This window comes from Ammodytes marinus, assembly GCF_949987685.1.
Source record: "Ammodytes marinus genome assembly, chromosome: 5".
Lineage (NCBI taxonomy): Eukaryota > Metazoa > Chordata > Actinopteri > Uranoscopiformes > Ammodytidae > Ammodytes > Ammodytes marinus.
In genome coordinates, this window is record NC_137234.1 from 6,391,655 (window position 1) to 6,502,878 (window position 111,224).

Here is a 111,224-nt window from a genome sequence, read left to right on the forward strand (position 1 = left end):
CAATTTGAAATTACTGTATTACTGTTTTCCTTGAGATTAAAGGGCCAAAACTGCACAGTATGTGACAGTTCAGATAATTCCATTTGTATTGTTTTTCTAGTTGATTAGAATTGGAAAACCAGCTACTTTTTAACCACACTGACATATTGTTTCCATACTTTTTTTAAGGACAACTGGATTTTCAGTCAGCACATTTAATAACAACAGATTAGAGCCAAAGTGCACAGTCAAGAAGCCAAAGATATTCACAATAACAGAACAGACAATATTATATAAAAAAATTAAAAATTAAGAACTGAATAATAACTTTAGCTACTGTTTATTTCAGCCGTTATAGGATTGCAGCTACAGGATAGGGATGCTGAGAAAAGCGCCAGTGACGTTTGACAACCCCTGCCGTGGAACAAACTGTCCCCTTGCTCTAAAAAAAACATGGATCCGTTTCAGTCGGAGTTTTCAAGTCATTTGGAAGATGTCCAATGCGCTGTCAGTCTGACTAAGCTGCGCAGTTCTAGATTGGAGCGGGTGGATGTGCTCACCAGCTGTGAGATTAAGGGGAACTGATCGATGGCCTTCCTGATTGGCTCTAGCCCCGTTGTCCCGGCAGCATCCAATCCCCCCTCGGTTCGGATGATTGTCCTCGGGCCGAGCCAAAACCAATTCTTCCCTCAACACAGGGGCCAAATAAGATCGCTGACCTGAAGCTACAAGGCCACGCTCGGAGGTCCTGTCTCCATCCATCTGTAGTCTGTGTATGTGTGTGTGTGTGTGTGTGTGTGTGTGTGTGTGTGTGTGTGTGTGTGTGTGTGTGTGTGTGAGTGTGTGTGTGTGTGAGGAGGATAAAATTTGAGTTTAAAGCCACAGTGCGTAACTTTTTCGTATGTATGATAATGTCGGTTCCATTCAAGCTGTCGCCAAACGAGTTGACACAAAGTTGATTAAGCCCGTCAGCTCCACAAATTTCTGTGTTTCTCAGTACGGCAGCGTTTACAAACTGGTGTTGCCCCCCCTGACCCCGGCGAATGGAGCTCAGACATATTCCCAGAAGCGCCCAAGAAATGTGTCAGTTGTTGATTCTACTACTAAGAAAAAACCTGGACGTACAGCAGAAGGTAAAAAATCTATGCGCGATCACAGAAAGCTTCCCTCGTGAATATGCAGCGACATTGTTGTTTGTTATCACTCAGAATTCCTCATAGGGGCGACAGAAGTTACACACTATAGCTTTAACGTGTATTTTTTTCTGACACATTTGTTATTAAGTGCTATAATGCCAGCTGTGTTTCTGCACTGCTCTCTCCCCCAAATTACCTGTCAGTCAAACTAAGTGGGTGGCACTCACTCTGATGTCTTTTTCCTTTTTTTTTTTTTTTTCTTCTTTTTTGCTCAGCCTCCGTAGGTGGAGCAGCTCTTTTCATTTTTCTGTTTCAGGCCACCGTGGTTACGGCTGCTCCTGCCAAGTGCATACATACATAGTTCCTTCTTTATCTATTCAAAGCAAACTGCTCCCGCTGATGGAAATGTAAAATGCATGACTTCATGTGTGGGACAAAGGAGCGGCAAAATGTGAAGTCTTTCATGAACTTTGTAGAGGAGGTTGAAAATGGTAGGGATCCTTTGTTTAAAAAGCTTCTCGAATAAAATGCATTTACGATAGATAAGTAAGCGCACATAAAAGGATGCCTCCGTGTGTTGAAGTGTGTGACTGTGAGAGCATAAATTGGAGCTGTATAAAGAGTTTGTTTCATTCACTGATTCCAAACAACTGCCAGACAGTCTCCTCCTGCCGAGCTTTCATTTGCCACCTGTGCTGCGATGTTGATGAACACGAGGAGACTACAGCGCATCCTGTTTGCTCCTCTCTAGATTCTCTCTGTTTGGATGTGTGTGAAGAGGCAACGAGCAATCAAAAGAAACAAGTTCATCAAAAACGTGAATGAATAAGGTTTCATGTTGCCTACGTTTCTATCATTGAATCATCTGCACTTGACTGTTTTTTGTCTGAAGTGAATTGAGTTAATGATGCTGCTGATGTGACGGACTATTTCAAATATGTCAAAAGTAGAGCCTGAAGGTTTATTTTTTCGTTATAGCGTTTATCCCTGGGCATCATTGCACATGATGAATATCTCCTTAAACACTTTTTGCTGTTAGAAGAAAGCTATGAATGGAAACTGCCTGCGCATAGGCCCGCCAACAAAGAGATAAATTGACCTTTTCCTTTTCCGATAATCGCCGTCGTAGAGTCTGGAGGGGGCGGGGATACAAATCTGTTTGGTGTGTGCCGTGAAATCGGTCGTCGTAGATGTCGTCGGGCTTCTTTTGGCGGGCAGTCTTTCAGTTGGAGCAATTTGATTTGTGGAGGGCTAGCGAATCAGTGAAGCCCGGAAGTGAAGCGGGTAGCACAAACAGTTAACAACAGTTAGCCATTGTTTTAATGTGTTTGTTTGTTTCGTTCAGTGAGTACTCACATGCATCAACCCTTGTTGACTGCTCGACACCATGCTCGACACTCTCTGCTAAAAATGGTGCTCTTTATGGTCCATAAATATAAATATGTATTTCTATCTATGTTTATGGTCTAGAGAGCCGTCCCAGCTTCCGTATTTTTTCGGGCCATGATACAGATTAGCGCCGCCTGCTGTTATGGAGACATTACGTCCCGCGCAAGCGCAGAGCGTAAGGAAAGTCAGCAGTCGGCTTGGTGTGTTCTTTGCACTTTTTTGGCCGCGACGGGAAGACTGGAGCTGCCTGAATCGGCAAACTCCATTTTCGGGTAGTCGGACTGGTGTGTCCTGGCCTTAAGGCAATGCAATGAAAAATAAGTTTAAATAAAAGTAAAATTAGGAAGTAAAATCCTTACAGTTCGTAATGATGTGTCATGTGTGCCTATACAAATTAAACCCATCACATCCTGTGTGTCATAAAAAGACTTGATCAAGTATTAGTAACTCAACATATTTTGTTGAGAAATTTTTTTTTCTAAAGGTTGACTTTTCAAGATCCTTTCCAAAACCTTCATACTTCATCAGCAGGTTTTTAATACAATTGTTGAGTGAGAAAACCCCATTTAACCGAAGGTATGCGATGTGGATTAAGCGGTTACCGTGGGTGACTAATTAAAACACAAACCTGTATAAATGAGTGATAAGCTGAAGGGAAACGCTTCAACACAGGTCACCAGGGGCAAATGGAAAAAAGTTAATTTCTCATATTATTAAGACTCACTTTCAAGCCTTTCACATCAGTCAATTAAAATTAAAACCCAGTGAATTTCACTGTCATTTATCTGTATAATTTGAATTCTAAATTGATTGAGTGTGTAATAGGTCAAGTCCCATGAGGAGGAAGCCATTCAACTTGGAGAGGTGAAACAAGAACACTTCATTGTGATGTTTTGATAACTGCGCTGCCATCTAGTGGAGGAACATTTCTTTGTTTTTAGAGGCCTTTTGAGGTCAAAATTCCGCTTAATAACGTCCCATTTCTTACTTCTTCTCTTGCCTCCAAACCAGCTAAATTTAGCAGCTACACACAGGAAATCAGTCTCATCACGAAGGCTTGGGAGAAATGCCTCATTTAATTAAAAGTTGAGCTGAAAAGGAAACAACAGTCCATGTGAGGAACCAAACTAAATCTTACTAAGCAATGTTGAACTTTAATTTCCTCCCTGGAACAGCAGATGTTTTTACAGTATTTACAAAAAGAACATTTGTCTACAAAACATCAGCATGAGGGAACTCAACTTTCACAATGTGTGGTACAAGGTTACATGGGGACGTAACTGGATTTAAAGTTGCACTGGGCAGTTACTTTACAAAACACATTTACTTAACATGTAATTCTTAAAATTGAATAATTATATCATCATACATCAAAACTAAATTATTACATTTACCAATAATTATATACAGTATACACAGTGTATATCAGAAGAAACAGTTACACACATTATGGTACTAGTGAATTATTTTGTCATGGCTATCAAGGAGAGTGTGACATTTTAACCCTTTAACTATAAACAAACAAACAATATGGCTTCAAAGAGTAGCATTGCTATAAGAAAAAAGTATTCAACATATGTGTATCTACAGTATATATACATGTACATATAGGTACCCAGAGTATGTGAGAATATTGATGTGGGGGTATCGTGGGAATCTGTGTCGGCGTAGTGAAGTCGAACATTTCGTCGTCACCAGCTCATCAGCAGCTTAGCCGACTGACATTCCTCCGTGTGGTGATTTCATTAAATGATAAACAGTTACAGTATGAGCTGAACGACAGACGGAGGAGACTCTGATCACAGCCAATCACAAGCTCCTCGGCTCCGTACAGGTTTCATGTGAGAGAAATAAATAAAAACCAGCCCGACACGAGGCTTGGAACGTTAGTTTGGAGTGTCTGCTGTAATGAACTGGGTCAGGTAGGTTTATAAGCAAACTATAATGAAAGTTTAAGATTATTAGTTTTTTTTTAATATATTGTTGGTGTCCGCTGTAAATGCAGCCGTTGGAAGATGAAGAAGAAGAAGTACTATAGAATAACTAAATCCATCTTCATCTCATCACTTGATATTGTGGAAAGACTTGAGGCCGTGGTGGATGAAGCCTTCTTAAGAAACTAGCTTCTTGTCCTTAAAGGCCACCGTAGCTTCTGAAAATTCTCTAAAAGGAAATGGGTCATTGCAATCTAGAATCTCACCACTAGATGCCGCTAAATACTCCGATATTACACACTGCACCTTTAAAAGCAAAGCAATACGGTGCTTAACCAAAGCAACAAAAACATGATAACATAAAGATTGTAGTTGCAGACCCACAGACACCATCCAACCTTCCCAATAACCGTCCATCTCGCTCACACTGTGAACGTGGGGTAAATGTTCAGACCGCTTTGTATAAACAGTTTTCAGACCCAGCATGTAACCTCTTGGTCAGTTCCCTTTAACATTCCACACACGCACACACACACACACACACACACACACACACACACACACCCTTGTAATACTGTCTTTGTGGGGAGTGGGGACACTCATTGACATAATGCATTCCCTGGCCTCTTACCCTAACCCAGTGGTGTCAAACATACGGCCCGCGGGCCGGATGCGGCCCGCGAGATGATTTAATCCGGCCCGCGACTTGTAGAGCACACATTTATGAGCATTTCAAAAAAAAAAGTAAGTCTCTAGCCCATTCCTGTGAGGAGATATGAATTTTTAAAGAAATAACCAAAATGCTCACTCCAGCCGCTAGGGGGCAGCCTAAATAAAAAAAAAGCACATTTTAGCAACGTGGGAAATGGTAAATGGCAATCCTGCTTCACCGCTATTAATGTTTCCTCCAGTGCTTTATGGCAAAGTAAAAACCAAAAAAATAAAAAATAAATAAAACAATTTTTATTTTTAGTGCTGAACAATTATGTACTAGCAAGCGCGATGTGTCCGCGGCTCTGCACGTGCGAAACGAGCAGGAGCATGCTAGTGTAGGCCTACAAGATTTATTTCCTAATTTTCCATGCTGCTTTATTTTTATGTTTTAAATTGGGAAAAACGAATTCCAAAACAACCAATAACCTCTGTATTTAAAAATAAATCAAAACAGTAGAAGTTGCACTTTTATTAAATTTTATTTTGTACTGTCTGCATGTTTGCACAAAATGTGTCCCTGTACATATAGTAAACAAAATTGGACAACTGTAAGGTCAGTGTCTGTTGTATTTGTGTATTCAAATAAACAGTTGTTTATTTCATTAGTGCGTATTGGCATCTTTGAGCAAAATACCCCCCAAATTTTTGCTGCGGCGCTGCGCGCCGCACCTCCTACTCCCATGGCCAGCAGCAACCTTTACTAAGACATGTTCTGGGGGGTACAGAGATCCCTTGTGATCCATGATAATGTAGGTTACAAATGTAGACTGAGTGATAAAGCATATTACTGAAAAACAAAGCTAGAGATTTGGAGTTGATGTACGTTATTTTGCCATTATTTTACTGGTCCGGCCCACTTGAGATCAGAGAGGCTGTATGTGGCCCTCCAACCAAAATGAGTTTGACACCCCTGCCCTAACCTAACCCTATCAGAACTAATTGCCTAATCCCAAACCTCACACTAGCTGTAACCTAAACCTAATTCTATCATGAACACCTACCTCAGTCTTAACCCTCAAACAGGCCTTTGAACATGTGAGGACCGGGCACAATGTCCTCACTTTCCAAAAATGTTAAAAGCTTAAACTTGTCCTCAGAGAGATGCCTGTACAAGTACACACACTCACACACACACACTCACACACACACACACACACACACACACACACACACACACACACACACACACACACACCCCTCCCTCACTGGGACGGTCACACTGACTTCCTCCTCTTGCCAAACACATTGTTGATGAGTTTGGCCATGGACTTGGAGCCACTGTAGCGTCGCCGGTCGGCCCTGTACTTCAGATGGTCCATGACCTGACGTATGAGCTGTGTGAACAGGTTGCTGATGTCCTGGTAGCTCTCGGCCGCGGACACTTCCTGGAAGTGACAGCGGTTCTCCTGCGCTAGGCAACGGGCCTCGTCCTCACGCACCTGCCGCGCGTGACACAGGTCCTGCTTGTTCCCCACCAGACACATGGGGAAATCCGTCTCCCTGAAAGAATAGAATAATAATGGATATAAGAACTTTATTTATTTGCCTACAGTAGCACCTTATCAGTATACAGTATACCTACATATACATCAATGTACTACCGGAAAAGGGAAGGGTTTTTGGACTGTACAACATGAAAACTGTTTCTAGTAGAGAGCCATATAAGAATATTGAGCCTGAAGATGAGCATAATATGGGACCTTTAACCCTCTTCAAACCTGCTGGACCGATCGATCACTGCAACAATTTGTGTGAAGAAGTTTTGCTTGAACCCACAGAACTGAGCTTCATTTTGTTGTTCGGTTCCAAAGGTTTGAAGGAAATTGTAAGTTAGAGCTATATGGTCAAATGATGCAAAGAACACTTTGAATATCTCCATTCTAAGTAACAATACAGCAATGAAAATATGGAAACTTAATTACTGTATAACTTCGTTCCGCCCACTGGTTCCACACAACCGGACAAGTCTGTTACGCACAATGCGGAAAGTATGGAGGGACTTCCGAACCAGGTCAAGGCCAAATGTCTCTTTAGTAGAGAACACAGGCCTTGTAGGGGTAGAGTTTTCCCCTTCAATGGAGAAAACGTGACAAAGCGCCCTCAACTATCTGCACACTGGTGAACCCACCACATGCAAACGTTCCCCTGGCTTCTCATAGGCCGCCCCAGCCCGGCCTTCAGGCAGCTGGAATCAGCCACTGACACAAGCAGAGCCCCTTATCTCCAGTCCTTATCTCCATCTGGAACTACTGATTGCTGATCTACTTTACACTCACATACTTGTCACTGATTAAATAAATCCTCCTCCACTCCACTTTATCTGGAAGCTTTTTGCACATAAAAGGCGAGTTGATGGATTTTTCCAACAGTGAATCTCCGGCTCATGAATCATTTATCAGTTGTGCGTTGTGTCGGGGCCCAATCACGACTCCCAGCATTCCTCAAATTCAAGACTGCATGAGGATTCCTGTTCAGCTTCAAAGAAATTAGGGCAAACGATGGTCTGGTGTGCTCTATTCCCATCATTTACAGAACAGCAGGGCACCATAGTCGCTGTTAATAGTTCTTAGTATTTGAATGATTGCTTGTCAACTAAAGATTTTGACGTTTCAGTTTTGAGGAATATATGAAACCCATAATTGGCCAGTCTGTTTATTTGTTTCTTCTCAAAAAGCTGATATTGTCAGATAGCTTTAAGTCCATACTTTTTAACCCTAATCTTCATGGGGCCTAGAAGCGCCCCTCAAGCGAATTTAAAAAATATTTATATTTTAATAAATAAAATAACTTCCTTGTGCAGATGATCTGGTGGCGTACTGGAGCGTAAACCATTTAGGCTCAGTCCTTCCCGAATCCGACTCGTGGACCTTTACTCCATGTCATGGAGAAAAGGTCCACAGGTCGGATTCGAACCCTCGACCACTGCGACAAGGACTCATGTCATCCCCATCTCTCTTCCCATTTCCACTATGTCACTATCTACTTCAAACTGTCAAATAAAGGTTAAAACACCCAAAAGACATATTTTCAATATCTTAAAAATAATAATAATAATAACTCTTTTGTGCCTCTGACCCTTTGCAGTTGTCCACACGCGCCTCTCTGATCTGCAGCAGGATGTTCTTGGCGTCGGTGAAGGACGTTCTGTCGCTGATGTTGTAAACGACCACGAAACCGTCGGCCCAGTCCACCGGCTCCTCCAGGATACACCGCGCCTCAGAGCCCTGATGGGACACGGACAGAGGCAGTGCATGGGACAGGGACAGTGCATGGGACAGGGACAGAGGCAGTGCATGGGACAGGGATAGAGGCAGGGCTTTACTTTACGGTATCACTATGAATCATAATCTAAATCAGGTTACACAGTTGGTAGTCAACATGTCTTATCTGTCTATTATTCTAGCTCATTGTGTTTTTCGGCAAACACACTTTTTATGTCCAAAAGAGTTAAGCTCAAGCAGACTTAAAGGTGCTCCGAGGAACTTTCAGTTTGTGTTCATTCTAACACCCCCTTTGGACAAAAGCGGTAGTGTTTTTACTACGCCAGCTGTTGTTCCTGGGTGAGCGTACACATGACAAAGGCATTAAGAAAACCTATATACACTCAACAAAAATATAAACGCAACACTTTTGTTTTTGCTCCCATTTTTCATGAGATGGACTTAAAGATCTAAAATTCATTCCAGATACACAATATTACCATTTCTCTCAAACATTGTTCACAAATCTGTCTAAATGTGTGATAGTGAGCACTTCTGCTTTGCTGAGATAATCCATCCCACCTCACAGGTGTGCCACATCAAGATGCTGATCTGACATCATGCTTAGTGCACAGGTGTGCCTTAGACTGTCCACAATAGAAGGCCACCCTGAAATGTGCAAAAACAAAAGTGTTGCGTTTATATTTTTGTTTTTGTGTTTAAAAAAAATAGCATTCTTTGCACTGATAGTCTTGTTTGTTGTTACATGTAATTTATGATCTTTAGAGGAAAAATTATGTTTCAGAAATACTTCCACGTGCTACGTGGAAAAAGTTCCACGTAGCACCTTTAATATAAGGAATTTAGCATGTTAACACCTTAATATAATACATATACATATACATTACTGTTGTTGACCCACTTCTACAAGTGTTATTTGTACTGCTAGCCTTGTTATCCTGAACAACACCAGCGTGCAGACACTTGCCCAGCGAGTTTAGGACTGTTGTGGTGACCTTGAGGAGGAATAAACAGTAAATAACAGCCGGACAGGGGGCCCCCAGAGGACAAAACTGAGCCCTCGGAAACCACTGTAAAAACTCACTTATACTCCTCTCTTTATTGTCTCCATAGCTTCTCAGAAGGGCGTATATGTTTCCTATGAAAGGGTGAGCAGTACAGTGAAAAGACAATGACCAGCTCTTGTTCTAAGCCAAAGGGGTTCTTCCAGTAAAAAAAAACAAATAAACTCTGTAGTAAAAGGCCTCTCGGGAATTTGGTAAGCAAGTTATATGGCTATTTTCTTCAAAGAGACACTCTATGGCACACATATGGCCTCGGGATAGTCTTATAAATCCTGTAGATTCCCAACTTTAAGTGCTGTACAGACGGTACACATGCCAGGCGGCCGAAGGTAAACATCTGAGTCACGGTTCAGTCAAGGTCATCGGTTTGTTTTGCAGCTTCCACAAGCACATTGAAAACAGAAAACAAGAAATGTGTCTGTTTTTTATTTACTCAGCTAGAAGATTGCATAACACAGTGGATATGCTAAAAATAGTAGAGACGGAAGGTTGTATCCCAACACCTGTGATTTAAAGAACATTTTAGAAGCAGTTATGTTGTTAAAGATAAAATATTTGACCTTTAAACGTGCTACGAGGAACTTTAAAATATTTCTGAAACAGTTCAATTCTTCCTCTGATGATCATAAATTACATGTAACAGCAAACGAGACCATCAGTGCAAAGAATGCTATTTTTATATAGTTTTTCTTAATGCCTTTGTCATGGGTACACTCACCCAGGAACAACAGCTGGCATAGTAAAAACACTACCGCTTTTGTCCAAAGGGGGCGCTAGAATGAACACAAACTGAAAGTTCCTCGGAGCTCCTTTAAATGATGATCATCATTATTTAAAATCTTTCATATGGATGGTTTTTGGAGTATTTTTATGGAAGGACATAATTTTTCAATGATCTCAGAATTCTTATTTGCAGGGGCGCCCTTAGCTCAGTTGGTAGGGCATCCCCCCCATGGGCCTCGGCCAGCAGCAGACCCGGGTTCGATTACAGCCCGCGGTCGTTTCTGGTTCATCGATCATTTAGATTTCCAGACCAACCTGGTGAAATGTAGAAGGTAACCGAAGAACTCAGAGAAGGAAAGTTTGGATTGCTCATGCAGCTCTGCTTTTCTCATAAAAGTTCTTAAGAATCCAAACGGTTGGCTCAGTGTAGGGGATCAAAGTCAAGTCAAAGTCAAAGTTTTTTATTGTCAGTTCTGATATATGCGAGACATACATCAGAGTCAAAATGGCGTTTATCACTGGCCCACTGTGCAATAGGAACAATAAAGAAAAAAGAAAAAAATATAGAGTAGAATAAGATAAACATGACCTAAACAATATTTACATTAGATCAATTCTAAATACTAAGTGATGCAAAGGAATTTGCACAATATAAAACAGTATGTATAAAATAGAATAGAAAGTAATAAGTAGATAAGTTAAGTTAAATTGGTATCAGGTGGTGTGTTAGTTCAGTGTTGTACCTGAGAGCAGGGGTCGAACACCTCCAGGTTCAGCTGCCTGCCGTCGATGGAAAGCCTTTTCTGATACAGGGAATCTGGAACCAGGGTTATAAACAGTTAGGAAAATAAACAACATAGTGATATTTATTGATTAAAATATTGATCAGAAATAGAAGTCTACAAACAGGTAAGTTTTTTTGTGTTTTGTTTTCTGTGATTTTGGAATCTTTTTTCTTGAGTTTGGCTTGGTCTGCTTTTTGGATGTTAAAGATGCTACGAGGAACTTTTAAATATATTTCTGGAACAGTCTCATTTTCCTCTGATGATCATGAATGACATGCAACAGCAAACGAGAACATCAGTGCAAAATAGTTTTTTTAACACATTTGCTAAAAGGATATTTATATGAATTTATGACTTCACGTATACAAAAAGTAGGGGTTTGTAGGATGGCAGTAAACAACTTCACATGAACACTAAAGCTGCTCCGTTATTGTCTTATAGGTGACTGTTTGCTTGAACGTCACAACTTTATAACTTGATTAAATTTTAACATCGTTTCAACAGCTTGTTCCACTCTAAAAGTATTGCTCCAATTAGATCAAATGTGAGAAAGAATTTAAATAGAATCATTTTGAATGATGCTGTATACAGAAACTATCCTGGATTGTTATGCACCACATTTCCTGAGTCACCAAATAGCAGCGTCAGTTACTGTATATGTCGGAAGATAAACTCCGGGACCCCCATCATCAATCCACAACTTCATCAAATCTGGAAAGACTTACTGGCGTTGGAGGCGTATTCACCAATGAAGCGCCTGGTCAGGAACCGCACAAGGACAGCTGCAAACACAACAGAATGACTCATGAAATGTTTACTATCTCATTCTCTATAGGCAGCAGGCAGACAGTGTAGGGAGAATGACCCTCGTTTACTGCCGTAGGCGCTAAACAGTGCCAACAGGATCTCGGTTTTGGAGCAGTGAAACTGTAGCCCCAGATCAAAGAGCTTGCATGGTTTCTATGGAGGGACTGTGTTGCATATTTGGCAAGCTGCACGGCCAACTGAGAGCTACACATAAAAATTGACCCGATATGGTCCCACCAGCAATCAGTTTCAATTAAGGGCTGAAGATTCCAATGCTAAACACTGGAGGCCGTTATAGTACTGATGGTGGTCACGTGCCTCTGAAGGGTTTATAAAGGGGCCACGCTTAGGCTACTGGGACGCATTCATATGGATAAGGCCCAACCAGCTACTCATGCAGGCAAAGGAAATTCAACCCATTGGAATCCAAGACACAATAGCAACTGTTTTGAACATTCTTCACGATAAGATTGATATATATTCGGAGAGAAGAACAACAAATTTGACATTCCTCGCTATTTTGTCTGTGTGAAAATTCCAGATTGGACTGTTTTGTTTAGGACAGGTTTAGATCTCAGGGCTAGTGACCTTCCAGGAAGCTGGATTGTCATGTCAGCTCACCTGTTAAAATATTTGGTTATTGTTGATAATGTTTTCTGTTTTTTTCATTTGTAATTAACACATTTTATTTAAATTGTATTTTTTGGTTTATGTTTGAAAAAATTGGCAACTTTAGTTTCGGCAATAAGTGACATTTATTGCTGGCATGGGACTTATTTGCAATATAATTTATATTTAGTTTTAATATCACATTCACATTGTCAAATTGATAGTGTTCTCCAAAGTAGTTTTATTTTTTTCTAAGTAGAATTGTGAACCTAAACTAGATTTCTCCCTAGAGTAGCTTTGCTGTAGTTCATCTACTTCCAGTGTGAAGTCAATGGTAGTTTGCAAAGCTTTCAAATGGGAGATTCCACAACACTGATTATGAAATGTGGATCTGGTCCAAACAGTAACTCATCCATGCAAAATAGATTCAACATTTAAGACAAAATAGCAACAGTTTCGAGGATTCCTCGTGTTGAGATTGATATGTTTATTGAGCTAAATAACAAATGTGACATTTTAAACAGACACACATAAAGCCTTCAGCATCACCACAGTAACATCTCTGTCTCGCTGACAGGAGAATGGAGACGTCCTATTGTTTTATGAAGCGTTTGAACGCAGCGCTGAGCCCGCATGTCTCACACCATTCCCACAGAAACCCAATACTGATAAATGCAACTAAAGCATTTGTTTTACTGAATAAAATCCGGAACGTGTTTGACCTCGGTTATTCAAGGTGCGGTCACATAAACTGTTGAAAGTCTTGGCGAATATGGGCTGGGGAAATCTTTGAATGTGCTTAATCTTGTCTCATATATTACTACTCATGTAAACAAGGAGTAAGTGGCACCAACTGTCAGCATGATGCAGCAAAGCCAGACGCAAGAGCTTGATGTAGTTAATTACAACATAAACAAAAAGCAGTGTTAGGGAATTTGAGCTCCGCTAAGGGCAGACCTACGCAATGTTTTTTTGCTCTCTTTTTCCCAACCTTGAGAACAGAACTGTGACAGATGAGTTTCATTTAACTAAAGGTCATTTTCGAAAGGCAGGAATTCTCTGAGGAGATAAATAATCACATTTATTTCAGTAAAGTCTCAATGAATGGAGCAACAGAGCCAATAAACAGTTGAGTAAAATTACAACCGGATCCCCAATGGAAATAAAAACTAAAGGTCTGTTGCTAGGAAGACATGATGGAGCTTAAAGTGCATCAGGCTACAGTATATCGGCCTAGAGAAGTGTCGAGGAAAGACAAAAATCTATATCTAAAAGAGACAACGGTATGTGGTTGAACCCTGTGGAAAACAAAGTGGTGGGATGGCCTAGAGCAGGGGTATTCAACTAAAATTCAAATAGGTCCAGTTAGAGAAAATGTCCTCAAGCAAAGGTCCGGAACATCATAATGTCTAACTTGCGTTATGATTCAGTGTGATATATAGTGAAATAGCCTAGTAGTTGTATCAACGTCTGCATGTAATTAACAACTGACTGTCAGATCAATATAGAAAGAACAATTCAAAAACATTTCAACAATATTTATTCTCACTTTTAAATAATTATAGATATATAATGCTGAAGATATATGTATTATTTAAGTGACTCAACTGAAACTAATCTCTTCATAGAGAAGGGCTGCATTTAAAAATAAAATGGTGAAAATAAATATAATAATAATCTTAAAATAAAGATAAAATATATAATTCATTTTTGAAAAATTAAATAATTTTGAGAAATATTTTCAATGTATAATTTCTAAACTTCACTATACCTACTATGTTTGTTTAACATAGTAATCTCCCACTTTGTCTAATACTGGATTTTTATTTTGCAATTTTGAAAAGCTCTGAAAAAGTGACATGTCAGAAACTAAACCCCTGTAGGGGGGTCTGGGGGTTTCCCCCCCAGTAATTTTTTTTTGTGTTTTTAGAATGTAATCGGAGCATTCTGGTGCATTCTGGTGAAAATAATAAAAGAAAAGGTCAACATTTAATATAGTTAAGATGAATAGAAAAATTAACAAAACAACATAACTTGCTAGCAGCCAGATAACTGGACTGAGGGACGGATGACCACTAGCTTTCGCTAATGTTAGTGGGGGCTACTGCCAAATATCTTGCTAAAAAATTAACCTGTATTTATAAATTCTGCCATTACTAAGAATATGTAAAACTTAAAATGTAGATAATTGAAACTACATACAAAAAAATTTTAAAAATAATGTTTTTCCTGTTGCTGTTGTGGGCAGTAGATGCAGTGCTGCTGGCGATTGGTGATTATGTCAATCTTATGTCTGTGTCATTCACACATAGGTCTACATCAGGGTAATAGAGAGTCCACATGATTGCACCTTGATCGGTTTTCACCAGTCTTACAAAAGGGGAAAAAACCATAGATAGTAAATAATAGGAAAAAACTCAGCTGTTGATCCCGCTGTCTTTCTCACTCTAATCTGACTTATTTCGCTGAAATTCTCGTAATTCTTGCACTTCTCTCTGTCATCTCTCACATGATAGCTCACTGTCTCTTTGTCTGTGAGCCAGCCTGAGCCGGGAATGCACAGACTGCCTGAGTAGCAGGAGGCGGGATGGCTTAACTCGAAAGCATTTCCTGATTCGCTAAACCAGTACCGTAAAGTCTAGAAAAGCTGCGCCGGTCAAAATAGAAGCGCCCCGTCAAAATTTTAAATACTTAAATAATGTATTGACTACAGGTCCGGGTCCGTATAGGACGGCGTCTGGGTCCGGACCCGGACCGCGGTCCGCCTGTTAGTGACCCCCGGCCTAGAGTAAGAGGGGCCAACTAGCATGTGCCTCGTCTTGATTGACTAATAAAGATAACTTGGCTTAACTATAATTTTAGTTTCCAAAGACCGAAAATTCGCATTTTTATGCCTTTATCGATACATCAACTTTTTCATCTCATACATTTTTTTAAAAATGTTTTAATATTCGGTGTTTGAATTTCGAATTCGTTTTTGTGCAAATTGGAATTGTAGGTAAACCATTTTGTTAACCACAGGGTTCAGCCTTATCTATTGTATCTCTTGGTGTTTACCAGATGGAAAAATTGGTGATATCAATAAGGGTAAAATGCAATGGAAAGAGACTTGCTAAGTTGCCACTTTGTAGCCTGTCCAAGGTACTTTTTTGGTGTTTAACAATATCCGTAAGCTCAACACATTTCTTTAGGAACTCATTTTAGTTTCATGTTATAAAAGTGTAAAGATATGCTGCTTTTCTCTGATTGATAGCATCACTGACTATCTTTGAGTTTTGACTGTTGACTAGACAAAATATAATACACACACTGTATATCAGCAAGCACCTGTAACCATGGGAACTTAATGGATATTTTTCTTATATGATGTTTTGTTGACAAAAAGTTTTACTGATAAATGGAGAAAATAAATTAATCAATGATAATAATAATAACAACCAAAAAATTGCCTTATTGTTATGGTTGCAGGTGTGATGTCCTCTCTCAGTCTATCCATAAGACATCCCAAATACATTATATTAAAGATCATTGATACTAAATGTTGAAATTCAAGACTATTTTCTGGTCTTTTTGGGTCATTTTAGTCAAGCAAATGGTCGACCACTCGGAAAGTGTTTAAAGCACTGTTCTGAGCATGAAACTGTTAATTATATTGTGATTTATATGTACCATCATCTGAAAAACACATAACACAGACTTGTGCAAGTGTCAGCACAAAAATAAAAGCAGCCACTTTTAAATTGCATCCTATACAGTACAGACAAAAAAATAAGTTTTCTACATCCCGATTTTTTTTTTAATATTTTAAAAACTCACCTGATTTCCCAGCCCCCTGGCTCCCCAGCAGGGCCAGCTTGATGTCGTTCATGTCTCTTCTCTGTCAGCTCTGTCAGAAGTCTGTCTCTCTCTGTCTCTCTCTGTCTCTCTCTGTCTCTCTCTGTCTCTCTCTCTGTCTCTCTGTCTCTCTCTCTGTCTCTCTGTCAGAAGTCTGTCTCTCTCTGTCTCTCTCACTGTGTTGTGTCTGTGTGAGCGTCTGCACACTTAATGCTCCTTACAGTCGAGGCTGGATGTCTGGATGTGAGTACAGGAGGACCAGCCCCTCTCTCCTCCTCCTCTTCAAAGGGCTGTTTCAGGGGAAGGGGAGGAAAACAAGCGCCCCCTTCTTCTGTCTGTCCCTGTGCCAAATGCTCCTACAACTCTCATTTCTCTCTTTCTCTCTCTCTCTCTCACTCTCTCTCTCCCTCTCCCTACCCCCCCCCCCCCCACTCTCTCTCTCCCTCTCTCTCCTCTCCATAGCCTATATATTTCTTTCTTTTCCGTCTCTTCTCCAGCCTACGCAGAGGTAACTCAAAGGTCATGACAGAGTAAATTGTGCTGTTGTGCTGCTCCGGCCCTGGCACTGTAAACTGTAGTCTGGCTGCCATCTAAGGACATTTGTGTTATTCTTCATAGTGTGAAGTTATGGAAGACCATTCCCGCCAAGAAGAGAAACAAAATGAATCAAGGTTATCTTCACAATAACAAATATGAAAAACTACTCACGATAAGCAGAAATTACAAGAATATAGGTCAAATTAATGCAACTGTCAGTTAGAAAACGATTTTTGTAAACAACAGAGAAATGCTGACTGACAGATACCACAAAATATTCTTATCTACATTCATTGACAGAATGGTTTAATTTAGCTCCTGGCAACTATAAAGCCTTTCATGGTAACAATGAGCCTGAGTGTTGTTCACAGTAAAATTAAGTAAACATAGGTAAAAAAAAATGTATTTATTAATCAAGGAAAATACTGTATGTATGATGCTGGGTCAAAATTAGGACTTTTAAAGTTTTGCTTGGATGATAGTTATGACTCACTATAAAAAAAAACACATTGGGATTTGTAACCCTAAACCTATAGTGTATTTCTGAATATCTCATGATTTTTAAACCTTGAGAGTAAAATATTTTTTTTAATAAACATAGCCTATCTGTAAAGTTGACAAATGTTCAACTTGCTATTCTATCCACTCTTACGATTTTATTTAAGACCTAACATAGGCTATTTGGATTGTTATAAATCCCAAGTTTTTCTAATTTTTTTGGCACTAATGGGCTTCCATACTTAGTTCAAATCAGTTTACGAGCGTCTTTGTTTCCTCAGGTGGTGCTGAAGTTATTGTTGACGTGTCTGTGATAAGATCTGGCCAACATCCTGCCGAGTCCAGCGTTAATAATGCTCTAGCTTCAAAACCAAAAGTCATTATATTGAAAATGGTCGATGTATTTTCACGACGGGGGAGGCAGTGATGTGATGTGGGGGGGGAAATGTTGATGACTCTGGTTATGTGCTTTATCAACCATACAGTCTCAGCTCAACAGACTGGAGAGATACAGTAAAAGTAAAAACGCTTGGAGTGCATTCGAGAAGCAAAACCACCAGAAGACCGGCAATAAAAAACCCTGATTAGACCATCAGTCATAAATATACTCCTGACACCAAAATGAATCGATTCAGACCAGCAATCCATTTTCTACAGCTTCAGCCCCGGACGTCACACAAATTGTGGCACATGCAGCATATAAATCATTCTTCAGTAGCGTCAATTTCGTAGCGTCAAACCACATTTTTCTCTCTCCCCCACCCCCCTTTTCTGACCCTCTCGCGTGCTTGTTCTGTGGGCATTTTGGGCCCATTTCCAAAAACTGGCTTCATTTGATCTTGTATCTGTTTGCTTGCAAAGTTAAAGGGAGTCTTTTCCAAAACAGAGTCTTAAATTTTGACCCCTCTACTTAAAAGAGGGGCTGTCATGACTTGGCAGCACTTCTTGCAGTGTTTCACAAACAGTATTTCACAAAAGTAATAACAGCATTGTTTTAAGCCTAGGTTGTTTCAGTCTATTTACATACTTTCTAAATGTGTATAAATGTTGGGATGAATAATCCAAAATGTAGAATTTTCATAGTAAGATACAAACATTACGAATATATACACACCAGTTTTAAAGAACATATACTGTATATAAATAGGTAGATTATTCCATGTTAGCTTCGAGAGAGACGTCAATCAATATGAGAATGTAAAACCGTTTCAAACCTCCTTTTTTGGAGTTTTGGCCACTCTTTTACTGTGAACTTTAAGATCATTGGGTTGGGCCTTTAAATACCATAACACAAAGGCTGTAACGACTAAACAAGAACAGCCTGACCCCATTATGTGCGTCAAAATCCATCCATAATGCATGGCATGTACAGTATGCTGGATGGGCTTTTGAAATGTTTACCGAATTGTGCTCTTTCCGTTCAGTGATGTTTAGATATCATATACCCTGCAAATTAGCTCGCGTGAGGCTAAGTAATTGGTTCCATATAACTTTACGTATTGGAAGTTCACATGAGGACTGACATCACACACACATCAGTTGAATTCTTTCACTTGCTCATCAGAATGAATGGGTAATGTTGACAAAAAGATCGAAATGTGAGATAAAACATTGGACAGTGGAGAAAACGTGATGCAGTGCAATATAAGCAAATACATTTGTAGTGTTTAAAAAGTATAGCCTACTTTAAAGGTGAAGTCTGATGATTCCGGAGAACGCTTGTTGTCAAAATCTATTTTTAACAAAATCAGGGAATAAATCTTTACGAACTGCTTCCTGTGCGTACTGTGTCTGTACTGACAAAAAAAAACATCCAGTTCTGTAAACTGGTATGTAGGGCACACACAGAACATACGTACATACAGGTTGAGGAGATATTCACTGATTTTGACAAAAAGTTATTTGTTGTATAGTAATTTCACCATAAATGCATCAAGTCTTTCTACACATTGATGACCCATCGCATGCAGCCGGTGCCATTTTATATTTATTTTTTCCCCTTTCCCCTCAGACAGCCTCCAACACAGGCCCCTAAACAGGCCTGATCTCAAACCAATAAAGGAATAGTTTTAATCAGCCTTGAATGCTCGATCTTTATGACCTCAGTATGAGCTTTTGTATCGTAAAATAAACCAATATACTCACCAACATAAAAACCAAACTTTTAATAAAATCACTTTTCCTCTCATGCTTCACGTCGTTAAGTCGCCCTGATGTAATCTGGAAGTTTAAAAAAAAATCCTGTGTTTCATTTCCAAGATACGGACACAGTGGAAGGGCCCAGCCATCCATAGCAGCTTTTAATCAGGCAGGGAACTGTTCTCCTGAGCTGATCAACACGCGGCCGAAGAGAAAAGGCTTTCACATGGGACGACGTCATGTGCCCACAAATCTACACACACCAAGAAACACATTATTCTCACCAGCTGCTTGCACACACACACACACACACACATGGAAACACATACACATGCACACACACACACACACACACACACACACACACACACACACACACACATGGAGACACATACACATGCAGACACACACACACACACAAGCACACATGAACATGCAGACCAGACACACAAACACACACACACACACACACACACACATACGCACACACACACCCTCACATACACATACACATACACATACACATACACATACACATACACATACACATACACATACACATACACATACACATACACATACACATACACATACACATACACATACACATACACATACACATACACATACACACACACACGAACATGCCGACACACACACACACTCACACGCAAACACATGACACACATAACCTCAACAAATCAACATCAAGAAACATATTATTCTCACCAGCTGCACACACACACACACACACACACACACACACACACACACACACACACACACGACCATGCCGACACACACACACACACACACACGCACACACACACACACACACACAACCTCATACAGTATCAACATCAAAGGGCACATCAGCAGCATCATTACCTAATGTCTGTGCACCAGGAATCTGTCTGAAAGGTTTTTGTTTGTTCTGTGAAATGAGATTATCTGCCACGAATGAGAAATGGGAAAAGTTATTTTGGACAGGAGGTTTCCTCATGGCTGTTGTTAGGCAAACGTGAGATGGTCAATGTAACCGAATGTCTTTAGAAATATACACTGTTGGCCCTGTGTTATTTTCACATCGCTTTGTGTCTTGTGTAGTTCAGTTTTTGTTAAGCTTATGTTCATTTGAAAAAGTTTAACATGTGTTTGACTTTTCTTAGTGGTTATAAGTAAAGTAGAAAAATGCTTGAGTCAAAAAATATATATATATTGACATAGAAAAATGGATGATGTGTCAGTAAAATCAGTGAATATCTCTTAACGATCCACTACCGTTACTGTAAACCCTAGCCCAGCTTAGGCTCTGTAAGTGGGATTTACTTTACTATGTAAGCTAATAAAAACTAAATAATAAAGAAAAAATACTAGCTTTTAAAAATCAATTAACATGGAAAGTTATTTAGGTGACCTATGTTATTACTAACCCCTTTAAAACACAACAAACACACAAACTGACATAATTCTTCCTTAAAATTATACAGAAGAAACAAATATTCAACCGATAATTATGGGAAAATCGATGTATGCCACAAATGCAGCGTAGGCTTTCTGTGCAAAGGTTTATAAGAATCTTTTGTGGTTTTCCTGCAGCTGCACATGATCAAAATCAAATTGAACGAATCAATCAAAATTAAGCCTATCTATCTATTTAAATATTTTTTGATAACAAGACAAACAGTATAAAACCTTTGATTTCATTAAAGGAAATGACATGATTTATGGCAAACTTGGTGCTAATCTGAAGCCACTTTGACCGAAACCGCTCCACTGACGAAAAAATGGCGGCTATCGATCATTTTGACAAGAGGTCTCATTTGGTAATTGAGCCGAGAAATGTGACTTAATGTGACTTTGATGTATGAAATTGCATCTTTAAATCCAAAGCACTCTGATCATCCCTTTACTGCGCTCCATGCCTGTTGTTGGGTCAGTTGTGGTTCTTCACAAATTCCCGTAAACATCTTGAGAATGTTATTGTATGAACCGTTGTCCTCGGTTACAGACACAGGCTAGATTGATGAAGTGCAGAGGCAGCCAGCTTGTCAGACATTGCATGGCACCCTTCATTCACGTTCTCATGTTTTGACCAGTTTTGTTTTTGTTTTTCCACCTCTGTTCTCAAGTTTGATTCCCAAATTTGGGCATCAAAAAAATAAATTTCGACATGTTTCCATGGCAGACATGGGGCTGGTAGGATGGCCTAGAGGAAGAGGGGCCGACCAGTATCCATGAGGTCGCTGGTTCGATCCCTGGCACCGGACAGGAGTTATTTGTAAAACTAGTGGTGGCTGGTATTGCATCTAAGGTGCCCACCATCTCTACTATTGTGTGCTTGAGCAAGACACATAACCCCAAACTGCTCCAGGGGCGGTGTACTATGGCTGACCCTGCGCTCTGACCCCCTCAGAAGTGTGGTAATTTGAGAGGGGATATGAGAAAAGATGAATTTCAATGTGCCTCGTGTAAATTGACTAATACAGATAACTTAACTTAACTTGAAATGTTGGAATTATGAAGTGAAATGACTGATGACCGATGGTCTGTCAGTCGTCTTCAAGCTTAATCTATTTTGAGGGTTTTTACTCTATCTCTTTTAACAGCAATACGAACATTCTCAAGTTAAATACTAAAAATATTATGCAAATGTACTATGTGTTAAATTCCAGAGCTTGACTGAGATCAAAACTATGTCCTTTCCAAGCCAACTTCCTTAACCTGAATAAATTCAACTTTTAGACATAACACTATATACAGTATGTTCCCAGCTCTGCTCTCAACCCTGTCCAACAAAAACTAAATACAATTATCCCACTCCCAGTCCCAGACATGATAATTCAAGAAAAAATAGTGCTTTAATGCAATATCTTATCGAGGAAATGAGTTTTGAATGACTCCAAATAACCCAGAGCCAACATATCTCTGTGTCAGCTTCTTGGAGGACGCATAGCATAGGCTACATCTTCATCTTAAACCACTGTATGAATAAAAACAATATCAGCTGTCTTATCGTGGCTAATGCATTCTCTTGAGTTTGGTCCAAACATTAGTAGAAGGTCTTATCTCAAAGTGTCTGTGTTTTTTCTCCTTTTCAAGTGCATTAGTGATTTGCCCAAGAGAGTGAGAGGGGAGAGCTGCATGCACGCTTTTTGATGTTCTTTAAGCCTCTTGAAACCTGGTCTAAAAAAGTAAAAAATAATAATAATTTAAAACAAAATTAATACACGATATCAAAGATGGGTGTCTTCATAAGCTTTTACAAAAATCTGATTGAAGAAATTAATTATAGTGTAAACCGTTTGACAGGACTGTGTGGGCGTGGTCATATCCAACAGTCTGCATGGCAACAGTCATTTTTTTTTATCAAATGTTGCGGGCAGAGAATTGCTGTGATTGGTTCAAAATAATGTAATGATAACCAGAGCATAGCCCACCTCATGTGAACCGAATTTACTGTAATGTTTATCAAACTTAAATGACAATATCTTCAAACTGGATTGGTGAATATGCCTGACTCTTTTCAGATGCTTTACATGCAACTGCCTCAGCCCAAATTACATAGTTAAAAGGATTTTGTGGATTTGGGTTTACAGGGGGCTTTAAGTGAGACATCTGCACATTACAACATGAGAACAAAACGAAAAGAGAGGAAGAGACAGAGAGAGAGAGAGAGGGAGAGAGAGAGAGAAAGACCAGAGCAGGGACAGACCAGAGCAGGCATGTGACTGAGGTTTACTGGGCTGAATAACGTGGCTTTAAGTGACACACAAGAGGGGAATAAACCCTTCCTTTGAAAACATCTCACGGCCAATTTCCCCCGTTTAATCTTAACATTAGCCACAGGGCTGCATGCTGGCCCTTTAAAGCTCTGTCTCATGTTTCTATTTGCGTCTTTATTCAATGGCTGATCATTTTTAGATCCTAGTACACGCACACGCACACACACACACACACACACACACACACACACACACACACACACGCGCACACACACACACACACACACACACACACACACACACACACACACACACACACACACACACACATCAAAGACACAATATAGTATTGTTTATGGCCGGCAACAGAGTGGGTTTTTTATCAGTGGTCGCAACAGATTTTGTCCATTTCCAAAGTCTTTTTTATCAGGTTCACTCACAGAGTAAAAACAGCCAAGGCGAAGCAGCAGCTTTTCATGACAGATTATATTTCATAGAGGAGCATTTTGGCAAAAGTGAGTGAAAATGTCTGGCTCAAACGGCCCGGACCATCTGAAAACAGTCACACTGTGCTTTTTCCTGTTTGACAAATTACACTATAAATTTTGGAAGAACAGAATGTCCTGGGACACTTAAAAAAGGAAAGAAGAAAAGAAAATTGTCATGTTTATTATGAGCTGAAAATTGAAAAACGCTAAACAGTAAATTGGCAACAACATCTCAGAGGGAGCGGACAGACCACCAAGGTTGGCTGCTGGAGTCCGGGGGAAATAAAGGCTGTCACGCCTGGCACATGATCCACAGCAGGGGTTTGTAAGTAGATTTATTTAGAGGTATAAGAAGAGAAATACAAAAAGAATAGTTGCTCAGCTTATCTCTCACTCTTTTTTGTCTCTTTGTCTCTCTCTCTATTTTGTAACCATATTTTGTTTAGCTTTAATATAAAAATCTACTCCATTTCTATAAGAACATTTCTAATAGGTGTCCAATTATAAATTACAAATTGTTTTTCATTCATAACCTTTTAACCTTTGACTGCATTCGGAAGATGAGGCTCCAGTATAAAGTCTAAGATACAAGTGCGCCTCCTTGTGGTGGAGTTGTACACATATACAAAGGTTTCTGTAAAAAAAAAAAAGGGCAAATATACAATATAAGAACTTTAGAAACCAAATGCATCTGTTTTGTTTCTCTTTCAGTTACATTTTATATTATGCATTACCTACCTACTCTGTAAGATATGATGCCCTGATTAAGGAGTCGTATAACAGATTAAAATATCTGATTTCCCATGATGTGTAAAATAATTGATAGGATTTATATAGCGCTTTTTTGGAGGTCACTCAAAGACACTTTACATCATAGAGAAACATACTTCAGAAAATATAAACAAAATACAGAAACATTAAAATGAGGTTTGTCTTTCAAGACACAATTATGTATCGGTTTTCAAAAAATAATATCTGACAACTAAATAGTTACAGGTAATATTTTTTCCCACTGAACACATATCTTTTCTTCCTGTTTTTTTCCGTCCTCTTCCTGCGGAGCCAGTGGCAGCGAGTTCGGTCCGTTCGGTCCGTTCGCTCGTGGCTCGTGGACTGAAACGTTCGCTCTGGAAACATCTCCTTCAGTTTGCTCAAGAAAAACATCTCCAGGTTCCTACCGGCCTGGGCCACTTCTGAGTCCGGCTGCAACACACAGAGATCAGTGTATGGTTTAAAACTTGATGCACAACCTTTTATACAGTCTATGTCTACATCAGTCAAGTTCACCTGAGGAAAGTCACCTTATTTAACAGGCCTGAGCTCTGCTAATATATATCAGATATTGACTTTACTTTTTACATCAATATAACTATTACATTTTACATCATACATTTTTTTTCTCAAAAAGCATGTGAAAAGTGAATAGAATATTATATTTTGATTAAAATTAATCTTATACAAGCTCAGCTGAAACGTCTAGTCAATTAACTAATTAGCCGACTGTTAGAAAATGAATAGGCAATCATTCTAATTTATTTTGAATGATTTTTAGGTGTAGCCGTATGACCTTTCATATTTTTTAATTTTAGATTGAAATATCTTCTACTTGATAGAGTACCATGACATTTGGTACAGGCATTCATGTTGGCTATATTCAATATATGACATTTCCCATTTGCTTTAGCTGTACTTTGTGCTTATCAGAAACCACGGACAACTGAGATGATGAACATGCCAAACATCAGCATGTTAGCCGCCTTGTTATTGTGAGCATATTATCAGGCTGACGTCAGCATTTAGCTCAAAGTACGGCCTCACAGACTGTTGTTAAAATGAGATATCCACTATGATGTATAGTAGGCCTATCCACTGGCCTGATTGTCAAGTCTCTACATAAAGACATCAGAGAGTGTTGAAAAGTGGCCCAGTTTTCTGCTACATGTGGAACTCATAACACAGGGCTATAGTGCAGAAATAACTCAATTAAACTAGAATATTAGATTAAAGAGAAAAAATCCACTCAGTCATGACCTATACATACGTACGTAATTGAACGTAGCGCAGTTCTTGAACATGAGCAAGACGTCATCTACAAACTGCTGAGCGGTGAAGTAGTGCAGCGTGTTGCTCTCGTTCAGTTTCCTGCGGATCACAGACAGGTCCATGGGCCTCTTGATGATCTGGTAGTAGTTTCTGGCCTGGAGCAAATTCACATTCACAGGGAATTAGGTCATTGTAGTGGAGAATGTTTTCATTTGAACAGCGAAGGGGGGTTGTAGTGAAAGTTAGTAGGAAGATTTGACATATAAGCTTACAGTACAGTTAGCCAGTGTTTTCTTTTACATCATACACCTTGTGTTGTCATTGCCCTGCAAGGGTTTGAATGATTTCATCAGGCTATAGGTGTGCCCTTAACTATTGCTAAATTATTTTTTAATAGGTCACTCTGCTCTATTTGAGTGCAAGCCTAAGCTGCAAAGCTAATTGGGGAATGTAATTTTAATGTTTAAAGGAGATAATATACATGTTATGTTTCTGAGATTTCAAATCTAGTGTGTGCTGTCTGTAAAATGCAGTGTCTCACAAGAATAAAATGCTAAGAGCATGAAGAAATATTAACAATAAAAACGTAAAAATAAATTAAAAGAAAAGTCCATGAAAAAAGTCCAGAGATTATTCCAGATAAACAAGTTTTACAGAACAGACTTTGTGTGTAAATCTGCTGGACTGACCAGACGGCTGACGGGTTCATGGAACGGAGCGCTGAGTGTGTGACAGTACAACAGCAGAGTCAGCTTCTCACACCTCTGCACGGGAAACACACACACACACACACACACACACACACACACACACACACACACACACACACACACACACACACACACACACACACACAGAGTCACTAAACACCATCTGCTCATCTCCTAATAAACAATGATAGCAAACTGTACCCTTCAGCTCACCCTCTGGTCTTGGTGGGACAGAGTGTACGGAGCCTTGACCCCACAGCAGTGTGTGTTCTCACAGTGGAAGGTCTCCAGGTCAGTTCTACACAGCGTACACACCCAGTCCCCTCTGTAGGACACACAGGACCGCCGTTACTTCATCATTTAAAAAGATTTTCTGTAAACTGCAAAGACATTTTCTTTACAGTTACTGGTTGGATGGAGCGCTGTACCTGAGACATACTTTGTATTTTTAAATTCCCTTCCTTTGATTAAAAATTTCTAAAACTGCTCCAGAAGCAACAGTAGTGTATACGTATAAAAATGTTTTTAATAAAATCTGGTAATTCAAACATTTTCCCATATGCTGCTTGCTTCACTGGTGTCCCTAACCTGCAAGTTGCTCTTTTAGCAAGATTATGAGCTATTGCTCCAGATATGTGAGAATGAATGAATGAATTAATCATTTAATATATAACAATGCATTGTGTTTTCAAATGTTGTCATTTGTTGTTGTAAAATCTAGAGTAAAAAGAAAAATATAAGAATATTAAGATCCATGACACATTTTGTGTAATTACCTGTATGAATAAAGGTTTAAAATATATTTTTTTAAATCTCAAATTGAGTACAGTACTTGAGTAACACTGCTTGTCATCCACACACACAGCACTCACAGTGGGGAGCTGATGAGCGGCGGTATGTGACAGGCCAGGTGGTAAACTTTAGGGCAGCGGTCGCAGCAGAGCAGGTCTCCTCCGGTCAGACACACGGCACAGAAGTCTTCACTCTCCATCTCCTGCGTCTCTACTGCCGGTCCGGGCTGCAGTATGGATGAGTCCTCCTCCTCTTGTGGGCAGCAAAGATCAACGGTTTGATATTCAACTGCTGTGTCCATTTCAACTATGTCCACCACTTCACACGTGGCTTCAGATTCATCCTCCAGATCTATGTATCCGTCCTGGTTATCGTCTGGTTGTGGATTGAGTTTGATTACTAATGTCTGTTCTAAATCTGGGTCCAAGTAGAATGTGTCTGAATCAGTTTTAAACTCCTGGTCCCATTCTTCTGATCCAGATTCAAACAGGATGTAAGACTGATCTGGGTTCGATTCACAGTCGAAGCCTAAAGAGTCGTGCTCCGGTTCCCCAGAGGGGGGGCTGTCGTCGGGACAGTACGGTTCGGTCCATGAGGGCAGTGTTTCTTCTGATTGGCTGATTTCAGATGATTCTTCAGGTCTCGGAGGCTGAAGAGACTCTGCTCTGATCTCCAAAATGTCCGCCTCGTTCTGACTGGATCCGTTCTGCAAGGAGAAGAAAAGTCTGACATCGAAATGTGTCATATGCTAGCTTTGTCAGTCTTTGTGTGTGTGTGTGTGTGTGTGTGTGTGTGTGTGTGTGTGTGTGTGTGTGTGTGTGTGTGTGTGTGTGTGTGTGTGTGTGTGTGTGTGTGTGTGTGTGTGTGTGTGTGTGTGTGTGTGCATCTATGTGTGTTTGAGTAGAATCTGTTCACTTATTCACTTATGGCCAGAGAAACATTTCATTTCACAGTGTCCAGACCTTGGGCCCTGTACCTGCTGAGGATCGGAACAGGAGACGTTGTCGTGGAGATGGGCTTGTGTTTGGCATGGCAACCGCATCAGAGAAACCACCGGCTGCAGATGTGACACAAACTGGAACCTCAGACGCTCCAAAGTCACTACGGGAACACAGGAATTACCCAGAATCCTTTGGGCCTCCGGGTGAATCCTGTGAGAATAAATAAACAAAGGCTTGGTTGACTCATAGAAGTAGAGCAATATTACTTTAAATACATTTCCCTCGTTACGAGAACATCTTCCCTTGTTTTTATGGGTGGTAGGATGGCAAGGGGGAAGAGGGGCAGACCAGTAACCATGAGGTCGCTGGTTCAATTCCCGGCACCGGACAGGAGGGTGTTAGAAGTGAAAATAGTGGTGGTTGGTATTACATCTACGGTGCCCACCATCTCTACCATTGTGTCCTTGAGAAACACACTTAACCCCATAACTGCTCCAGGGGCGCTGTACTATGGTTGACCCTGCGCTCTGACCCCCTCTGAAGTGTGGTACTTGAGAGGGGATATGCAAAAAGACGAATTTCAATGTGCCTCGTGCAAATTGTCTAATAAAGAAAACTTACCTTATTGTCTTCAGTAAAGCTGCAACATCTTTTGCAGGTCTGTGTGGTTTTTTAGATGAAGGAGAATCTTCTGTGATCTTTATGGTTGACACCGTTTCCATCTCACAGAATCCAGTACTGCAGAGCTATTTGAGAAAGAGAGAGACAGATTGTGACAGACAGTATTAATGTCTTTCTCGTCATATCTTTAAATATGAATGAACCTTTTCCTAAGTCTTCTCCCACTTCTCAAACAGTTGTTGTGTAAACCACTCAATCATTTAACTGTCTGTGTGTTATTACGTGTTTTGCCTGGAGGATTGGCTCCTCCGCCGTCTGTGAACTGGTCTTAAAACCCCTCCTCTCAATCTGCATGTGTGTGTGTGAGTGAGTGAGTGTGTGTGTGTGTGTGTGTGTGTGTGTGTGTGTGTGTGTGTGTGTGTGTGTGTGTGTGTGTGTGTGTGTGTGTGTGTGTGTGTGTGTGTGTGTGTGTGTGTGTGTGTGTGTGTGTGTGTGTGTGTGTGTGTGTGTGTGTGTGTGTGTGTGTGTGTGGTCTACCTGGAGGTTTAGCACAGTTGAACTATTCTCTGATGACACGGTCTCTAGTGCCAGCTGCACTCTGCCCCCGGTTGTCGGTGGCAGCAGGGTGGAACACTTTTGGGGGACGTTGCCATGGCGTCTGTGAGGCAGGAGTGCCATCGCCAAGTGACCGGAGCCTCATGGGGGTGAAAACAGACGAGAACCTTCTGGTTTAAAATCTCAACGGAAAATACAATATTCAAAACAAACACACAACCGAAGAATAAACGGTAAGAGTATGATTTGCTATGATTGATTCAATTGCTAATGTGTAGAAGAAAAGTAATACGCCTTCAAGACACTAAGTTGGCATCAATGACATAAATAAAGGTTACTTATAGGCCTACGATTAGTTACTACAGAACAATAACTCTATACAGGAATCAATTTTAAATTACATTCTTAAAGTGTCTTACCTGAATGTGAATGTAGGCCTACGCAATAAAAAAAACAAGATGACTGCTTGAGAAAAGCCGGTTGAATGTGTCTCCAGGTGAATGGGAGCTGACGATGAGAGAGAATGCACCTTTCCATGTGTCCAGTGTCAAGGGGGACAAGGGCTTTGTGATTGGTTCAATTCCGCAGCCCCATGACATTTCAGCTCAGTTCACTCAGAGTCAATAGCAAGTGTATTTATGGACTTATCATGTGATGCTTTAATTTGTTTTTCACTGTGGACGGAGAAACTACAGTGATCTTAATCATAAAAATCATAATAAAAGATGATTGCCTATTCATTTTCTAACAGTCGACTAATTTTATAAATTGACTAAAAGTTTCAGCTGAGCTTGTGTAATATTTTGGATTGATTAATTTATATAAAAATATAATATTCTTTAAAGGGACACTGTGTGAATTATCCTCCTGAGCGGAGAATTACAAATATTAATATTACATTTTGTACATTGAGCAGGCAAGTCTTATGGAGGGAGCCATGTTTTTGGAATGTCATCAGGTGCATTGTTTAGAATTTCGAATTGTTCTTGTCCTTGAAGGCCACTGTAGCTTCTGTTATTATTCAAAAGGGGTGGGGTTACCCAGGGAGCGTTTAAAATCTTATGATGTTAAAATGTAATTATAGTGGTGTAAAAAGTACAATATTTCCCTCTGTGGTGAATAAGAATAAAGTGGCACGAAAATGTATAAAAGTGTATTTAAATTGACTACAAATGCCTCAATTATGTTTTATGTTAAATAAAAATAATTCTGCAGAATAAAGTAGCTGTAAAGTGTCTCTATTTTGTATTTAATCAAACTCTCGTTTCTTCTGCCTCTCATCGCTGGGCGTCGCTGTGATTTATTTTCTCACTTTGTTGCTTGGAGCCAAATCTCGCACAAAACCGCGTGGTTTCCAAATCCCGTTCCTCTTTCAACTAGCCTCCAAGATGGTAGGTGCTATCACGTATTCCCTGTGCATAAAACTTGAGTTAAATCTATGTCCATCCTTGTTTGTTCGTACGGCAAATTACCATCCGATGGTGGTTAACAGTTAATACATCTTCTACGATCACTTACTGGGTGATTTTGATCGTGATTTGTTGATAATATGGGGTGTTGGTGTGCGGTTTACTGAGTGTTAGCGCTCGGCCCACGACTGCAGCGTTTAGCCATCAATTTCTTGTCTACTTATACGTTTTAACAGCGAACACTTAAACCTCTATAGCCTCTTTTTATACGACACATTTTTAAATAGCAATAGTGTCTAAAAGCTGTTTATAAACTTCTTATTTTTGCTGGTAACGAATGTTCCGGTGTATGTTGCTGAATTAGCATTAGCTTCCTACAGTGCCAGGCAGCATGAACGCAGCCTGTTCATATCGTTTTAACTTATCGAATTACTTCGTTTCAAGAAGAATACGCAGTTAATTGTTGCCATTACTGTACATTTATTATCTTTGGATGTCATTTGGCTAACGTAACAGTGTACATCAAGTTCCACGGGCAGTGGTTGTTGACCGTCATAGCTACCATAGTGCAATGGTATGAGACTATGGAGGGATGTTTTACTACAGTAAACACATGTGCAAAATCATCCCCACCGCAAAGTAATTTAAATCTTTTTAGATGTTTGATATTATACTATTGTAGGGGCAGATAAGTAAGTTGATGTGCAAACTATTTCAAATGTTCATCATTAGTCTTTCTGTAGAATGTTGTATCTTCTCTCTTGATTCTGATCAGTGAGTTATTGGGATAAATGTGTTAGAGACTCAGAGTCTCATCTCGACACATCTCATTGTCTTGGTGTGCTAGAGTTCTCTTAAAGTGAAGACTGGTCCTATCCACTGGCTGGTTCTCTTATAGGCCAGTCAGTCACAAGGACAGTTACAAACTGTTAGGCCTCGATTATTCACTCAAACGATAACCATGAACTCAGAAGTTGGACATTTTTTGGTTTAACTTTTGAGTATGGTGTGACTGTCTTAGCTAAAATGTGTGTGCAATATATATTGTAAAATTAAGTCATGTAACGCTTGAATGTTTGCTAGTTGTTGCCACTACTGTAAATATATTCTGTGTGTCATTTGGCTAAAGTAGCAGTGTATCAAGTTCCATGGGCAGTGGTTGTTGACCGTCTCAGCTACTTACCATAGTGACTTATTTTACCTTCTATCTTCCGCATCTCCACAGCCGACCAAGGCAACCAAGACTAGGAAGCTGCGAGGACATGTCAGCCACGGACATGGTCGTATCGGTGAGTTTTGAGTTGATTTGTCTTGTACAGTTTGGTCGCAGTAGACGTGAAGTATATTGTCCCTGTTAAACCTGCAGTGTGTAGAATTTTGGGTTTTATTTCCTAGCAGATTTTGTAGAAAGTAATTATAATATCCATAAGTACATTTAATTTTGTGCATAATAGCTGAAAAAAATGTTTTGAATTATTTATTTTTCTCTTAGAAAGGGTCTCATATATGTCCATATTTCTGCATATTTTGGACCAAGGCCTAGTGCCGCCATCTTGAAAGTGTCATAGTTGGAATGTCATCAGGTGCATTGTTTAAAATTTAGAATTGTTCTTGTCCTTGAAGGCCACTGTAGCTTCTGTTATTATTCGAAAGGGTTGGGGTTACCCAGGGAGCGTTGCATTCTAGAACTTTCTTGATGATGTCATATTACACACTGCACCTTTAATGTCGCGCATTGAAACCCTTCTTAAGTAGTACGCTTACATTATTAGCTTACGTTGTCTTTTGAATGGCTCTGAAAGGAAAAACCCCATTGAACAGTTTGTCAACACTTGAAGTAACATCAGTGTGTACTTTAGGTAAATGTGTTAGAGACTCAGAGTCTCATCTCGACACATCTCATTGTCTTGGTGTGCTAGAGTTCTCTTAAAGTGAAGACTGGTCCTATCCACTGGCTGGTTCTCTTATAGGCCAGTCAGTCACAAGGGCAGTTACAAACTTGTGCCTCAATATCAATATCACTCCACCGATATCACATGAAATCAGATGTTTGGCATTTCTTGGGTTTGATGCCTTGTTCCTTCTCTCTCTGTCTCTCAGGCAAACACAGAAAGCATCCTGGAGGTCGTGGTAATGCTGGTGGTATGCATCACCACAGAATCAACTTCGACAAATAGTAAGTTCTGCAATGGCATGAGACTGGTGATGTGTTTGTGTGAAGTAAAGGGGGTCCAAAGAGTACGTCGGTATAGTAATGTTAATATCATTGAGTTCAAATAAGTCTCAAACTGTAGGAAGTAGGAACCCTGTTTGCCTTGGATCTTTTTGAAATACAAATAGCCTTCGATGGTTTTCATTAGGCACCTTTTTATATCTATTAATAAAGGCAGATAAGTTAGTGGATGTTCATCATTAGTCTTTCTGTAGAACGTTGTATCGTCTCACTTGTTGTTCTGATCAGTGAGTTATTGGGATAAATGTGTTAGAGACTCAGAGTCTCATCTCGACACATCTCATTGTCTTGGTGTGCTAGAGTTCTCTTAAAGTGAAGACTGGTCCTATCCACTGGCTGGTTCTCCTATAGGCCAGTCAGTCACAAGGGCAGTTACAAACTGTTATACCTCGATATTTCATTCCACCGATTCACATTTAATCAGACATTAGGAATTTCTTGGGTTTAACTTTTTAGTATGGTGTGATTATGTCTTACCTTAAATGTGTGTGCAATATATATTGTAAAATGAAGTCATGTAACACGTTTGATTTGGCAGAACCTAATATGTAAAATTTAAATACGGCATTCAATAATTAAGAAAGAATGCCACCCCTTTGGTTGATACATTCTAAATTTGTTTAGAGATTATTATATAAGGAGCAACGCCTTTTTCAAATAATCCCAGCAAACAAATTTGCCAATCTGGAATCATGGCACTAACCTGTCCTTCGTGTGTGCCCTCAGCCATCCTGGATACTTCGGAAAGGTGGGAATGAGACATTACCATCTGAAGAGAAACACAACCCACTGCCCCACCATCAACCTGGACAAGCTGTGGACGCTGGTGAGCGAGCAGACCAGGCTCAACTACGGCAAGAAGCCCGAGGGCCCCGCACCCATCATCGATGCCGTGCGCGCTGTAAGTATTGGCTGATAGTTGATCTGATATTTTTTCTCAGCACTCTTCACTATTAAAAATAAAGGCTCTGCATTTCTTGGATATAGGATCAACATTGTACAATGTATTGGTCTACATTGGCCTTCTTAAAGTTTTTTTTTTTTTATTCTAAAGACTGAGTATATCGGCTCAAAGACTTAGTAAAGGAAATGTTGATGCTTTTTCAACAATGGGGAAAAGAACCTTAAATTAAAGGTGGAGTCAGTGATTTCTGGAGAATGCTTGTTGCCAAAATCAGTGAACATCTCCTCGGGATTTGGTACCCGTTTGCACTGGGGGGGGGAATCCAGTGTTGATACACAGCCTAAGCTTTGTTAATTGGTATGTAAAGGCAATAGCTAGAAACATGGCCGTTTACAGAGCATATGCTGCGTATTAACAGTGGAATGTTTATCTCCCCAGTGCCCTGCACACACAGGTAGTAGATTGTGAGAAAATATATACTGATTTTTACTAGCATTTTCAGCACTTCTAATTACAGATGCTTTACTCTATTTCTCTACCAAAAGAGCAGGTGGCTTGAGTGTACCTTTGACAATCTTGGTTGATGCAATATGTTAAAACAGCTTATGAATATCAATGTTTTCCTTGTCCTGGTAGTTGATGTAAATGTGTTAGAGACTCAGAGTCTCATCTCGACACATCTCATTGTCTTGGTGTGCTAGAGTTCTCTTAAAGTGAAGACTGGTCCTATTCACCGACTGGCTTCTATAGGCCAGTCACCCACATGGGCAGTTACAAACCGTTTTAAGAATTGGATAAACTAAGTCTGTATTTAACTGATGGGAGTTATGTCTTTAGAAATGTAATGCTTACTTTGAAATGGGTCATGGATGTTTTGGTTCTAAATGTATGGCTGTATTTATTTGCTAAGGCAATGTATGGATAAGGTTCTCCTTGTCCTTTGCAAAGATAAAGTTGGAGTGATTCTGGATAATTCTAGTTGTCAAAATCAATTAATATCTCCTCACGATCCGCTATCTGTCCGTACTGTGCGCTGAAAAAAAGATGTCCATTCAGAGCCTATGCTGTGTATCAACACAGCATACACACAGTATTGACCGTTAATGGTTTGTGACGAGATATTCACTGATTTTGACAAGTGTCTTTTTCAGTCCATACGTAAATATGTTGCAAGCTGCAGTAGAACAATACCTGACACCACACTTTGAAATACATTCACTAACCAATGTAAACAACAGATGTGCAAAATACTTCACCAACATTCAAATATCTGTTGGAGTTGCTGAGCTTCACATTGGATGATCAGTAGAATGCCTTGAGTGCTCTGCTGAACTAGTGATTTAATCTATACCGGTTCTATTTATTTTTATTTATTCGTCACATACACAATTGCACAAGGCAATGCATAGTGAAATTCTTGTGTACCAGTCCGGCTGTAACTCAACTATATAAGAGTGCAAGATTATAATAATGATTGGGTGGTGGGCTAAATGACATTGTCAGTCTGATGTGTAGTTTCACATATACTGGTAGCTATGTTTATACTAATGTGTTTTGTCTTCATTTTTAGGGCTACTACAAAGTCCTGGGCAAAGGCAAGCTGCCCAAGCAGCCCGTGATCGTCAAGGCCAAGTTCTTCAGCCGACGGGCCGAGGAGAAGATCAAGGCAGTGGGCGGAGCCTGTGTGCTGATGGCATAACGCTCCTGTCTGTCTGGTTTTGAAAAAAATAAACTGTATAAAAGTAAACTTCATTTTGTTGTGTTTTTACTTAAATCTCTTCATAAATGCTAGCTATGGCATGGGGTTCATTTTGACGTTTAGCTTCATGAAAATGCCAGCAATACCTTTTTCATGTTCTAATGACTGTCTTTGACAAAATAGCCTTATGCTCAACTACTTAATTAGTCCCACTAGGGCTGATTGTTTATGAGCAGGTTGACAAATACCCTAGAGGTTTAAACCATTAGAATGTGGTCAAATGATTATTTTTGTTAAACTGAGAACAGCTGTCTTGTCTTGGCAAATCATATGTGCTGCTATCATGAACATAGGTTACTTTGAGACACAATAGAAGTATAGTCTCATGAGCCAATTTTTTAAAATCTATCCAGTGAATCACTTATTACTATCGAACAATATGAGAATTAATGATATAGAGAAATTATACATAGCATGTTTTGGAAAGGTACTCATGAAGAAAATGTGGGACCCATGGGGAAAAAAGTGATGAAGGGAATGGAAATATTATATACAGTGCATAATAAAATAGGCCATTTGATGTAGAAATGTTTATACATCCCTGGTTGATTCTCCACCTTTTTGGCTTGTGGCTCAAAAAAACAGTAATTGCACTTTTCTACCTCACCATGTTCTCATTTAAACATGTTTAGAGAAAATTCTCATTGCAAAACTACCAACTACCGAGGCATCAACCACTGACACACGGGTTACATTTTGGATGAAGTTTATTGACTACATTACAGTGATGAGCTAACAAATATAGGCTAAAAATATATTTAAATTTAATGATAATCCTCCTGTTTTACTGACATGTTTTTAGAAAGTGACTATTGAAATAAGTCGTTACAACTCCTATCAGATAAGAGTGAAATCTCCCACGTGACTTTCACTGTTTCGGTTCCACAATATTAGTGGGGCGTGGTTTATGATGCAGAATTTCCTGTGCTGTCATTTGAAAGTAGCACGGCTGTGTGGAGTGTAGCTCAACATTGCGAACTAAAATGAGGAAAACGCGAGGATGTTAATTGACTTGGGAGGCGCTGGTTTCTCTGTTAACTTGTAGGTAAGTGTGTGTCATTGCAGCGTCGCCCAGCTGTCTGAGCGTTGGACAGGAGGTAAACAAGTAAATAATCTCTTTACCCGACACTTGTTGACACGGCGCGTGGAACAGTGAAGTTATTATGACGAAACGTTAACAGAACGTGACGTGTGCGCGTGGAATCCTCTGACGTTTCTGTGTTCTGTGTGCTCGCTTGGGAAGGCGATGGTTGACTGTTGAAAAGAGAAAGTAAGTAGCTACTGAGGAAAGTAACAAATCTGCTTTTGTAGTGTGGTTCAGTTCATTGAGGGGCGTTAATCTTCACGCATGCGCAGTGTCCCAGCACTGTAGGCTACTGCTTTCGCTTTTTGTGCTGCATTCAACATTGTTGATGATGCATTTTCTATATAAAACAGTAAGCATAGTGGATGAAGAAGTAGGCCTACTAAGATATAGTCCTATAGTAAAAGTAGCAATGCCTATGAAAAAAATGACTTTTAACTCTAGGACAATGCACAAAAGTATTGGCAAAATAAATAAATACTTTAAGCACAGCATAGTAACATTGTTTATGCAGAATACCCCCTTTTAGATCAGACTAATGTGCAAGGTTGCTCATACCTTTTGTTTTTAATGTAGTAAAGTGAGAAATGCCATATTTGCCTCCTCTAAAGTATAAAAAATGGAAGTGCTGATAGATAGCCTTCTCCTTGTTCCTCCCCTCAGGTGAAGGGAGTTTAATTCAGCTTGTCCATGGCGGGACAGGCCCACGGTCAGGCCGCCTGGCTGGAGTCGTCTCTGCGTCGCTCTGCCAGTCTGGGCCGCGAGGTGCTGCAGCGGGCCACTAGGCGGAGCGTGGACTGGACAATCAGCACCGCACCATCCCGACACCATAGTCCCACCACCACTACACATGAAGACCATGGATGGTTTATACAAGATGAAGAGAAACAACAGGTGCCTGAACTTTTCCTGTGTATTGATTAACCCCATTACCAATAACAAATGGAACTTCAGTCATTTGCTGTGTCTCAAGGGTAACGTGGTCTTATGCTTTTGTTATGTTTCAGAGAACACACGCAGAAATGGAGGAGGTCTTTGCAACCCTCGCAGGGCTCATGGCACAGACGACCTATCAGTGCAAGGTCTGGACACACACACACACACACACACATTCACATTTCTCTGGCCACTTTACAGGACTGGATTAATATAAGCCCTTTTTTCCCACTATATTTATTCATCTTGAATACAGATGCGTGTTTTTTTTATGTATTACTTTATGTGACATGCGTTTTGGGCTGCTGGATACAGGAATTTCACTACAAGGATAAATATAGTATTTTTATCTATCTATCTATCTATCTATCTATCTATCTATCTATCTATCTATCTATCTATCTATCTATCTATCTATCTATCTATCTATCTATCTATCTATCTATCTATCTATCTATCTATCTATCTATCTATCTATCTATCTATCTATCTATCTATCTGTCTGTAATGTGAATATCGTCTGCTGTGTTGCAGTGCTTTTATGGGTCTGACTGTTGCTCTGAGGCCACTGACGCAGAGAAGATGCATGTGTCTCGGTTCCACACACGACCAACAGCCGGCATGACAACACCTGCAATGTCCACCTCAAAACAGGTCAGGGCTTCATATGGTACAGTAACAATAATCTGCTGCCACTATTTTGCACCAGGGGGTTGGGAAAACTCTGCTTACGTGCTACATATGCTATGACTAAACTTAAGGTCTGGGGAACGTATTTTAACCGAAATTCCATATTTTTCGTAGCGCAACAAACCATAACGATGAGATGAAAGCTGCAAGAATGTGGTTAGTGTTTATTCTCGGTGGGAATGCCAATCGTAGCAGCACACTTTTACAAAAGTAAAAAAAAAACGTTTCGGGAAAGCAATTTCTTTTTTGTCACCAATGTCTGTGAAGACCCTCTGCTTGCTACTAGGGGAACTTAAAGGCCTACTTCACCGGTTTGAATATGAAGGTGTATTGAATTCTGAGATCCTATGTAGTATAAATGTGCAAAAAAAATTGAAATTGGTTCATCCTAGCCTGAGAAAAGGCAGAAAGAGTGTTTTTTTTAACCCTATATTAATCTTACTGTGACATCACAGTAAGATAAATATAGGGTTAAAAAAAAAACCTTACTTTGTAAATATTACTGTGATTTCTCCTACTGTGACATCACAGTAATATTTACAAAGTAATTTTTTTTTAACCCTATATTTATCTTACTGTGATGTCACAGTAAGATTAATATAGGGTTAAAAAAAAACTCTTTCTGCCTTTTCTCAGGCTAGGATGAACCAATTTAAAAAAAAAAATTGCACATTTATACTACATAGGATCTCAGAATTCAATACACCTTCATATTCAAACCGGTGAAGTAGGCCTTTAACACTGCTTCCACATGTCTCATTTGTTGCTTGACACAGAATGTTAAATAAAAAATGTAATCAAAACTAAAGTATTTCTAAAACTCAATTCTCATTCTCCTCAGGATTGTTTGTCAGAGGAAAGTGAAGATTACCGTATCGATGTTTCCCCGGGGACGTACGCCATCACGGCGAGCATGCAGGACGCAGAGCAGCAGACTCAACTGGTCAGCGTCAGAGCGGGAGAGAGCGTCAAACTCACCTTTGACCTCTAACCTCTGACCAAACCACCTGGCTGTAACCTTCATGAACTAAACTGACCAATGCTAATGCTGTGTGTGTGTGTGTTGATTGCCTGGTTTTACACTAATTTCTGCATTAAGAGTTTACATTTTATTCAGCTTTAAAAGTTATCTATTTGCTGCATATTGAAAAGCCATAATTGTATTGCATTTTACTGAAGTATTTTATTATGTAGAGTTTGTGCCCTAGAACATCATGTCATGCACTTTTTTTATCTGCACCAATGCCGCATCAGTGTATTCAATAAAGTATTTTTATAAAACTATTTTGAAAACTATCCCTGTGTTCCAATACCCATCCTTCCCTACTATTTAGAATGCCAGAAAAAGATTTACTGTAGAATGTCCCAATACATGCAAGTCAATTCTAGTAGGCTGAAAATATATAAATGCCCCACTAACTCCAATAGCATTTTGGAGTATTCGTCTTTATTCTTGACATAATGAAAAAAAAATTCTTCCTTATCTGATTTTTTTTTTTTTCTTTTTTTTTTGTGGCCCTAAAACTCTTCTGTACTTAAGTATGTAGTGTAGTAAAAAGTAAATTGATTTTGAGTATGTGATTTGGAACTCGGGGTATGTATAAATATGTGATGAGGTAGACATTATGTGTAAACAGCAGTAGTGTTGTTGGCAGAGAAAGGCCTCCGTCCCTCTGGTGGTCGAGGTCTGAAGTTGGTCATTCCAAAAACATCCCTGACATTCGCTCGTCTCCCTTTAGAACCAGGAAGTGACTGAAACAAAGAGCCGTGATTGGTGGAGGAGGCGCTGATCCGCGGGACAGGGAAGCTGAACCTGACAGGCTGTGATGGCTTCCTTGGCACTGCACTCCCTGCACATAAACACAGAAATGATGTATATCGTTATGAGCAGATATCGTTGTGGCTGTTATTCTGTATTCGTCTGACAATTTTAGCTGCAGTTTAGAACAAGTCCTGTTGCAACAAGAACTGGACCTCATCCAGTTAGAAACTATTTATCATAAGATTGACTGCGATAACACCACAAGCAATGTCGTGTAAATTATTAGTGAGATCCTTAGCCGATTAAATATTAATATCGTTTCACATCAAGAGAGAAGCTGTTTGCCTGCTACGCTTTTCCTTTTCTGAAATACTATCTTGACTGAATACGAATTTTCCCAATACATTTGTACTCTTATTTTTATTTAAAGATTATTTCTGGCCTTTTTATGCTTTTATTAGACAGTTTGGCGAGACAGAGGTGAAATGGGACAGAGAGGGGAATGAAATGCTGAGACTGACCACAGGCCGGATTCAAACTTGTGGACTGAGCCTCTATGGGCGGGCACTCTTACCACTACATCATGAGTGTCCACCATTACTCTTATTTAACTTAATACCAGACCCCTTGTAGAGCAGGGTATCCCACCTGGCTGTCTGTGTTGAGGCTCTGGCCCAGTTCTCCTCCAGTAGCTCCACGGAGGACGCGGCTGCTGCTGTTGTTGTTGTTTACTCCTTATCTTCTCTGCTGCTATGCTCTCACCCTCACAAAGACATGAGGAAGAAGAGGGCACCTCAGGGTCACTCTCCATCACATCTGTATCTTTAAAGTCTATCTGTGTTTCTTGCTCTGCCCTCTCAAATCCATCCATTCTTCCGAAACTCGACCTACACCTGCTGGGTTTGAACGTGTACGACCGATTGTTTGTGACTGAAGAGAAGCAAGATGTAGACGCACAACAGTCATTGTAGGACAGCTGTGGAGCGCAGGAAGAGCTGTGATCACCAAGCCTATTGCAGCAACGACTGGTGGAGGCTGGTGTCGAGATTAGGAGCTCCCGCGCTATTCTGTCGTGTTGAGAAGCCGAAATGGGCAAAACTAAATTGCGAGGAACCAGAGACACACAGCCGTTCCACATCAGAACCCTGAGGCTCCTATCTCCATCGACTGTAGAGTGAGTAAAAGGAGTTAAGATGAAGATAGCTTTAATAGTCATTGTAGAGACACATATACAACAACATTGGGAGTGCTACAACTGAAGGTCCATATAGGGATAAAACAAGATAGACAAGTTTTTTTTAAATGGTTAAGCCGCAGACACTACAGAAAAACACATATGACAACAGGAATGTCATGAATAACTAAATAGATTAAGAATGGTAGGGCAGTATGTCTATTTCACATATTGACATTAGATAATAATGCACATTCAGATGACAGTTTAATGTCTTCATTTACTGTCTAATTTGTAGTATCCTGAACTTCCACACCAGTACACATTACAGTAAAAAAAAACAACTGTACCTCCAAAGCCTTCTCTCCCCATCACTCTCCCCGGCCCGTATCTTCTCACGTCTGGTTCCCATGGTGACAGGACAGCATCCCCAGGTACCAGGCAACCAGTGTGAGCTCCAGAGAGGTTCACCATGTCCAGGGAGCAGACCAGCTGCCTCTGGGACAGGACAACGACCCCCAAACTGGATCTTTGTGGAAGGTCAAATTCCACAACCCAAACTCCTCCGCGGCCCTGAGATTCAACCATTGGTAAGAAGACGTCAAAGTATACAGGAGATATTTCTCTTTCACTACAGAGTTGACTCTACTCCAGCACATTGGGACTGAAATTGAATAAAGAATGTGATTTCGACTTTTAGTTTTCATTATATTATCAGATGAACTGTGAAAGTGAAGCCCCTTTTTCTTCGAAGTTCCCCACTTTGAGGTAGAAGTTTTTATTTATTTTTTATTAAAAAGTACCATATGTAGTGTCCAATTTTTTTTGCACTGACATTCTTCCCCGACCCACAAACATCAGCAGAAATTTTACTGTCACATGTATCTCTTCCTCATTGGTGGAAGGGTATTCAGTTCCTTGAGCTACTTAAATAGGCTAATTATACCAAACTGAAAATACTCCACAACTAGTAAAAGTCCTGCATTCAAACCATACCTGAGTATATGAGCAAATAGTTTTTAAAGGTATCAAAGGTAAAGGTTCATATCACAGTTGTATGTGTATGTTGCATTTTCCTGCTGTAAATGTTGAAGTTTGAGCTTGTTTTAGCTCATTTATATACTCCTGGATAGTTTAATATGTAGTTTCATATGCACAGTGTTTATTAATGCATGCAGCCTCTTCTGACCTGTACTTGCTGTGTTAGAATGCCAGAGTAGTAAAGGCCGTCCCCCTCCCTCCTGGCCAACACTCGGCATCCTGGAAAGAAGTGTGGACCCGACAGCATACAGGACGTGACCGAGGTAACTGGGCAGAGGAGAGGATTACCCAGACTGCACCTGGTTTACAAAAGAAACAGCTGGTATTTCATTGATTTCATTCACAAATGCAAGGAGTATTTTAACTCTATAGGCCTACTAGAATGCTTGTGTGTGTGTGTGTGTGTGTGTGTGTGTGTGTGTGTGTGTGTGTGTGTGTGTGTGTGTGTGTGTGTGTGTGTGTGTGTGTGTGTGTGTGTGTGTGTGTGTGTGTGTGTGTGTGTGTGTGTGTGTGTGTGTGTGTGTGTGTGTGTGTGTGTGTGTGTGTGTGTTGTTTGAAAAGTCAGTTTTGGTAACATTATCGGCTACATAACATAATTCATGGAAAACCAACCTGAGTAGAGGTGATGACATATTGTGCGAAGTTAAGACTGAAGTGGACGGACAGCGACACTTCACCGGATAGCTTGTTGGCAATGTCTGGGGGCGACACCAGTTTGTAAACGCTGCCATCCTGAGAAATACAGAGAGAGTTCTGTGGAGCTGATAGGCTTAATCAACTTTGTGCCAACTCATTTGCTTGAATGTAACCGACATTCATTTTAACAAAAAATGTACGCACTATAACTTTAAATCATGCAGCATCTTTATCTAAGACATTTTCCTTTCTGCTGGTGTTACATTAGAACTTTATTTATTTGAGCCTACATGAAACATGGGTATCCATAATTATGAAATGTATTTCATAAACACACATTTACTCTGTATCCTCTGAATTATTAAAGCTGCAGGAGAATTTGTTTACATATGAAGAGCCTGCAGTTGGTTTACAAAACATATTGTCTCTACATGATGTAATCATCATAAATCACATTTTACCTGGAACCAAAGTCAGACTAGAATGTGTTTATAAACTAAACTGTGGGGCCTTGCTGCTGTAAACAATTACAGTGAAACAGTAACTTTTCAGGAAACTTTCTCACTTAAAACAGTGTTCCAGTGATCACATATCCCTGTGAGGAAAGTTTGTTTATTCAGTTATGAGAATATATCTTAGAAAATGTTCAGTTCTCTGACACACCCAAAGTTACATTGTTTTTCTTCAACACACACATACACACACACACACACACACACACACACACACACACACAAACACACACACACACACACACACACACACACAGATAAAGTGAGTTGTAATATTACCTGCAGTATTTATGTTGTACATCTGCAGAAGACAGCGACCCCTCACTGTTGATGTTGGTTTCCATGGAGAGATGTTTGAGTCAGTCTCCTTCATGGCCTCTGGAGGAGCTCTTCAACTGACCCGCAGAGTATTTAACTCAACACTATCGTCATGGTACAGTTGCTATGGTGCAGTCATAGGTCAGCACGGCAATTAAAGCTGCTCTCCATCCCTTCCTGGACGAGCTGTGTGCGCGTGTGTGTGAGTGTGTGTGTGTGTAGGGGGGTCAGGGCTTTTCTTCTGTTTTACCTCTATAATTGTGTCAGACTATTTGTGGCTGTCCTGGTTTCACAAATGAGTCATACATTTCCTGTGAAAAATTATGCAAACTCACTCAAAGACTTTCACCTCTTTCACTTTATTCATTCAGGGCAGCACAAGTGTCACTTTCATTTTGTAAACAGTAAAGGGCTCATATACAAGGATGATTTATGACTAGATAATACATTTACAACCTAATGAAAATATACTGTATGTCTTTATCCAAAACAGTAGATAAACAGTTAACCTATGTATGCAACAGATTGTGCTAAACTTATCAACACCAAACAAACACCAGCTAAAAATGCAGAAACATATTTTGCCAGAGCAATATTCTTTGAGCAATTAATCACAATCCTATCATAATCTTAAATTCTACAGAACAACAGTTGAGTTAATAGTTTAATACATTATGTACTAGCTGCAGAAAAAAAACACTGTAGGGCCAAGTACTGCAAATTGGCTGCAACTATGACTGCCAAGGCTATATGAGGAACTGTTGGTGGGAGCAGCAGCTTCCTTTGCGTCAAACCGACTCATTTATGCAGGCAGCGAGAGAGAGAGAGAGAGAGAGAGAAGATGTTTGAGATGATTAGAATTTTTAAGTTCCTTATTAAGACATCAAGTTGTAAGAGAAGTTATTGTATTGCATCTGTTTTTCTGTGTGTGGTGAGGGCAGGAAGGTTTTATCAGGAATCACACGTTGCCAAAGTCAAAACCGTTGAGCAAAAAGAAGCAAAAGTATAAAAATACTTTTTTTAATTGTTATTTTCAACTATTATAACAACAAACAGACAACAAAAATGTATAACAAAAAATATAGGACTATGAAATATAACATAAAAAGTCCACCTGTTAAAATAGGTCTAATTTTCTTTTGTTTATTATCCACGACACACTCGGTAGGCTATATCTAACATAAGACTCAGTGATAATATCCTAGGTAGCCTATTATAATTATTTTTATTCATTTTTTATACGCAATAATTGTAGGCTACACACAAGTCCCTCCACTGGCTCAACTTCTCGGATAAAAAAAAAAGTATTGTAATGGTCTACTTTTCTGTAGTTCTGTAGCAAAACTGACCCTTTTTTATGTTTTCTTTAACCTTCTTGTGTTAATTATTAAAGGAATACTTCACCCATACGGAACCAGCGTTCTATCATTATAAAAATCACTATTATAATATAATGAATGAGGTTTTTCTTTCCTCAGTCTTCCCTTGGCCCAGCTGTCCTGTTAATCCTAACCCTTACTGTGATGTCACAAGAAGGAAAATGTAGGGTTAGACCAGGGGTCACCAACACAGTGCCCGCGGGCATCAGGTAGCCCGCAAGGACCATATGAGGCGCCCGCAGGCCTGTTCTAAAAATAGCATAATAATCTGTTTCCCACCTTTTTTAAGTCATTGTTGATAATTATTGTGAGAAATCTTTAACATGATCAGTGTCTTCACATAGATGAATATCATTAATCATTAATAATAATAATAATATATAACTAAAGGCAAACTGAGCAAATTTGTTATTTCAGAAGAGTGTATCAAACTGGGTGCCCTTCGTATGACTCAGTACCCATGAAGTAGCCCTCAGGTTCAAAAAGGTTGGTGACCCCTGGGTTAGACAGTGAGACCATAAAACACTCTTTCTGCCTTTTCTCAGGCTAGGATGATTTCTGATTTCAATTTTTTTTGCACATTTATACTACATAGGATCTACGAGTTCAATAGCCTACACCTTCATTTTCCAACCGGTGAAGTAGGTCTTTAATGTTATTACAATTGTTTATATTGTTCCTCTCAATACATAGGCTATGACTATGTATTATGTAGGCTACTTCTTTAGTTGTTCCTATGTTTGTGAATGATAGACAGTAGCCACTATCTATGGTAGCCTAGTAGCCTACTGCATCAAGATAGGCTATATCTTATCCATCTATTATTAATGTAGACCTGTTCGTGGGTTGAATAGGCCTAGTTCTACTGTTTATGGACGGTTTAGGAAAACGCTAAAGGTTTGTCCATTTATTTTCCAGCTGTGATACTCTGTGTTGTAGTTCAGTCAGATGTCAACTGTACATGTCATCCCTCCAAGGCTCTCTTCACTGCATTGCCCAGATTCCCCCTTTCTTTTTACCCACACGACCTTGTTTTCAACATGGATGCCGAAAAAATATCCCCACTCGCTGATGTTTTTGTTGCTAAAGAACAAATCTAACAACACCCTGCGACACAGCGTGGCTTCGAACACACGGCCTCGGTCGATTGTACTCTTATGTGGAAGCTTACAAATCAATTTTTCTAGGACGGCGTAGTGAAAAATATCGAAACAATACGAATACTGACGCGGAATGGCGTCTGCCAGGGGGCCTGGGAAGCTGAATAATAGAACACAATGGCTCGATAGAACGTTGATAACAGCGAATGGAACCAATCGAAGCGTGGCCTGAGAACTCTACTGACCAATCAGAGTTTTCAGAATGCCAGTGGGCGGGACATCGCTTGGAGGGTTCGTTCTGTCATACATGTTCCCGGCGCGCGGACGGAACGAAGCGTTTCCTGCACTGGTGCATGGTGGTCGAACAGGAGGAATTGTTGGAAATTTTTCGGAGGTTAGTTTATAAATTGGTTTTTACCCAGTATGCATTATTCCCACAGCCATGTCTGCGCGAGGGAGCGACAGGCTGCGGCGGTTGGGGAGTCAGAGAACGAACGGAAAATACTGCTTTACCTTAAAATAAAAATTGACATCCACCGAGTCAAAATGCTTATGTTAACATTAATTAGCTCGTGTTCTTGTTTCCGAACTGCGACGCTAGTTAGACGAGCGAGGCTGGGAGCTAAATGGGGACAGCTAGCTAGCCCTTTAGCCGTCATAGCGGCAGTATACACTGCAAATACAAACTACACACAGTTGTGTTCTTGCTTAATATGTATTTCTTTAACAACATTCACGTTATATCTCTTAAAAATAACAAATCGTGACTGCTCCGGTTAGCAATGCTGTTAGCATGGTGGCTAACCACAGCTATGACATTAGTTTGAAATGTTTTAACCATCCAAACATGGTGTCAGTGTGCAAACCCACAAGTGTCAGCTGTACACAAGACAAGCTTCACTTCACTGTAGATAATGTTTCTTTTACAGAGCGACAAATGTTGCAAAGTCACAGTTCTGCTACTCCGCAGCCTCAAAAATGCTGTTTTGAAATTATCAAGCGCCAAAAACAGAAACGTTTGATGGATTGAACAAGAGCTCGTGCAGGTAGTTAGTGTTAAAAATTCAAATATATGAGAGGAAATGTTTGAGCTTATAGTTAACGCATATAATTGCAAGTGGCGTTTATGTTTGTAATAAACGAAGCTAATAATGTTTCAAATATGTAAACAAGGCTGGGGTGCAAACAGCTGCAGGGGCCCTCAAAACTAAAAAGTGTGTAACCTATGAGAATATGCACCATGAAAGAAAATTTAGGTTAAACAACAAAATAGAAAATTAAAGCAAGTTTCCCATTGCAACAACATTCAATTTGAACTTCCTTGGAGGATAACAATTGTTCATTGTGTGATGAACACACTGAAACAAAAGGACATTGATCTGTGCAATGTAAATGTGTTGGTTCCTCTTGGGACGATCTGCATTACTGTTTATTCCCTGACAATTTCAATCAATTCTCGAAAAAAAATATTAATTGTGGTGTATTTAGGGGAAGTTGATTTAGAAATTAACAAGATTATTATTCTTTGACATTTGCATCTTACATATTAATAGATTCTTAAAGGTGCACTATGTAACTTTGGGTGTGTCAGAGATGTGAACCTTTTCTAAGATATATTCTCATAACTTTATAAACTGCAGGCTCTGAAAATATAAACAAATCCCCCACTGAAACTGCATAGTGCACCTTTAAACACAAACTAATTTCTATTTATTTTTAATACAGAGCTGTCTCAAAATTGATTATCGCAAAATGAATGGACAATAATTATTCGAAAACTCTGAACATAGATAGAGGAACGTAAAATCCTTCACTTAAAAGCACAAGTGCAATGACCGTTATTATTTATCATTCTCATTATGATAAGGTATTTGGGGGCATTGCGCTGGCCAGTTTTGTTTCTTGGGGTGTTGCAACTCCTTCATCCCACCTATAAATGATGCCCTTGTGTTTGCTACACCCCATTACCTAAAAATATGCTTTTTCAGAGCATCAGTGACTGTCATCTCTCATAGTATCTTGATTGTAAGTCTCTGTGTCTCTGTATTAACACGTGTTTTTAATATCCCGTCTCCTGTGTGTGTCCCTGCAGCAGCTGAAGCATGCTCCTGGCCCAGATCAACCGGGACTCCCAGGGAATGGCAGAGTTTCACGACGCAGATGGCCAGCCGGTCACGCTCTGTCTGACCGAGGCCGTCACCGTGGCAGGTGAGCTCACTAACTTCAACTTGTCAGCGATAGGGGTGTGAACGTTTACACTTGTACAGGTGCACACCCCTAGTCAGACTCAGCACTATACGAATAATGCCATTTGAGTCAACTTACGACTTTCATACAGCTTGAGGTAGACAAGTGACTACATTATATTAGCTATTTGATGCAATTTGAAGTTTTTTCTTATCAGTTGTGATAATGTTTGCTGCTGGCAAAATTTAAAGGCAAACTTTATTGATCTTATGAAGGGAAATGTACAGGGACATATGCATAATATTGACAACCAGAATACATTATGAACATCTGCTAAAAGTAACATGACATGATGCATAAAGTTAAGTTATCTTTATTAGTCAATTTACACGAGTCACATTGAAATTCGATCTTCTTACACTAGTCTGAAGCCTATCCGACACATAGTCATTGTGTCATCTCATTCCCCCAGACGGCGATCAGATGGACGGCATGGACACAGTGAGTCTGCAGGCGGTGACGCTGGCAGACGGCTCGACCGCGTACATCCAACACGACTCCAAGTCCTTCTCTGACGGACAGATCATGGACGGTCAGGTGATCCAGCTAGAGGACGGGTCCCAGGCCTACATTCAGCACGTCTCCATGCCCAAAGCAGGTCATTATAACGTCTGTGTAATGTCTCTACACAGAGAGAACAGCACACACACATTAAACGTTTTTTTTTTTGCTACTTCACATTTTTTAATAAGCAATCGTACAAAGAAGTACGAGGAGTATTACGTTTCTTTTTCTAGCCTTTTTTTTATCTCGATATTGAATTTCGTCTTTATTCTCGAAGTGCATAATAAAATAAAATAAGTCCTCCTTTCATTTTTGCTCACTATATTTCCTGAAGTCTTTCCCGGTTTTCTGGCTGTATTGGCAGAGAACAGTATTTATATTGTTATTTTTATGCTGGAACACCAATAAGCTAATGATTCATTTGTCTTTGGTCTGGATGCCATATTGTCATCTTATAGGGAATCAAAGATAGAGTTTGTGTGATTGTTGTAGCCTAATGTTGTGTCTTTTTTGTTTTGTAGGAGGGGACAGTTTACAGCTTGAAGACGGACAGGCCGTTCAGTTGGAAGATGGAACAACGGCCTACATTCACACACCCAAAGGTCAGCTGGGTTTCCTCAGACAGATCTTAAGCATTCGGCTGAGTCAGCTCTGTCTGTCTGTCTGTCTGTCTGTCTGTCTGTCTGTCTGTCTGTCTGTCTGTCTGAGGGTTTTAATTGGTCTTGGTGACATGGGAAGTAATAATTGCTCGAACAAATTCTTAAGGAATAAACCTATAAATGTATACTTTAGTAATTGTAACTCATGTATCTGCAAAACCCTCAACTTTTAGTTACTCGAAGTGACTTAATAGGCAAGACAAGGCAAGTTTATTTATATAACACAATATAAATCTCTCCATCTACAACTAACCTAAACCTGTCCTCGATAATTTTCTCTCCATCAACCTCCTTGCCCAGAATTTGGCATTTTAATAACTGTTATTGTCCCATTTGTGTTGCCTGTGGTGTCTAAATCTGTGTAATGGAAGCTCTGCACTGTTAAATGCAAAACAAATGTACCAATGGATACAGAGAAACTAACCTAAACCTGACCTCAATCATTTTCTCTCCATCAACCTCCTTGTCTCTTTAGACACATACAAGCAGCGCGGTATGAGAAACCCTTAACTTTTAGTAACTCAAAGTGACTTGTAGACAAGCCAAGTGTATTTATATAACACAATATAAATCTCTCCATCTACGTCCTTGTCCCTTTAGACACGTACGAGCAGAGCGGCCTGCAGGAGGTGCAGCTGGAGGACGGCAGCACGGCGTACATCCAGCACACGGTGCACATGCCCCAGACCAACACCATCCTGGCCATACAGGCTGACGGCTCCATCGCAGACCTCCAGGGAGACGCCACCGGCATCGACCCAGAGACCATCAGCGTGCTGGAGCAGTACACCACCAAGGTGAAAGTCAAAGTCAAAATTGTTTCTAGAGCACATTTAAAAACAACATCGGTTGACCAAAGTGCTGTACAAGATACAATACAAAATAACATATAAGATGCAGGGAAAAAAAAGTTAGGAGTGTCAAAGTCTCAACTTGTGTTAAAGGCCAATGCAACAAAAGTTGAAGGAGCCAAAGCATTGGTCTGCTCTAGTGCTAGTCGGGGACACTTTTATTTATTTTAAGATTATTTTTTGGGGCATTTTTATGCTTTATGATGTTACATTACCAGACTTTGCATCCCACAGTGTGTTTATAGGTATTGTTTTTGTAAAAGCTAAACTGTATTAATCTGTATAGACAATACATCAGCGTGCTGGAGCAGTACACCACCAAGGTGAAGGGGCCAAAGCATTGTTCTGCTCTCTTGCAATAGTCGGGGGCAACTTTTCATGTGACACAAAGTCTTATTATAATTTCTTAATTTTGGGGGTGCTTGTGGTGTAGTCGTTAGAGCCTCCTCCAAAAGAGGCTCAGTCCTCATCGCAGCAGACCACAGGTTCGAATCCAGCCCGTGGTCGTTCTCTGCATGTCATTCCCCTCTCTGACCCATTTCAACTCTGTCTTTCCAAAACTGTCTAATACAGTGACATTTTATTTATTTTTTTATCTTAATTTTGCTTATGAAGTATTGATTTAAAAGCTCTTTACATTTCCATTGGTTGTGGATGTTTATAACCCTTGGCATCATAAACTGTAACAGAACATTTCCTCTTTCCCCTCCTGTCAGGTGGAGAACATAGAGAGTTCTTTGGGTTCTTACGGCAGAGTGGAAGCAGACAACGGCGTCCACATGCGGGTAGAATATCTCTTAGACAGTATTGTTTTCATGACTTTTTAACCTTCGTTCCGGTTCAACTGTGTCTAATTCATGTTTTTCTTCTCTTCCAGATTGTGTTACAAGGTCAAGACAACAGGCAAGCCAGGACCTCAAACGTGGGCGAGAAGTCTTTCCGCTGTGAATACGAGGGCTGTGGAAAACTCTACACCACTGCCCACCATCTCAAGGTAAGCGTGGGGGTTTTGTGATTGTGTGTGTGTGTGTGTGTGTGTGTGTGTGCACATACTGTACAAAAGTGTGGGATTTTTCCAAAGTCAATATTTCCCTTCAAGCATCTTCCTACAGTGTTGTTAGCTACTTGTTTGCTTTTCTAGCCTCACTGCTAAACGTGTGTGTGTGTGTCTGTGTGTGTGTGTGTGTGTGTGTGTATGTGTGTGTGTGTGTGTCCATCCTGCAGGTACACGAGCGCTCCCACACTGGAGACAAGCCGTACATATGTGACTATCCGGGCTGCGGGAAGAAGTTTGCAACAGGTAGCTGTGTGGAGAATTTAATTTATATTTATTTTTCACACAAATCTGTATGATTTTAAAAAGAAATCAACTTTGTAACATGGCATAAGTATTTCATGTCTTGCTAGACGGTGTAACAAGTATAGAGCAGTCCAGCCTACATCAGAATATAAAGGCTGTTCCCATTGGGCTCTTTATTTTTTGCTATAAAAAAAGCTATTTGTGCAATATAAGGGCATAACAATTGGTCTAGTTTGGGACAAAAAGCTATAGTGCTAAAGTGACCTGCTTGACAAATCAAACCTTTTGAGATAAAAAAATAAAACTGATTCGGCCAAGACAAATGATAGTTCAGATATAATTGAGAATGTCACTAACCCTCTATCTTTTTTTAATGGTGTCAATAACTCTATTTTTGATCTGTGACTTAAGGGTACGGACTGAAGAGTCACTCACGCACACACACGGGGGAGAAGCCATATCGATGTCAAGAGATTAACTGCTGCAAGTCGTTTAAAACCTCTGGAGACCTTCAAAAGCACACAAGGACTCACACAGGTACACAAGCAGCACACACACAGGACTGAATATACCACATGCCTGAAAACAGAGTGCCTTATTTTGAATTCTTAGTTTAAACTTATATATAGGGACAGCTCTTAATGAAATGATCTCTGAATGTATACTTGTAGTGTGTATGTATGGTGCATGCAAATGTATTCTGTATGCTTACAATATGAACCTTTAGGCATCTAATGTGGGTAAGCGGGTGTGTGTATGCACACGGTATGATGTAGGCTATGATTTGAGCTTCTTCTTTTTTATGAGAAAAATGTAATTGCTTGTTTCAGATTTTTTTTTTGTGGATGTGATTCCTATTTTGGGAAAACTGTATAGGAATTGTTTTGCTTTTTAGGGACCCCAGGAAGAATAGTTGTCACGATGGTGACAACTAATGGGGATCCAACAAACAATAAACAAACCTGTGTAAATGTCAGTACCAGTCAATAATGTGTCATAGGCCTAGATTGGGATTTTAACTGCATTTTCCTTTGCTGGGAGCTGCAATGTTAACATAATGAAATTGTTATTTTTTCATTTAAAAAATTAAGAGACCAGTCTGGATTTTTCTTAAATCTTCATCTCTACATAACTTATTGAAAATGCTCTTAATGACAAAAAATTTATTGGAATTTGGTAGAAATGTTGTCAGTAGTTTAAATTATAAAACCAAAATGTTCATTCTACTCAAACATATGCCTGTAAATAGTAAAATGAGAGACACTGAACATTTGGAGTGGTCTCTTAATTTTTTCCAGCCATCATCCATCCCATTGTATTCCCAGCTAATTAAACTCTACCAATCCAATGTCTTGTCCACAGGAGAAAAGCCTTTCAAATGCCCAGTCGATGGCTGCGGCAGGTCGTTCACAACCTCCAACATCCGCAAAGTTCACATCCGAACCCACACCGGGGAGCGGCCGTACTACTGCTCCGAGCCCAGCTGTGGACGCTCGTTCGCCAGTGCCACAAACTACAAGAACCATATGAGGATACACACCGGTCAGTCCCCTTACATCACCAATTTCATTTGATCTGTCCGCCCTTAAAGGAGTCATAAAATCATGGCTTTTGTGTCCCAATTATTAAGCATTTTTTCAATTCTTGAGTTCTTGTAAAACTGTGTAAAAGGTGCAGTGTAATATCTGAATATTTAGCATCATCTCATGGTGAAAGTTCTATAATGCCATGCTCCCTATGTAACCACATCCTTTCAAATAACAAGCTACAATGGCCTTCAATAAATTCTACACATTGCACCTTTTTAATAGTTTAAAGAAAAACTTTTAGATTCTACAGTTACAATTCTAGCATTCCTAAGTATTTGTCTAGTGTATGATTTGTTTACAAGCAAGAATTGTTCCACGTGTACTTAAGCAAAAGCAATAAGGACTTAGAATTACAAAAAAATTAAAATGAAAACCTCATTTCACATTGTCTGACTACTTCCGCAGGAGAGAAGCCGTATGTGTGTACAGTGCCTGGCTGTGAAAAGCGCTTCACAGAATACTCCAGCCTTTACAAACACCATGTTGTCCACACGCCCTGCAAACCTTACAACTGCAACCATTGTGGGAAAACCTACAAGCAGATCTCGACGCTCGCCATGCACAAACGCACCGCCCACAACGACACAGAACCCATTGAGGAGGAGCAGGAGGCCTACTTCGAACCCCCCACAGGTCAGTGTTTATATAATGGAATATAGAAATGTCTTGAAAAAGCCGTTTAAAGCAACTTTATGTAAATATATTTAAATAGAATATAGAGCTGCAACGATCTATTGATAAGTTAATGGACTGAAAGTAAATTTGTTGCAGCCTCTCCTTTGCGATTTAGATGTTTTTCTAACTTTTGTGTGAACGCATAATCGAGTTCATAATTGTCAGTTAAATCAATAATGATTTTTTTTTTTGGAATTGCCAGAAAGTCAGTTGGGTTTGGGTTAATGGTCTGATAAAACAACACTATGGAAGAATATTTTAACTTAAACACTCATATTTGGCCCAGTTCATCCGTGCCTCGCTTAAGTGCGATGGGCTCTCCTCCCTGCTAGCCATATCTGACCTGCACAGACGCTGCTATAAAAGATCCGTTCTTTGGCATGATCGCTTCTTGACAATACGTCACCACGTTTTAATGCGCCAGGTTTTGGGGATTTTTTTCCAATTGTCTTTGGATAATTTCATCAGGCCAAATTTCAGACCAACGCGAAACCTTCTACAAAAAGTGTTCCTAATGTCCTTTGCCTGCATTGACGTTTTGGGTCGGATCACTCACACTGGTCAAACGAACTAGACTTTAGGAGCATGTACTTGGGCATAGTACATGTGACCTAGTGTGAGTGCGCTCTGTTGCGCGTTGTTGTTTTTGTTCAAAGATTTAAATAAACGACGGTTGCAGCTTTCTTGTATGATACCCCTCTGGTAATGTGGATGGTCATCAATAAAACATGGGATGACACCACAAAGAACACTGTGTTGTGAAAAAGGAGAAGGGGCTAAATACCACAGACAATTTTAGCACAAAAACATAATTCAGAAAATGGGTGTATACGAAAGAAAGATTTGAAACTAAACATACACATTAAAATTTGAGAAATGTACCGGAAATATTCACAGATTGAAAATAAATGAAATATGAAATGACAAATCAATAACACAGAAAAGTATTATCTCACATACTGACAAAACCAAAACTTTTAAATTATTAATTTAATTCATTCTTCAATTCAGACGCCATTGACGACCCTAACGTCAGCTACACGACATCGGTGATCGGTGGCGAGGCCGACGACTCCGGCTCGGAGCAGGTTCCCATGGAGACCGCAGACATGGTTGGTCAGCAGCAACACATCGCCTTGGTAACGCAGGAGGACGGAACGCAACAGCAGGTAATGGAATGCAATGACATCACTCATGGTATATATTTATACTATAACACAGTATGTAACGGTTCAGAGGATTTAAAATCTATACAGTACATACAGATAGACACTTGACTTTGTTCATCCCCAAAGAGATATTGTATCATTTAAACATGATTTTAAAACAGACAATTAAACCTTCAATTCTACAGCTATTTAATCATGACATCCATGTTACTCATGCCTGTTTCTCAAACATTAGTAGTGTGTAGATATGAATTTAAACAGTAGTCATCCATTGTTTGTTTTTTTGCCATATTTTTGTCAGTAAAGCCCTAAAATCACTTCATATTATACGATATTCTGGTGTTCAAACAACAAAGGAATTAAGGCAGCATAATTATGAAGCTAACAATACACAACCACATCTTAACACACTGGATTGAAGTCACATTGTGCCATTATGATTTACAATGAAACTGAAAGTCCTTTTATATCTGACTCCAGGTCAGTATCTCTGAAGCCGACTTACAAGCTATGGGTGGTACGATCACCATGGTAACCCAAGAAGGCACAACCATAACCATCCCTGCCCACGAACTGGCAACGCAAGACGGTCACTCGGTTACCATGGTAACATCAGACGGCACAGAAGAACAGGTAAAACAATAACCCGAGTTTTGTGTAGACTCACTCGCTGTACAAAGACCTTGTTAGAATAATGTGTTGTGTTTTTCAGGGAGGGCTTTTACGCATTGTTAATAAAATGCATTTTGTTAATAAAAAGACAAATGCAGGACACAAGAGTTAAATGTGTCACAAAGAAATGTAGTACTACTTCATGAGAGCAGATATGTTTACCTAAAATGTCCCAAACTAGACATATTGTTATGCCCTTATATTGTACATTTTTTTATTCCTGTATTTTGCACATGTCCTTTTTTATATTGCACATTTCAAATTTTGATACCATTTGGTTTTTGTCTTACTTTTGCACTATTTAGAATTTAATTATTGTAGGCCTACATATTATAATTGTATCCTTTTAACTTATTGCACTGTGGAAATGTATATGCACTGTTATTGCAGAAATTGACAATGAAGTTGACCTGACTTGTATAGCAGTAGTTTGATATGTGCACCGTGCCTCTGTCTCCCTCAGGTGGCCATCATGACACCGGACATGGCCTCGCTGGTGGAGGAGGCCGGATACGGACAGGTCCAGGACGACTGTCACCCCGTCACATTACTGGCCACGTCCAACGGCACTCACATCGCTGTACAGGTTGGTATAGACACACTTTATGATAATAATGATAGCTATATAGTATAGTTTTGTTTTTATTTATTTGTCACATACACAATTGCTCAGTGCAATGTGCAGTAAATTTCCTATGTACCAGTCCGGCTGTAATTCAACTATATAAAGTGCAAGATTAAAATAATGATTGAGTGGTTGGGCTAAGTGACATTGACTGAGTATAGACCCACTCTATAATAATAAGTATATAATTAATTAATTATACTATTGATAATAATAGTTTAGAATCTTCCAAGAAACCCAAGAGTGCTTAACAAAAGTACAGAGGCCTCTAGGAGTGAATAGACCGGTTGGGCGAGTTCCATTATACAAATCTGTTTAGTTCCTTCCATGAAGAGTAAGATTGGATATACGTCGTCTGCCAACACTTTTATTTTTTCAAAACAGAACCTATGAAATTGATTATTTGGGAGTTTAATTTCAGCAATTGAGACCCATTTTTATCAGTTTATAGAGTTGATATATCAATCCTACACACTCAGTATGTTTACATGACGTTAGAGAAAATCGATTTATTGTGTTTCATGTAAACAAGTTTGTCAAACTGAAATCGTACTAATTTGAATTTGTCAATAAGTCTAAAAGTGTACTGCCTTTCTGCATTGTTCTCTTTTGTTATTGCTAAAAACTAATTGTTCTTTTGCTAATATGACACTGACATGAGTTTCAGTAAGGAGGTTAGTCTCTCCCCGCCCCCCCCCAAAAAAAAAAACTAAGCCCTCCCCTGATCCCACCCTGTTAATCTATTTGCCTAAATGCTTAACTCAAAGCCATGAGGTAGGTGGGGTCCAGCTCAGAGGGGTGTATGTGTGTTGTTACCCTCCTGCTAGTGCATTTCATTAAGGATCAAACTAAACGGAAACTTTACAACGACCCGATGTGTGAGTTTCCATGTAATCCAAATTCATGATTTATTCATTGAACAAGAAAAGGAAGCCGGTGTTGCAATAACAATTTACAGTTGTGGTTTAGCTTGTTTTTGCCCAGACACCAGTACAATAGCTTATCACCAAAAGCATTTGCAATACATTAGAGTAATGTATTCCATTGGTGGGACGACCAGGTATTGTGAAATGACAAACATTCCTCTAACCTTTCTTCATACAGGTCATGTCATTGGGACACAGGGTCTCATTTTCAAGAGAGACCTGTTAGACCACATAAAGTTACAGATATAAAGTTACAGACACAGTATTATTAATGTGACACGTTGATACACCACATTATAGAAAGAGGATAATATTTTCTACAGAAATGTTTTAACTACATTATATTATATATTTAAAAAAATCTAATTTAAATACTATATTACCTATTCAGGCTTAAAGACCCTGAGGGATTAAGACAGCATCAAAGGTAGCAGGTCTGACCAACCTTTATTTATCCTTAAAGACACTGTTTCCATGGGACCCCCTTCTTGCTCTGTCTGTCATGTTAATTACAGCTAAACACTCCTGTCCTACCGTTAGCCATCACGTGACAGTCAGCAGCTTTTAACTCAATCACTCACAGTCAGAGGTGGTATTGTCTTTTAAAAGCAGTGGCAAAGCTTTCGGATTAAATCAGTCGTAGTGATCGATTAACAGTGGTTATCAGCGTGTCAATCAATGTTTGAATTGTGCATTGTTTTCCTCTTTCTCTCTCTACAGCTAAGTGATCAGCCTTCGCTAGAGGAAGCTATCAGGATAGCATCAAGAATACAGCAAGGAGAGTCACCGGGCCTGGACGATTGATGGATTTATGTTTTTGGACTATTAATTTAGGATGAAAAACCATCTCAAATGGACTATATCATGAAATCACGAGTCTTCCTTCATGTTTTTTTTTTGTTTTTTTCAAGAAAAGAAAAGAACTTAGCTTTTATGTGTACATAGGATTTTGATAACTGGAGTTCTGCTATGCTATTAAATCCCTCAACCAAAAAGACGGGAGAGGGGGACGATGCTTTCTAATGTTCTTGGCGCACAGTGCTGTGTACAGCTAACGCTATTTCTAATAAATGAAAAAAAAGATTGACTGACTACTTGACTTTTGAGCACTTGAGTTATTGTTAAGCTCTTACCACCTTCATCTATGCATCGCTATAAAGACTTAAACCTGCAGTGTGTAGAATTTTGGGTTTTATTTCCTAGCAGACTTTGTAGAAAATAATTATAATATCCATAAGTACGTGCATAATAGCTGTATTGTTTTTTTCTCTTAGAAAGGGTCTCGTATATGTCCATATTTCTCCATACCTTGGACCAAGGCCTCGGTGCCGCCATGTTGGAAGCGTCATAGTTGGAATGTAATCAGGTGCATTGTTTATAATTTAGAATCGTTCTTGTCCTTGAAGGCCACTGTAGCTTCTGTTATTATTCAAAAGGGGTGTGGTTACACAGGGAGCGTTGCATTCTAGAACTTTCTCGAATTTTCTAGAACTTTCTTGATGATGTCATATTACACACTGCACCTTTAAAAACAGAAAAGCCTACAGAACATACTAAAATTAAATGTTTATAATGTCACAAAGTAATTTCTGAAAACACACCTCCACATAAAACCTTCAGCAAACTACGACTTTGACACGCCGCACAGACCAAAGGTTGTTTTTTTGTTTGTTCATAAATAACACCCTACTTCATTAGAAAGTATCTTCAAAAACGTTTATTTTTTTATATTTATAAAATGGTTTTATTATATTTCTTTACAAGATGTGCATTAAGCTTTATTCTGCTCTGTAAAGCACTTGTTAAACTTTGTGTTGAAAAGTGCATACAAAAAAGTGTCTTATTACATCACTATCTAGTCCCTTTAAAATCTAGGTTATCTAGGATCAGTGGCAGAACCTCCTACATACTGATTGCAAAGGACACATGGACACATGTTCAAACTTCAAGGTTTAAATGTATACAGAGCTTTGTTTTTTTCCACATGTGGGTCCTCCCATATGTTATTATAACTGCAAAGAATGATGACCTACATAAGCACCACCCAGCTTACATAACAAGCCAGGTCACAAACCAGGTGAATTTAAATTACAATTGAGACTTTGGAAGTTTGCAGAATTTAGTTGGGACAAAAAAAGAAAAATGACAGGTTAGTTTTACATACTATCTATGGTTCGTAGCCTAGTATGCACCTTTTATATCAAGTTAGGCCACACCATGTGATGTGACACAACCTGTTGATTCAATTTGTGAATGTATTTTTTTTTTTAGACCCTTTACTCTTACTCTTAGGAAGTTAGGCATTAAATTAAAAATGTTCAGAGGTTTTACATAATTCAGATAAAATGATTGTGAGGTGCTGTAGTTAATCAATGGGTGTTTTCAAGGAGAAGAAATGCAGTTTGCATTGAATTTGAGGTTGGTGGTTTTTAACTACTAAACATAGTTTTTATATCACCATAAAGTAATTGGCTGTGTTGCATCAACTGAACAGTATTGGGTTTGTATTCAAGTTTGACTTTGATCCTTTTGTGTATCGACCCTCTTTGATCTTGCGGCTAAATAATGGACTCATTGTCTGGACGTTAAAGTAATTGTGTGTGAATCCAGACACATGATAGACACGCGTTCGCGCCATATTGTTTCTCTACCATCGGTGACGTAACGCCTCCCGAAACTCTTCTGGAACGCCCATCTTTCAAAATTCGGAGACGCGCTCTGATTGGCCGCACGGAGGCATGTGACCAACGGTCGCGGGAAGTCCTTTGCCACGCGCGTGATAGGAAGAGAGAGAGGCAGCGCTTGACTCATTCATAACTTTTGTAAACATTGCTATGGCTTAATTGCGGACAGACGTATTTCTCCGTGGATGATAACTCGACAAGGTGGTGACGGATACCGATACTCGACTGGACCCGGTAGTTAACGTCATTCTTTTAAAGTTTTTGACCGACTTCGGAGGCAGTTCTTACGGTGAATACTCGCTAACTACTCCGTGGCCATTTATCAGCGTTGGATGGGCGTGTAGCTATTAGCAAACAAGTTCGCTTTTTCTGCGATGTTTAGGTTTTCATACTAGTTTTTGACAGTTTTTCTAACTAATACCTTTATTTTAAGGTAGTTTAAAGGTGGACTAGCTGTGTGCATTCGTTGCTAAAAACGCTCCTGGGACAATAGTGCGGAATCCAACCGCGTGATTTTTCCCGTCGACGTCTCCGGGGTTTAAATACTTGGAAAATGTCGAGCTACACAAGCCATCGACACGGATCTCCCTCGCACAAACCTCGGCCTATTTGTCAAAAACTACAATTCGCATCGAGCGACGGCGAGGACGACCCAATCGAGGACGTAAACAACAGCACGGGGGGAGAGTCTGGTTTCACGGAGATGGACTCCCCGATGCCCGTAAAGCGAATGGAGGCGACCAACACGAACACTATCAGCAGCAGCCCACTCAACCAGTCAGGAGGGGACGACGACGTGGAGCTATGGGACGAGGAAAGCTACGGTTCCTCGTCTCTCATGCGGTCTCCAAGCAGCGTTATATTCTCACATTGTTCGCCGTCGCCGAGGAAGTCTTCTCGGCTCTACGGAGGCTCACCGGACCAATCCTACGTCCAGGACGACGGCGAAGGGTCCAGCTCCCCGATCCCAGACTGCCCCGACACACCTCCACATAAAACCTTCAGAAAACTACGTCTTTTTGACACGCCGCACACACCAAAGGTTGGTTTTTTGATCATAAATAACACCCTACTTTATTAGCAAGTGCAAGTATCTTCAAAAACGGTTTAGTTAAAATCAGTGGCAGGATTTACTACTTTGTGATTTCAAATGAGACCTATTCAAACTTAATTTTTTGTATAAAATGTATATTAATGCTTATTTTGAACACAAGAAATGTGGATTTAACTGCAACTGGGTGATATTTGTTCATTAATGCCCTGCTTTCTTTATTTATTTTATTTATTTTTACACTTATAAGATAGTTTTATTATATTTCTTTACAAAATGTGCATAAAACTTTATTCTGCTCTGTAAAGCACTTGTTAACTTTGTGTTAAAGTGCCATACAAAAATGTTTATTATTACGTCACTATCTACGTTATCTAGTCCCTTTTAAAATCTAGGTAATTTAGGATCAGTGGCAGAACCTCCTACATACTGATTGCAAAGGACATGTTCAAACTTCAAGGTTTAAATGTATACTGAGCTTTGTTTTGTTTTTTTGCACATGTGGGTCCTCCCATATGTTATTATAACTGCAATCCAGTCTTACATAACACAACCCAGGTGAACTTTTTGAATGTAAATGGGACACAACATCCATGTGTGTCAGTTGAACAACGTGACCCACTTATTTAAAGTACAAGAACAACTGTACTCTTACATAATGATCTCACTGTAGCCAGCCAGCTTTAGTGACCAATGTCTGGGCATGTCTCCATTAGCGAGTCATTAGTGCATTACTCAGCATTGCACATTAAGCACACATATATAAACCTGATAAAAAGAATCTTAATAAATAACTTTGTTTCTGTTCTTATTTTTTAATCCAAACAGTACATTCATCAGTTTTTTTGGGTCTATGCTACTGTTCCAAAGTATTCACAAAAATCGCTAAATCTGTATTTTTTCCCCCCCAATTTTCTTCCCCCAGAGTTTGCTGTCGAGAGCTCGGGCTTCTGCACCGTCATCGTCCAGCCGGAGAGTTGCCCTGTTTAAGAATGTGGATGATTCAGGAAAGAACGTCACAGACAGCAGCCGCAGACAGCAGACCCCGCTGGTCAACTTTAACCCCTTCACCCCCGACTCGCTCCTCATCCAATCCGCCACTCAGCAGAGGAACAACAGGAAGAGGGCACACTGGAATGAGTACGTTTATGCACACGTTTTTATGGTTTTCTTGGGAATATCTTTATTTTTTCTAAGGAGAGATCAATCTTTAAAACTAAACTACTAGACTGAAATAATGTTGGAAACCGGTTGGTTGTGGTAGAAGGCTTTATAAATAAATACATTTTATTGTTAATTGATTAATGTTGATAAAACTCTAAAGTACCTGCAAGTTTTTTTTTAACTCCAAAGTAGCTTGGTGAGTTGACAAGCTGTGTGGTCAGTTATTTGGTAACATATCTCCTAGTCGGACCAGTTAAGTGTGTCGCAATAGATAAACTATGTCTTCACAATCGCACTAATGCAAAATAAGTTGTTAACCACGCCTAGCAGAACTTCACATGTTATCTTGAACACAGATCAAACCCATTGTTAAAGTATAACCACATACTTAAAACTGTTGACCAAAAAAGGCAAAAAGGGGGTTTGGCTGCAGACCCAAAGACCTCATGGTAACTGGTGAACTCTTGCCATGTGGTTGTGAAGGCGCTCGGTGCTGCCCCCCGCTGGACATAATGTGAACTAACACCTTCTGTTGTCTGTTTAACTTTCAGCTCCTGTGGAGAAGATATGGAGGCAAGTGACGGAGAGGCAGAGGAGGAGGTCATGAGGCCATCCAAGGTAATTAATGTTCGATTGATTTGAATTAATTACATATTCATACACATGTACTTAAAACTGGGGCATATAGTTAGTTAGTAGTTTATTTATCTTTCCTTAGACACTTGTTGCTTCATCTCGAATTTACTTTAGGGCTGCAACTCATCACATGCATTATTTATTGATCAATCTGTTTTTGTTTTTTCAGTAAATGGATCAACATTTAAAATGTAAAATAAAATCTCAGAAAATGGTTTAAAAAAATTCCAGGGCTTAGGGTGGCATCTTTGAAGTCGTCATTCTTGTTTTTCCTGTCAGCAGTTCTAAACCTAAAGACATTTAATTTGCATCTCTATAAAAGTGAAAAATGCAGCAAATTCTCCCATTAAACAAGAGACATTTATATTTAAATTACTTGAACAACAGCATTCCTTTTCTAAAGCTGTTGGAAAAGGTTCTAGTTGATACGCAAGTGAATATTTCAACAACAACCCAAATCATGCAGTCAGTCGATAGATATATTGTGCATTAAAAGTTGTTAATATGTATTAGAAAAACCTCTACTCTAATTTAAATTTAGGTTCATGACATTAAAACCAATTTGCTTTCATTTTTGGTGGCTCTGCTAACTATCTGTTGTGAAGAAAGTGGACAATAATGTTTAAAATAACTTTGTAATAACAGTTTTTCTTCTTGCCCATATCTCAGAGACTGACGATGATGGAGAGCAACATGATGTCGCGCTACGCCTCAGAGTTCCTGGAGCTGGAGAAGATCGGCTCCGGGGAGTTTGGCGCCGTGTTCAAGTGTGTGAAGAGACTGGACGGATGTATCTACGCCATCAAGAGGTCCAAGAAACCCCTGGCAGGATCAGTAGACGAGTAAGTTCACTTTGTAATTATATGAAAAGCTCCTTTTTGTTTTATAATTATCACTTATTTTGGCAGTGAAAGAATACCTAAACACAAATATAATGCTTAAAGTTGCTCCGAGGAACTTTCATTTTGTGTATATTCTTACACCCCCTTTGGACAAAAGCGGTAGTGTTTTTACTATGCCAGCTGTAGTTCCTTGGTGAGCGAACCCATGACAAAGGCATTAAGAAAAACTTTATAAAAGTAGCATTCTTTGCACTGATGGGTTCGATTGCTGGTACATGTGATTTATCATCATCAGAAGAAAAAATGTGGCTGTTTCAGAAATATTTAAAAGTTCCTCGTAGCTACTTTGACATTTGTTCAATGGAAAAAAAACTTGAGGCACTTTATTTTCTTCTCTCCTACAAACTTCCGTCCTAATTCAAACCTATCTGTCCCCCTCCTTCTCCACAGACAGAATGCCTTGCGGGAGGTCTATGCCCACGCTGTCCTGGGTCAACACCCTCACGTGGTGCGCTACTACTCGGCCTGGGCGGAGGACGACCACATGCTCATCCAGAACGAATACTGCAACGGAGGAACGCTGTCTGACGTCATCGCAGAGAACTACCGGAGACTCAGCTACCTCACGGAGCTGGAGCTCAAAGATCTACTGCTGCAACTCACCAGAGGACTGAAGTACATCCACTCCACCTCACTGGTGCACATGGACATCAAACCAAGTGAGTGTCTAAAGAATTATCAGAGTATTTGATTTGCATTTTTAAACAGGAATCATACTTCAGGGTTCATTTATTTTTATTCGAGGGGAAAAAAACATGGTTCCACGTGAATCATGAATACATTTAGTACTCTGGTCTGAGTGACGTAGAAGAGCCGTAAAGGAACTCCGATAGTTATTCTAAATCGTATGAAACCACCAACAATAAAAATTGAAATAACGAGTCTGGGAAAAAAAGAAGAAAAAAAAGCATGGTTAACAAGTTAACACCATTATATTGTCCGTAGCAGCAGCATTGTTATTTGATTCTAAGTCTAAACAATGTCTTCTGGTCAGAAACTAATGGAAATGCTCCTGTCTTTGTCTCAAGGCAACATCTTTATTTCACGGAAGTCAGTGACCAACTGTCACGAATGTGAAGACGACGAGGGACTGACCACGAGTGCCGTCTACAAAATAGGTAAGCAGTCGCCACGGTTACTGTGAAATAACTGCCTAGGATTTTTTTTCCATAAATAATTTTTTTTTTTTTTTTTTTTTTTTTATGAAACAAACATCGGACATTTTGAGTCGACATAGTGAAAAACATATTTAAAAAAGAAAGTACAAGACAATGCAACTGCCTTGGAATTTAAAGTTTTAGTTAGTGTTTTATTCCTTTTTTACTTTGTTGCTTACACTTCTTGTGTGTGTGTTCTCATTGTAGGTGATCTTGGTCATGTGACGAGAGTGAACAACCCGCAGGTCGAGGAGGGCGACAGCAGATACCTGGCCAATGAGATCTTACAAGAGGTTTGTCATCTTATATAAAAACTACCTCTCCTTTTTAAGTCTAGTTCTTTAAACAGGACTTAATGTTACACTGCTTCTACTGTAAAATCTGTAGTTCTTTACACAGGTGTTAATGTGTGTCCCTGTTGGTGTGATTGTCTTGTAGGACTACAGCACCTTGACGAAGGCGGACATCTTTGCTCTGGCTCTCACCGTGGTTAGCGCGTCGGGGGCCGAGCCTCTGCCGACCAACGGAGACAAATGGCACGAGATCAGACAGGGGAAACTCCCCACCATCCCACAAGTGCTTTCTCCAGAGTTCCTCAGTCTACTCAAGGTAACAATCAACCCTATCTCCTTCCTTACTGTCTGTTGTATAGAGTCTGTTTTCTAACAGAGTCTCCGGTCTTAGTGGGATTTACCTTTTTATAAATAAAGGTTAACAAAAAAAAAAGGGAGTTGTAGTTTTGATTAATCTCTGGTCAGCAGATGTCTATTTTTTTCTTTTTTCATTAGATGGTTTTAGTTAAATGAGCTAAAGAAAGTGTGTTTTTATTCTGTAAAATGTATTTGAACAAAAAAGACAATACAACCATTTTTCTTTCTGTTCTTTATTGCAACAAACTTTATTGAAAAATTCAGGTCAGACAAAATGACAAAACAATTCAGGCATCAAAGTAGCCAATTATATTGAACATAAATACTTAATATAATGACTATAATAATGACTTTAAGGCTTTATTATCACATCTTTGTTTTTCTTTTAACCTAATGTATTGTTGTTTTGTCTCTCAGCTGATGATCCATCCCGATCAGAGCAGACGACCGTCGACGTCTGAGCTCATCCGACACCCGGTGCTGCTCACCGCGGCTCGGATGAGCGCCGACCAGCTGCGAGTGGAGCTCAACGCTGAGAAGTTCAAGAACGCACTGCTCCAGAAGTGAGTTTACCACCAGCACAGATACAAACTATTGAAACCCCCCTCCATTGTTAATCATTAGGAAATGAAGGACAAGTTAGGCAAGAACTTCCTCAAATGGTTAAAGTTATTGATAATTGGTTCACAATTTATTTATAAAAAAATTAAATTTTGTTCCAGCTTCTCCAAAGTGAATATTTGCTGAAAATATAGTACAAGTTAATCTATAACCAAACTAGTAATTGAAAGTGACCCCATGCTTCTGGTCTCATTAATGCTTAACCAATGCTCTCCTTTGTTTCCTTCCTTCAGGGAGCTGAAAAAGGCCCAGATGGCGCGCGCAGCAGCGGAGGAGAAGGTTCTAACCACGGATCGGGTTCTAACACGTTCCACGGTCCAGTCCAACCCCAGAACCAACAGACTCATCGGCAAGAAGATGAACCGCTCTGTCAGCCTCACCATCTACTGAGGCCTTAAGACTCTGGACCACGTTAACACACAAAGAGGCTCATGGACCTTTAAACTCTGTGACACACGTTCACAAGACACTTCCTCTTTTCCCATTGGAGGAGAAGCCCGTCAGTCGTGGTATTGGGGCTCCTGTCGCCCAATCAAAGCTGTTACCACACAGAACTGGAACTCATCTGCATAGACTCTCATTGCCAACATACAGTAGTTCAGCCCTTTTTTCCTTTTGGGAAAGATCAAACCCTGTCACCCATCAAAGGTAGTTTAGCGTTACCTTGTACACTCTGTCATTCCTAAAGTTAGCTATAGACGTCAGGCTACTCTCTCTCTCTCTGTTTTTCTGTCCTTGCACTTCCCTTCGACAAAGCCGAAACAAGCCTGTTGGCAAGCGGACAGATCGCCTGCAGTGAAAGCTCTCTCCAGTGTGAATGTACTAGCCGTATCCCTGCGCACCTTACTGCCTGTCATATGCCTGATGCTGGGTACCCAAGAGGGGCTGAGAACTGAGGAATTCTGTGTTTTGTAGTGGAGCACTTTGGAGGCAAAAATGTGGTGGAACTTGCCACATTAAATTTTTTTTTTCTTTTTCTTTTTTTATGATAAAAATAAAGAATATTGCTGCTATCGATGTTTGTGTGTATCAGGGTTTGGCCGGTTTCAGGTTGGATCGATCGTTCTCGAAGGTCAACTCATTGGCTCTTATTTTTTTCTAAGTAGCACGAGTCCATTTCCCAACTTTGATTGACAGTAATTAATGTTTAATTATTTTCCTTGTCGAATGGGAAACAATGGATCATGCCATTTTGAGGAAAAAATCATTCAGTTGGTTTGAAGTACCAAAAACCAGTGAATCTAACTGGTTGTCGGTGAGGGTTTGAACCGATCCATAGTGTTGTATTTCACCTGTTGAGTGAGCGGTGCTGCCAACCCTGTCTGTAGCATTACAACAATCATTGTCCTGTTCTGAAGATGTGTTCTGTTGTCATATTGTTTCACCCCACCCCTCTCTCCCCTTGATAAGGATCATCTTGTAATTACTGTTTAGAAAAGTATTCCTCATCTCTGTTCCTGTAAGCTCTAACACAAACAAACCCGTATTGTTGTAACCTGTAAATATGTTTTAATAAATTCTCTCACCCTCTACACTTTCTGTTGTTCTCATGTGATGTACATAAACTTGACAAATACTCTGCAATTATAGATAAAGAGTATTTTTAGTTTTCACAAATGACATAGCCTGGGCTGTGTATAAACACCAGATTTTCAGCACATCCAGATAACAGATCATGAGATATTTACTGATTTTGACAAGTGTTCACCAGAATTGCTTATTTACAAAAGTATCAGCACCCAAAACATACTTAAACCTGCAGTGTGTAGAATTTTGGGTTTTATTTCCTAGCAGATTTTGTAGAAAGTAATTATAATATCCATAAGTAAATTTAATTTAGTGCATAATAGCTGAAAAAAATGTTTTTAATAATTTTTTTTCCCCTTAGAAAGGGTCTCATATATGTCCATATTTCTGCATATTTTGGACCAAGGCCTAGTGCCGCCATCTTGAAAGTGTCATAGTTGGAATGTCATCAGGTGCATTGTTTAGAATTTAGAATCGTTCTTGTCCTTGAAGGCCACTGTAGCTTCTGTTATTATTCAAAAGGGGTGGGGTTACCCAGGGAGTGTTGCATTCTAGAACTTTGTAGAACTTACCTGATGATGATGTCATGACATCATCAAGAAAGTTCTAGAATGCAACGCTCCCTGGGTAACCCCACCCCTTTTGAATAATAACAGAAGCTACAGTGGCCTTCAAGGACAAGAACGATTCTAAATTATAAACAATGCACCTGATGACATTCCAACTATGACGCTTCCAACATGGCGGTGCCGAGGCCTTGGTCCAAGGTATGGAGAAATATGGACATATATGAGACCCTTTCTAAGGGAAAAAATAATCTAAAAAAAAATTTCAGCTATTATGCACTAAATTAAACGTATTTATGGATATTAGGCTCTAATTATTTTCTATAAAGTCTGCTTGGAAATAAAACCCAAAATTCTACACACTGCAGGTTTAAAGTACTATACTTGTAGGCTTATACAGTTTTAAGGTACTACAAGCTCTGCTACTTCATACTACTGTTTACTTAAACACATAGTGTGAAGAACTTATCGTAATTTTTCAGAAGAGAATTGGTAGAAATTTAATATATTCAAGAATTGTCACAAGTATGTAACAAGTTTATAATGGCTTGAAAATGAAATTATTTTTTGGTTTTATTTCCTTAGAATGAGCCTTTTGTATCTACATAGGAGCAGGTTTGCATTTTACAAAGTGGGTGTCATGGGGAAATGCAATGCACCTGTTGGAAGACCAAGAAGAAGTACTATAATAGAATAAATAACTAAATATATCTTCACTTCATCACTTGATATTGTGGAAAGACATGAGGCAGTTGTGGAGGATGGCATCTTTAGTAACTAGCATTCTAGAATGTTCCCCACTAGATGCCACTAAATATTCAGATATTACACATTGCACCTTTTATTATAAAATAAATATGTATTAAATGTCAATATTGGAGTGAAACATACAATATTTCCCTATACAATGTAATGGAATAGACGTATATAGAAATGTAAATGTGTGCTTGCCGTAAGTTATGCAGACAGAAGGTCTATTATAAATGTGTTGGTTATCTGTTCATCTTTAATATCGCTGAGCGGAGCTGCAGTTCTACAATAGCGCGAGCGACTGTGTGACAGCGCGTCATGTGACTTTTCCTCATTGTGTGTGTGTGTGTGTGTGTGTGTGTGTGTGTGTGTGTGTGTGTGTGTGTGTGTGTGTGTGTGTCCAACAGAGAGACTGTTCAGATTCAGAGAGAGAGAGCGACAGAGGAACAGACACTGCACACACTCACAAACACACAGATAGAGAAGAGAGAGAGACAGACCTCGAGGTTCTTTTTAATTAATAATTTAATAATGGCGATGCGGGACGAACTGCTGAAGTCTATCTGGCACGCGTTCACCGCTCTGGACGTGGACAAAAGCGGGAAAGTCTCCAAATCTCAGCTGAAGGTAACTTTAACTTTACTAGTGTTTGTTTTGAGAGACTGTGCTGGTTGGACTAGCCGGGAATTCTCCAATTGTGTTATAGCCTTTTTGTTGTGAGCTCGGAATCATTTAAAAAACAAAACAAAGGCTAATTGATGGAGGCTGTTTTGTTGTTTATGTTGAATGCTTTTCTGCCTGTAGGCTACAGCAGCAGAGACGCACCTGTCTGTCGTTGTACACTGATTGGCTGAAGCAAATAACGCGACTATAGGCTATACAAAACACAACACACCAAAAGTAGGCTACATACCGCTGTTTAAAACCTTTGAAGAGTTTATGGGCATTTTGAAGTCAAGTCATTGGAATATTATATAGTTTGTGTTTGACATTAAAACTATACAAGCATCACCAAAGGAGCCACAGTTGGAAAAACAGAATCAGTGCAGTGGAGGAGGAAGTGTTCAGATAATTTATTTAAGTACCGGTACAACAAGTATGCTAATAATAGGTCTACCACACTTATGAGAAAATACTCAAATGTAGCCTATGCATTGTAAATGTTCTACTACTGTATATTTTACACAGCCTAGGCTTTGTAAACTTGTATGTAAACAAAGGGTATGTAAACAAAGGGGGTCCACCATAGCAACATGCCTGTTCAAGAACATATACTGTAGGCTGTGTATTATCACTGGATTTTTTGTTGTTGTCAGTGCACACACACACACACACACACACACACACACACACACACACACACACACACACACACACACACACACACACACACACACACACACACACACACACACACACACACACAGTATGTACAAGTAGTGGATCATGAGGAGCTATTCACTGATTTTGACTAAAAAGTGATTTTGACAACAAGATTTCTCCAGCATTGCTGACCCCACCTTCAAGAGCATAAAGTATTTGTTGAATGTTGTGTTTAGCAGGGGTCGGTATCAGTGCAGAAATCAAAGAAAATACACTTATTGTTTTTATAAATGTCCTTTGTATAGCCCTCGTCATGTACACAGCTCCATGACACACCCACATATCTCCATGTCTCTGCCAGCCAAACATTGTTCAGAAGTTTAAAAAATAAATCAACAATGAGGGTCAAGTTATGAGGTCGCCTGGATCTGAATATAAAGAGAAAGGCTTCATTTTAAAGGTGCACTATGCAGTTTCAGAGGAGGGGGATTTGTTTACATCTGCAGAGCCTGCAGTTGGTTTACAAAACATATTTTCTCCACATGTAATTATTAGTATTGTAGAGTTCTACCTTAAATCAAAACTAAATTTATTTTGAGGAACCTGGAACCAAACGTAAGACTAGAATATGTTTGTAAACCAAACTGTGGGCCCTGCTGCTTTAAATAACAACAGTGAAACAGTAACTTTTCAGGAAGCTTTCTAACTTCAAACAGTGTTCCAGGGATCACATTTTCCTGTGAGGAAAGTTTGTTTATTCAGTTAAGAGAATATGTCTTAGAAAATGCATTCTGAGACACACACACATTTACATAGTGCACCTTTAACTTTTTTTCTTGTATCAACTGTTGATCAGTTGTTACAGCAAGACATGTTTCATGTGTTGAAAGAGATGAACCATCCTCCCTCTCTCTCCCTCTGTCTCTCTCTCTCCCTCTGTCTCCCTCTGTCTCTTTCTCTCCCTCTGTCTCCCTCTCTCTATCTGTCTCTCTCCCCCTCTCCCTCTCTCTAACTGGACGTCAATGTGAATCATCAGAATGCAACATGCTGTTGAAAGGCTGTGTGGGAAATACAGGAAATGTGTGTGTGTGTGAAATGTGTGTTCACTCACTGGAACATTTGATCAACAGAGTTATTCCTGAACATGTCGTAAATCTACCAACTTAGTCGGAATCTCTTTTGAAATGCAAACCCGTTTAATAACAATCTACCGGTTCTAAAGATGTGTCACTCACAGGACAGTCAAGGAAGTCATTATTTTGTAATAGGTGTAAGGGATGGCTTAACCATAAGTGTCTGTTGAGTTGTGTAATGAATATAGAAGGATCCATTGTTATGTTTGGGACTGATCCATAAAAATATATGATACTGTATCATTCTAGGTCTTCCTTATCTTCCCTTTCTTGGGGAAAATCCAGGTGTTGGGGCGCTCCGGTGGCGTAGTGGATAGAGTGCTTAACATATCGGCTCCGGTCTTCGCTGCAGTGGTCGCGGGTTCAAATCCGACCCGTGGACCTATACTGCATGTCATCCCCCCCCTCTCTCTCTGTCTCCCCATTTCAACTCTGTACTATCAAAAAAAGCTTGAAAATGCCAAAAATGATCTTTACATTTTCTACTGTTTGTCAGGGTGACTATTTCTCTGATATTGATAATTCACCTACCGGTACTCTTACAAAATGTTCGGTTCCTCAGAAATGACACTCTCATTGCCCACAAGTGCCTCAGTGATCTTGCAGCAGACAGCGAGTCATCCAAGCCCTTGAAGAGTGATCAGAAAAATGACAGATTATTTTTGAGATTGGATTTTTTCTCTCTCTTGATTTAACTTTTCAAAGACGCTCCCTTGAGCTTATAATTTATTAGCTTATAATGATAGAACGCTGGTTCCGTATGGGTGGAGTATTCCGTTAATAATTAACACAAGATTTTTCCCTCTGTCATTGCAGGTGCTGTCCCACAACTTATGTACAGTGATGAATATCCCACATGACCCCGTGGCTCTGGAGGAACACTTTAAAGACGATGACGAGGGTCCCGTCTCCACACAGGGCTACATGCCCTACCTCAACAAGTTCATCCTGGACAAGGTCAGACAACATTCAGTCAGTCAGTCAGTCACCCACCCACTCACTCTCCCACCCACCCACACAGTCAGTCAGGTAGTCACTCACTCCTTCACACACTCACTCACTCACCCACCCGCTCAATCAGTCACTCACTCATTCAATGACTCATTCAATCAATCACTCACTCACCTCTCTCTCACTCACTCACTCCTTCACTCACTGTTGACCGACTGACTATATGCATACATAATCTATTAAACCGCTGTTTGTGAAAGTTGGTTATAAGAAGAGTTAATGCATCAATAATAGCAAACACTTCGCCGTGACTTATCTTCTAGTTCAGGGAGTTGATTGATCCAAAATCACGTCTTTCATCTCCTAAATGAATACATGACCACATTACAGAATATCTGAATACCTCAATGGCTGCCGCGCTCATTGTAATATAGGCTAAACTTTTTACTAGACTTATCTTTCATTTCCTACTTAATCCTATTCAATTCCTATTGTTTTTCTGATGACTCAGCAAAACTTCATTGAAGACGCTGGTGACAAAGCATTTTATCTACACTATAGAAGTCCACTGACTCACACACAGTGTTGGTTTATTGTGATGGTGTGTCACTGTCTATTGTGTCCATCAGTCATTGTCCCGTATACTGAGCTCAGTCAGCAACACAACACCAGTTATTGAGACATGAGTCGCTTCATTCAGCTCTGTCTGTCCCTCTGTGATGATGTCATAACGGGTCACAGCAAGCCCGGAGCGCTTCTGATTGATTGGTCGATAATAGTGACAAGTCAAAACACCCCCCCGCCCCCTTGTGATGTCAGAGGCAGAAATGGAACACTCACTCTGACTGTTTGGAATTCCTGTGTCATGATGTCATCATGATCGAACACTGGCAGTAGCTGAATGGCTGTTGCCAGGGCAGCCGGTTTGGAATTATGTTGTGGTAACTTGTAACCACATAGACCAACTTGTAACTTGAACTGGGAACTCAGAGTTTTCCAGTTCCCTGTCGCAATATTTGTACTGGAAAGCCAGAGAACACTTTGATAATATAAGATTTGAGCTCTCCTGTATTATTTGTGTCCCATTATATCACCTGTACAAATGGTAATGCTAATTTTCTATCTGTAGATACATTGCTACAATATTTGTATTCACAAAATACAACAGAGCGTTGTTATCAACTGGTATTGCCAACAACACAGTTTTTGAAGTGAATGCTTTCTTGTTATTCCCACTTCATACTACTAGAACACAGTCAACTCAGATGTGACATCACTTCTTCCCAGTTCTTCTGACCTCTGACTTCCAATACAAATGGAACAGAATAAACTCTTTTGAAAGTTCTAGATCTTTTTGACAGTTTTAATGGCCATTCCATGTTCTTAGCAACAAATCATTAGTAACTCTGTTCCATGTAGTTTTTCATGCAGAAGTTGTAAATCCCTCTAAAGATTACTTTGTATAAATGCACAGCACACACATCTACCTGAGGTCCATACACACAAGCATGCACTGCTTCAAATAAATGAAAACATGGGTCATCTTCAATCACATCAAAGGTGCAGCCGTCAGAGACACATAACAAGTCGTTGAGCTGTTTACACAGCTGCCATTGAAGCCAGAGTTTATACAAATCAACTTGTGGAACTAGTTATTTCTTACCTGGCAATATGGAGGGAGCCTTTACACAAGAAGTGCATGATGAAGCTTTGGAAACAGTGATGGAGTCTGATTCTGATGGCGAGCAATAGGAATCTGACACGGACACTGTCTGAATCCTCCATTAACGCGTAACAGGTGGGTCCCTGTACCATTCCAGTGGCTGCAGGAGTATATCTGTGTATGGGTGTTGGTGAATTCTCCACTTCTGGAAGTCAGAGGACACATCCCAGCTCTCCAAGGAGGATTCAGAGTAAATGAAAACAGTGCCACTTGAAAACCACTAGGCTTTTGCTCATAATGTCATAGGTCATGGATACACACACACACACACACCCTTACACACATACACACGTGCACACACACCCACATACTCCTCAGGGTTAAAGCTAAAGGGAGAGGAAGGGGGGGATTGTGACAGTGCTATCTAGTGGAAATAGCCTGTTTTTTCTCCATATGCCAAATATGGTAATAATGACGTAATATGGTGGAGAGTAGTAAAAATGATCAATTCCAAGGTAGAAGCCCAGATTGACACCCAGACATAAAAAAATGCATCAATTATGCTTTAATGGCAGTGCGTTGAAAAAATGGTGTTTGAATGGGTGTTAATGGACGTTTTATGGACCTTAGCAGTCTGAATGTAACTCTTGTTTGTATACAGTGTATTTTAGCCTTTACTTCAGGAGTTGAGCTGGAAATAACATTATCATATAAAAATACACTTTACCAGATTTCATGCCATATGCATGAACACAGCCAAAATTATCAGAAAAAATAAAAATTAAATGTCCGGGCCCTAAGTGGTTAAATTAATTAGCATTTAACGGTTGCACAAAGCAAACCACCACAACAACAAAAACACTGAATCATAATTGAGAATAAATAATATTTTTTGGTTGGGTGCCTATGACACGCCATCATGGTGTAGTCCTATGGTGTCAGCTTTGTGATAAATCTGTTACACAATGCGACATTCCCATGGAGAGATCTTAACAGTGTAATGTGTGAATTTCCTCTTTGAGATTTTGTGAACGTCATACAAGTAAACAATGGCTGCCATGGAGAGGACATTCTCGAGGTTCATTTAAGCTACATGGTGGAGAATTTTGGAGTAATCACTTATTTTTTAAACATGGCGTATTAGTGTCTAAAACTAGAATCTTGACTAGAATTTAAAGTAAATGTCTCTGTGTACAAAGTTTGGCAGCACTGAACGAGTTTGTAACAACTGAAGCGAGGAGCTCAAACTTTGTAACGTCTATTGGCAGTCTCACTCTGGAACAGTGACACGTTTCTTAAAGGAAATGTAAACTCGGGACTTACTCTAAGTTCAGGAAGCGAGACATGACGTCATAGGCAAACATAAATACCCCCAAACACACACACACACTCTCTCATTCACACACACACACACACACACACACACACACACACACACAGTGCCCCCCACCCACCTATTGGAGTGACCGGGCCACCGGAGAGCGAGGGCGTTGGTCACTACATTCAACCTCTCTCACTCCTGAGGAAACTCCACCCGCTCACACAAGGAAACTCTGTGTGTGTGTGTTTGTGTTTGTTTTGACCAGTACATGGTAGAAATTATACTGTTCTTTGGAAAAAAAATGTATGTCCTTTATCTTAAAGGTGTATATTTGAACATGTCTGTGACGGCTCTCTAAACAGACAACGCGGTGAAGTTAGTTTGAAGTTGGAGACGAGATGACGTACTGTAGCTGTTTAATATCCAACTTCAAACTTTACTTTATATCACACACAAACACACACTCAGGTTAGTTTTTTTTTAAGGAATTCAGTATATATTCAGTAGGATGCTGGTCAGGAAAAACTGAGTTCCTCGAAAAAAAACAAAATAAAACCTGACTTTCATGTGTTTCCTTGAGTGTGTGTTTGTTTGGGTATTGTGTGTGTGTGTGTGTGTGTGTGTGTGTGTATTGTGCTCAGACACTGAAACATTGACGACTGTTGATTCTGCAGCAGAAGTGATGCTGAAGTTCAGGACTCAGGTCTTTGTGGTTTGATGGAGCATAGCATTGAAACAAGTGATCCTCTGTGACCCTGAAATACTGTGTGTGTGTGTGTGTGTGTGTGTGTGTGTGTGTGTGTGTGTGTGAGAGAGAGAGGGAGAGAGACAGAATCAGTCACCAGCTGCAGACCTGCTTTACTTCAACACCATATTGTTTTGCTCATATTGTTTCTAGAAGTGGTTCTCATACGTTTGTTGTAATTTTGGCTTTAACTCCAAATTGCATCGGTCGACGGGCTATAAAGAAGATAATGACGTCTTAACGCGGAACAATTTTGAATCGTTAAGAAAAAAAACTCCCCGTTTTTAGCCTGACAGTTGTCATGTTAGATTCAACCAACACAATGGGGAAAACAGTGAAAGGCAATCAAATAAAGTCAATAAAAAGTGAGCAATATTGCACATAATTAAAATTACATATAGAAAAGAGCCAGAGGTAGATATAAATAAATAAATTAACATAGTAAGAGATGAAATTACTGTCTTTATGATGTTGCTTTTTATTGGGGTGGAGGCAGAGATCTCGAACACCAACCCAACACCTGCAGATTGTTTTGACAGCCTTGTGCATCAGAGCATTAAAAACCCTTCTCATTTCTCCTTTTTTTAAATGAGATTAACTTCATATCATCATGTCCCAAAACTCGACCGTCCTCTTCGGCCCTTTGAATAAATAGTTAATGGTCCTGTCTAACTGGTTGCAATCTTTCCCTTTGTTCTGACCGTCTCACTCTTTTGTCTTTGCTATGTGGAGTTTCTGTGCGAGTTGTAAACGCCCGAGCAGGTTTTGGGATGCGGGAGATAAGGCCGGAGTTTGAATCTTAATGGGGGAGGCAGAGGACAGGACAAGGCTTTCATTAGAGAGAGAGAGAGAGAGAGAGATGTTGGAGCCTTTTACAACGTCACTAGTGTCATACTGCCAGTGTGTGAAACGTAACTGGTTAGAGGATGGTGTCTTATATTAGGTTTAATTAGGAAATCAGACTTTGGTTGTAGTTGAGTGACTATCTGATGGGTGGAGTGTTTTTACAAGCTGCTGGGCACCTTTTGAAGAATGCCACTCCACCCAAAATCTATGTTTAGATGTCAACACCACCTGTAGGTCGAGAGGAGGAGTGTAGAGGGTTCAGCCTTTGTTCAGCTTGAATAAACTGAGAAATTACATATTGTTTCACCAGGAACAAAATCGGACAAAACATCAAAAGCACAAAATAATAATAATAAAGGGGCTAAAATGGTCAAGCCAAGCCTTCAGACATGGTGACCGGTTTAGGATTGATTGAGGAATAACTGGAAATATTGTAACTGACGAACATTCAAGCTGGAAAATGATGAATAACTGAAGGACTGAAACAACAAACCTTTACAAACCTTGAGCTAACTTTGGAGCCTACAGGGAATGAGTTGTTACAGACATTTCACAGGTTTCCACAAAGGCACAATAGAGAGTTACATCAGATCCTGTGCCGTGTGGCCTTAGAAAAGTTCACTCCAACTGCAGCCATTCACTGGGCCTGAATGCCCCCCCCCCTCTCTCCCTCTGTCTCTCTCTCTCCCTCCCTCTCTCTGCCTCTCTCTATCTCTCCCTTTTCTCTCTCTCGCTAAGAAAATGTAAATAAATAAATGACCGTGAGAGAATTCAGGATAACTTGTTTTGCAGAGCACCACTGATATTGCAACAACAATATTATTCCTGAAACATCAGATCATAGTGAAACACTGACTGGGACCAGTTTACTACTCACTGATTACTTTCACCTTAACACTTTAAGTTAATTTAGCTGATAATACTAACATACTTTTTACCTAAGTGATTTGAATTACGACTTAAGTATTTTTACAGTGATACGACTACTTTATTTGTAAGTAAAAGTATCTGAATACTTCTTTCAACATTGATGTTCAATACCATCGTATAGCTTCAACTCAAACTGTTGCAAAAAGCTTGTTATTGTAGAAGATATGAGCAAAATAGCACATCCTTCGCATGTTGTACAATGATTGAGTCACTCATGTATTTTTAGTTCTGCACGTTATCAATGCTGACATACTCTGCTTATCTAGACTATAGCTATTATTATCTCATGTGTACGTACTTCTGTGAAGGATCTCAGATTATGAAACCAGGTTCTGCATCGCTGGCTGCTTTAACCACAGCTGTAACGGCCGCATCCCATTTTGTCACAATGTTTATGTAAATGTTTTTTTTTACACTGAACTTTAGACTCAATGTGACATTTTGGTTAAGTTCAGTTTCACGGTTGATTTAGTGCTCACACGGAGAGAGAGAGAGTTGAAGTTGTTTTTAGGGGGTTTGTGTGTGTGTGTTTAAGGGGTTTGTTGATGGCAGGACAAGATGTACTTCTGATACACACGACTGCACAGTTGGGCCTGCCAGCAGTCGCCATGGAGACGCTGTTCTAGAACATGTCCCCTCCACAGCACTGAATGACTGACTGCACCTTTAAGAGCTTTTCCCAGAATCTTCAATCCTCCCTGAATGTTTTGCTCTTGAATTTGAACCTTTTAGAGAATTTTTATTTTCTAAAAGTTTGTTGATTTTGGTTTGCACTGGTGGTGGCCCTCAGCATGTGAAGTTATACAACTCATTGATATCTTTCAAACATCGCCTGTTTAATAAAAAATGTAATTCTTTACACTGATGGTCTCGTTTGTGGTGAAATGTAATATATGATCATCAGAGGAAAAATGAGACTGTTTCAGAAATATTTAAAAGTTCCTCGCAGCATCTTTTTAAGAATCCTAAATCAAAAAGGGTGGGAACCATTGACCAACATGATGTACTTTCAATTTCTTTAGGAGAAAGTTTGTGTTTTCTGCTTTCCTCCATAACAACTGTAAAACCTCCTATGACCTTCCACTCAGTGCCCATGACTTACCATAGCCGCTGTTCTTTCTGCCTTTAGAGTTCCATCAGCGTCCAGTGCGGAAGTGACAAAAAATTGCAGTTCACCGAGTGGCCACTAAGGGCAGGTTTCAAAACAGAGCAATTTCTCATTGACTCCCATGTTAAATAAGCCGTTTTCACAGCATTATTTAACCTATTTAAGGCCTGGTACCAAACACCTCCTATGACCTTCCACTCTGTACCCATGATTTACCATATCCGCTGTTCTTTCTGCCTTCAGGCCAAAGATAACTTCGACCGGCAGGACTTCAACAAGATGTGCTGGACGTTGTGCTCCAGGAAGAATCTGGACCGGAGTCAGTTGGTCATCACCGACGGCGACGCATTCCATATCTGGTGCATCTTCAACTTCCTGTCTGAGGACCGATACCCGCTGATCATAGTCACAGAGGAGGTGAGGGTCAACCACAGGAACGCTATACAACTTAAAAGGTGCTACGAGGAACGTCAGTTAGTGTTCATTCTTGCATCGCCTTTGGACAAAAGCGGTAGTGTTTTTTACTACGGCAGCTGTAGTTCCTGGGTGAGCAAAGGCATTATGAAAAACATAAAAATAGCATTCTTTGCACTGATGTTCTCGTTTGTTATTCGAAGTCATTTATGATCATCAGAGGAAAAATTAGACTGTAATATTTAAAAGTTCTTAATAGCACCTTTTTAACTTAAAAGGTTCCTATTCCTACTTTGGAAAGCACTTTCTCTGAATTGTTTGGCAATTTGTTATTGATTTTAACAGAATGAAATTAGCCCACAGTTTTAACTTCCCACTCCAGTCATGACTAATTTAAATTCATTCCAAGCTCATAAAGGTGTATTTTAGTTGAGTTGTACTAGTGTAGTGTGCATGTGGTTGCTATGCTGCTTTACCTGGGCAGTTGAAAACATCTGTTGCTCAACAGCAGAAAAGGAAGTTTCCAGCTTCCTGTTCTTTTACAAACGCTGGAAGATTTATTGTTGAGTACAACAAACATCAGAGCGGAATCACAGGAAGGCTGTTTGCATACGAATTCTACATTTGTACTGTATGTACCAGTCAGCGCAGGAGGATATATATATATTATAGGAATGAGACACTTATCCTCAATAAATTAACATAAATGAACAAAAAGTAGAAATAAATCCCATTGTTTTTCTTTATTTGTTATTTATTACATATTTGTGCTCTTGTGTTTGTGATATACTTCACTGTCACGTAAAGGGAATATTGTCGCCCACCGCATCATAAAAAAACACACTTGCCACAGCGCATTTTCACACAGAACATAAATTACATAAACACACTTGCAGTTCACATTTTGAGTGAGTTCCTGAAATACTGAAAGGTTAGATAATAAAAAACTATTTCAAAGTAATAAAAACACAGGTAAATAAAACCCATTAAACAGTAATCAAATCACAATATCATACTGCTTCATAATAGATAAGTAAATGTATTTGTGTCTTCACTTGTGAACTTGTGGAACCCTGTAAAGCGCTTTTGAGTGTGATTTAAAAGCGCTATATAAATCCAATCTATTACTTACAGATTGAATACTTCCTGCGTAAACTGACGGAGGCGATGGGTGGCAGCTGGGTGGAGGAGCGTTTTGAGGATTACAAGCTGCAGCTGGACGCGAAGCAGCAAAGTCTGAACTGCTGGGACTTCATCAAGCTGGTCGGCTCCGGGCAGTTCAGCAAAGGCATCGACCGCCAGACGCTCTCCATGGCCATCAACGAGGTCTACCAGGAACTCATACTGGACGTACTCAAACAGGTGGGACACACGGGGGGGGGTCAGCCCAATGTTCACAGGTTTATATTGCACCAAATAGGATGTTCCTGAAATTGGCGATTAGGTTCAGGCATCACAGCTGAGAAAATTGATGCGCTCCAGACAACACACCTGTACATAGAGCACTGATGATACTCTACACTAATCTCCCTCCCGACAGATACTACGCTTGTCTGTTGTCACGCAGCACATACAGTGCAACTTAAAATATGTACACATTTCTGTAACAAGACTGATTTCACAAAGGTACATTTTTTTAACAGAAGTAATAGCACATCCAGCAAATGTAGATGGCGGTGCGCTGGACAAAAAAGTCACAGTTAAAAAAATAGAAGAGTGAAAGTTTGATGTTGATAAATATTGCTTAACAATGCCAGATCTTTTAAAGCCGACTGTGTCTGGAAGTGAAGTCATGACTAAGGCCAATGTGGTGACATATCCGCCAAGTGTTTCGTTAGTCTGGTCAGTCAATACAGTTTGCATCATCTTACAATTTTACTTTATCTTGCAAGAATTAAAACACAAAATATGTAAAACAAACTTAAACTACAGTGATTTAAATACAAAGAATCAACAGGTAAAAAAATGTAATCAGAAGTCCGTTGAACAGAAATCGTTGGATAGTCAACAGAAGAAATCTGAATAAAAATCGCTTTTCAATGTATATAAATTAGGGAAGTGACAGTGTGTGGTCATATGCAGTGGGTTTGTATATTTTCTTGTGAAAGAATGTGTGAATGTGTTGCAAAAATAATCCAATCCAAAAAAAAACTGACTATCACACAGAGAATCCTGTCAGAAATATAATTGTATAATGAAAGACTTTAATGTCTAATGATGAGTGGATGTTGGTTTAAATTACCTTCATCCAGGGGCGCTCCGTGGTGTAGTGTGTAGAGGGTACACCATATAGGCTCAGTCCTTGTCACAGTGGTCGCAGGTTTGAGTCCAACCCGTGGACCTTTACTGCATGTCACCCCCCTCTCTCTCACCATTTCCACTCTGTACTGTCTCCTCAATAAAAAAATTGTTAAAATATCTAAAAAATGTAAAAAAAAAGATTACCTTATCCGTGTCCCCCTGCCTCTCTCTCTCTCTCTCTCTCTCTCTTTAGACCTGTGGACATTTACTGCATGTCCCCATTTAAACTCTCTACTCTCCCCTCTCAACTGTCAATAAACATAAAGGTTAAAATATCTATAAAGATAAAAAAAAAAAAAAAAAAAAAAAAAAGCTTACCTCCTCCCTGTGCTCCCCCCCCCTCTCTCTCTCTAGGGCTACATGATGAAGAAAGGCCACAAGAGGAAGAACTGGACGGAGCGCTGGTTCATGCTGAAGCCGAACTCCATGTCCTACTTCGTCTGTGAGGATCTGGCCGAGAAGAAAGGAGACGTCATTCTGGACGGCGACTGCAGCGTGGAGGCAAGAGACTGCTGCTGTTTATTATGAATTATTTTTTATTCATGATTTTTTTAATTTGTTATTACATTGAAACACTTCAGACAAGACTTTACCACCAAGCAATCAACAAAACATACCAAACATGATACAAACAAAACACACACACAATAAAACTAAAACAAAACAGTCCTACTATGATCATCATTTAATAGTTCTTCTAAGCTTGGCCATAACAAAGTCCCTTTTCTATCATACTCCTTTGTAGTTCCCCATCTATTTGCAATTATTTTTTTATTATAATTTTTTTAATGAAAGCTCTTTAATTTTGTCTGCAAATAAATTATTCTTGGCATTGAGAATGGTTTGGAGTCAGCACAATTGAAAGCTCTGAAAAAGCTAAATAAGTGGAGCGTGAGGGGACATTATCCAGTTATATGTTGTCTATTAAGTGGTGGTAAATTCTTTGTTATTGTTTTCGTTGCAGGCTCTACAAGATAAAGAGGGAAAGAAGTGTCTCTTCCTCATCAAGTCGTCACGAAAAAGCTTTGAGATGAGCGCGTCGGACAAGAAGAAGAAGCAGGAATGGATCCAGGGTGAGTGGGGACGCAACATGACAGACGCTATTCATCTTATAATGCAATGAAACAATTATTATTATTATCATCAAACAATTTAGCTGCATAACTCAATGTGGTTTAAAATCCAGTTTCGAGGCCAAGCGATTCCTGGGAACAAATCTATTCAACTTAATTCCGCGGATTAAAAGCAAATCGGAAAAAGAACCGATTGCAAGAAAAATATACTGTAAAATCAAATTAAAGGAGAAATCAATCTTGAAACATAATTTTTGCGTAATTTAGTCCCAGGCATTGGACGATATGAAAATGTCATTCCATATATCTTTCAACTTATAGATTCAGCTGTTTACTGATTATCTTGTAACTTTACTTTAGTGCTATTTACAAACAGCTTCGAGTGAATTCATAACATGATTTTTATACGTCTTCCCCATGCTTTGGTTTCAGCGATTCAGACGTGTGTGAACCTGCTGCGTCAGGGCCGTCCGGCGCCGCACCGCGAGGCCCGACAGAAGAGACGCGACATGAGGCTGAAGCAGCAGGCGGAGCAGGAGGAGCTGGAGCTCAGGATGACAGAGCTGCAGACCGCCAACGAGGCAAAGCAACTGGAGCTGGAGAACATGAGGAAGGTCAGGAGAGAACACACACACACACACACACACACACTCACACACACAGAGACAGACACATGCACACACACACACACACACTCACACTCACACACACAGAGACAGACACGCACACACACACACACACACACACACACGCACACGCACACTAAATGTTTCCCTGTGGACAGTCTGGTCAGGAAATGTCTGTTGTAGCATCAGTTCCTCTTTGCACTAGGTATTTAAAATAACTCGGTGTGGAAGTGTTTCTCTGACACGTGAAGGACGGGAGGTGTGTGTGTGTGTGTGTGTGCGTGTGCGTGTCCATGAGGACTGAACCGGACAGACATAATGTGGGAGTCCATATTAGACAAATTAGCTTGACCCTTTCTATTGCAACCAGCTAATAATAATGGAATACATTGTTACATAATGGGCAAAAAGTAAGTATATTATTGGTTCAGAAATGTTATCACGTTATTGGCAACACTACGTACATTATCGGCTTAAACTAAAAAAAAAAAAAAATGTTTTGCTTTTGGTCGTTATAACATTACTGTATTGGGCTGCTATAGTCCTCCGTGATCATTCTACACATTCAGAGATACTTATACACAGACTCTGACATCTGCCTCAAACACATGATGTTGGTCTGACTTGCAAGTTTCTTTTTCTTCAGACCATTCAAATAACACATGCGTAAACTGTGGAGATTCTCTTCCCTTATTAAAATGTGAAATAAAAAACAGGGTCAGACTGTAACGATTAAAAGGCACTGACAATAGTTTAAGTTCTGACAAAACATGCAAAAAGACAATAAAAGATTAATACAACACCTCACTCCATATCAATAATATATGAACTATAAATAGGAAGCAATTATGAGAGAGGTAGACAAAGAGTACATTGTAGGTGACGCTTTAGGTGTGCATTCTCACCTGGATAACCGAAGAGATTTTTATTTCTGTTTAAATAAATTAGAGAAAAGTAAAAGGTAAGTGTTATCCAGGAAGTGTTTCACTGGAATGTGTTGGTCTCAGACGCCTTAGGGATTTCCCCAGAGGGAATTTCTAAACCTGTAAGATAAAAAAAGGCAATTGACTATTACACAAAGGAAACAAAGACAGACGATTTCAAAAGGAGAAGGAGCCGAGGCATTTTCCATTCCAGTATCGGGCATAAAGACGGGTTGTTCCCAAATAGTTTTTGGAGCAGCACAGTGTTGGCACTTTGGAAAGGAATCTGCGTCTCAAGCTGTGTGTGTATTTAAGCAAACAGGTTTTCATTGCTGACTCAGTAGTTTGAATACAAAGTGTCTGTCCTTTTTTTTTTAAATCAGGAAAACATTCTCATCAACAACAAATAACACAACATTAAACACCTCAGACTAAAATGAAAGTAAATAGACATAAAGCTCAGACACTGCACAAGTTTGTGTTCATTCCTCTAGGCTTTGTACAGATGTTCTGTCAATTTAATTAGCATTTGAAATGAGTTAAAACTTTATCAAATCAAATTTCTACAGGTGCAAATTCCTGGTTTGGACATTGTATTTAGAACTACTGTCTATTTTCCTCATGATAAAATAAAACCATGAAATCGTTATCTCTTCATAATATAATAAAGTGCTGCTGTGTAGTATTCTAGCATCTTCAAACTCATGGATGGTCTCACCAAGTGAAAACATTTGCGTTCATTTCCTGGACATAAGCAAATGGTGTTTTCAGATGTTTTCCCAAATCACTCGGACATATAATCAGTGCAGGTGCAGTCATCACTACGGCCGCAGCTGAAACAAAGTCCTCAAAAGCTGATTCAACAACATTCCTGAGAGATAACCGTGAAATAACAAACCAACGTGTATTATCAGCAGAGAATGAGATATTTTTCTGGACATGCTTTTGCTGCAAACACACACACACACACACACACACACACACCGGTCGCTGCCACAGTTAAAGTAGGTCACCTAAAAAACTCTGGTGGCTCCCCTCTGAAACTCGCCGCACGCTCATGAATACCAATAATAGATCCGCTCCGCCCCGCAGACCATCGCCACAGACAGAGGAATGTGTATTGCATCAGGAAAAAGGGCGACATTAGTTTCAATTAAGCACGTTTTTCCTGTTATTCTCCCTGAGCCTGATTCACACTCCTGTCCGTTGACACTGCTGGTGATTAAAGATTATGGGGATTTTCCCCAAATGTAAATGACTAATGGGTGGGTCCTTTTGAATATGGTAATCAGCAGAGTGAACAGAAAATTCTGCTTTCTTAAGAGTCATTTACATACTGTAGCAGTAATAAATTTTTAGCTAATACGATTTGGTTATTCATTTATTCCTGATCACTCTCTGGCCACTTTATGAGGAACACCTATACAAACTAATGCAATCCAAGACAACAGTTCTGCCACAAATTCTACACTTAGGAAGAAAGTTTGTGTCTACACTGTAAGACACACGTTATTTCAACTGGACTGCATTATATTAAAATGTGTCTCTACTACTACTACTACTACTATAGTCCTGGCCAAGAAAGCAGCATAAAAGTTTCACATAAAAAAAATAAAAATAATCACATTTAAAAATAAAAAGCAAGACCATTTTGAAAGTGGGTCTAAAGGCTCCATTGCTGTAGCCTTTAGACCTGTATTTAAAAAGAACAGCAAGCAAGGAGCAACATTTCGACAAATTGGCAGCATCAGAGTAGCTATGACTACTCAAGGCCCTGGATATATGTAGGGTCTGTATAATTAACATAACTCCTCCTTTCATCAGTTGAGTCTAACGTGTGTGTTTATCTCTCTGTGTGAGTGTGTGTGTGTTTATTTTATTGTGTGTGTGTTTATTTATTTTGTATCTGGACTTAGAGTCTGTAATAAAAATCATCTATCTATCTCTCAGTGTGTGTACTTTTATCAGTCTTATGTGTTTGTAGATCTTGTCTGAGGTACGCCATGTGTGCTTAATTCTCACCACATGCTTCTTTAAATAACAGTTTGTGTGTGGGAAAAGGTACGTATTTATTTTTTGGTTTGTGTGTGTGTGTGTGTGTGTGTGTGTGTGTGTGTGTGTGTGTGTGTGTGTGTGTGTGTGTGTGTGTGTGTGTGTGTGTGTGTGTGTGTGTGTGTGTGTGTGTGTGTGTGTGTGTGTGTGTGTGTGTGTGTGTGTGTGTGTGTGTGTGTGTGTGTGTGTGTGTGGGCATCATACTGCAACAGTCCACAAACCTTCTTTAAGATGCAGATGGACATTACGGCAATCATTTCTTAAATTAAAAATATTTGATTTAAAAAAATGTATTGTCTATATCTATCACAGAGGACCAAAAAATTGCCTTCGGTTTGTGGTTCAAACAACATAAAAATAACTTTAGACTCGCCTAAAAATCACAAAAACAGTTCAATAAAAGGTAATCAATTGTAATGTTATTTGGCCTTGTTTAAAGTGCATATTGCAGTGGGATTAAAATAATTATTGTAAGTTATTTTTCTAGCCAAAGGTACTCTAATTTTGTTTATTTTCTAATATCAAATGGTCAGATAAATCTTCTCAGAGGGCAGTGATTGTTGTGTCATGTTGCAGCTAACAGCCAGCAGTTGTGACAAACGGTATGATGATGCAGCAACTGTCGGTTAAACTGGTTCTTATGGCGGCCGGTCGTGTACACAGTTTGTCTTTGTCTGAGTGGACGCTGCTCTCCCATGAATGCACTACAATCTGCCATTGAGGTGATGGTGGCATGAATGCACAATGAATGTAGCACCAGAGAGAGAGACGGAGAGAGAGACAGAGAAACAGAGACACACACACACACACACACACAGAAACAGAGAGAGGGAGAAAGAGATACACAGATAGAGAGAGAGCGAGAGAGAGAGTCATTTTCGCAGTGATCTCCGTTCTCACACAAATAGACAATAGGCTCACTCTCACACTATGTTGTAATGAGTAGTAGACTGTCACTGTCTTGAGGCAGTTCACAGCTTGGTGACTTGAGTCAACATGAGGTGACTGCTCAACCTTTAGTACAATTACTAACTAATGTTTCTGCTTTTGTGTAAACATTTTTTTTTTACATATGCTTCGAATTTTTATTACGTCTTCATAAAACTGTTCTAAAAATGTAAAATAGAAACAACTGAAAGGAACGTGGAGACCACAAACTTCTGCTTAAACTTAATTTCCTAACTTGCTGTTTTACAGAATAGGCAGAAATAAAAACTGAGTTCACGCTTTACTATTTAAATATACAGAGTGTAAGAGTGAGACTAGAGTTCGTGTTATACAAAGTTTTACAGATTGAAGTGTGTTAAAAGGCTAATAGGCTATAGGAGCAGGCGGGATGTTAATAATCTTGAAAATATCTATCTTGTTTGAATTACAGAATAAACACTTTACAGTTCAAATTAACTAACAGTCCATTAATATATTGTGAGAGTGGGGTTAAATTTCCTAGTTGAACTTTTGAGGTTTTGTTTTTTGATAGCATCAGCATTTCTCTTCTCTCAATTCCTCTTTTGAGCTCACATCTCTTTGTTAGAAGGAACGGTATTACAATTAGATGGATATTTAACGCATTTACTTATATGTTGAAGGTGTAGGACACAGCGTGTGGCCTTTAAACTAAAATAACCAGTCATTTATTTACAAGACAACTGTGTCCATTTAAACTCCTTGTAATGGTGAGTGTATCTACTGTGAATATTTAAAGGTGCACTATGCAGTTTCAGGGGAGGGGAGTTTGTTTACATTTGCAGAGGCTGCAGATAGCGTACAACAACTATTGACTCTACATGTTTTTCTCAGTATTGAATAATCCTCTCCTCAGAAATCAAATCAAAATTATATTGAGCTTCCTGGAACCAAACGGAAGACTAAAATATGTAAACAAAACTGTGGGCCCTGCTGCTGTAAACAACAACAATGAAACAGTAACTTTACAGGAAGCTTTCTAACCTCAAACAGTGTTCCAGGGGTCCAATTTCCCTGTTAGAAAAGTTTGTTTATTCAGTAATGAGAATAAACCTTACAAAATGTTCACTCTGACACACACAAAGTTACACACTACACCTTTAACCTTTTTCCTCCTCTGTCCAGGCTCTGGAAGACGCGGCGGGCAGCGCAGCAGAAGAAGAGCGAAGGCGTCTTCAGACCCAAACTGAGCTCCAGGATCGATACAGGACCGACCTAGAGAGGGAGAAACTGGTACGTCAATTCTCAGCCATCTTTTTTTTTTCTCCACAATATATATATTTTTTTTTTCTTCAACATAAACAAACACAAAAATACATTTGCACCATCTTAATAAGAATACAAATTAAGTAACTGAAAAAATGAAACAAAAAAAATAATAAAATGCATATTAAAAAAAAAAAAAAAAAAAAAAGATTATAAAAAAAAAATGTATCTTATGTTTTTATGTATGGCTCCCAAAGCTACTTCCTTGCCATCTTACAACGAGTCATTACATCAGAACCAGTGGTGGACAAAGAGCAATTCAAAAACAACTTTCTCTTATTGGAATAGTGTAGAGAGGTTGTATGAGTTGAGTGCAACAATTAAATACCTATCTGCAGTTGTCCAGTTGAAATTAAAAGTTCATATTAGGGGGCGCTGGTGGTGTAGTGGTTAGAGCGCCCGCCCATAGAGGCTCAGTCCTCAGAAGCACCAGACCATGTCATTCCCCTCTCTGCCCCATTTCATCTCTGCCTCCAAACTGTCTAATATAAAACATTAAAATGGCCAAAATGAATATAAAAAAATAAATAAAAAAATGTGATTTTACAAGGTTTGCGATTTGTAAACATTGGCAAATGTAACCGCCAAAAAAAAGATACATTCTGTGCTTCACTGCGTCTTGTGATAACATCTCGACGTGCCGTGTGCACAGCGGGGATGTGGTGTACCAGGAGATTATATTTATCGGCCATCAGTGACTATATGGCGTTCTTTCACTAAGAGACAATTTGAGTTTAATTTTGTGTGTGATGGAAATATGTTTTTTACTAAGCCAGCTGTTGTTCCTGGGTGAGCGTACCCATGACAAAGGCATTAAGAAAAACTATATAAAAATTGCTTATTTGCTATTACATGTCATTTTTGATCATCAGAGGAAAAATGACACTGTTTCAGAAATATTTAAAAATTCCTCGTAAAGTGGGAAAAAAAGGAAAAAGTCACACATCCTCACTTATTGACTCAGGAAAGGTTTAGCATGTCTGCATGATACATAACTGAAATGTATAATAAAAATTGTAGGATAAGTTTATATTGTTAATGATAATTTAGTGCCAATTCGTGAAATCCCTTAGCAGAAAATCTTAGAGCATCGAAACATAATAACAAATACCGGTAAGGTAAGCTGGATAATTGTCTTAAAAAACCTGATGTAGTCCTTGAGGAACACTGATCAAACGTGTCAATAATGACTTCCTGATGACGTCTTTCTTTGTACTTGCACTGATGAAACATGTCCAACAAGACTGTTTAATAATGCCTTTGTGATGACGTATTCCTCTGTACGTCCTGGTGTGTACTGTGTAGGTGCGTCAGCAGATGGAGGAGCAGGTGGCCCAGAAGTCCTGTGAGCTGGAGCAGTACCTGCAGCGGGTCAGGGAGCTCGAGGACATGTACGGGCAGCTGGAGGACGCGCTGGAGGACGAGAGGCGCGCCCGGCAGGACGAGGAGGCCGTCCGCAGGCTGCAGGCAAGGTCAGTCCACAGATACTTTTTAAAGATTTTTTTTTGGCATTTTCAAGCTTTATTCGATACAGAGTTAAAATGGGGAGACAGAGAGAGAGGGGGGATGACCTGCAGTAAAGCTCCATGGGTTTGACTCGAACCCGCGACCACTGCAACGAAGGCCGGGAACGCCACTACGCCAGGAGCGCCCCGACAAAGAATACATTTAAAGCTTTAGTGTGGAGGTCTGCAAGGGACGGATCTATTCACCCCGCAACCACACGCGCACTTTACTAATCCGCAACCGCCCGCTCCAAGCAGGCAGTCTCACTCACTCACTCACTCACTGGACTACACTTGTCGATTGTCCCTTAAATCGCTGATAGACGTTTCTATCGCCAATGTGCACAACCATAATACCTGCCGTTTATTAACCTGACCGCCCGCAATATAAAAACCAACCTCTATTATAGTGCATAACTTCTGTTTCCCCCATGAGGAATTCTGAGTAATTCCAAAAACAATGTCGGAGCATTGTGTTGTGTCAACTCGTTTGAAGATGGCTTGAATGTAACTGACATTCGAAAGTTACGCACTATAGCTTTGATGTGAATATAAATAAATAGTAGAGAAAGAACAAGCTAACTGCTACGCAATGTGTGCCAATCACAGAATCCAAACTAAACCACAAAGTGCAGAAAGCAGCTGCTGAAAACTCTGTTAAAAACATTATTTATTGGGTTTGGCTGAGTGTGCCCCCCTGGCGAGCGCAGTGCCTGTTTCACCCCATTTCAACTGTGCTTGCAGTGCACACTAAACTGCACATAACGTTTATGCAGCAAGTCAAAATACCATGTACCTCAACAGCCTGGAAAACGATGCAAGACCAAGAACACTATTTCGTAAAGCTTGTCGTTAAAAACAAACCGTTCAAAGGCAGTGTACCATGTCAACACTTAAAGGTTCATCACAGCAGCTCCACCACCTGCTGTTTATGATCAGCTGACAGAGATCCAACCGCATCTTAACAACCCAACTGCACTCTATTTAAATGGGCCCGCTCTGCTGCTAGTGGCACGCCAGCCAAAACACAAAAGCATTTAGGCAGCAGTTCTCTGTCCTGTGTTGTTTACTGTGATTGAAGCTTTGGATGGGGAGATGGACAGGTGACCACAAACTGTCCACCAACTAACAAGCTGATAGGGAACTCTCCACTATTTATACACAGCCTATGCTCTGTAAATGGGCATGTTCCTAGCTACGGTGGGCCCCTTTGTTAACATACCAGTTTACAGCGCCTAGGCTCTGTAATTTTTTTCTGAATGCATGCAGAGTACAGTTAAGTAGTGGCTCATGAGTTGATATTCACAGATTTTGACGACAAGCGTTTCCAGAATCGCTGACTCCACCTGTGCAGTGAATGTGGTAAAATGAACTGACTCAGGAAATCCTTGAACCCATCTGCAAACAGCCACGTGGTCTGAGTCAGTCTGCTCCCCTTGTTTATGAGTCACACAGACAGACATTTAACTTACTACTTCCCTCTCTCCGCCGTGTGTCATCCCTGCTCCTTCCTTCCTCTATGCTGACGTTTACTTTCCACCTCACATTTGACAGACCGGGACTGAGCCAGTCAGCCCCATTGTACTGACCACAGTGATTAAAGACCTACTTCACCGGTGGGAATATGAAGGTGTATTGAACTTTGAGATCCTATGTAGTATAAATGTGCAAAAAGAGTAAAGGCAGAAAGAGTATTTTATGGTCTCACTGTCTAACCCTACATTTTAATAGTGTGACATCACACTACTAAAAATGTAGGGTTAGGATTAACAGGACAGCTGGGCCAAGAGAAGGAAAACCTCATTCATTATATTATAATAGTAATTTTATAATGATAGAACGCCGGTTCCGTATGGGTGAAGTATTCCTTTAACTTATACCACTGCATTTAGAAAGACAGCGATACATTATTTATCATTAGACTATTAGTCGGACCATAAAAGAGCTGTACAACCTTCTACCATACTAAATTAACTTCCATTTAAAGATGCTGTCACGTTACCATAGAAGCCACAGCCCATAATTGCACTAAAGCACCACCTGCTGACACAGTGGCGCCACAGCCAACTCCGTTTATTGATTTATACACTAGTTACTCTATTTTATTAATTCGTCTCAGGAAATATTTTTTAATTCCTTTTTTCTTAAGTGTTATATTTAGGGGGCTGCCATTCTTTGATTAATTATTAAATGAACAATACCTGAAATGTATAAAACTATATAAAAAGGGAATTCTTTTCACTGATGGTCTCGTTTGCTGTTACATGTAATGTATGATCATCAGAGGAAAATTGAGACTGTTTCAGAAATACTTAAAAGTTCCTCGTAGCAACTTTTTAACATGACAAATAAGAAGCTTCTGGTAAGAACACTCAAACAGAAATATTAAAATACATTTTTATTAATTTGTTTTATTTAATTTGTTTACATGAAAAAAAACGTGTGTAGGATGTTGTAAATGTAAAAAATAACTCAAGTAATATATGATCCTACAATAAAGAATAAAAAATAAAATATCAAACTTACTCACGTTGATGCCTGTGTCTCCCAGGTTACTGGAGGAGGAGGCCGTCAAGAGATCAGAGTTGGAGCAGCTCCACCTGCGGCAGCAGCGCACCATCTCAGAGTCGGAGGCGGAGAAACAGGAGCTGGAGAAGGAACGTGTTGCCAAGGAGACCGCCCTGCAGGCCGCCATGACACAACTGGACCAGCTGGAGCAGGAGAGGCAGGGCGCGCTGCAGCAGTACCAGGTCAGATCACTGCTTCATAGTGGGGCTGGTGGAGGGTAAAGGGGAAAGGCAGTTAGTGGAACAGCGCTGAGAAAAATATTCAGTCGTTTATTGTATAATGGCCAGTTCAGACCAAAGATTCACCTTGCCACGAGACGCAACTGCTCGCTACCGCTCGCAACGAGCTGGCCTGGACGTTCTAAAACTGGACCTGGCGATTTGACATGTTGAATCTTCTGCGACTCCTTGCAACGCGCCACAACGAGCAGTTCACACTGCTGTGATTTCACCCATGTTGGTCAGTTTTAAGTTTCCAAATTTGGATTAGCACTGTAGCACTTTAATTGTTTTAGCCTACTGTATGTAAATGTCCCATTTGTGTTTGTGTGTATGTGTTGTCCTAACTGTGTGACGGAAGCTCACTTTTAAACTGCAACACAAGTTTACCTACGGGTACGAATAAAGTAACCTGAACCTGCAATTTCTCCCCCGCGACGTTCTAAAACCGTCTCGTCGCAAGCAGTTGCAAGGCAAATCTTTGGTCTGAACTGGGCTTAAGATATCAAGGAAGTTCCATTGTAGGGTCCAATTATTAATAATAATTGATAGGTTTTATATAGCGCTTTATTGCCTAGGCACTCAAAGACGCTTTACAGGGTTCCTGGTTCAATTCATTCACACACAGTCATACCGGTGGTGGTAAACTACGAGAGTAGCCACAGCTGCCCTGGGGCAGACTGACAGAAGCGTGGCTGCCATTCAGCGCCAACGGCCCCTCCGACCACCACCTCAAACATACAGCAATCATACACATTCACACAAGGCAAGGTGGGTGAAGTGTCTTGCCCAAGGACACAACAACCATGACACTGGTGGCCGGGCGGGGATCGAACCGCCAACCCTTGGATCGTTGGCCGACCCGCTTAACCACCTGAGCCACAGTCGCCCCAAATTATTATCAGGCAAACAAACTCGCAAAATTTCCCCAAATTTGTGCTCTTAAAAAAAAATCAGGAAGTATTTCTAAGAAAGCATAGACCTCGTGGTACAAATACAACATAAAGTGAAGAAAAGGAATGCCAAACAAAAATCACCACACTCACACAGACCATCCTAAAATAAATTGTAAGGCAAATGACTAACTACTGGTATATATTTAAACATTAAGTTTTTCATTTTTAAAAGACTGCAATTTTATACAAAGGATGTTTTATGATATTAATTTTACTACTTATGTAAGGGATAATGTATAGCGAACGGGTCACTTGCTAGAAATAAAGACCGACAAGCTGAAGCAGGAGCCCGACGCGCAGCGGAGGGCTCTTGCTTCAGCTTGGAGCGTCGGGCTCCTGCTTCAGCTTGTCGGTCTTTATTTCTAGCAAGTGACCTGTTCGCTATACATTATCCCTTACGTAATGAATAATGAAACAACTATTATTTAGATCAATAAATCTACCTACCTATACTAAAAGAGACTAGTTCTTAGTGAAGTAGTTCACTTCTTTACCACATGGTGGCACTATATGATCACTGGTTGGAAAGCAGCTATTTAGAAATCCTAGAAACTCATGCAAGGAAGTTAATACTATTTATCCTTTTTTATATACAGTAAATCTAAAATAAGTGTTTTTTAGAAACTGAAATAAAACCTCTTTGTATTTTATGACCTGTTAATATCGTCTGTGTTATCTTTGTGTGACCAGACGGTGGTTAGAAAGCTGGAAGACGCGACCAACAACACCAAGACCTGGAAGCACAAGGTGGACAAACACGAGGGCTTGTTACGGCAAATTCAACCAGGTAAGACTAACACACACACACACACACACACACACACACACACACGCACACGCACACGCACACGCACACACACACACACACAACTACCTGCAGTGATGTAGTTGTGATATGAACTGACATGTCACAAAGCCAATGTCTGACTAATGGGTGACTGTTGTTTCAATATACCTACCTCTATCTATATTTTCCTTATACAGTCTCTTTTTTTTTAGTACTTTATTTATGTTTTTTTTTTCTTTTTTCAACACACACAAAAAAAGTTCTGGGCCAGGGTCGGTAAAGAATTTAAATAACTTTTCCAAAGAATTCCATTTATTTTCAAATTTGGTGGGATAGCCTTTGATTGTTCCTAATACAGTGGTGTTCATGTTTCCCTTTCCCAGGTTCAAAGGGACAGCAGAGGATCACTAACTGGGGCCCGGCGGCGTTCTCTGACGGCGAGCTCAGCATGAGGGAGAAGCAATGGCAGGAGATGAAGAACCGGCCGACCCAGGCCCAGTAGAGAACCGCTCAACAGCCCCAAAACTTAAAACATGTTTATGACAGGACAGGTGAATGCTGGGATATATACAGGCCGGTAACTCGATTTTCAGTGAAAATTTTAAAAGTGAGATTTACCAGGAAAATATCAAGCATTTTTAAATCAAGGAGGCATTTAGTAATCAATGATCCTTATTAGCCCTTTAATGAATCATTTACGTTGCCTAGTAACAACCAGCACGTATAGAACCGGTGCACTTCAGAAGTCTCCACCATAGATTAAAAGGAACAGTTCAGAAGCTCTAAGACACGTAATGAAATTAACTAACTTCGAGCACGGATAAAACAAAAATACTAAGTTGTGAAAATGCTGGAATAAAAGTAGCTTCGTTAAGATTTTTGCCTCTGCGCTGTTAAATGTTTTAAATCTTTATGAATCAGTAGTTCGGTCTTGTATAACTATATATGTATTTGTCATGACGTCCTATTAGTTTTCTTAAAACTTATTGGAATTGGAACAGTACATGAAATTTGTTGTGAAGGCAAAATTGATCGCTTGGCAAAGAGGTGGTCAATCACTCATACTCATCTTTAACCCTTACAACCACAAAAGATACAACAGCATATGATGGTATTAAAATAGATGGTAGTTAAAAAAAATGTATATTCATCCAACATTTACAGTTCTAGCTGACCTAATGGCAAACAAGTGGTTGGGTGTCAAAAATGGAACCAGTCCCAAATTTCAAAGAAACTTGGATTCGATTAAAGACACGTTTTCATTCTGCTTGAAACTGCACTGATTTGCCTGGACCTTCTTCACGGACCTCACGTCACATCATTAATTACACAGCATGTCAACAAAGTATGTGGACCGTGGCTGACCGCAGCGAATGCTCAAAAGTTTGGCTAACAAAAAAGATAACTAAACAGTATAATGCAACACCTGCAGTGAGGAGATGTTGTGCACGGGAGTGTGTCCAATAGGCTTCAACACGGCACGAATCTCAAGGAATGCATCGGGGTTCGTTGTGTTGCGACATAGCCACAAAAACGCAGATAGAGCTAACGGGGTTAACAGTAGCAACATCTCACGATCAGGGGTCAAAAGAACAATGAGAAGACGTTCACCATAAAGTTTAACGAAAATATAATTATCCAACGTATTTTTCTTAGATACGAGTTCATAGAGCAACTTTTCAACCCCCAATCCAGTAAATCGTTATGTTTTATTATTGTTTTTGTTTATCATAAGAGTAATATGTGTCAAAATAAATGAAGGTAAAAACGTTTACTGATTATAGTCTATATCAGGCAAGAATAAATGTAGGCACATTTTTAAAACAATATATAATTAATAAAAATCCACAAAATATGGAAATCAAATTATTTTAGAACCGTGCTGGATATTGATAAAATCGTCATCAATAAAATTAAAACTAAAAACCAACCTTACAGTCATAGCATAACATTACAATGAAGAATACATCAACTGGACAAAATTATTTGAAAGACGACTCCATCTACTAGACCATCTTAAGTCAAGTTAGTTAAGTTATCTTTATAAGTCAATTTACACAAGGCACATTGAAATTCGTCTTTTTGCATATCCCCTCTTAAGTAATCACACTCCAGAGGGGGTCAGAGCGCAGGGTCAGCCACAGTACAGCGCCCCTGGAGCAGTTTGGGTTAACTGTCTTGCCCAAGGACACAATAGTGTTTATAGAACATTGTAAACTGTTAGTCGTTTCACACTGTCAAATATGTAAGAGCTTAACCATGCCAAAATGTCCTTCCAGGCTAAAAGTACACGTCATTGAATCTATTAATATTATGGTGTGTGGTTTATTAATTCATGGATGGAAAAGAGTGTGCACACCACACCACTACCCTTTATCACTTTGTTCTGACTGTCGATTTGTAAATATGAAATGCACTACTTTTGACCTGAGTCCGACCCGTCCAACTCAAACTACTGTAGTGTGTTTTAGTTTCCGAAGTAATGAATACCTTTTAAAATGTGGAAGATCAACTCTCTACCATTTTCCTTTAACTCTTTTACCGCATTAAAAATGAAAATACAAAGGGATTTTTGTACATATTTTAACAAAGTTATGTCATAGTTTTTATTTTTCTTGCTCTAGTGAAATTGCATGAAGGCAGCATCAGTTGAAGATTATATGTTTAATGTAAAGTCAAAGATGTTTAACAAATTTGTCTTCTAGAGAGAAAACCAAGATTAATTGAAATACCATGTACAATTCACTGAATGTTTTAAGCATTCTCATCAAAGTGCTTTTTTTGTTTTCAAGTTAATCCGACCTAGATTTATATCTGTCTAATTAGGGGCACTTTACACGGTGAAACGTGACAGTTTTCCCGTTTATCTGACATCTTCACTCGTACACATGTTTTTCAGAGGAAACGGGACGAAATCGCTGTAGTAGCAGTGTAGTAGGCATGCCAAGCCAATAGTCAGCGGCCTAGTAGATAGCTCTTCCGGTACAATTTGATGCATAAAACCTTACTGTAACCGAAAATTAATGCCACGTTCATAAAGCGGTTGGTGTAAGCTTGGGGTTACAAGTATTGTAAATTACAAGCTTTCTGTCCTCTTATTTCACCGCATTGAACTCGTGAAAACAGAAGACATGCTGATAATGAAGGGGCTTTGTGAACAGCTACTTTCCTGTTAGGCGTACTTCAAAATAAAAGTCGACTCACGTTTGTCCAGTGAAATGCTTTTACTGTGAAGCCGTAGCCTTAATGCTCCTTTTGTTGAACAGTAACTTAACCGCTGCGCGCTGAACTATGGATAGTGTTTTTTAATGTAGAGAGAGCCGTGTCCCTGGCATATAGAAGCTACACACGTTTATTTTGCTAGAAAAACCGGCAGAGCACAAATCTTTCCACAGAAAAAGTGGCGGGTGGTCTCAATAACTTACTAATCGCTTAGACTAAATTGGCGAGTGTTATATTTGAGCCCTGCACGACACTCTCCGCTGATCACAGTGATGGTGCCGCGGAGACACCTTTCATGTTATGTTGTCTTCTAACTTTATAACTCGCGTGTGGGTATTTTGACAGCAAATGTTATAGACTACGCATACGGGAAGTGGAGCCGTGACGTCAGCGTTTCCAGGGAAAATGGTTTCGGTGTTTACAAGAAACCAAAACCGTTGTTTTCCAAAAAATCCTCCCAGGGAGTAGATCTCAAAAACTTGCGGTTTCATGCCTGCGTTTGCTGTTTTCATGTAAATGATATAGTGCATATTTTCTCGTATGCACCGCTTCGTGTTGTCGTGTAAAGTGCCCCTTAACCGGCTCTTAAACGTTTTCTGCTTGTAAACACTGTCATAATTAGGCCATTTTTCCAGAGTCTAAACCCGGAACAAGAATGCTAACTGCAGAACATTTGTAATGTGTTGTTGTGCTGTAACCATCAGTGCCTTTTGAAATTGTCATGAATGAATATTGTGAGTTTTATTTTATGTTTTTTATATATATGTAAAAAGCTGAAGACTGAAGACTTTGTAATAAAGCATGTCTTGAGGAACTGGCTTACTGTATGGACTGGATTACTTCTTGGATTGATACATGCTCTCTTTCACTTTGCAAGTTTTTGATAAAACAACATTTTTTAATAACTATAATTAATAATTTGAGTTTTAGACATTTAATCATCATCATTCATTCAAAATGTAAACATAGAACAAATAAAGAACGAGCAATGCAATGAGTAAAGAAATTGAAGAAGCAAGTAGACAAACAAAAATCACAAAATAAAATGACCAATTCCTTAATTAATTAGTATATATTTTTAACAAAATAGAGAGCCTCTTTATCACCAAATATTTGATCACACTGTCAACCTGCCATAACCCTGCAGGTTCACCAGAGGGCGCTACAGTGCCACAAACCACATCACAGCAGGAAGCAGTTTGAGTAACAAGGCATTCCTGATGGGTAAAGGCCTGGGGAGCAACACTTAATGTCAAGCCGTAGTAAATGTGTTAACTGTGGATCATCTGGGGGAAGAATAGTCTTGGAGAAATAGTGGCTTAAATTCCATTACTTCACTGTCTAGATCTTCCATTTTCCAAAATACAACAGATCACTGTCTTCTGTCTCCTCTCTGGCTATGACTGATACAGACAATAATGTCAGGAATCATTTTCTGTTCTATAATTGTGTAAACGTTAGAATGTGTAATTAAATCATCTTTTTTTTCCTAATGTCTGGACAATAAGGGACCTAAAGCGAATAGGAAACATTCCTTCCAATCGCAGATAAGACATTTGCAAGTTTTAATATTAGGACCATTATTAAATTAAAAGACTGGGGGTGGTATATGTTATGTATAATTGATAAAATAGTACAATGTTTATTTATTTTTGGGGAGAGAGTGGGGGATGACATGCAGTAAAGGTCCACGGGTCGGATTCAAACCCCCGACCACTGAGACAAGGGTTGAGTATGTAGTCTGCGCTCTACCCACTACACCACAAAATGTTCTTTTTTTTGTGCTGTTTTGAATGTGGAACTTTCTTTTTAATATTTTACAAGGGCTGGAAAAAATTCTCTAAACATAAATCCACTTTCAACCAAACGTATTGGTTTGCTTACTGCTCATAGAACAAACTGCAGAGTTAATTGCATCAGTGTAAACATTAAACCAATAGATGTCATTTCAAATATTCCTGTAATGAACAGACTACCCTACATTGCAGTTAAAGTGGAGGTGTTGTTTGACCCAACTGTCACACAGAGATTCACTGTGGTGTAATCTTCAGTCCAGAAACTGTTTCACTCCTTCCAGCAAACTGACAATGAGCGTCTAATCCTGACAAGACCCAATAAGCGTAAACTGTGACAACCAGAATAGAAAAACTGTGTCTAACTGTTATGCAAAACAGACCATCTTGTAAAAATCTCCACTTTTAGATCAGCCCCCTCCCCATGCCCCCCCCCCCCAAAGATCCCCAACTAAGTTAATTGACTCCATCCTCCCTTTCCTATCGTGCAACAGTCATTAATTTGAGTGAGACGGGACAGACCAAACAAACACACACAAAATACTCTTCCAAAAATCTGCGGCCCAGATGCGCATCGGCACATTCCACAGCTGCACTAACATCGCTTTATGCAAGAAGATGGCCTGCCATTAATGCCAAGTGCCGCACCGGATGTGCCCCCCTGAGCTCACACACACACACACACACACACACACACACACAAAAACCCCCTATAACCCCCAGCAGCGTCTGTGTCCCATCATCCCACTCGCTTTTAAACATCCTCGCACTCATCAGCTCAAGGTTATGAGGCTTGTGGCACGCGCGCCGCATTCCTAGGAGGTGATGCGAAACAGAAATGCATTAAATTCCTGATCTGGAATCCATCGCAGGGGGTGCATGTGTGTTGGAGAGAAGAGGCTGCGTTTTGGGGCTGGGGTTGGGGGGAGTTGGGTTGGAAAATAAGGACAAGGCGGGGTTAAGGGGGTCTCACTGCCCTCTTGAGTACCAGAGCATCTGAATTTACAAAGCGCCTAAGGAATTTACAATATATAGGGTTTGAATATTTGAGGAATTCTGGGTATTTTACAGTGAATGAGGTTCTCGGTAGGCCCAGGGCCTGTGGAGGTTTACGGAGCAGAGGAGCACCCTGGGGACAGTAAAATAAAAATGCCTGCAGAACATTTACCTTCCTTCACAGTATCGCATATGACAATTCATGGACCCCATGGGTGTGATACGGCCATATTAAGAGTTCAGCAAAAGCATCTGGTGCGGGGAGTCGACAAAAATAGCATATAACTGCAATCTTCACATTACAGATCTCTATGGAAGATTAAAAGGTCCCCGGAGAATTCCTGCAGGGGTCAACGATGCAAACAGATGTCCTCCCTCCGACTCATAAAAATGAAAAACACAGAAAGTTGGTCCAGAGAATGAATTAACAGCAGCATTCCGCTTCACACCAACAACACTGAGAATACTGTAACGCGGCTACGCTCTCTTCCTGTTGTCCCAGTGTCCATACCACAGCACATGTTGCTCCACATCATCCACTTGGCATTTCACAACATCGCGTTGACAATTGGATTTGTGTGATAATGTGGGACGCAAACCAATGACTGCAGGTTTGAGTTTAGAAGATTTCGTGAGGTTCAAGGGTGTAAGAAGGAGACGGAATTTGGGACAAAGGATCTGGCTCCAATCAGTTTGACTCTGCACCCACAGGAAGCCCCCGAGCCCGAGGCCACAGCGGGGAAATCAAACCCATCTTTCTCGATTGTTCATTCCAGATATAAATATATTTTGACAACGCAAAGATCCCAGCTCAAAGGTGAAGCTGTGTGCCACTCTGACCTTGAGTTTTGGATTCTTGTATTTTTACCCTCGTAGGTCAGAAGTTACTGTGGATACATGTAAAGGAACATGCACATACACTTAACCTACGGTGAATTATATGCTAATGCTTGCATGCACTGATACACACACTTTCATCCATGCATAGTGCCCCACAACTAGACACACACACACACACACACACACACACACACACACACACACACACACACACACACACACACACACACACACACACGTAGATGTATGAATACTGCATGCACACATTCACGCACCAAAAGTCAAATCAACCTTTTTTAATCCATTCAGCACCATTCGGACATGAAGCAATTCAAAGTGCTTAACATCGGTTTGCACAAACTACATAAAGTTGTGCATCAATATGCAATGACAATAAAGGATTATCTGAGAATAAAAGAACGTTAAAGATGCATATGTAACTTTGGGTGTCAGAAGTGAACATTGTCTAAGGTAAATTCTCATAACTGAATAAACAAACTTTTTTAACAGGAAAATATGATCCCTGGAACTCCGTTTGAAGTTAGAAAGCTTCTTGAAAAGTTACCGTTTCACTGTTGTTGTTGTTTAAAGCAGCAGGACCCACAGTTTGGTTTACAAACATATTCTAGTATTTCGTTTCGTTCCAGGTTCTTCAAAATATTTTTATTTATGATGATTGAATTATTCAATACTAAGAATTACACGAAGAAAATGTGCTTTGTAAACCAACTGCAGGTTCCGCAAATGTAAACAAATGCCCCTCGACTGAAATTGCATAGTGCACCTTTAAAATTACAAGTAAAAGACAACAAATAAAAGATAAAAAATATCAAGGCACACAACAATTTCTTTTTAGCGCGACATGAACTATAACGAGGCATTACGATAGTATGTGGTCGTCCTTGTGGCGCTACTCAGTGAGGAATGCTTTACGTGACAAGAGAAAAAGACTTCAAGAGTCTATGTCTCATCCTCTTCCTCCCCCATGAACACTAAAGAATGTGTGGCAAGGCAAAAATATAAAACACAAGTGTTTCTGCGTAAAAAAAAGAGAAAAAAACTTCCAACCCCCATGGACTGTGTGCTGCACTCCTGCCAGTAACATGAAGTTATTCATTTTTCAGCTGAAACCGTCTTGACTCACCACTGAGCCAAGTTTAGAACTGGCGTCATACCAGAGTATTGTTTACCAGCATCCTATTTAATTTGCACAGCGTAAATGAAATCAGGCTAAAAATATCCTTAAAAGGAAGTTAGTCAGCAAAAGTGTGGTGAAAGGCCAAGCCCTTACTAAGGCATTGCAGAGGGTTAACATTACCTATGCATCATCCCTTCCCTAAATACACACCCATCTCTCTTGCTCTGCTATAAGTGTGTCATCAACGTAAAACTGAAGCTGCTCTTTATGACCACAGAGCGACACCACACAGACCTGCTTTGGACACTTAAAGACGTATGACTTAAAGGAGGGAACGGCACCAAATCTTAACTGTCATGTAGGGAAGACATCAAGCCTGGAGCTTCGCCACTCCTCCACACTACCTCCCTCGTTGGCCTTGTCAAATTACCGCAATTTATGTCATTGAGTCGATGTGACTTCTCCAAAAATGATGTGACATTATTCTTTGGAAAAATTAAGGGGCACTTTACACGGAAACACGAAACGGTGCAAACGCGGAAAAATTCCTGTGGTTGCACTATATCATTTACAGGAAAACAGCAAACGCAGGCATGAAACCGCAGGTTTTTGAGATCACCTCCCAGGGAGCATTTTTTGGAAAACACAACGGTTTTGGTTTCTTGTAAACACCGAAACCATTACCCCTGGTAACGCTGACGCCAAGGCTCCGCCCTCACACATGCGCATTGCGTTTGGAGATAAATGGGCATGCGCCGTCTTTGTAGGTCCATGTGCGCCAGTTGGAAAACAACAACAACAATGGCGGATCACCGAGCTGTATTCGCTGTGCTTTTGCTGATGAGTTTGTTATCGTGCCGACAATCGCTCCTACAACAAATTATGGAATTGCTGCACCAATGCTGTGAACAGCGGACACGCCATGTTTGTTGTTGTTTTTCACAGAGCTGAGAAAAAGAATCGTTCTTGCGCAGGCGCGCCTTTTTATTCAATTCTTACAGCCGACACCGGATGCATCGGAAAAGCTATTTACTACTACCTTGTACCGCCAACTGCTGGCCTGGCATGCTTACTACATCGATTTTTCCTCTGAAAACATGTGTACGGGTGAAGATGTCAGATAAATTGTGTCTGAACGGGGTTTAAAAAAAAAAAAAAAAAAAACGTTTTCACTGTGAGAACAGGGCCTAAGAATGTAAATTTCAGGAATGGGACAGACGCCCTGACAATCTAGACCCTATTCAGACGTGCACCTCAATTTACAAGTGTTTGTCTTGTGTCTGGATAAGTGCTCAAATCACTTTAACTTACGTCAAACTTCTTCTTAGCTCGAGACTGTATCGAAAAAGGAAAAAAAAAAAGACTTCCAAGAGAGCACAGGGAACAAATACGGAGCGTGCAATCTTGACCATGCGTGCGCTGTTCTCTCAATTTTCTCCAGCTGTTTTTTGCAGCTTGTGCTCTGAAGGATTATATGCGTTATCATTTAGTTTACAGTTTCTTTCAAAGGTTTTTTTATTCAACAAAAGATTTGCGAAGCAATTACAGTACAATGATTAAGTTTTTTCCCCTTTTTTCTTCCCCCGAACACACCCCGCCCATATCCCACCCCCACACCCAACCACAAACAATCCTGCATCAAAAAATCAGCACAAAAAACAATACACAATGTTAAAAATGACATAAACGAAATACACGCTACAAGAAACAAAAATAAACAATCAATATGAAAAATAAATAAATAAATTAAATTAAATCAAATAAAAGAGGGGAGGAGGTAGCTACTCTTCTATTGTTGTTGTTGGTTTTTTAAAATAATTTAGGAAGGGGCGCCAAATTCTGTCAAATCTATTCTCGGATCCCTGGGTAGTATAACGTATTTTCTCTAAATTCATACATGACATAATGTTTCTAATCCAATGTGAGTGGGAAGGAGGAGCAGGATCTTTCCACTTGAGTAAGATAACCCTACGAGCAAGTAATGAGATGAAGGCCAGTACCTTCAGCTTCACTTTAGGCAAGCCTGGATTTGGAGCAATGCCAAAAATTGCAGTGAAAGGGTTCGGCTCAATTTGATGCTGAAGTACTTCAGAAATTGTGAAGTACTTCCAATGACATGTGCTAGCTAATACGGGCAACACCATAAACCTGTTTTATCATCTGAAACAATATGAGCTGCTAGAACAGGCAGAAAGGAAGAAATGGCAGTCCAAAACCAGTGTCAGTAATTGACAAGCCAGCAGCAAACTATCAGATCAACATTAAGTTAAGTTATCTTTATTAGTCAATTTACACAAGGCACATTGAAATTCATCTTTTCGCATATCCCCTCTCAATTTACGTCACTTCAGAGGGGGTCAGAGCACAGGGTCAGCCATAGTACAGCGCCCCTGGAGTAGTTTGGGGTTAAGTGCCTTGCTCAAGGACGCGACGGTAGAGATGGTGGGCAGCGCGTTTAACAAATATCACCCTCCTGTCTAGTGCCGGGGATCGAACCAGCGACCTCATGGTTACTGGTCCCTTTCTTCTAGGCCATCCTACCACCAACATTAGTTTAAACCACAATTCACTGTCACTCAGAAGCAACATCCATATTGTCCAGGCCTATTTAAAAGTCAACCTGCTCCCTCTATTCCACCTGGGGCCAAATATACCACAAACATTGAAAATCATTCCATAAATATCCTATCATGTCTGCATAAAGTCACAAGAAACAATTACAAAACTGACAAACATGTCGAAATGACGTAAAGTCCCTACTTTACCAGATAACAATGTAACGTATCCCATGTCCTAAAAGGCTTAACAAACCCTCTAGACCTCTAAAAAGAGATGTGAGGTGCTATTTGACAAGAATTTCTTTAAAAAAAAAAAAGTTAAGTTACCCAATCCATCTCACCACTTAATTGGAAAAGTGATGAAACATGCCTCAAACTATAAATTTGTAATGAGGACAATGTGACAGTAATCTCATGGCTCAAACAGCGGTGGTAAACTCCTCGAATCTAATGAAGTGTGATACAATCATTTCCCTGGGTCACATTTCAAAGGGTCAGCGTTCCTCGAGGGGGGGGAGGCCGGCCGGTGTTATAGCGATAGCCAATAATTCTCGCCAGACTTAGTTTTCTGATCTGCAATCAACGACGCAGCATTGGGCAAAAGATTGTGGCCGTTCGGCATGCAATGTCTCCGTGACAGCAGATGACTCATGGCAGCAGAATGTGACGGAGCAGGAAACATTTCTTGCAATTACACTGTTAACTTCACAGGGATGACTATAGTAAACATGCTATTTTCGAAACACATTTTATGGGCCACTTGATGGATATCCATCTGCTGGAATTAGACAAGACAAAGTGGAATAAAGCCCCAAAAGCATCTTGAAAAATGTGATCTACGTTTGCTGCACATATACACACACAGGGTGAAAGTTTACATTAACGGTTAGCTCTCATAAATCTAGCTATAACAAGATTTTAAAAAATGTAATGTACTCTAATACATTTAAGGGTTAAAAGCCACAGAACAGAGGATAGATTAGCAGTGTTAAGAAGCCACGGTGATGTTGCATGGAACTTATTCCTTCTGCTCTACGTCCAGGTTCTTTCTAATAGAAAACTGAAATATTTGTTGGCCGCTTTTTTGGATTTTTATGAGCTCCTAGGCGTCAGTGTCGCATGGGGTGACACAAGTTTGTAAATGCTGCCATACTGAGAAATACAGAGAGAGAGTTTTGTGGACCTGATAGAATAAATCAACTTTGTGTCAACTTGTTTGGCGATGTATGCTTGAATGTAACCCAACATTCATCTATAAGAAAGACTGACAGAGTTACGCACTATAGCTTTAATGTTCCATCAAAGAAATATGATAATCTTTTGAGTTGCTTGTTCAGGTCAGCCAAACATTGTGAATCTATGAAATAAGGTGAATGTCAAGCATGTTTTTGAAGGAAAATGCATGTTGACTTTTCCTTAATAAAAAGGTCAAATATCATTCACATAATTAGGCTTTGGGAGCCAATATATGTTACATAAGCATCTTTTGCACGTCTAGCGTGACTCGCATTGAGCTGTTTTGAAACCAAGTGAAAGCACTACACCCACACTGACAACATGTTGCATGGGGAGATTTCTATAAATATTTAAAAGCAGTAAAAACTAGGACATTTATTGGCCAATGGGACGCACTGAACAATTTATCTGTTGATGGATGACAGGGTTGTTGATCAATATCAACAACTTCTCGGCTAGGTGCTGAGATTCCTGGCATTCAAGATCCATTTTCCATGCTGCACCCCACCCATTGGAATTTCAGGACTCTCCAAATCGATCCCTGACGTATTTGTACTTTAAACGCAACAATGAAAGACGAGTGAGAGATCATCACCGGGAATGTCAGCTGTATCACGCAAATATGTGTCGGTTGAAGGTCAAAAAGTAGATGTGACATTTTGATGTATTGCCCTTGTATCTTCTTTCGTCTGTTGAAGTATTTGTCAATTTCATTTGAAATGTGGCCAGGACTCTCTTGTAAAAAGAGATATTTAATCTCAACAAGACTTTTCCTGGTTAAATTAATAAAAAGTTACTTACTGTGTAGTGGGTTTGATAAAGCTGTGTCTAATAAATATTAAATAATGTAATAGTTTAAAAAAAAATAAACAGTTCCCGTAGTATACAATTTTTGTATCCAAACTATTTTTTCAGTGTTTTAGCCTTTATCAGACAGTTTGAATTAGAGCGTGATAGAGTGGAAATGGGATGACATGCAGAAAAGGTTGCGGGTTCTATTCTGACCAGTGGACCTTTACTGCATGTCATCCCCCTCTCTCTCTCTCCATTTCAACGCTGTCCTCTCTCCTCTCAACTGTCAATAAAAGGTTAAAATACCTTTAAAAAAACACAGCCCAAGTGAGGATGTAGAAATTAAGAAGAAATTCTCCATGCTGCCGCCAAAGACAACGATGGTGCACTCCTACAGTGGCTGCCATCAGTGAGTCCGTCCTCACCTCCTCCATCACAATCTGCTGCCACTGCCAAGGACCAGGACCAGGCAGCGTATCGTCCTCTCTGCTCAGAACATTGGTTTCAATCTAACATCCCTCCAGGACCTAACACCTCCAACACAAACTTGTCTCAATCTGTATTTCATTGCACACTTTGAATCTTGTTCACTCTGCACACTTAAAAAAAATAGATATTAGCACACATTTATTTTCTAGATTTTATTTACTGTAAATATTATATTTGTATTCTTTAAAGGTGCAACAAGGAACTTTTAAAATATTTAAATCTCTGAAATCTCTAAAAACAGTCAAATTTTTCCTCTGATGATCATAAATTACAAGTAACAGCAAACGAGACCAGTGTTTCCCCCAGCGCTTTATAGTTAAGGCGGCCGCCTTAGCAAAACCAGCCCCCCGCCTTGACTACTGACCGACCAAAAAAAAAAAAAAAATTAAATCTTCATTTTTTTTATTTTTAGTGCTGCACAATTAATGTACTAGCAAGCGCGATGTGTGATTTTTCATGGTCAGAAATGCGCGAAAGGCCGTGATTTGCGGTAAATAAATGTGCACATATGTCTCCAAGCGTTTCTCTCTGCTCAGACTATCAGCTGCTCTGTGTCGGGGGTTCTGCGCGCGCGACCGTCCCGCGCTGCGCGCGACTACGGCATGTACGCGGGAAACGAGCAGCAGCAAACCGACATTTAACCTGTGGCGATAATAAACGCAGTGCGGTTCTATGGGGATATTTAGCTGAACAGAAAGAAGTGCTCTGCAAAGCTAGACTAGTTTAAGACTCCACATCACCGTGGCAACACAACTTATCGGCTCATACAGCGCAGAGAAAAGTCTGATACATGCATGAGAGTGATGGCCCAGGCACCTTTCAGTAAGTTTACAGAAGTGCACACTGTAACTGTCTTTGAAATGCATTTAGTAATTTTAAGGGGAAAACACATTGTATTATTTCAATTATTGAATTATTTTTAAAACAGCATGCTAGTGTAGCCATACAAGATTTATTTTTCTGAATTTTAAATGCTGCTTTATTTTTATGTTTTAAATTTGGAAATACATGTTCCAAAACAACCAATAACCTCTGTATTTAAAAAGAAATCAAGCAAGTAGGCTAATAATAACCATAAATGAATTAATCGCATCACAGTATGCCTATTGTCCACAATAATCTCACAACAGCCCCCCATCCAAAAAGGAACTTTAAAAAGCACTTTGATGTGCATACACATGTTAAGTGTATGGTCCATTATTTTTATTTAGTGTGTCTGCATGGTATTGCACCAAAACAGTAGAACTTTTCTTTAATTGTATTTTGTACCGTCTGCATGTTTGCACAAAATGTGCACATAGCAAACAAAATTGCACAACTGTAAGGTCAGTGTCATTCAAATAAACAGAACTATTTCTTTAGGGCGCATTGGCATCTTTGAGCAAAATACCCCCAAAATTTTCGCCGCGGCGCTTTGCGCCGCGCCTCCTGTACGGCTAGACAGTGACCACCTTGACTAAGACATTTCCTGGGGGAAACACTGGAGACCATCAGTGCAAAGAATGCTATCTTTATATTGTTTTTGTTAATGCCTTTGTCATGGGTACACTCACCCAGGACCTTTAAGATGCTTTTACTTATGTTATCTAGGTTTATGCTAATTCTATGTTTATTGTGTTTACGTTCTGACCACAACAAATTCCTTATAAGTATGAAAATAAACATTTGATAATAAAAAACGATTCTGATTCTGACTCTCACTTTAAAGTGGGGCACATCAAAGCCTTAATAAAATGGTCAGAGGAATATCAGATTAACCAACATCTGTGGATTAGAAGTGTTGAAATTTCTAGGCTTCAAAAGTGACTTTGTGGTTTGTTTTGGAACAATATTTCGCCCCCTATCCCCACTGATATTCTGACACGCTACTCGCTCACATTCTTAGCTGCCTAATAATGGAAAACTGTGCTACGACGGAGCTACTGGCAAATCACTGTAGCCTTGAATGATCTTGAATGTTAAGAAGAAAAAAACAACTCTTCCTCCCCAGCATACATTTCAAAATGTTTAAAAATTCTTAAGATTCACAACAAGATGTCATACTAAAATTCTGAGTATTTATGAATACCCAGAAACAATTCAGTATGACATCTTTGGTACCCCAGAGTGCATTGTCTAGTGAGGCAAAAGATTCAGTTTTGAGTCTGAAAAGAGCCGGCAATTGGATTTCAAAGTTTAAATCTTGGCATGTGGACACTCATCTCTCCACCACGGCTCAGTTTGTGATGAATGATGATAAAACAGATTTATCTTTATATAAAATCCAGAGCATTTCAAAACTAGGACAGTCAAATACCAGGCTAATCCAGTAATTGATCTTACAAAACTAGCCATCATATAATTTTGCTTTGTCATATTATTTGTGTGTGTGTGTGTGTGCGTGCGTGCGTGCGTGCGTGCGTGCGTGTGTGTGTACTTGTACAACTATTTTAGTGAGAACCAATTTCAGTTTGAGACTATAAGAGTGAGGATATTTTTGAAAAGTGAGTACTTTTTGTCCGGTTCTCACTTTGGGACAGGTCTTTAAAAGGCTGTTTGAGGGTTAACATTAGGTTTTAAGGTTCAGGTATGAGTGAGGTTTATGTTAGGGTAAGTGTAAGGGTTGGGGTGAGGCATTTAGTTTTGATGGTTAGGGTTGGGGTAAGGGGCTAGGGAATGCATTATGGCAAAGTATGTCCTCACAAAGATAGAAGTACAAACGTGTGTGTTGGTGTGTGTGTGTGTGTGTGTGCGTTACTACTGATACTGTGTGTCCATGAAGGTATGTATGACTTGGCGTTCAGTCCAAAAACAGCACTACATTCTATAAAAAACGCAGCGGGCTGCCTTTGTGGAGCGTGTGACGTTTCAGGTATCAGTGAGGCGATGACATATGATCCAGTGAGGCTGGTTTGATTAATAGAACCCATTAATTTTAAGGCTGCGGAGTAGAACTACGGTGCATATTTTGCAAGAATACTAAAAAAAACCACATTTGGTTTGTAAAGTTTCACTGCATCCCTCATTTTAGCAGTAGGTGAAGAGGGCAATGTTTTAGATTACATTCATATGATTATTTACCTTATATGGTGTCTGTTTGTTAACAACACAAACAGACATCGGCCTGTCTTTCTATTAAATTGGTCGCCATGCCACCCCGCTCTGATTGGTCCTGAATCTTACTGCCAGTTTGAATGTGACTACCAGTCAGATTCAGGGGGTATCTGAGTGTGTGGCTTATCACAGGTGGAGGTAGTGCTAAATTAGGTTGGTTGTGAGGGGGCGTGGCTTTTTACCTCATGACATCATAAGGGGAGATTAATCTGACTGGGGTTTTTGAACACCTGTTTTCAGAAAGGTGGAGGAGGAAGAGAAGAAGAGAGAGGGTTGCTTTTTTCTC

General features: G+C 39.8%; 6 protein-coding genes across 9 annotated transcripts; 5 read left to right on the plus strand and 1 right to left on the minus strand.

Moving 5' to 3' along the window:
- Positions 1-5,950: 5,950 nt before the first annotated feature.
- rerglb (RERG/RAS-like b) lies at positions 5,951-16,337 on the minus strand. Its single transcript, XM_080027300.1, has 5 exons — positions 16,178-16,337; positions 11,671-11,727; positions 10,904-10,977; positions 8,228-8,376; positions 5,951-6,652 (listed from the first exon to the last, which is right to left on the minus strand). Exons 1-5 carry the CDS (start codon positions 16,227-16,229, stop codon positions 6,367-6,369), a joined length of 618 nt encoding a protein of 205 aa, XP_079883426.1. The 5' UTR covers positions 16,230-16,337; the 3' UTR covers positions 5,951-6,366.
- A 14,269-nt stretch (positions 16,338-30,606) lies between these two features.
- Positions 30,607-35,537, plus strand: rpl27a (ribosomal protein L27a). Its single transcript, XM_080028660.1, has 5 exons — positions 30,607-30,635; positions 31,879-31,942; positions 32,754-32,829; positions 33,613-33,787; positions 35,361-35,537. Exons 1-5 carry the CDS (start codon positions 30,633-30,635, stop codon positions 35,487-35,489), a joined length of 447 nt encoding a protein of 148 aa, XP_079884786.1. The 5' UTR covers positions 30,607-30,632; the 3' UTR covers positions 35,490-35,537.
- Positions 35,538-36,477: 940 nt separating this feature from the next.
- On the plus strand, positions 36,478-39,504 carry akip1 (A kinase (PRKA) interacting protein 1). Of its 2 annotated transcripts, none has more exons than XM_080028356.1 (5): positions 36,478-36,594; positions 37,297-37,527; positions 37,641-37,715; positions 38,104-38,223; positions 39,101-39,504. In XM_080028356.1, exons 2-5 carry the CDS (start codon positions 37,324-37,326, stop codon positions 39,248-39,250), a joined length of 549 nt encoding a protein of 182 aa, XP_079884482.1. In that variant the 5' UTR covers positions 36,478-36,594; positions 37,297-37,323; the 3' UTR covers positions 39,251-39,504. The 2 variants fall into 2 exon arrangements, with proteins under 2 accessions (XP_079884482.1, XP_079884483.1); XM_080028357.1 differs by lacking the exon at positions 36,478-36,594 and adding an exon at positions 36,634-36,819.
- A 6,951-nt stretch (positions 39,505-46,455) lies between these two features.
- On the plus strand, positions 46,456-58,481 carry znf143b (zinc finger protein 143b). Of its 3 annotated transcripts, none has more exons than XM_080027268.1 (15): positions 46,456-46,575; positions 48,274-48,389; positions 48,841-49,026; positions 49,454-49,534; positions 50,192-50,388; positions 51,159-51,227; positions 51,320-51,436; positions 51,667-51,742; positions 52,154-52,279; positions 53,105-53,284; positions 53,737-53,964; positions 55,018-55,175; positions 55,656-55,808; positions 56,311-56,433; positions 58,119-58,481. In XM_080027268.1, exons 2-15 carry the CDS (start codon positions 48,284-48,286, stop codon positions 58,200-58,202), a joined length of 1,884 nt encoding a protein of 627 aa, XP_079883394.1. In that variant the 5' UTR covers positions 46,456-46,575; positions 48,274-48,283; the 3' UTR covers positions 58,203-58,481. The 3 variants fall into 3 exon arrangements, with proteins under 3 accessions (XP_079883394.1, XP_079883395.1, XP_079883396.1); XM_080027269.1 differs by having other exon boundaries at positions 46,523-46,575; positions 48,277-48,389; XM_080027270.1 differs by lacking the exon at positions 46,456-46,575 and adding an exon at positions 46,669-47,227.
- Positions 58,482-60,184: 1,703 nt separating this feature from the next.
- Positions 60,185-67,756, plus strand: wee1 (WEE1 G2 checkpoint kinase). The gene is made up of 10 exons (XM_080027187.1): positions 60,185-61,124; positions 62,059-62,273; positions 62,849-62,915; positions 63,603-63,775; positions 64,226-64,494; positions 64,864-64,953; positions 65,200-65,285; positions 65,431-65,601; positions 66,060-66,205; positions 66,497-67,756. The coding sequence occupies exons 1-10, from the start codon at positions 60,636-60,638 to the stop codon at positions 66,651-66,653; spliced, it is 1,863 nt and encodes a 620-aa protein (XP_079883313.1). The 5' UTR covers positions 60,185-60,635; the 3' UTR covers positions 66,654-67,756.
- A 1,792-nt stretch (positions 67,757-69,548) lies between these two features.
- On the plus strand, positions 69,549-98,728 carry swap70b (switching B cell complex subunit SWAP70b). Its single transcript, XM_080027810.1, has 12 exons — positions 69,549-69,733; positions 72,379-72,519; positions 79,370-79,543; positions 80,675-80,902; positions 82,196-82,342; positions 82,806-82,914; positions 83,347-83,528; positions 88,607-88,714; positions 90,053-90,219; positions 92,804-93,002; positions 94,685-94,781; positions 95,165-98,728. The coding sequence occupies exons 1-12, from the start codon at positions 69,638-69,640 to the stop codon at positions 95,281-95,283; spliced, it is 1,767 nt and encodes a 588-aa protein (XP_079883936.1). The 5' UTR covers positions 69,549-69,637; the 3' UTR covers positions 95,284-98,728.
- Positions 98,729-111,224: the final 12,496 nt, after the last annotated feature.

Coding starts and splice junctions, on each gene's coding strand:
- znf143b (XM_080027268.1), top strand. CDS start 48,284: ATGCTCCTGGCCCAGATCAACCGGGACTCCCAGGGAATGGCAGAGTTT. Junction 49,535..50,191: donor CTACATTCACACACCCAAAG/GTCAGCTGGGTT, acceptor TTGTCCCTTTAG/ACACGTACGAGCAGAGCGGC. Junction 52,280..53,104: donor GCACACAAGGACTCACACAG/GTACACAAGCAG, acceptor TCTTGTCCACAG/GAGAAAAGCCTTTCAAATGC.
- rpl27a (XM_080028660.1), top strand. Junction 31,943..32,753: donor CCACGGACATGGTCGTATCG/GTGAGTTTTGAG, acceptor TCTGTCTCTCAG/GCAAACACAGAAAGCATCCT. Junction 33,788..35,360: donor TCATCGATGCCGTGCGCGCT/GTAAGTATTGGC, acceptor CTTCATTTTTAG/GGCTACTACAAAGTCCTGGG.
- wee1 (XM_080027187.1), top strand. CDS start 60,636: ATGTCGAGCTACACAAGCCATCGACACGGATCTCCCTCGCACAAACCT. Junction 63,776..64,225: donor CTGGCAGGATCAGTAGACGA/GTAAGTTCACTT, acceptor CCTTCTCCACAG/ACAGAATGCCTTGCGGGAGG. Junction 66,206..66,496: donor AAGAACGCACTGCTCCAGAA/GTGAGTTTACCA, acceptor TCCTTCCTTCAG/GGAGCTGAAAAAGGCCCAGA.
- swap70b (XM_080027810.1), top strand. CDS start 69,638: ATGGCGATGCGGGACGAACTGCTGAAGTCTATCTGGCACGCGTTCACC. Junction 82,915..83,346: donor GAAGCAGGAATGGATCCAGG/GTGAGTGGGGAC, acceptor CTTTGGTTTCAG/CGATTCAGACGTGTGTGAAC. Junction 88,715..90,052: donor ACCTAGAGAGGGAGAAACTG/GTACGTCAATTC, acceptor TGTACTGTGTAG/GTGCGTCAGCAGATGGAGGA.
- rerglb (XM_080027300.1), bottom strand. CDS start 16,229: ATGAACGACATCAAGCTGGCCCTGCTGGGGAGCCAGGGGGCTGGGAAA. Junction 11,728..16,177: donor CCAGGGGGCTGGGAAATCAG/GTGAGTTTTTAA, acceptor TTGTGTTTGCAG/CTGTCCTTGTGCGGTTCCTG. Junction 10,978..11,670: donor TGAATACGCCTCCAACGCCA/GTAAGTCTTTCC, acceptor CCCTGGTTCCAG/ATTCCCTGTATCAGAAAAGG.
- akip1 (XM_080028356.1), top strand. CDS start 37,324: ATGGCGGGACAGGCCCACGGTCAGGCCGCCTGGCTGGAGTCGTCTCTG. Junction 37,528..37,640: donor AAGATGAAGAGAAACAACAG/GTGCCTGAACTT, acceptor GTTATGTTTCAG/AGAACACACGCAGAAATGGA. Junction 38,224..39,100: donor CAATGTCCACCTCAAAACAG/GTCAGGGCTTCA, acceptor CATTCTCCTCAG/GATTGTTTGTCAGAGGAAAG.